This window comes from Girardinichthys multiradiatus, chromosome 11, assembly GCF_021462225.1.
Source record: "Girardinichthys multiradiatus isolate DD_20200921_A chromosome 11, DD_fGirMul_XY1, whole genome shotgun sequence".
NCBI lineage: Eukaryota > Metazoa > Chordata > Actinopteri > Cyprinodontiformes > Goodeidae > Girardinichthys > Girardinichthys multiradiatus.
In genome coordinates this window covers 40,519,824-40,636,592 of record NC_061804.1, presented here as the reverse complement: position 1 = coordinate 40,636,592, position 116,769 = coordinate 40,519,824, and the positions used below count along the sequence as shown (strand labels likewise).

General features: G+C 41.1%; 2 protein-coding genes across 4 annotated transcripts; one reads left to right on the top strand and one right to left on the bottom strand.

Moving 5' to 3' along the window:
• Positions 1-27,007: 27,007 nt before the first annotated feature.
• Positions 27,008-30,785, top strand: LOC124876184. The gene is made up of 5 exons (XM_047378752.1): positions 27,008-27,058; positions 29,104-29,259; positions 29,718-29,857; positions 30,048-30,168; positions 30,270-30,785. Exons 1-5 carry the CDS (start codon positions 27,008-27,010, stop codon positions 30,783-30,785), a joined length of 984 nt encoding a protein of 327 aa, XP_047234708.1.
• A 2,870-nt stretch (positions 30,786-33,655) lies between these two features.
• Positions 33,656-93,878, bottom strand: nrip1b (nuclear receptor interacting protein 1b). 3 transcript variants are annotated; one of them, XM_047379031.1, is made up of 2 exons: positions 93,271-93,878; positions 33,656-39,655 (listed from the first exon to the last, which is right to left on the bottom strand). In XM_047379031.1, the coding sequence occupies exon 2, from the start codon at positions 39,179-39,181 to the stop codon at positions 35,600-35,602; it is 3,582 nt and encodes a 1,193-aa protein (XP_047234987.1). In that variant the 5' UTR covers positions 39,182-39,655; positions 93,271-93,878; the 3' UTR covers positions 33,656-35,599. The 3 variants fall into 3 exon arrangements, with proteins under 3 accessions (XP_047234987.1, XP_047234988.1, XP_047234989.1); XM_047379032.1 differs by lacking the exon at positions 93,271-93,878 and adding an exon at positions 39,935-40,113; XM_047379033.1 differs by lacking the exon at positions 93,271-93,878 and adding an exon at positions 39,785-39,805.
• Positions 93,879-116,769: the final 22,891 nt, after the last annotated feature.

Genomic DNA, 116,769 nt, shown 5'->3' with positions numbered 1-116,769 from the left:
GTCAGTGAACTGTCGCTTGGGTGGAGTCGTTGACTTTGCAGCATTCCCTCAGTGTAAGCAGAAGGCTTTTCTATGTCAGCATCAGGTAAACTGTAATCAACTTTCTGGCATCACCTATGCTGAATGATTTATACCTGACTTGATTTAGCTGCTCCTTGCCAGCCTTGTTGTTTATGAAAGTGATTAAGCCTTTATACTCTGACAAGGCTTGGTCAATCCCAGGCTTCCACTCTTGTCCTGGTTATGTGATTCTACCTTTGTGAAATTGCCCTGGATCCTTTTTAAGGGGATACGGAGGACCGATCATGACATAATTAAAAATAAAAGCAGAAATATATATATTTTATTTTTCCTTTTCTTTAAACATGCCTTTGTTCTTTTTACATTTCCTCGTCTCGTATGCATTTCTCCTTCATTATGGAAATGAGGAGGGCTGCCTTCTTGCTCCAGCTGCTCTACTATTGGTGAATAAACAGGAAGGAGGAGCATCCATTTGCAGGTCGAGGGTGTGTCCCAATTCAGGGGCTGGATCCTTCCAAGTCCGTACTTGAGGGCCGATTACGTCACAGCGCGGCGCGGAAGGTCTGTCAAATGCTGCATATAACTGTGTAGACGTGAAAAATCTGCGTGATTTATCAAGACATCGCTTAGTTTCAAACGTGCTCCGACGTGTTCGGAGTTTTCCGCTCCCACCATAGTAACTGCCGGCGATGTCTTGATAAATCAAGCAGATTTTTCACGTCTACACAGTTATATTCCCGCACTAAAAACATTGTAAAAAGGTAATTTGTGTCACAGAAAGTGTAATTTTTCACAGTTTACTCACAGCATTTGCCACTGTGGTCCGCCATGGCTGCCTCTGTTTGACCAAACCGCTTCGACCCGCAATGAATCATGGGAAATGATGGACCGCGAAGGATATTCACAAATCGGGCAAAAGAAGGACACATTTGTCGGCAGCATTTGACAGACCTTCCGCGCCGCGCTGCGACATAATCGGCCCGCAAGTACGGACTTGGAAGGATCCAGCCCCTGAATTGGGACACACCCTCGACCTGCACATGGCTCCTCCTCCTTCCTGTTTATTGACCAATAGTAGAGGAGGTGGAGCAAGAAGGCAGCCCTCCTCATTTGCATAATGAAGGAGAAATGCATACGTAAAGGAAAAAGACGAGACGAGGAAATGTAAAAAGAACAAAGGCATGTGTAAGGAAAAAGAAAACTAAAATATATATATTTCTGCTTTTATTTTTAATTATGTCAGGATCAGTCCTCCACAGTTTTGTACTTTATTGTCTAAATCACTTTCAGTGCACCAACACGATCTCTCATCAGTTTGCCAGACTGTCATTTTTGCAGTGTTTAGGCACAATGGCAAAATGAGAAGTGTTTTAAATAAACACAATTTGTGAAACTGATAATCACATTTTGTCTTGGTTTTGTTGTCAACATTTAAATATTTTTCTTTTAATTACTCATGTTGAGAGATACCTTCAGCATAACTAAGGTAATATCTGTCAAACCCCGTTTCCATTGTCTTTAGGGTGAGAGCAACCATTTGGCCTCTTAGATGTGCTACACCAGTAGAACAAACTTATGCAGTTAGCAATGTTCCTTTTCTTGATATTTAACAGATTTTCTAATTATATTACCCAGACTCAGAGAGAGCTGCATGTTGTCCTTGGGAACTTAGAAAAACCATATGATAGGATGCCTTGACAGGAACTGTGGTGCATGTGGAAGTCAGGGGTGTTAGAAAAATGTATGAGGAAAGTACAGGACATGTATAAGGAGAGGGAGGCAGTGGTGAGGTGTGGTGTCAGAGTCACTAATGGGTACGAGGTAGGGTTGGTGTTACACCAGGGATCAGCTTTGAGCCCCTTCTTGTTTGCAATGGTGATGGAAAGGTTGATTGATGAGGTCAGACAGGAGGCTCCATGGACCATGATGTTTGCAGATGACATTGTAATCTGTGGTGAAAGGGGGGAACAGGTGAAAAGCAAGAAGGTTTACCTTGGAGAGAAGAGAAATGAAAGTCATCAGGAGCAGAATACGTGTGTGAATGAATGTGAGGCAGGTGCAAAGTTGAATCTGGAAGGAGAAGAACTGGACTTCAAATACATAGGGGTCAACCATCGAACAAGTAGACAGTGTAAAACAGAGGTGGAGAAGAGAGTGCGGGCAAGGTGGATTTCAAGAAAAGTAGTATCAGGAGTAATGTGTTCCAAAAGGATAGCTCCAAGATTTAAATGGAAAGTCTATGAGACAAGTAGTGAGACCTGATATGTTATTTTGTCTGGAGACAGTGGTACTGTCTAAAAGACAGGAGGCTGAGCTGGAGGTGGCGGAGATGAAGATGCTGAGATTTTCATTGGGAGTGACCAGGATGGACAAGACTGGAAGGTGAACAGATCAGAGGAACAGCCAAGCTTTAGCAGATGGTGTGGACATGTTCTGAGAAGAGAAAATTGATACATTGGAGGGAGCATGTTGGAGATGGATCTGCTGGAGAGGAGGAAAAGAGGAAGAGACCAGAGAAGATTCATGAACATAGTGAATAGGACATGGGAATGGTTGGTGTAACAATTGAAGCGGCAAAGGATAGGGAGGATGAGGTAGAGGCAGGTGATCTGTAGTGCCAACCTCTGAAGGGAGCAGCCGAAAGAAGAAGATAAATGCAGTTGTTCTGTGAAGGCCTCAGAGGTTTGTTAGAGAACATTAGAGAACACACAGCATCATAAGATACCAAGCAACACAGCAGACAGGTCAGGGAGGAAGCTGTGGAGAACCTTAAAGCAGGATTAGGTTATAAAACAATATTGCAGGCTTTGAACATCTTCATCATCAAAAACCCTTAGTTTTTGATTACTCACACCTTAGTATGAGTTGCTGCTGAAACTGTAATGAAAGTTGAGGCTAAATACAAACACATGCAAAATCATCTGCTGCTTTATGTAGGATTGTAATTTGAAATCCCAATAAATATATTTAAACCTATGCTTTTAATATGACAAAATGGGAACAAGTTCATGGGAGGCAAATATTTTGCAAGGTACTGACTTTCACAATGAATCATCAATATGTTCTCAGATCTTAAATGCATTCCAATACGTTTTTTTTCCGAGACAGTTTCACACATATGTCATTTCACTGTAAACACTTATGTTGATACAAATGATTAAATTTTTGGTTTCATTTACTGACACTTTTTGTCACCTGTGGAAATAACACTACCTAATGTAGTTCTCCAAACCCTGTCCTTATTATTTAAACAGAGAAAACATTCTAACGCCCAAATACTGTACATTTTTCAGTCCAAGATGGAAGACACCCAGCTTCTAACACTGAACTGGGTCATTCCTCAGATGTTTAGGAATCCTTGTTGTAATATCTAACAATGTCAGAGTCGGGAGGCTTTACTAAAATGAACTGGGTCAAATAAATAGTGCAAATAAATATTAATGGATTCAGAAAAAAAAACAGGCAGCAGCAGGGGGGGGGTTGGAAAAGGATTTAGCCCACTTTTCTTGTACAGTTTTATTAAAAGAAAGACTTATCAAAACATTGCAGCTGTACAGAGTAGAAATAAATTTTTCCTATTTGACCCAGTACCTGTCATTGTTATCTTTCATCAGCAGATGGCAACATTCTCCTTTGGAGCAATTGGGTTGGGTTGCACTTGGTAAATGAAGTATTCTTAACCACAAATTCCTGTTATTTTCCATGTTTTACTGTGTTCCTTATTAAATATGTCATGCTACAAAAATAAATTACACACCTCTCTAACTGATCACTACAGACTCCTAAAAGACCCCCACTGCCTGAAGAGACACACCACACAGGTTTAACCTTAAAGCAAGTGATAGAGCAGTTGGTGAGAGAATGTGTCAGGAACCTGATCAGGAAATGACTAAATGGATTGATTGACACAGACAAACTGTAGCGATGCAGTCCGACGAACCACTGGTTTGTTGAAGGTCAAACTGGATCCTGAAAGTTAGCCTGATGGCTGTGAGATGATAGCTTCACCCACACCAGAGCATTTTATAAACCCACTTTCTTTCCGTCTGGTTCAATAATACCACATAACTGCAGTGTATGGATACAACTGCTGCATTTATATAAATGTATAATGGCTTCTGATAACACGGACAGTAAAAGTCCAAATTTCTTCATATTACAAGAAGAAGCAAGAAATGTGTGAATACAGTTCAGTAACAAAATATTTGTACCTTACAAACGTCTTCTGTTTTTGCTTTTGTCGTTACACTTAAATGTTCCCGGTTATCAAACTAATTTTTATATCAGATGTAAATAACCAGAGAAAAAATAAAATGCAGTTTTTTAATGATCTTTGAACTTTTTAAGGTAAAAAAGATTAATTTGTTAAACCATTAAGGAATTATGCTTGATGATATGGTTAAGTTTCAGACCCAGACCCAGTCCTGGTTACTACCAGACCTATGGAATGAACAAGTGACTTAAATAAACCTGTTATCACAATGCGAAGTGTCCTAAATGATCTGAGGAAGCAACACACCATCCCCTGATCTAAAGAAATGTAAGAACACATGTCATTGACATCTGACAGTCTGGGAAAGGTCACAAAGCCATTTCTACAGCTTTAGGACTTCAAGGAACCACAATGGATAATGAGCCATTATCCATAAATGAAGAAAACGGGAAACAGTGATGAAGTTTTCCAGTAAACCTTTCAAAATGACACAGAGAGCTCATTGATGACCAGAGCTGGCCCAAGGCAGAAGCGAACTAAGCTGTTGCTTTGGGCCCCCAAACCATCAGGGGCCTCCCATAAATACCTGCTTTTCAACACAGAGCAGAGATCTATGATTTTTAGATTTGTTTATTTAGAATGAGAATCCTATTACATTTATTTGATGCTTTCAGCCTAGATAAATTAAAAGATTTTAAGTCATTTAGAATTTCAATTTAAGATTTAAAGAAATTGGCAGGCTTACTTTGTCCAAAGAATAATCTTCATAGCTTGACTGTGGTATTAACATAATTACAAACTGATGTTATGAGTTTGATCTTTTCTCCTTGTTTTCTTCAGAAATACATCTCAGTGAATAATAACTAATTATCTGTGGTTGCTTTTAAGCTACAGTGGTGTTAGTGTGGTGGTCTGGGACACCTTTGCTGCTTATGGTCCTGGAAAACATGCCATAATTGATGGAACGGCCTAGTCAAATTCCAGACCTAAATCCATCTCAGATGCGGTGGCATGACCTCAAACATGCTGTTCATCCTAGAAAGCTTCCCAGTCTGCAGGAACAGTTACTGCAAAGAAGAGTCTGTCAAAATTCCTCCACAGCGCTAATGCCTCATTGCCAGTTATCACAAACACTTCATTGCAGCTGTTGCTTCCAAGGGTGGCACAAGCAATTATTAGGTTTAGGGAGCAATTACACTTTCACACAGCACCATGTTGGTGTTGGGAGCTTTTTCTCTTAATAGAATTATCAGTATTTTCTATTTAGTTATGTTACTTTGTCTGTTATTGAAATCAGTTTTATAATGAAATATTTAATTGTGACAAAAAAGCAAAAACAAGAAAATATCCCTAGAGGGACAAATACATTATCATCAGTCATTCTGAAGAGAATAACTTTTAATGCAGTAGCCAATATTCCCAGTAAAAGGACCCCAAGGCCAAATAACTAAGAGCAAGAGCTTCATATCAGGCTCTACAGGCTCCTGTTAGTGAGTTGAATATTAAAGTTCTTGACAAGATAAAAAAGCAGCAGTAGCATCATCCCAAGAACACCTCAGACATAAAAAGTTTTGGTTTTTGTTATAAATAAAAATGCAATTTTTATTATATGACATGTAAACCCTTGAATTAGTGTTACCATGACTCTATATAGTTATACAGATATAAATAAATACATTTTTAAGTCAGTAAATTCAAGGTTGTTTTATTTTACTTTCTTTTTGTGGTTTACAAAATATCTGGGAAGGTTAAGCTTTAAACCATAGTATCATAACTTTAAAGATGTAAAACAATGATTAATTAAAGTTTTTATTTTATGTCCCTTTCCCTACAAATATGTCTCAAGGTGTTTAGGGTTATAGTTGAATTTTTGTTCAGAAACTCTTAATATGTTTTTTACTGTAGACAGCTCAGGATAACAGGCAGTCCAATCCCAGCATCATTTTCTTCCAAAAAGATACACAGAAACAAATGTAACTTTCATTGCCATATTTTTGTTTCCATCTCTCTCCATCAGAACATTTAGTTTTTGTTTAATCCAACAATTATATGATTGCATGCCTCTGGACATTAACTTGCTCTATGGGCAAAGCTGCTACATATCAAGCCTTTCCATTCACACTGAACAGACAGTGAAATATTACAATACTGTTTGTATCGCAAAATTAGGAGAATTACTTTCACTCATAGATCCATTAATGGGGTCTGTTTTTCTGCTTTTGACTTTAGTTGTAGTTTGAATATTTCTTCATTTCAGCTAATGCATGCTTTGGATAGATACCAGCTCCTTGGAATCCTGCAGCAGAATCAAACAAGAGGAGAAATGACTGGGTAAAGCAGAGGAAGACATGCAGTCCTTAATTTCATTGGGTTTTTAGCAAATGACAAAAAAGGGTCCTTACATTCAAACATTTTTCTCCCTGTCTGATTTTACATCAGACTAAACCTTTTCTGTTTTAAGGCAGGTAGGATAACCAAATTATTTCTATTTGCTAAGTGCCAGAATGATGAGAACATTTTAGAATTTTTTAATTACTTACTTCATCTCACTACGCCCATAAACAATTTGCAAAAACCTTTTTCTTTGTGTGATAACATGAAAAAATCAAAGGAGAGAAAATATCAAAAAGAGAACAGTGGAGATGTGGACAAGAGACTTGTTGAACATTACTGGTCCTTCTCAAAATATTAGCATATTGTGATAAAGTTCATTATTTTCCATAATGTCATGATGAAAATTTAACATTCCTATATTTTAGATTCATTGCACACTAACTGAAATATTTCAGGTCTTTTATTGTCTTAATACGGATGATTTTGGCATACAGCTCATGAAAACCCAAAATTCCTATCTCACAAAATTAGCATATCATTAAAAGGGTCTCTAAACGAGCTATGAACCTAATCATCTGAATCAACGAGTTAACTCTAAACACCTGCAAAAGATTCCTGAGGCCTTTAAAACTCCCAGCCTGGTTCATCACTCAAAACCCCAATCATGGGTAAGACTGCCGACCTGACTGCTGTCCAGAAGGCCACTATTGACACCCTCAAGCAAGAGGGTAAGACACAGAAAGACATTTCTGAACGAATAGGCTGTTCCCAGAGTGCTGTATCAAGGCACCTCAGTGGGAAGTCTGTGGGAAGGAAAAAGTGTGGCAGAAAACGCTGCACAACGAGAAGAGGTGACCGGACCCTGAGGAAGATTGTGGAGAAGGGCCGATTCCAGACCTTGGGGGACCTGCGGAAGCAGTGGACTGAGTCTGGAGTAGAAACATCCAGAGCCACCGTGCACAGGCGTGTGCAGGAAATGGGCTACAGGTGCCGCATTCCCCAGGTCAAGCCACTTTTGAACCAGAAACAGCGGCAGAAGCGCCTGACCTGGGCTACAGAGAAGCAGCACTGGACTGTTGCTCAGTGGTCCAAAGTACTTTTTTCGGATGAAAGCAAATTCTGCATGTCATTCGGAAATCAAGGTGCCAGAGTCTGGAGGAAGACTGGGGAGAAGGAAATGCCAGAAGTCCAGTGTCAAGTACCCACAGTCAGTGATGGTCTGGGGTGTCAGCTGCTGGTGTTGGTCCACTGTGTTTTATCAAGGGGAGGGTCAATGCAGCTAGCTATCAGGAGATTTTGGAGCACTTCATGCTTCCATCTGCTGAAAAGCTTTATGGAGATGAAGATTTCATTTTTCAGCACGACCTGGCACCTGCTCACAGTGCCAAAACCACTGGTAAATGGTTTACTGACCATGGTATCACTGTGCTCAATTGGCCTGCCAACTCTCCTGACCTGAACCCCATAGAGAATCTGTGGGATATTGTGAAGAGAACGTTGAGAGACTCAAGACCCAACACTCTGGATGAGCTAAAGGCCGCTATCGAAGCATCCCGGGCCTCCATAAGACCTCAGCAGTGCCACAGGCTGATTGCCTCCATGCCAAGCCGCATTGAAGCAGTCATTTCTGCCAAAGGATTCCCAACCAAGTATTGAGTGCATAACTGTACATGATTATTTGAAGGTTGACGTTTTTTGTATTAAAAACACTTTTCTTTTATTGGTTGGATGAAATATGCTAATTTTGTGAGAAAGGAATTTTGGGTTTTCATGAGCTGTATGCCAAAATCATCCGTATTAAGACAATAAAAGACCTGAAATATTTCAGTTAGTGTGCAATGAATCTAAAATATATGAATGTTAAATTTTCATCATGATATTATGGAAAATAATGAACTTTATCACAATATGCTAATATTTTGAGAAGGACCTGTACACAGTGAAGAGTCACGGTGAAATGAGTGAATTAGTCTGAAAGGCCACTCAGTGAGGAAGAAGCCATCACCCCAAAACCAACAAAAGAAGCCAAATGACAGTTTGCATATTCACTTAGGGACAAAGACTATTTTTAGGAGACATTCTGTGTAACATGATGAAACTAAAACTGACGTCTTTGGCCATAATGACCATTTAGAGAAAAAAGGGTTAAGCTTGCAGGGCTGAGTACACCATCACAACTGTGAAATATAGAGGTGGTAGCATTATGTTGTGACAGTGTTTTGCTGCACGAGGGACTAATGGACTTCACATAATTAGCGTCATTAGAAAAAACCTTGTGGAAATATTTAAGCAACATCTCAAGATACCACACAGGTTATAACTTTGACACAAATGGATCTTTCAAATGAACAATGACCCCAAACGTACCACCAAAGTTACAAAGTGGCTTAAAGAGACAACAAAGTCAATGTTTTGGAGTGGCCATCACAAATTCCATTCAATTCAAAAATACTTTATTTATCCCAGATGGAAATTAAAGGGATCATGGGACCCCACAAAGTCCTGAATCCCATAGCAAATTAGAATTTGTCAAAATTCCAGCAAACTAATGTGAGAAGCTTGTGGAAGGCGGCCCACGTTTACAATAACATTCTACTAAATGTATGTAAACATCTGGATTTTAAGGATTTAACTGCATGTATTTAATAAACGACAACATTCTCATTTTCATGGTTTCATTTGTGTTTGAATCACTTCTTGCAATCTTTAGTATTGTTTGAAAGGTCTTACCAAATGCATTTCATCAATATGCATTCATTATTGCTAGAATGGTGTTGCCATACCAGTTCTTCCTCTGTATTTAGTGTCTCAGTTTATTATTTTGTTCTTTTCTTTGTGCATTTGGACTTATTTCCCTCAGATCAGTGGTTTGTAGTTCAGGTTACTTTGTGTCAATTATTCATCTTCAATCGGTCTCGCAGTTGGCGTCCTCTCACAGCCCTTCCACATTCCTCTATCTCATCTGCATCCAATGTTATTCTCTAATCTTTTATTAGTATATAGGCTTACTTGTTGTCATTGTTCTTTGCTGGTTCCTCCCGTTATTCTTTCCATGCTTCATGTCCAGTTCCCCTCTTTCAGCTTTTTAAGTTTTTCCGTTTTCTTAAAATCTTCAACATGCTCATTTCAATTTATTTTCATTGTTTTGGTCCAACTCTCAACCTACAAAACATGACACCAGCATCTTCTAAATTTAAATAACAGTGACACAAAGGGTGCAGCTGTTTCACTGGTGATATCTGCTTACACATAATTTCAATGATTAACATGAGATTAACAGGAACACAAAATACAGTGGATTATAATTAATGCTGCAGCAATGGGGCGTCACTGTCAAAAAATCTGTCATATTCAAGTGTTTTTTTATGCACCAAAGTCTAATTTATTATTTTCCTGACAGGATATTTATCTATCTGGAAGCTGGAAGTACAAAAAGTGAAAGGTAAGCTGAAAGCTTTTATCGTCAGACTAAAGTAAGAGACCAAATATGAGGTCTTAGAATTCAAACCTGCCAGATAAGACTGCGTTCTGCAGGAAATGACAGAGCCACAGAGAGGGTCACATGATGAGATGATTCCAATATTTCAAATTTTGCTTGCAATACTTTGGTAGATGTTAATATATGATACAGAAAATGCAAACATACAGTAGGCGTTGCAGCACAGCAGAAATTACAGTCAGTGTGATGTAAAAAAAACAAACTCTAAATAACCATGATTGCAGGTTTTTTCTTCTCAGTAGTTTTAACCTCACAGTGCAATATGTGCATTGATTTTGTGACAGTGTAATGAATGAAGAAGTTAAACCTTTTCTTTCTCTATGTAGGGCTTCATAACAGAATCATTATTTTTGGAAGGTTTTTGTATCCTTTCTATAAAATCTACCTTTTAGTTTTTCCTATGATCCTCCTATTCGTTTTTTTAAAGAAAGAGTTTAGCCAACATTTTCCCCAATAATGGACATCACATAGAGGAGTTTTTGGCATTTAATATATAAATGCCAAAAAGTCATTAAACATTTAGACTATGTGCAAGCCCAATAATGTGAAAAAAGAAAGAAAGAAAGAAAGAAAGAAAGAAAAATCACATTCTTTTTACCCATAACCAAACTAGGCTACAACCTACACAAAAACTGCACCCTGTAATTTATCTTGGACGATAAGATGTTGATCAGGAAACATAAAAGTGTAACATGAAGATTACAACATGTGCTGTGTCCACTCTTGCAGCCCAGTAATAAAACAATGGAAGCATTTGCACATTCCACCCCCTTGCAATTTACATAATGGAATAAACAGACATAAATAAGTTGTTTCCTCTAAACAACATACAAATTCAGATGATAACTTAAATGTGAAAACACATCCACATAAAGAGATCTATTGATGTCCAAATGTGGTTGAACGTTGGTTGGGATGATCAAATGGGGTAACCAAGCTGGATTTTCAATGCCTTTGTCTAGGGTGAATTTGGATGGGACCTATGGACAAGGTCCTATTTTCTACATATTTTTGCGGGCTAGACAAAGACAACTGGCAAACCTTAAAAACCATAAAAAAGATGATGGTGAGTGGCAGGGTAGTTGTTGGGCCTCCACTGATGCTAAATGGTGCTAGAGCTGAGAAATGCTTGTGACTGAGGTTATACCATTTCCAACTGTTTTAAAAGCAAAGTATGAATTGTTGTTAGCCATATTTCCTGAACACTATTGAAAAGACTTACTCAGTTGGTCAATTTGGTATGGTAGCATGCTAACACTTGCTAATTAGGTCAAAACCTAGTAACCTTGAAAATTGAGCCTGAGCGTCACAATAAATAAAACATTTGAAAACTACGAATGTCCGTAAATCTTTTAATCATGTCCTGCTGGAATTCTTCAAGTAGAGATTAAAAAACCTGAGATTAGTAAACCACAACTGCTTGGTGGCATTAGTTGAATCGCATATACCATAAGCTGACTATACAGTAAAGGGATTGTTCGGATTTTTAAAGTGAGGTTATGTAAACATATTATAAGATGTTAATATCTTAGATAATTATCTTGGCACTTTCATTTTGTATAAACCCAGATTAGCTGGTAGAGGTTGAAGCTAATGGCTTCAGGGGGCAATACCAACAATTCACAAGACACTTTTTTAAAGTGGAACTAAACCTAATGTAAAAGCAAAACCCCGCCAGCTGACAAATTTTGAAAAATGCCACCAAGTAGGCAGTGCCAAGAGACACTGAGGGGCATGGCCAAGTGTGGGGATGAGTTGAGGGGTTAAGTGGGGGGGTGGCCAGGAGGATGAGGAAAAATGACAGCTAGCTTAATTTGACATGTTGAAATGGAGAGTGAGCAGAGCGACGCTGGTAGTTTTGCCACATATTTTTGCCACATCTTTTAAGAGGTCGAATGGGTCCATTTTCTGAGTGGTAAAGTGAAATTAGTAGCATCATTGTGTTGGACCACATGTTGTGCTGAATATTGGACCATTTGCACGTTGCTGGACGCTACCAGGCCGTTTGGCGTCATCGGCCATTTTGTATCCCAGGATAGCCCGCTACTATGAATCCCAGCGGCCACCGCGGCTGACATGATGGGGCGTCCCAAGTCTGACGTCACGGAAAGCATAAATGAAGGTGGCCCCTTTAAAAGCTTTGCTTTTCACGCTGGAAACCGGACCAATAACTGAAGCGCATCTCTGGGGAAGAAGAGGTCCCACGTGGATTCTTCATTTATTCTCCTTCGTTGGCCAATTAAAAATTCATGAAAGAGGTTTCTGGAATAAGAAGGCCAGAAATTTCACTTTGTCGATCAAAGACAAATGAGTTTAACATGTAACCAAAAACCACGGAGTTTCAAGGAGACGCAACTTTCCCTCCTTGTTTTGTACTAGTCAACTGTTGACGGTCAGAGCATATTTTTCCTTTTCGCCAAGGAGGCCAATAGACAGAGGTTGACCACTTTCTTGGAGTTTAACTGCGGACGCGCAGGAGCTCTTCAACCCCCTTTTTCTCTCTCACTTGCTGCCCCAGAAGGAAGACTTCAACAAGTAAAATCCACCTTTTATTTTTATTTCTTTATTAGGTATAGCGTGGGCAGGGTAGAGGAGATTTAGTGCGATGTAGAATCGGCACTTAGAATCTAATCTGTTCTGAATTGTATGTGCATGCCATTGTTCTTTTGAAACGTGATTACTGTTGTTTTCTGAGGCTGCCGAGTCTCGCAAAATTGTGCTTTTACTGTGCGAACACCTGAGAGCAGGTGCGCTGTGAAACTGGACCGCTATAATAACCTTATGGTGAAAATCAACCATTTTCTTTGTCTTCAACTTCATTTTTTATGAGTTGCCGCCAAAAGTTTTATAACCCTTTGTGTTCTGTAACATTCCCAGCGGTGGAGGAAGTTTTATGACTGTGCATCTCACTGAGCTACACTTTCTGGCGGGCTGCGCTCCCAAAGCTTTGTTCAACACCATATTCCCTTGTCATATTATCACTTTTGCCATAACTGCTGGTTGATTCCACTGCTGTTTTGCTTTATTTTGTTTAGTTAGATATTTTACCCTTTTGTGTAGAACTTTCCATGTTTGAGTAGGTGAAGATTATTGGATCGAAGAGTTGATTGTATCAGGTTGATTGGTTTAACAAATTTTCATGTAGATAAAGAGAAGTCGTTTGTGTTTATTTTGTGCAAAAGTGATTTGTCAGTCAAAATCAGGTTAAAGTTCCACGCGTTTTGGCAGAAACGATTGATTAAACAGTGACATCTCTGGTAATAGTTATCAATTATTACTGAGTATTTAACATTTGTAATAATCAAAGGCGTTGAGCCACAATTACAACACCGGAAGACATCTCTGGTTTCAATTCATAAATGAGGATTTTTGGTTAAGAAATTAATTTTATCAAATTATGATTTTTAATTATAATTATTGATAAATATTAATTAATCAATAATCATAATCCCAACAATTGCTAACATGGGCTAACGTTCAAAGCAGTAACAAACTTTCAGAAAGTCTACATTTACATGTAGATTTCTATTATCTCAAGTACAGTTCCAACTCCTGATTCCTGCTACGGTAGCGTGTGTCTGAGTGAGATGTTTTATACCTGAAAACAGGGCTGTGACATAATCATGTACCAAGCTGTACTGTTTGAAGCAATAGAAGAAGTCAACTGCAGTAGCTATTGTTCAACCCAAAGAGGGAAGCACTAAGACGGTTTTAGGACAAATATTGCAGAATTAAACAAATGGAAATGTAAAAAATTGCACAGTAACATAAAGATAGCACCTTTAAGGCCCAATTTAAACAGTTTAAAAAAGTTGATTTGATATGTTCCTTTGTCAGTATCAGTCTCTGTTCAACGGAAATTTAACAGTGGTTGAAAGGCTTGGAAAATGGCATTTGCAAACGATTTCACATTTTTGAGTTTGGAATTCTGCTTTGGTCTTGGCCCACTTTGAACTAGCTTTTCAGGGCAAAACATAGATGCGCGTACTTAACTCCGCTCACCGGACATGTCTGCGCAAAGCTAAATTTTTACAACCCCGTATGCAGTGCCGCACAATAAACTGCTCGGCAGGAAAAAGTCTCCACATTGAACTGTTTTATATGTGACACACTGCTCTGAGCAGCCGGCTGAGAGTACGAACAGCGTCACGGCCGCTCTCTGCCTCGCACTGAGAGGTATATTCCTCTTCTTCATCGCTAGTCTGGTTTAATGGCCTTTAAAACCACCTTCTTTTCTTTTTGTTTTTCCAAAGCTACACAAATTAGTTCTGCCTTCCTGTCCGATGACGCCATGGCAGAGAGTGGAAAATGTAGGAATTTGTCACCAGTAATATAGGAAATTAGTATGCTCGACTATGAAGCCGCGCACAGTGAGCGCAGAGTCCGCGCTGGCTCACAGTACACCCAACTATGTTCTGGCTTTAGCCTCCAGGACCAATAACTCTGTATTTAGACCAAATGAAGACACAAAGAGAGTTATGAACTGCAGGGAAGATATCCCTTTAACTACCCCACTAAGAAAAACTCTGTGAAAAAAATTATTTTTTGCATTTCTTATGTGGCTTATAACAATAATCAACGATTTTTTCTATTACATACCGTTTACATTTAAAAATATTTACCTCTACCAAATGGTCAAGATGTCACTTCATGGTTAAAGTGCAAAATTCCAAATTAATTGCACAAACAGTAGAAAAAGTAACATAAACATGGTAATTTATAAATAAAAAAAGCAAAAAAGAATATCCAGGGCATTGGTTATACTTTATTTCTGGTAGTTTGCTACAAAACATTGCTTCATTTCATTTCAATGAATGAAAATACAGTTTCAAACAATGAAATTATGCATTTACACATATTCAGGCATCTGTAACAAAGTGCAACAGCACAACACTCTCACATTTAGTCAACTTCTTATTAAGTGCCCTTGTGCAAAACATTCATTTTTCTACAAAAAACATTATGGTAGTGCAAAACAAGAGAAAGAAAAATCCTACTTCTAAATCTCAATAAACCTAATTTGTGGGGAGACAACAGCACTCACATTTTTGAGGTACAAGATCCAAATTCTCGTGAATTAAATGAACTATTATTGATTTAATCTAAACTTTGAAAAACTGCACAATAAAACAGTGCCAAACATATTAAAATACTACATTTCTACATTCTGCAAGTCAACACACCTCAGCGGTGTTATTGTGCAATAGCACTGTTGTTTTTTTGAATATTAGATATTCACATTTGGTGAAAATACTGTTTCAAACAATGAAATTATGCATTTGCACATTTTCAGGCTGACTGCATCTGTAACAAAGTGCAACAGCACAAAACTCTCGCATTTAGTCAACTTCTGATTAAGTGCCCTTGTGCAAAACATTCATTTTCCTACAAAAAAAAAAAAATAATGGCAGTGCAAAACACAAGACAAAAAAAATGTCCTGCTTCTAAATCTCAATAAACCTCATTTGTGAGACAACAGCACTCACATTTTTGAGGTACAAGATCCAAATTCTTGTGGATTAAATTAACTATTAGTGATTTTGAAAACTTTGAAAAACTGCACAATAAAACAGTGCCAAACTTATGAAAATACTAAATTTCTAAACTCTGCAAGTCAACACACCTCAGTGGTGTGATTGTGCAATAGCACTGTTGTTTTCAGATATTCACTTTTGGTGATATGCTACAAAGCACTCCTGGTTTATGTTCAAACACAAGAAAACATTGCACTTTTTACATTTCCACCTAGATACACCCTTTGGGCATAGGTTGCATCGTCCCCGCTTGTCAGAATGAAGAGGCCAGTGTCCCACATTATCATATCTGGTTGTGGTTTTGGTTGTGAGGGTCTTGGGGTATATCGTTTCTTCTGTGAAAGGGAAGAAGTGAATGATGGTCGGCCAACTCTGGATACTGGCTTGTTGGCTTGGTTCAAGCTGTGGGCAACTGCCAGGCGGAACCTTTTGAGAGACATCAACTTCTGGTTGAGAAGGCCACAGTCCCTCTTGTAGACCAGCCAGGAATTTGCAATGCACAGGTCAAGGATATATCCAAATAGGGGAATATACCATCGCCTGGACTTAGCTGGGGTCTTGTACAGGTGAACCAGCATGTCAGAAAGATCAATTCCCCCCATATGCTCATTATAAGCAGGGATGAGTGACGGACATGGGATAGCGATCTTTGTGCTAGACTCCTTGCTCCACCGGTTGACAGTTGGAAGAGGCATGATCCCACAGGCATTGCTCAGAAGGTTGACACATTTGTTGTCAAACCATTTGACTGCAATTACCCCTTCAGTCGACCTGTAATCATAGGCTCCACGGCCCTTTTTCATTAGTTCTTTTTCTGCCATCAAAGGTGCTCCACCAGTGCGGTTTGGTCTTACGGTACCAATGCACTTGACACTCAAAGACGTTTGCAAGCTCTGGACCAAGCTGAAACTTGTAAAGAAGTTGTCACAGAAGATAAGAGACAGCTGAGGCTGTTTTATGGTTTTGCATAGTGTTGTCACCAGTTTGGCTCCTAGAGGTAGCCTTTGTTCCTGTTCACTGTGGGCCACATTGAAGAATGTGGAGACCCCTTGGTACAGGAGCAAGTCATGGATTATGCCAGATGAACTTGCTCGACAAAACAATTTGAAGCCCCACTTATCTGGCTTGTTGGCAATATATTGTCGGAGATTGCCAGCCCTTGTGCCTTTATATGCTACCATAACCTCATCTATACTGTGCTTGTAAGTAGATGGTATCAGTAGACATTGTTCTCGAAGCATCTCAAAGAGGGGTCGGATTTTGTAAAATCGATCTGGACTTTCATTGCTCTGCTGATTATCATTGAAATGAAGGAACCGCCGTAACAACTGGAATCTCTTCCTTGGCATAATATCAGCTACCACATTGAAACATGACTCATGGTGCCAGTAATCCTCCAGAGAAGGGAAGTTGAAAACACCCATATAGAGAAGGAACGCTACGAAATCCTCAATTTCTTCAGGGCTAGTCTTAATTGGATCTCCCAACTCCTGAGCAGAGTACAGATTTGTATGATGAGCAATATGTTCAATCATCTCATCAGTGAACAGCTTTTTGAAATAATGAAAGGGTGTATGTACAACCTCAGGGGGTTCAAATGTTGGATTTGGAACCTCAAATTCCTCAATGTCCTCATGCTTCCAGATTCTTCTTGTGTTTTGGTTTTGGCCTGAGGGGGAAATTGAGGTAGAGGTGCCCTCTATCTCCTCCAGACAAACTGTTTTTAAGGTGTGTTTGCCCATTTTGCGCCTCTTACAAGATGGCTGTGTAGATGATCTGCTTGTTGAGGGAGGCTCTTCTTCATCCAGGGATTCAAATGATGTGTCACTAGAATATTCTGCCTGTATGGGCTGATAATCAGGATCCAGTATTGGGTCATCATCATCACTCAGATCTGCATCAGAGTCATGAGGATTTGCTGGTACAAGGGCCAGAGGAATATGTAGTCTTGCACTGCAGAATGTTTTAGAGTCCATCTTGTTAAACTTGCTGAAAAGATGAAATTATAATTATCAGTGGTAGTAATATTAGTACACCAGTTAGTGGTATTTAGTTAAATGGTATTGAGGTAATTATGATTTCTAAATTTTTGTGGGATTTTTATCACAGTGATTTAGATCAACTTATAAAGAAAAAAGTAAGCAACAGGAAAAGGTTTTTAGCATATCATGATGTACTAACACTTAATGAGTCATATTTACAGAAATAGATAAACTAGTTTGTTTGAGTAAGTTGATTTTATAGCATGTTATCAGTTTTAATTACATTAGCTACCCATACCATGAAGTGACAAATCAACCGTTTGGTGAAGCACATTTCTAAAACCTTTTTAAAATATAATATGAGTTTTATGCTGCATCAAGGGTCATAATTCTGTTTACTCAGGCCTTTATCACCAAAATATGTAAAAGAAAGTATACAAACCTTTCAAAGTTTGCCCAGAAACAGTCATGATCCCATGCTTGATTTTTTAGTTTTTGACTTCCTGGTTGGAGGAGGGAAAGATCAACCTACCATTTATGATCACAGTGTCATCTGGTGGATCTTTTTAGCCTTACATACTTACATCAAATGGTAGAGATGTCTTAATCAGTTTGAGCTACAGGTCCTTCTCAAAATATTAGCATATTGTGATAAAGTTCATTATTTTCCATAATGTCATGATGAAAATTTAACATTCATATATTTTAGATTCATTGCACACTAACTGACATATTTCAGGTCTTTTATTGTCTTAATACGGATGATTTTGGCATACAGCTCATGAAAACCCAAAATTCCTATCTCACAAAATTAGCATATCATTAAAAGGGTCTCTAAACGAGCTATGAACCTAATCATCTGAATCAACGAGTTAACTCTAAACACCTGCAAAAGATTCCTGAGGTCTTTAAAACTCCCAGCCTGATTCATCACTCAAAACCCCAATCATGGGTAAGACTGCCGACCTGACTGCTGTCCAGAAGGCCACTATTGACACCCTCAAGCAAGAGGGTAAGACACAGAAAGAAATTTCTGAACGAATAGGCTGTTCCCAGAGTGCTGTATCAAGGCACCTCAGTGGGAAGTCTGTGGGAAGGAAAAAGTGTGGCAGAAAACGCTGCACAACGAGAAGAAGTGACCGGACCCTGAGGAAGATTGTGGAGAAGGGTCGATTCCAGACCTTGGGGGACCTACGGCAGCAGTGGACTAAGTCTGGAGTAGAAACATCCAGAGCCACCGTGCACAGGCGTGTGCAGGAAATGGGCTACAGGTGCCGCATTCCCCAGGTCAAGCCACTTTTGAGCCAGAAACAGCGGCAGAAGCGCCTGACCTGGGCTACAGAGAAGCAGCACTGGACTGTTGCTCAGTGGCCCAAAGTACTTTTTTCGGATGAAAGCAAATTCTGCATGTCATTCGGAAATCAAAGTGCCAGAGTCTGGAGGAAGACTGGGGAGAAGGAAATGCCAAAATGCCAGAAGTCCAGTATCAAGTACCCACAGTCAGTGATGGTCTGGGGTGCCGTGTCAGCTGCTGGTGTTGGTCCACTGTGTTTTATCAAGGGCAGGGCCAATGCAGCTAGCTATCAGGAGATTTTGGAGCACTTCATGCTTCCATCTGCTGAAAATCTTTATGGAGATGAAGATTTCATTTTTCAGCACGACCTAGCACCTGCTCACAGTGCCAAAACCACTGGTAAATGGTTTACTGACCATGGTATCACTGTGCTCAATTGGCCTGCCAACTCTCCTGACCTGAACCCCATAGAGAATCTGTGGGATATTGTGAAGAGAACGTTGAGAGACTCAAGACCCAACACTCTGGATGAGCTAAAGGCCGCTATCGAAGCATCCTGGGCCTCCATAAGACCTCAGTAGTACCACAGGCTGATTGCCTCCATGCCACGCCGCATTGAAGCAGTCATTTCTGCAAAAGGATTCCCGACCAAGTATTGAGTGCATAACTGTACATGATTATTTGAAGGTTGACGTTTTTTGTATTAAAAACACTTTTCTTTTATTGGTCGGATGAAATATGCTAATTTTGTGAGATAGGAATTTTGGGTTTTCATGAGCTGTATGCCAAAATCATCCGTATTAAGACAATAAAAGACCTGAAATATTTCAGTTAGTGTGCAATGAATCTAAAATATATGAATGTTAAATTTTCATCATGATATTATGGAAAATAATGAACTTTATCACAATATGCTAATATTTTGAGAAGGACCTGTAGTTGACTGTGGCCTCAGAGCTGCGACGCCCCCGTCCTCTCAGCCGCGGTGCCCGCTGGGATTTGTAGGTACAGACTATCCTGCGGTACAAAATGGCCAATGACGTTGGAAAGGCTTAGTGGCGTCCAGCAACGTGCAAATGGTCCAATATTCAGCAAACCAGTGGTCCAACACACTGGTTGGGGGTGCGGCCAGATACAGCTTTGCATAAAAGTGACAGAGCCCAAAAACAGCTCATTTTGAGAGGAGCATTTAAAAAAGGGGGAACTGAGGAGGTGAAATATCATTATCTGAGAATTATTTTGTGCGAAAAATGTTATTAACATGTTCTGTATAGCCCATAGACCTATCCCAAATGTTTAAAAGGAAGTATAATAGGTCACCTTTAAATATTCTAAATTATATCTTTAATGTTTTTAATCCACATGATTTAGGAACAAATCACATGACATAGCCCAGGTGTTTTAGAGACGTTTGTATTTATCCAACAAACACACAGACCCATTCTGACTGACATGAGCAAAATGTCAATAGTCAAATTGCGTACAGGATCAACAGTTCAGCATAAGCACCCTAAAACTGCAGGTACTTTTTAACAGTGTCACAGCTGTTCTAATGACTGTGTCCACTATCAAACTGTAGGAGCTCTGACTGATCCAGATGGAGTCCAGGGGTAACTAGATCCCACCAGAATATGACATAAAGCTGTGTAAGTTCACACCAAGTGAACGATAGGAGCAGATTCTCAGCTTAGTTAAGTCTGGCTTGCTTCACTCTAAATATGCCATGACCTCTGCAGCAAAAGGTTCACTTCTCAGTCTGGTCTAGGCCAGACTGGTTGACACTAAACTGCCCTTTCTCAGTCTACCGGGGATTTTGAGAAATGTTTACATGAGAAGTTCATGACCCTGCAGTTCGATCACTGTGTCGTAGTTTACAGGAAACTGCTGGTGAATGCCTTTCCCGACATTGACATTTTTTGCATGAAAGACTGAGAAAATAGACAAAAATTGATGTTTAATATATGCTGTCTTTCAATGTAAAAATTAGAAAGGAAATCACCGTTGTCCACAGGAAGCAATGTTAAATCCATCTTTACCAACTAGAAAGTTTAGATATGTAAGCAAGACCTTCACTGAAAAGACTCTGGAGGAGATAATCGGCACTGGAAGACAGGAGACTGGCATTGCTGGTTTCCCCCAGCCAGTTTGTAAAACATTTACCCTCGTGTTTATCTGACAAAGCAAATATCTTCCATGTTCTTTCAGTGGCAGCCAAAATCCCTCGAGCTGACAGCCTGCGTGGTCGACCACAGGGACTTTCTTTCACTCATCATGAATATTACATAGGGGCTGTTTGCATGCTTGCACATAGACATGGGCTAGGAAGCTTTACAAAATCATTCTTGTAGAGTGGCTTAAAAAAGTATTCATGTCAGTAGAACTTTTTTACAACCACAAACATCAGTGCAATATGTTCAGATTCAATGTAATGGACCAGCACAAAGTAGCACATTATTTTGAAATGGAAGTAAAATGATTCACACTTTAAAAAAACTTTTGTACCAACAAATAACTGAAAGGTGTGGTGTGTATTTATATTCAGTCCACTAGAGTCAAAGCTGTAGAACCACCTTTCGCTGCAGTTTCTGCAAATCTTTTGGGGTTTATCTTTACCAGCTTTGCTGACCTGTCAGATGGAGAGCTTCATTTTGAAAGTCTTGCCACAGGCGATTCCCAAGTGGATTTAGGACTGGGCCATTCTATCACATGACTATGCTTTCCATTGTAGACCTTGCTGTATGTTTACAGTTTTTTGTTTTTTTTCAGGATTTACCTGTATTAAGTTCCATCCATCTTCCTGTGCAACCCTTAGCTTTTTCCCTGTAACTGCTAAAGAAAAACACACAACATGACACAACCACCGCCGTGTTTCACTGCTGGGATGATATTTACAGGGTGATGTGCAGTGTGTTAGTTTTCTGCAACATATAGGGGCTGATCTTCAAATGATTTGCATGTACAAAACCACACACAAACTTGTTTGCATCTGCAAAACTGATCTCCAAGGTGTTAATCGGATTGCGTGTGTAAAATCAGTGGAACCGCGGGCGCAAACCTTTTAGCGTGTTTGCCTTCATGAATACGCAAAACATATGATAATGACCCAAATGTGCACAATTATAGGAGCAGGATAAGCAAATATAATCCCTTACCACCCGCAATGCAGTTCGAAATGCAGGTACTAACTGGGACCCAATGATGTCTGCTGTCACCGTGGCCAGAAGGAGGAATAGATAGAATAACAGAGGATGGGGAGAGAGAATATTCTTTACATGTGTCAACAGATTTGGGTTGTCAAAAGTAAAAATAATAAAATTAGATGAGAATAGAGGATTCTTTGTAGGATTATCTAAGCTCTGATTTGGCACTTTTGTTCTTGTGCCTCGATCATTTTAGCACAACATCGCTGTCTGTGAAATTTCCTGCTGAAGCATAAACCAGATCATGGCGAAGTGCGCAGTCAGCTTGCACAGCCTGTTAACTGTAATTGCACATCATGCAAAGGATCCACTGTGCTTTGATGTTGATAATATAATTAATAGGAAATAAATAACGTCATTATAAGGCAGATTAAATCCTTCATTTGCAAAGTCGATGTTAAAATTGCTTTTTTAGCAGGTGAAAAGTTGCGATTTTAAGGTGGCCTATTCCATGTTATGACAAAGACAGTGTATGAATTAACCTCACACTAAACAAAACACATTGCGACAGTAACATTGTGTCATTACAGAACACTCTGGATCAGTTTGATTATGTTGTTTAAATGTGAACATAAGCCAGGGGAGGGTTTATAAAGTGAAAAACTATTTTGTGTCACCAGAAAACAATTGAAACTATGTTGTACAGGGGTTGGACAATGAAACTGAAACACCTGTCATTTTATTGTGGGAGGTTTCATGGCTAAATTGGACCAGCCTGGTAGCCAGTCTTCATTGATTGCACATTGCACCAGTAAGAGCAGAGTGTGAAGGTTCAATTAGCAGGGTAAGAGCACAGTTTTGCTCAAAATATTGAAATGCACACAACATTATGGGTGACATACCAGAGTTCAAAAGAGGACAAAATGTTGGTGCACGTCTTGCTGGCACATCTGTGACCAAGACAGCAAGTTTTTGTGATGTATCAAGAGCCACGGTATCCAGGGTAATGTCAGCATACAACTCTCCTGTTTCCACCAGAACTGTCCGTCGGGAGCTCCACAGGGTCAATATACACGGCCGGGTTGCTATAGCCAAACCTTTGGTCACTCATGCCAATGCCAAATGTCGGTTTCAATGGTGCAAGGAAAGGAGTGCAAATCTTGGGCTGTGGACAATGTGAAACATGTATTGTTCTCTGTCCCTGTCCACCTTTACTGTTTTCCCCACATCTGGGAGAGTTACGATGTGGAGAAGCCCCAAAGAAGCGTACCACCCAGACTGTTGCATGCCCAGAGTGAAGCATGGGGGTGGATCAGTGATGGTTTGGGCTGCCATATCATGGCATTCACTTGGTCCAATACTTGTGCTAGATGGGCGCGTAACTGCCAAGGACTACCGAACCATTCTTGAGGACCATGTGCGTCTAATGGTTCAAACATTGTATCCTGAAGGTGGTGCCGTGTATCAGGATGACAATGCACCAATACACACAGCAAGACTGGTGAATGATTGGTTTGATGAACATGAAAGTGAAGTTGAACATCTCCCATGGCCTGCACAGTCACCAGATCTAAATATTATTGAGCCACTTTGGGATGTTTTGGAGGAGCGAGTCAGGAAACGTTTTCCTCCACCAGTATCACATAGTGACCTGGCCACTATCCTGCAATAAGAATGGCTTAAAATCCCTCTGACCACTGTGCAGGACTTGTATATGTCATTCCCAAGATGAATTGACGCTGTATTGGCCGCAAAAGGAGGCCCTACACCATACTAATAAATTATTGTGGTCTAAAACCAGGTGTTTCAGTTTCATTGTCCAACCCCTGTATATCGTTAAAATATTGGCACAACATACAAATTGAATTCAGTAAAATCATTGGAAAATCATTTATTTTTATATATATATATGTCCGATTTAAATTCTTTGCAGGACAGTTATGTGATGTTATGTTTTAATATTAGCAAAGCTATAACATACAGATAGAAACTCCTACAACAAACTATTTATGTGTTGCTAATATTACATCGGATTTAAATATTGCTCCTGTTTAGAATAAACTCTGAAGTCGTCAAACACATTCTCAGTGAGTCACGTGGCAAAGAATTAAAAGTTCAAGGGAGGCAAACCTCTAAAAAGTTAACTCACAGACACATTTGTCTTTTTTATTGTTATTATTGAGTGGCCAATTTGTAAGCTGCAACCGCTGCAAGTTACTTCGAGCTCAGTACACTGTACCACTTGTGCATGTACAGTGTAAAAGCTGCACGCGCTCCTGTGGTGTTGTCAGCCTGGACCAGCTGCCCGTATGCGCACCAATGGCAGAGGTCATAGCTCTGCCCTCCTGTGCAATAGCCTGTAATTCAATATTTTTATTAAAGGCAAAGCAGGATATAGTCTTTGCCTCATTGGGTCCGTCAAACATACCACAAACATAAAGCATCTGCTCACAGAACAATTTCAAACTCAGCCTTCTGCGTGCCCAATTACGCACTCAGAGGCACCCAGCACAAATTAAAAGAGAGGGGATCTAATCTCATCAGGGCAGAGGCTGCAAAGACAATCCTGCTGCTGTGAATAGTGACGAGAAAAGCTAACAAATTGTAACAGTTCAGAAAAGCAGGAACTGAAGGAAAAAATCAGTAACTGGATTATTTAAAATGATGCAGCGCAACAATCCTTGCTTGCGTCAAGCAACACAGCATTTGTTCGCTTTTTCTCTTGTTTTGCTGGGGGCAGTAGCAGACAGCCAGTAGCACACGCAAGTTCCTCATTTGAACAGGGCATTATGCATCTCTTTTGCACCTGTTATCCATTGCTCATGCAATCTTTGAAGGACGCACAAAACACGCCCACTTACTGCAAGTACAATAATTTTTTTTTGTGCAAGGAATTTAGCGCCCCCTTTTTGGGATTTTTGATGATCAGGGACATAGTATTTAGAATGTCAGTCAAAGGGTCAATCTCATAACCAGTGCACCACAGGTTTGCTTTGTCTCCTACGGATGGTGCAGGCCGTTATGCAATAAAGGCTAGGTTTCAAGTACATGACCTTTACTTAAACTGTTAACAGATTCTCCCACCTGAGCTGTGGATCTCTGTAACTTCTCCAGAGTTACCATGGGAGTCTTGGCTTCTTCTCTTGTTATTGTCTGGTATGTAAGTTTAAACAGATGGCCTTGTCTTGGTGAGTTGCCATTTATCCCATACCTTTTCATTGTTACATGATGTATTGAACTGTATTAAAATAAAACTGCTTTAGAACCTCTCCAACCTGTCTGATGTGTTCCTTGGTCTTCATGATGCTGTTTGTTCGCTAATGTTCCCTTACAACCCTCGAGCCTAGAAACAGAAGAACTAGATTTCAACTCAGATTAAATTACAAATGAACAGACTCTGTTTACTGATTAAGAGACTTGGTTATACTGGATTCTATTTAGGGGAATCAACGTAAAGGGGCTGAATACAAATGCAAACATTTTGAAAACTATGTATTAACCATCCATTTCAAAAATACACCCCTTTGTGTTGGTTGAGCAGATAAAATCCCATTAAAATACATTGAAGTTTGGTGTTGTAAGGTGAGAAAATGTGAGTATTTTGAGGGGTATGAATACTTTTACAAGCCACTGTAACCTGAACTCTAACACTAAGGTTATGCACCCTGTTCAAACCCTTTACTGGAACCTCTGTGCATATCTAACTCCAGCCACTTATGAATAATTCCTGCTACCTTCCATGGGAAGGCCATGGGAAAAAGTGAGGGTCAAGAGGCTGTGATGCTTGAAAGAAAAGAAGGTACTCAAGCCTTGTTGCCACATGTCACATTAACAGGAAACATAAGAAGAATGGCTTAACTGTATTGCCTGAGAGAGGGGGGAGGAGTTTGTTGTTTGGTTAAAGTGGGGGTTGAGGAGTGGGAGTGAGCAGGTTCGCACAGCTGCAGGCAAACAGTTGATCCTGTCCCAGGAAACAGAATCAGTCAGGTCAGGGCTGGGGAGATGGGCCAAGAGGCCATGACCCCCTAGGGTTAAGCAAAAGACTTCACAAAGAGGTACATCTTTAAAAGCTCCGGTCCCAGTGGGAGAACCAGCACCAGGTTGGAAAGAAAAACCGTGCTGACCTGTCTTCACGGTGCAGAACTTTCTCCAGGTTTTTGCTTCAGCCTCCTTATTGTTGTCTGATGTGAGGCTCTGCTCTTTTCAGCTCTCATCCAGGCACTGCAGCAGAATTGCATTTCCTACAGAATCACCGTTACTGGTTAAAGTATGTTAGGGAGAAAGGATGCCATCTCATCCATTTATTCTTCCTTTATTACACTTCAAATGGGTTCACAGGTCCCATAAAATGCTAATTAAATTACAGGACTTTGAGTGTGTGTGTTTGCATAACATCTGAGGTCATGTCTTGTGCTAAGAGTTCAAACACTTGGAGGATAGGAAGGCGATCAAACATCTGCCAGTTTGTTTTTAGCACCGATTGCCATGACAACATATGACAGGCTTCATATGGTCTCCATGTGAATAAACACAGCACCTGCTGGGAGAGTCCCTCATTAACAACTAATTGACAGACATGCCTGAGATTAGTGGGTGTATGAAAGGTTCCATGCGTTCCCATGAAGATAAACCCTTGGCTCAGCATGTTAAATGCTGTTATTAAGTTGTTTGCCGAGAAAAACAACTGTAATGTCAGGAAATAGTTTTTGGGCCCTCATGACTATGAAAGGTCTGTTGTGGGACCTCTGAAGTCCTTGGCCTACAGCTGAGTTAACGATGGCCGGGTGTCCTGCACTCACATCGCTTTGGCCTCCTGCTGAGGTCAGGAAATCAAAGGGAGAATGCACGGACAAACAGCCAATTGTCAAGTTTTACACCTTGACCTCTGCTTAAACCCACTTGTGCCTCCCTCCTTCATGTTTGCCGCTGCTTCAGCAATTGGAGGAAATCAAGAGGTTACTGGTGGTTCAGACTTGATAAGAATCTTGAAATGGAGAAGTTCATGGAGGGGAAAGGTTACTGGGAGTTTAAAGAGAGCGCAGTCAGTCATGGGGAGGATTAAATAAAAAGGGAAGTCAGCGCTGAGGAACTGTGCTGCGGTTTTAAAAGTGCACTGCAGACAAAAAGACGTCTGTTTGCTCGCTGGACTCAGTGTTCAAAGCCAGTTAAAGGAAGCCGAGGTTGAACTTATCTTCACCTTTAGAAAGTCTCATGCTAAAGCTTGTTTTTTCCCACAGAATGATTACTACATGCTAAATTGTCAGACTCAGCCCTTCTGTATTTGCTGCACAACGACATTACAGAATTTTAATGAAAGATCTACTCCATCAGCTTAAGGGACATCCTTGAGCATTCAGAGCACATCTGTTGACCTTCACATATGAGTCCTTCTTCTGCTCAGCGTCTTTCCTGCTTTTGTTAAGACTCAGCACTGTGGTGAACAGCAGCCAATACGTTTTTGGGGCAAATACAGGACATCCTCTCACTTCACTTTAATAGGGCAGTATTTGATTACAGGAAGTGCTGTTTGGCTTTGATGTCCTATTAAAATAATAATAATTTTTAATATGAGACCAGAGTCTCTGATGGTTCCCTCAATTTCCCTAATGGTTGCTTTGGTTTATTGGAATGTGCTGTAGAAGTAATCACACACATAAATAGGCATATACAACCCCTGGGTGCATAAAATAATAAAAAATAACTTTTTTATAAACTGGATATTCTGACTTTCTAAAATGAAAAGAAAACATAAAGAATCACCATATATAGTTTTAATTTCTAAAACAAATACCCGCACAAGCATAAATATGGAAATGAGCTTCCAGTTAAAAGCAAATGGGAAAGTTTGGATAATTTAAAGTGAGGTACTGTATATTATTATTAGGGATTGCTCCCGTACCTGTAGTAGATGGATATCATAACACAGTGAGTTTGGAGGAAAGTGAAGAAATCCTCAAAGCTGGACGGCTAACAGCTCGTCTTCACCTGATTAGCTGATTTTAGAAATTTAAACAACTCAAACTTAAAATGTTCATATCCAGGTTATTCAACGCTATATTAGTGCTTACTAAATATTCACGCATTCAAAAAAGACAGTTTTTTCCAGGTTCCTTTCACAGTCCTGTGGTTTCTAAAAAATGACAAGAGCTAAGGTTGGACTAGTTGTTAATTTTCACACCATTGAGTTTTTTTTCTTCTCTACAAACTCGCTGTAATATGACATCTGTTTAAATCAGGTAAGGGAACTGCTATACATGAGATCACAGAAGATGTCTAGAAAAAAATCTGAACTATTGCTTCAACGAGCTATTTGAGTTGGCTTGTTAACAGATAACTAAAACTCATTTAAGAAAGGTAACTCATACAGACTGTGGCAAAAGATGCTGATTGTTCCCAGTTCAGCTGTGTAGAGAAAGTTTGAGGAAGGAAACCTACATGTAGACCAAGGAAGCTGTCAAAACAACCATTAATTGAAAGGAACTGAAACCATCACTGAGAGCTAATTATTAAAACAAGGCAGCGTCCAATGACATGTATAAAGATGGCTGTGTGAGGAAAACAACAACATTTCTGCAGGTGAAAGAAAAAGACCAGAGGAAAAGGACCTTCTACAGAAAAGTACATCTAGACAATAAACCTTTTGATTCTCTCAGGGGCTGCACGTTATAAGGAAAATATTTAATGACAATAATATTGCTGAGCATTGTCCTGTTGATACTGATAACATTTAACCCACATTTTCTTGACTCCTTTCTTTACCATAACATAACATTCCTCCACCAGTGAGTTTTAGCATCCTAGACACTAAAGACACATCAGGGGTTCTTAAGGGCAGACTATGGTGTTGTGAAAGAATTAACATGAGGCGACTGTGGCTCAGTAGGAAGAGTAGTCGTCTTGCAATCGGAAGGTTGTGGGTTCGATTCCGGCTTCCTCCTGCTGTATGTCGATGTGCCCCTGGGCAAGGCACTTAACCTCAAGTTGCCTACCGATCTGTGTATCGGTGTATAAATGTGTGAGTGCGATTGGGTGAATGTGGCTCTAGTGTACCTCGCTCACGTTAGACTGTAACTCTCTTCCAATGAGCTCCGCCTCTCCATTCTCACTTTGGACGGATCAGCCAATCTCGCTTCGTCTCACAATGGACCGTCAAATCTACGTCCTAGCTCACAATGGACAATCAAGGCGAAGTACTACGAGCCAATCCACGTACGAGCTCACAATGGAGCTCAGCCAATCAAGGTGAACGGGCCTCTTTAGATTAACAAAATAACTTTAAAGTATTTTTGTTTGAAATTAAGTTGCAAGGACGGCTGAATAAATAGAATTTGTTGGTCATCGTTAAAGACAAATTCCACATCGCTTCATTGTGCTGTCACTTCTGCCCACAGCAAAAAAACAACTTTACTGTAAGTACAAATATTTAATTGTTGTTGTTTTACGTTCGTGAAACGAAGTTGTTCTTGTGACCGTGAAATACATTGTATTTCAGTTCAATTTACTCACATAACTAGTCGATTAGATGTTCTCATTTTACATTGAGGCAGATTTATTTAAAAAAACGACATATCCAACACATGTAAAATGTACAAAGATAATTGTCCTCTTCTTGTGATTTAATATATAATCCTAACTGACACTGTAGAAAATTGTCACTAACATTACTTTGATTCTTAAAAATCTGTTGATTTTATCTTCAGATGACCTTCAAACCAAAGAGCCATAAAGCCCTGGGAGATGAGGAGTGGATGGCAAGGCTTAGGGGATTTTCCAGCGATGGGGTTTGGCAGGGAATAGACCTGCCCCGAGGCAGAAGAAGTGGTATGCTCTCTATCAGAAGGTAAGGCATACCCACTGTTTTACTCACCTGTATGTGTAGTGAGGCATATGAAGGTGAGGTCTCATACGAATTCACTGAAGCCCAACTTGGTTGCTCGGAAACCACCGGGCCCCTCTCTGCCCTCTTTGAGGACCCCTAGCCTGGCACCTTCCTCTGTGAGGACCTCTGGCCCCTCTCCATCCTCTGTGAGGACCCCTAGCCTGGCACCTTCCTCTGTGAGGACCTCTGGCCCCCCTCCATCCTCTGTGAGGACCCCTAGCCTGGCTTCATCATCCACAACACCGACACACATCTGCCAGACAGTTTCACCTGTGAGTACAGCAGTATGTATTAATAAAACCAGTTAAGTTTTTAGTCATCTTTAATGAAATATATGTATGCAGATTTCCACATCTTTTGTTGTTCTCTCCAGGAGGAGCCTGCAGCATGTGTGCAACAGTCAGATGCAGCTGGTGATGCAGGACCTGGCTGGTTGCCGAGTGAGATGAGGAAGACCATTCCTGTACAGGACCAGAGATGGTTGGGAAATACCCTCTTTCATGCCGGCAAAGTGCGCCCAGATTTCAAGTTGTGGTATGAGCCTCCTGTACCAGCCCTCATCTACCACCAGGTACCAACACCCGATCGTTTTTTTACCCACCGGCTTCTGGTGTGGATGCCCTATCATCAGTGGAAAGTTAGGGTGTTCTGCCAAGCTTGTGGGAAGCATCTTACCGGGGTTGGTGTTCCACCACATGCTCCTGCTCTGGCTCCCACTAAAGCACCCCGAAAACTGACCCGCAAGGTTTTGCACAATACATGCAAAAAATGTGGGCAGTTTAGAATTGCTGAGACAGGACACAGCCAGTATAGAGGACATATTTACTGTCCCTCCAATGAAAGCATGACAAAGGAGCTTTGGCTAGGACACATTAAAAAGCAAAAATAAATGGGAATCTGTTTCCTCTTTGTCTTGTTTTAAATATGAAAGCTTTTACAAACAGTTTTATTGTGTACAGTTACTCCTGTTTCCTGGTTCTCACTGTTTTAATTGTTGAATAATAAACATTTGGTTCTATAAAAAATATTCAGTTTCTTGTCTTTAACACAGAAAGTACTTTAGGAAAGACATCTTTCCAGAAAATACTATACTTTAAACTACTAATTTGCAGCAAATAATGAATATAAAAGCTAGATATGATTAATGTTATTAAAGTACACTTGAATGTGTATAATGTGCTTTATTGAAATATGTCATTGAAAAAAATAAAATTAAGAACACTTTAGTTACTATGAACCTTAAAAAATGAAGGATTTTGACAAAGGAATGCTCTATTTTCAGTTAAGTTCAAAGCTAAATAGCTAAGTAGTTGCTGACATTTTTATTTGCACAAAATAATGCATTTAACAATGATTTTAGTTTTTAAATGGACATGTTTACTTTTAACACTTAAACACTTTAATTATAAATATTTTCTATAAACAACATGCTCACAGGTGGAATCGAACTCACTAAATCCCCTCTTTTCTTCCCCCTTTCTTCCCCCTTCTCTCCTTTCTTCCCCCCCCCGGGGCAGACTATTGTTCCCCAGCTTTGCAGACACAGTTTAACTGTTTGCCCACAAACACATTTTTTTCTGTTTTTGTGAGGATTTATATTGGTAATGTCTCCCCTTTCTTTGGACCCGACTATGCTACCTTCGACTTCACTTTAAGCATAATTAAATGAAGTTAACTGCAGGCTCATGCCTTTAAACATATCAGGTTTAACCTAGAGATTTTTTTTTACCTGTTTGTTTCGTTTGGGTGGGAGTTACAGCTAAGACAAGCAGAAAAAATGCAGATTCTAAACCTTGAAGATCATGTCTGTGCAGAACTCATGGTAAAAAGAGGGTTAAAAGTAGCCACAAAGACAAACGTAGACCAAATTAACCACTTTTCAGTCAAAGTTAGTTTTCTTTTCTAATGACAAAAGCATTAAAATATGTGAACCAGAGCAAAAGCTAGGTTTTAGGTCATAATTTTATTGTGGTTCTTGGCTAAATACAGTATACTGTACATATGCAGAGAGTGAATGGCTGACAGTTGAAAGATAATATACTAATAAATATTGCGTCCAAGCAGCCATTATTATTATTGCATATTCTGATATTGTGTTGACGGTTCAGAATATAAGCATTCTTATAATTATATTCTCATAATATTTTAGAATATAAATATTCTTTTAAGGTATGTCTTACACAGCCAGAAGGTCCAGTTGTTCAAAGAGCCAAGGAGGAACTGTTCGATGCTGACGTGGTGGCAAAGGCAGATGTATGTAGATGACTGAATCTAGGGTTCATGACATTTAGAATGAACTTTGGGAGTTGAGAGAATCATTACAGTCAGCTGCTGGAGAGTCTAATAACCTGTTAAAACTAGGCATGACCCATTTGCAGGTACAGTATGAAGAGATACCAACTACTAACATTTCCCAGTATACAACTCCTGTAGTCAAATGTTCCCACAGAAATAGCTGGAGTTTGCTCCAACTGTAGGGAATATAGCGTGACGTCATGCTACACCCTCCCCACCTATTACTGCATACGGGTGTTCACTTGGCTGAAAGAAGACATTTATATATTCACTGTCTGGAAAAATTCCTGCTCACAAAAACCTCAGCCAATCATGTTTTGGAAACTAAAGGGACATCACCCATCTAATCAACACTCCCAATTAATGTAATACTGGTTTAAAACTACAGTAGTTATCTACTAACCAGAGCAAAATGGAAAAACTGCTCCTAAAATTAAGCAAGTGTATATTTTTGCCGGAGTGTAATTTTTTAATTAATACTATAACATTATTACAACTGCAATTATTTTATTTTATTTTAGCTGCCTTATCAATGATTATAATGCTATTTGTTAACCCCCCCCCCCCCAAATTGCATCATGTCATGAATCTGTTTAAAATGTTTGTGGAAACATCAAGATACTGTGAGTGCAGGGTGTATTTACTCAAGGTTAGCAGACGGTGAGAATATCTCACTGGCCCAGGCCTAGTCAAAACACTGAGTGAAAGTCATAGGCTCCCCATTCAGTGCAGTTGACTTTAGACAAGCATTCACCCTTAATCAGGCATAGCCATTATGTGCCATCTAAAAATCTCACTCAAGTGAGTCCCGGCGGACTGGCTGTAAAACCCATCTTCGCTTGTAATTCCCCCCTTATCATCTCTGGAGCTGGTTCTAGTTATCCCAGCTCTTTCCAGTTTAAATCACAGCCATACACACTGCTGGTCTGCATGTGCACTCAGTTCGGTCCAAGTCAGACAATTCTTTTTAGGTCCTAACTTTTCTTTTTGTCAGTATAATTTGCAATCCCCTCACTATAGTTTAGAATCATGCCTGATTAACTGATTACTAAAACAATGGCAATTTCATATTTATTTGCCAAGGTACTGTAATATGAAAAAATTGTTTTCTTTCCCAAATGTTAAAAAAAACATCTGAAAAGAGCAAAACTGGAAAAACAGAAACCCATTCATAACAGGTCATGCATTTTAGTACTTTATTTTTTAAGATATCAGTGCAAATGAACACCAAAATGAAAACATAAAAAATGAAATATTTCAGATCTTCACATGAAAAAGAAAAAAAAAACATCTTTTTATATATATTTATATATATATATAGATATATTTGTTGCTACAAATGTATTTCTTAGATGCACAATGCAGATTTATGATTGTACGTCAATCCCCCCACTAGAGCCCCATGCTCATTCACAGAGCTTTGTTAACCAGTAACAGAAAATAAAGAAAAATGAAAATCACAAAAATATTCAATCCACATTTATTTTTCACACTATTTTTTCCATCAGCTTGTTCAACAGTCTGCTGTTATTAAGGGGCTGCTCATAATTCTAAGCCGACCTTTTGCTCTGTGATTTAGAAAAAAACAAAACAAAAAGAAGACCTATTTTAAGACTTGACATTTTCCCCCATCACCAGTAGGGATACACAGGTAGTTCCCATGCGTCTGCATGCAACAGGCAGCAGTGAGGAGAGTCAGACATTATTACACAACACAGCGCAGGATAGATTATCATTTACCACATAGAGACACATGCAAAGAACAAACAACCGGAAAAAAAGATGGGCATAGTATCCTCTGCCTTTGTATGTACATTTGTACGCATATAATCAGTATTTACATTTCAGGGCATTAAAAACTAGGGCAATATCTTTTTTTTTTTCAAACATTACAAAATAGTCATCTTTCATACTGAAAGTACTATTTACACAATTTATTGAACCATCGTGAAAACGTAGTAATAATCGAAGAGACATATGTCATAAGTATATGTATTAAAAAGACCACAAGACTAAATGAACAAAGCAGAGTGAAAGATTACAGTACGATTAAAAATAAAGCGCTAGATACCAGATACCCTTTAAGACAAAAAGAGTCTCGGTGATTAGTGGGCAGGTGGGTGCATGTATCCAGCTGCTCTGAAAACAAAGTACCTGTGGTCTTCTCTTCATCAACATGCAATTCTTTTAATGTGTTATGAGCAAGAGATTACCACGGAAATAAAACATAGATGTAGAGCACAACAGTTCAATTATGAAAAAGAAAAAGCACAAACTACCAAATTCTGAAAAGATAACAATACTGACACTTTTTTTTTCATTACATGCCATTAAATTATTCTGTAAAAAAGGACACCAAGGGCTCAGTTTCGATAGTGCACACTCCAGGTAGTCTTTTATATTACATGAAAAGAAAAGCGCCATGTGCATCACACTCAAAGTTCTTTGTGTGTGGTTCTCTCTCTCTCTTTTTCTTAAACCAGGATGGCAAGATAAGTCACTCAGTCTTTTTTACTGTTGCTCCACAAACCCGTTTACCCAGCGTTGCTCAACTGTAAGTGCCACACGCTCTCATGTTGACCCATCTGCTCAAAACTGCACAATCTGCAAACACGTTGCCCTGAATTTGCACTGTCGAATCTCGCCCTTAAAGGTTCAGCACAAAAAAAAAAAAGAATAAAAGAAGAAGCAGAACACAGTAAGCAAATCTCCACTGATGAATTCCTTCCCCACAGCCCTGAATCCTGAGGAAAAGCAACACAAAGCATTCATAGTGGCAGAATCTGGAACTGAGGGTACCGCGGTGTGAATTCTGGGTTTAAGGTCCTTCTTAGAACCAGTCTATCAGGTGCACTGTTTAAATTAGGCCGCTGCAACTATCTGAAAATGGCTTTTTCTGAAATCCCATCTAAAATTAATAGGGCTTTGTATTTCTGAAAAATGTTCTGATAGGGAAAATAAAAAATGTCCACTGAGCTGAGCACTAACATTTTTTTGAATCGTCAATAATAAATGTCGCCTGAAATGTTCTCTCTAAATGTTTGATGAGAGGCAACAACCAGAACACAGCTAAAACTGATATATGTACACTTCAGCGATAGAAATAAATGTGTACAACATGAAAATAAAAAAGGAGGACTTGAAATTACATAAATGAATGTAGTGCAAAATAATGGATAATGTGTAGGGACTAAACTGTGTAGTTTTGGTTGGATCACTTTTCTACCATTCCATGATGGAGCTATTTAAAAATTGAGACAGCGGTACACTTTTTCATTAAAATAAAAAAAAAAAGGGGATAAGTCATTTTCTCATCAAACCAACTTGGCAAGGTACACAAAAATGAAAACAAGAAGGAATCAATGGATTTGATTCCACTTTGTATGTTTTTCTAGTTGATACAACTGTTTACTGGGACGACTGGCTCAAGCCCTGGCCATCATGGCTGTGCTTGTCATTGTGGGTTGGTGATTGAGGGGTGGAGCTCCGGCTGCGTTCATAGGCGTGCATGTCATTGACTGGTTCCTCTTTGACTCTGAACACAGGCCGGGCACCTTCTGCCTGGTCGGGTGCCTCTTTGTTCAGCTGGATGTTGCCCTTCTGCAACATGTAGTACAGGATCGGGTTGGAACGTGAAAGCCGCGGGGAGTCTGGGTTTGACTCGCAACCCTCGTCCACACCATCATTTTCCTGACTGCTCCACCGCATGGGGCTTTCAGGCTCCTGTTTGATTAAAGTAGGCGGCTCTCGTTTTTGAGCGATGGGCCATGGAACCGGCTGGCGTACCCATGGGGCAGGGCGGATGGGGTTGTGGCCTTCAGGAGGGGTGGGCAGTGGTCTTAGATGATTTGGAAGCCCTGAGTTGTGGGAACTATGAGGGTGCCAGCTGGGCAGGTGGAGGAAGCTATGATTTTGGGTAGACTGACTAAGAATGTTACCATTGGCTTTGCCACTGGCCTGCAGGATAGAGGGACTGCCCCCCCCACGTGGCTGCTGGGACAGCTCTTTTAGACAGTTGTCAGAGAGGAGCAGCTGTTTTAAAACGTTGAAGCCACGACTCTCTCTGGTTGGGGTTTCGCTTGGTGGAAGCTCCTCCTCTTTCAGACACCTCTGCTGCTCAGGTTCTACATGAAAAGTAGAAGAAGCAGAAGTGTTACCACTGTCCATTGCTCCTGGAGAGCTGATATTGTTCAAGCTATCTATTTGTTCAGAGCCAATGCGTCTCCTTTTAGGACTGGGGTTTGGATAGTCCCTCTGCTCCTCTTTGACTTGTCTGGATTGTGACTCTGCCTGCAAAGCAGCACTGGTATAATAGGTAGCAGTCTGTTGTTTAAGCAGCTGGCTGAGGAGGCCATATTTTGCTATGACCTCTGCAGGCCTTGGTTCTGTCTTCAACTCTTGCTGAGAGTCGGAGAGTGGGCTATTCTTCTCGTAAGCACTCAGTCTCTTTTTGCTGCTCAAGTCCTCAGACTTAATAAGTGATGACCCCACCTCCTCTGTAAGCTCTGATTTTACTTTTACATCCAAAGGAGTCCCATTGGAGCTGTCACAGAGGATGGAGGCAGTTGGGCTCCTCTCAAAGCAACCCCCCTCCATCTCAGCACTCCCTCTGCCACTCCCACTGGGTCTGTCTTTGCGACTGGCTGTAGCACCAGCTGAACCAGTGCCTAGAAGGAGCTGTAGCACAGTGCGTCTCTCCAGAAGGTTCTCAATTTGTGAAGAAGGTGGGGAAGGTTCCTTACGACTAAAAGGTGTGCTGCTGCCTGAAGCTCCATCAGAGAGCGGTGTAGGGGTGGTCCTGTTGACAGGAGTATTGAGCCTTTCCAGCAGTGCATGGGGCCTGCTGTCATTGAGCTCCTGGTTCAACCCTTTTCCAGAGGGGATAGGTGGGGGGGTGGAAGTCGTGCCACACTGAGCCAGATTCTGTAACAGTTTACTGGCACTGAAGGCAGGCTCTGAAGCCTTCTCAGCAGGGAAGGTTTTAGACTTACACAAATCAAGTGGGCTGGACTGGACATGTGGAGAGGGGTATGAATATGGGGACAGTGCGGCACTTGGGTCACGACTAAGTGAGTATAGGGACTGGGATGGGCCTGCAGGCCTTTCAATGGGGCTTTTTGTTGGGCTTTCCTCCCAAAGAATTGACCCCTTTGGCTGTTTTCGTGACATGTTGGCCATAGTTATATCAAGGGGCAAATCCTGTCTACCTGTGCTCTTATTAGCCATCTCATTATTTCTGCGCTCAAGAAGAAGCTGCATGAGTGTGACCTTAGGGTGGGATTTTGGGTCTGGGTTTATTTCAGGCTCCTTGTTCTTGGATACAGTTGATCTTGATGGCTCTGGCTTCCACTTATTTATTAAGGATTCGGTCAGTTTGTCTAGGGAAGAAGTAGAAAAGGAAGATGAGGATGAAGACATAGCACATGATACAGAAGACACAGCCATAGAGGAAGGAGAAAAAGATGTAGTGGGAGGCTGGGTAGAAGCCTGAGGAGAGATTGTTACAGAGGGTGAGGAGAACACAGTGGTAGAAGAAGAGAACATGGAGTTTGAGGAGGAGGAGAAAGGGGGTGTATTTTTGGGCCCTCTGTCCTGTAAACTGCTGCGGCCTCTCATGGAGAGATCAATGGGAGAACAACCGGAGTAGGAACTCTCAGCATCACTGCTGTCCTTGGTAGTGCCCCGCTCATGGACAGAGCACTCACTGTCTGATGTGACTGAAGAGGAGCCACTTGGTGGTGGAATGCCACTGATGTCCTCCAGGTGCCCATTCTTGGTCAGTTGCTTCTGGTTGTTGTGGTTGTTTAGCAGTAGCAGAAGCAAGCTGCTGCACGTTTGGGGTGGGCGGGTTGGACGTGTGTCAAAGCCTCGCTTCTCCCTAGCAGGCAGGCTTGGAGCATGTGGAGGAGTGGGTGGAGAGTTTTGGCTTCTCTGCAGCGAGGGGCTTTGAGGACTGGTCACAGCCATTCGAGGGAGTGTTGTGGTTATTGTGGTTGTTGTCATTCCATTTTGGGTTGATAATGAGCTTACTGTGTCTGAAGACCCCCCCACACTTGATGGCCTATTGTCCTGACCATGCTGATGGTTTGCCATGGCAGCCAGTCTTTCACTGGCGGATCTTCCTGACAGCTGGGCTTTGAGTGCATGCTCTCTGGAGTACTGTTGGAGATGGGCTTCACTGGACAGAAGGAGGGCGAGTTGACTGCAAGCTATGCTTGGCTTGGGTGAGGGTGCAGGACTGGAACGGATTTTAACCATGTTGGCTACGGCCTTCAAACGTTCTGCACAGGACACGGATTCGGCCACTGTGGGAGCTGCAGGAGGCGTGGCACTGTGTACTGACCTAGGGGACTCTGGTGGCTTGTCCTGATTGTGGCCCCGGCGGCTGTAAGGGGTGTTGTTGTGGTTCTGAAGTTTGCTCTTTCTCATTAGGCCTTTAAGGCGACTTGAGGCTGTGCCATAAACAGGTAGTTGCTCTTTATCTGTAGCTGGTGCCTTGGACGGAGAAGAACACTCTCCAGAGGGCTTACTAGAGTGCTGAGACATTGCTACACTCTGAAGCCTTGAGCTGAATGACTGAAGCAACGAAGCCAACAGGGTGCTCTCTCCAGCATGGGGAGATCCCTCCAGGGCACAATTTTGCAGGGTTCCTGCTTGGCCATTGAGCTCTACTGGAGGTGAACACATTCTTTGGTTCCCTGGATCATTCCATGCCCCAGAGCGCAGCAACCGAGCCTTCTTTAGGTGTTGTGAAGAACCTAGCTTGGGCCCATTGGTTCCAGCCCTGGGTACTGCTGGTTCATGGGTTGGTAGTGGTAAGGGCCCAACAGCTTTGTTGCCCTGCTCCTGATTGCTGTTGGAAGCCTCGGATCTCCCACCTGCCGTGGCCCCAGGCCCGGCCACTACTGGATGCATCAGTAAACCTTCCAGATAAGTTAGTACAGCTGAATCCTTGTGTGTCTCAGGGCCAGGCTCCTCCCCATGAGTCATGTTCAATACTCAGATCCCTTCTTATAGCTCAGCAATGCTACTGTTAAATGATAGCTGTCCAAGTCATCTGATTGACAGTGGCATGTACTTGTTAAATACTAAAAAGATGTTGTGCTGTTGCAAAGAGTGAGTACAGAGGATGAAAATAGGATGGATAGAAGGATGGATACACTGGCTGTATCTGATCCCTTTCTGTGGCTGGCTTAGTATGGTGAAACAGCAACCATGGCTGGAGAGATGCAGGGTAAGGCAAGTCTCCAAGGCATTGTTGTATGCCTTTAAATGCTACAGGATCCCAGGAGGCCCACCTTCACGCTCACATGGGTAGCAGTGGAGAAGTCAGGGGAATTACGACAGAGATGTTGGCATAATCCTTTGTTGTTGATATCCAGGGTGTCTGTCCTTCAGCTTGGCTGTTGCTCTGTCAGTGGCGCCTTTATGCTTTGCAGATCTCACAGTGTGTTGCAGGGTGACCTATAGGAATGAGCGAGAGGGAAAAGAGGGAGGAAGAGATAGTCAGGGGGGAGGGAAAAAAGGAGGAAAATAAGAAATCGTGTGAGAAGCATGGATTTGCAGTGCACTATATCACATTCATTTCCCCACCTTGTCTCCCATCTCTGTTACTTAGCAACATTTCAGACTGACTGCACACGGCTCATTCTCCTCTCTGCACTCTTCCCTCATAGCCACCCAACAGGCGACAAATGTAGATTAGCCTTGATTAGATCCGAAATGAAAATTCAAGCCAACTACCTTGAGCAGGTCTCGAGCAGCAAGCCTCTTCCAGCTGCGTCTTTCAAAAGTGAAGGGCCTTGTGAGAGCTGTGCATAATTTTTTATGCACGTTGTCATTTCAGCGGATTATCTCTCTCTACCTCCTCCTGTCTTCTTATGCTCTTGAGTTACATCTCACACAACGCAACCCACGGTCTCAATAGAGCAAAAGCCAACCAACCACCCACCCACCCACAAACACACCAGCAATCATTTAAGCACTCAGGCTTAAACACATCAATGTACATTAGCACGAGGACATACAATCAGGTTCACTTGCAAGATTTTACGTACCAGGACATAAAACTTTTATGTGAATTTCACTTGGTCAATTTAGCCCTAACAAGATCGAGTCTATCCATACTGCTTTTATAGACATCAAGAAAGTTGTTATCAGTGTGTTAACTTCTATGAAGGAGGTTGTTTGGGCAGTTTGCTGCTTTGGAACACAAGTGTGAATGCTAACACGTTGCCAAGTAGCAAAGACATTGGCAGAGACCTTTATCATTTAGGAGTGTGATGAGATGTATTAGCACACGATCTTGGGATATTAAATTCCAAATAATTTCTTGTCAAGGTGAAAATGAATGAAAAGTTTTTATCTTGAGGCCCAGATTTAAAGGTGAGAGCTTTAAGCTGGGCACGATGTATCTGTTTTTTAGACTCTTACATTGAAGTAAGAAAGTAAACAGTTCTTGACTGCTTTTCAAGATGTCTGACAACCATCAGTTACATTACCATTAGAGAGGCCCCAACCACTTTTATATCGTATGTGTGTGCTGAGTGTCAGAAAGGATACCAAAGATTTGCAATCACTGTAAGAATAACTGGCTAAATGTTAGCTGCTATGATGCTAAAGTTAGCATCTGCTTCACTGCTTATACTGGTGCTAACAGCTGTGTCACAGTTTATAAATGAGACTGGACTGCATTTAATCTCTAGTTTACAATCTGAAATGCTTTAACTGGATAATTTTAGTTTCTTTGAAACAAAACAATTTAAGATTTATGAAACTTTTGTTTAATCTTAATAAGAAAAAGCATTTTTAATATTTTATTTGCTTTAATCTTTAGACAGAGACAAGCATGAAAACAGCAAAATATAGACTGATCAATTCTGGACTGAATCTTTAAACAACAGTTTATTTTTCAAACCTCAGCATTTTTTGTAAAAAAAAAAGAAATTCTTTTCCCCAAAGATATTACTAAAATCATTTCATGTTCACATGAACCAATTAGCGTTTTTTTTCTGTTCTCTGAATCTATCGTTACACCACTTCTGAGCAGGGTCATACGTCCATCACTCTACAGAGGAAAAGCTTAATAACAAGGGGACTCATTCAAGACAGCTGCCAACTTAAAGGTTAAACTGCGCAATGCTCTAAAAACTGCAAAAACAAAATAACTAATTGAAAAAAGAAATTGAGAAGGAAAATTAAAAAATTGACTTTACAGGCTCCAGTTAGAATAGTAAATGATAGAATGCATGACAGTCAGTGTAGAGTGAGTCTTTGGTTCTTTTTTCTCTTGGCAACATTTCCAAACACGTATTGCTTATTTACCAAGAGAAAGCCTCATCTCTCTAGAACATGGGCCAGAAGTTAAAAAAAATGCGGTACAAGCCAAAAACTAAACTTAGAAACCTATTTATAAAAATGACAGAGTGTATTTTTATCCTTTTTCCAGATGTGAGAATATTCATACAAAAAGACCCTGACTCATGCCTGATTTCAGAGTTTACCTTTAGCTTAACATGTCTGCTCGAAGATCACGGAACCTGAGCTTATATTCACCAAGCCACAGGTGCAGAGACAGTGAAGTAGTGCCACAATACACTAAAATTCTCACAATTTCATCAGCACAAATACCTCATACTAACTGTCAAGCATGGTGGTGGAGGGCTAATGATTTGGGCTTGTTTAACAGCTGCAGAACTGGCCAGCTTTAAGTTATGAGCTCTTTGAATGATAAAGTATTCTAGAGTCAAATGTGAGGCAGGAAGTGAAGCAGGATGAGGACGCCAAATATAGCAGTACATATGTAACAGAACTACTGACCAGTCCTGCAGTTGGACAGGACTGCTAGAACCTTAACAGAACTATACATAAATATCTGCAAACTTGAATGGTGTTTAACAGAAAAGTGGCCCTGAAATATGAGAAAATGATGACTTTTCATCAGTGCTAAAAGTGGTTTGACAAGTCATTCAGACACTGCTCAGCATTTTGCCAATGTCTTTAGAGGAATAATGATACAGGGGAAATATGACAAGCATCACTATTTAGTCTTGACTATATTTATCTGATCTAGTGAGGAAAAGAGGAATCAGCATTCAAACGGTTATGCTGACTATGATCAGGCATAGAGATATTCATAAAACATACATAATAATAAGCGTTCTGACAATGTCTATGTATTTGGACTGAGAATGTAATGTTTTCCAAAAGACAAAAGCAAAACCTGAAAGGACCAACGGGAGGGAGGTCACTGCTATAAAACAGAGGCAGCAGGGAAACAAAGCAAGGATATCAATATTAGACAAGTTGTAATCCTCTGTCAAGTGTTTGTGTGTGTTTGCATGTGTATTACTGGTTGGCTCAAAGATCAGGGGCACCTGTCACAGCACACCATTGTCAGGAGGGCAGAGTCAGTGACATTGGGGTGCACAATGTGCCAGTTGCCTTGACAGTGTCAGCGATGCTGCCCTGGGAGACCTCTGCTCTGAACCCTGTCAGCGTGGTTTCCGTGGATACAGGGCACCTCCGACAGTCCTGGCTGCATCTCATAAAGGTTAATTAATACAGAGCTTCCACTTCGGCTCAGCAGCTGTCCTTGTCCTGTCCCGATGCTGTCCTCACCTTTTGTGTCCGCTAAGCAAGCCGACATTGCAGGTCACATAACAGGACGGCAGCCCTTGTTTGTGAAGAAAGGCAACAGAAACCTACTTAGCCACAAGCCTTAACATTTCACAGGGAGCTGAGGCAAGGTCAAAAACCTAAAAATCAGCCTTCACAATCAGGCCTAGTGCCATCTCTGTGGTCAAGGTTCAAAGGGTGCGATAGGATCAGGCGATGACAGTAAGGATAGCTAGGTGCCACATTTAATCTTGAAAATGAACTTGGATTATATGCTGGATCTGAAATAATTAGCTTGCATTTAAATCTGAGTACCAGTAGGAAAGCAGCACCTGCCTTTTTAAGACTTTCTGAAACCAAAGGTTCTTTAGACTTGCACAGCAGTGAATAAAATGATTACCCAGAGAATGGTCCATCAGCATCAATTACACTTTAGAACCATCTTTGAACTGCTGACCCAAAATTGGAAATGACAAAGAGCCAACCTGGTCATCCTGGGGCATCTGACGTCTGTTGTCATGCTAATCTTAGCTGCACTGGATTAGGACTATTTTCCTGCCAGGGAGTTTAACACTGTCCTAACAGAATACCGGTAAACAGCATTTGATCAGTGCAGTAAACATGTAAACATGTTTACTGCACTGATCATGTAAGGTGTAAACATGTAAACATGTTTACCTTGGCAAAGGCTTGGTAAAATGAATCATATTCTGCGACTGGAACCCCCAGTTAGCAACAGGGTGGAAATGGAAAGGAATCACTTACGCTCTTTCCGCTGCTGTCAATGAACCTTTGGAATCACAGTTGACCTTGTCTCTGTTTTTGCCCAAAGACATTTTTTGGGGATACTATGACACTGCAGTATATAAACTCCTACACAACACAAACCCTGTAATTACCATTTTACACAGTACTATTAAAATCTTTTAGCTGCCCTATATTCCTTTACATTTGACTGAGAAGCAGACAAGTTCTACCAGTCTTTCTTTGGATATTAGCATAGTTTAGGGTCAGTGCAGGTTTTTAAAGTGAGAACCTTGTAAGAGGTGATAAGCAGTTCATATCGTACATGTCTTTGCATCTTAATTTATTATAAATCCAGATTAGTTGGCCCCAGAGGCTGAAGCTAAAGGCTGATCAGAGAGAGGCCAACTTCTACCATCTTAAAACAACTATAGTCACAAAATGTTATTAGTGTTTTTATTTGTCACCAAGTTTGCATTGGACGGTGTTTTTTACTGATATTTACATGGGAAACGGAGGATGGAGGCAGCACACCTCCAATTATCTTCCTGTATGAAACACATAACTGTTTCAAGTCAAAGTAACTATTTGATGTTAAAATAAAGTGTGATAATAAATTGTGATGGGTTAAGTGAAGGATATTCTGTTGATTTGCAAAGTGCCTTCATTTTCTATTAGGGGTGACTCTGACTGGAAATGCTTAATATGTTCAAACAGAAAGTTTGCCCAATGCAAACTTCAGATCAGAGTTGTTTAAAGATCTGCCTTAGTTTTAGCCTGTCTCTGACTAGAAGTTAGCTATAACCTCCAATTGGTCTGGATGTATGTTATACTACTTCAGGTTACATATTAACTCCTATAACAATTATATAACTATAATAATTTTGATGAAACTGCACTTAAAAAGGTTCAACTATCCCTTTATAACTATTTTTAGTCTATTTTCTGTCACTGCCCACCATGTCAAAGCAGGAACATCATTTCCTGACTGGGTTTTTCTGACTAGGTTTTGTATTTTTCCTGTTAAGACAACAAAAGAAATGGGACACTGTCTTTTCGGGACGCTGTTTGCAATAAAATTTAACATTGGTTCTTTTCCTTGGTATGTTATGGTAGAATTTAAGAACATTCTAAAGGATTTCAAGAAAGTCTGTACCCTTGATACTTTACACTAAAACTAATGGGGAAAAAAACTCCTCAGTGACAAATGTCTGTGAAACACCTGACCTTAATATAGGGGGAGCTATCCTCCATATGGAACCCCTAAAGCACACAGGCCTCCACCTTTCCTCACTGAGAATTTGTGATGTGTGCATTACTATTACATTATCTCCTCTGGTGTATACATTGCAAACGACCTTACACATCTGTTAACATGTCATCTCAATGGTGGTGGCACCCAAAAAGCCTGACCTCCACCCCCTCCCCCACAGCGGGATACCACAGCACAAGCGAGCAGCTCTACACTTTCTGTGGTGATTATCCATTATCCTTGACAATGTCAGCCAATGACAGAGCAGGCACCGTTCTAAAGTGATTTTTACCCCTACAGTCTGCCACGCACACACAAGGGGTGGGGTGGGGGCGGATGGGGGTTTGGGGTGGTGGTGGGGGCTAGTGATGGGGAGGTGCGGCTTCATCATCTCCTGGCTGGTTGATTCTTCATCTCTTTCCGTTTCTCTCTCTTTCCTATTTCACTCCTATGCTACTTAAGAGGCATCAGCAACAGAAAAGGTCACTGCACTCCAGCCAACGACTAAGGTACAGGTTAGCAACAGAAAACTGGTATATATGAGCCAGTGCAGATGAGTTTAATGTTAAAATTGAAGCAGACAATGTCTTGTTATCCAGGGTGAGGTATTCCATGATTGCCTTTGTAATGGATTAATTGTAAGAAGTAGCACAGGTTGATGGCTGCTTGCTTTTGCTTACTTTAATTTGTAGGTTGCCTGGCCCATGTCATATTCATCAGCCATATTGCTTTACAGGTTTAGAGTCAGAGTCATTTTCAAATACATTTACGACAATCACAACAATACTAACCATCTATAAAATCAGTAAAAAAAAAAAAAATGCTTTAGTCAATACAGAAAAATTGTCATCAATTAAGTACCTAGATCAGATTTATGATTTTAATTGGTATAAAAGGTATAAAAGGAACATTGATACCTGTTACTTTTGGCCCTCAGGAGCCTGAACTGCCATAGAGGAGAGAAGCACATACTCCTCTGTGAGTGGGGGATCAAGGCTGGCCAAAGTGACCTGTGTCTTTTTTAGGACTCAACCATCATAGATGTCAGACAGAGAGAGCTGCTGTATGCCAATTATTTTACTGGCTGCTTTGAGATAATGTCTGCCATCCGATTTTTATTCTGCAATGTAAGGTTACCATACTGCCTAACAATACAAAAAGTTTGATTCAAAAAGATCGATTCAATAAAAGACTTGTAGAATAAAACCATCAGTGTTTTGTCCACATTAAAGGCCTTTTTTGCAGATGGCTGACAGGTTGAGGCCTTTTCTTTCTGCTCTCGGTGGAGGAGGACGCTTTTTCTCTGTCTCCCGCAACCCTCCCATATCTGCCCTACTTCAGCTCTGTGTCAAGATAAACATATGCACCCCCTCACACCACCTTCACCGTTCCCAGCATGATGTTGTTTTGTAAACTTGTTGCTTCTTTGTGCTGAGGTTTTTTGCAATCTCAAACTGTATCCTGCTAAGGATAAAGTGTGAAATATGTTTTTTTCCCTCTACTTACCTAATGTGGCCTCTTTTCTCATCTAGCAAGGGCAGCGCCTGTGAGTGGGCAGCAAAGCCTCGGTGACCCGTCCCCCCTTGTCTTGTATCATGATGTATGTCTGGATGGGTTGTACTGGAATTCTAATTTCCCCTCGGGGATCAATAAAGTATCTTTGAATTGAATTGAATTGATCAATTGTTTGTCAGTAACTGTACCCATGTATTTGTAGCTCTCTGCTGTTTCCATTTGTGAACCCTTGATGGTAATAGGTTAATTAGAGGGAGAGGTTCTTCTCCTGAAGTTGACAGGTTTGCTTTCTGATACATTTAAGTAAATGCTAATACTTTGTACTACTTACTTCAGCCTTTGGATTAGGCCAGGACAGGAATGCTACCTGTGTTAAGATGTTACCCAGGTTTTAAAAAGTTATGGTGGTAAAAGTTTTTACTATACTATTCAGTGTAAAGCTCTTTTGATGACCTTTCACAGAAATTGACAGAAAGGCCTCAGTGTTCTCCTGCAGAATGAGCCATTGAGTAATGCAGAGCTCCTCATTCTCTACCCAGCAGATAGCCTACCTTGTTAGGCCCTTTAGTTTCACTCTATAAACAGCAAACAGCAGGAACACTCTGCTCAATCAGTAGTTTTACAAAAAAAACACTGCTCAAATTAGCAATTTTGTTTAATTCAACATTTTTCTTTTGGTTTACACACGAAAATCATAATGCCAAATAAATGTTGTAAAAAATATGAATACACAAATATTTTTTAATATATTGTGTTATTTTTGCAGTGGTGAGACAGCAGTTCTGTGGTAACAGCAGTTAGATCATGTTATACATTCTTGGTTTAAATGTTTGAGTTAACACCTTCATACCACGAAACAGAAGTGCCTTAACATACGGTAGGAACCTTATGGCAGCCCAAGCCTACTTGGAAACTACTAGAACTTTTTAATAGGAGGAATATGACTCACCACCCAGGGCGTCACTCAATCAGAGCCAAACAACAAAAAGAAAGAAGAAAAAGGTCGTGTCTTGTCAGGGAGTAGCATTGTGCACACTATAAACACTGAGGCTCTGATTAGCTCATGAATTAAAGAGTTGGTGTTTTTTAAAGAACTAGACAATCTCTAGTACAAAGTCTAAAATACACAGACTGATCAAATTTGAACTAGATTATTCTAAACTGAGCAGAGATTCTTTCAAAGTTGTACTGACTTCGCTAGCCACTGATATGTAATGTAGGCATGGCCACACATGCTGCTAACGATCTTTATTCTCACAAAAACTAAGTTGCTAAATAACCTTCACTGTCAAGAATGGTAATCTATTTAAAATGTATGAGTGCAAACAGAAGAATTAAAAAAAGGGGAAGAACCAAAGGAGAGGCAGTTAAAGTCAAGGTCATTCATCCCGCCAAGGCTCTTCCACTTGATGCAACAGCTGGTGTCCATGCAAAGCTCTGGGCGTTAATAAAAAGTGACAATGCTGCCTGAGCGGTGTGTCTTACTAATGTCTGACACCAGCCTGGCAGATGTGTTCTCCCTGCATTTAAGGGGAGTCAAGGTTAAAAGAATTTAAAAGGAGAGGCGACGCCTAAACACTATTATATCATGTAATCTGCAGCCTAGCACTGCTGCACACACTCAACAGGGTAGCTCCCTTAGACATGTGGTGTGACCGCTATTTGTAAATTCAATATGGCCTGACATGATTAAATAAGACAAAAACATAAGCTGCCAGACCAAATGCGGATGCTTCGAGAACCTCCACGAGCGAGGGTGCGCACGACAGGAAGGTGGAATTAAAAGCTCTTGTTCAACCTTGAGAAAAGGTAAACAAGAGAGCAACATGCCACCGAACAGCAGGGGAGCTGCAGCTAGTAAATGTTTCTGCTGATAAGCCAATCGGGACAAAACAACACCTGAAAGGGAATACACTGAAGCATGCATGCCCAAACAATGAGAACTAGGGCGCTGTGACCCATTTCCTCAGACACACTAAACAAGTTCCATCACTCACTCACACACACACACACACCACACACACACACACACACACACACACACACACACACACACACACACACACCCATGTGTGCACACTGAAACAGATGGATGTACAACATCATAACGGAAATGTGATACATCAGAGCTGAAAAGTCGAGGCAGTGCAGGCTATCTACTAAAAAAAACAGAACACTTGGACACTGTTTGATGAGTGACGGCTATGGTCTATGACTTGGTCTAACCAGGACCTGGCTGGTAACGTTCTTGGCGTGGTTCTGGCTTAGCATGAAGAGCACGGGGGTGGATTTCAACCTCATCTGAACTCATCAGTACAAGGAGTTCTTGAGGTTGAGAGAGAGAGAGAGCTTGGAGGAATTCATGCACACTGATGAGTCATCTAAGTGTTTCAGAGGCCAGCTGAGCGGTGGAGGACGGAGAGATGATATCGCCACACTGTATCACAGACCTAGACACACTTTCACCTCACTCTACATGCTTAGAAAGGTCTGTGTGGATAGGCTTCCAAAAATGTTTGTGTCCATAGTAAATATTTGTGTGCCATTTGGAAGACCCACCCAAGGGCCATTTCCTGACTGGCTGAAAATTAGTGCATCAATTAAACACACACACACATTCCTTCCTAATGAGCCGTGGCCATCAGTCTACACCTGATCCATTTCTACTGGGCTCAGAGGTAATCTTCTGCTTGAATCGCCCGTCTGAAATGGCGCTCATTTCCCTCCTGAAACAACATGCATTTTCCATCTGTAAACATAGGGCTGCAAATAGGAACAGCTGATTGCCCCATGGCCAGCGTGCTAACAGGCAGAGTTGGGCCCTTAAAACTGACTGCAGTGGTGATGTCTGAGGGAAGGAGGCCACTTTGCAATTGAGATCAAATGTCCCACTGTCAGGTTGCCCTGAAAGCTGGATAAAACCAGCTAAAAACCTTGGCCTTTAATGAATTATTTCCATAATATCCCTGGCATCGCTCCTAAGGAGCCCATTGCTGTGAATCAGCAAGATGTCTGGCTTTATTGGGTTAAAGAGAGTGCTGCTCTTTTCTTTTTACCGTGGGTAACTTGGGATGGTTTGGGAGTATTATAGCCAAGCTGCAATGGATGTCTAAGTGATGGAAAGAGGGGAGGACACATCTCTGCTATCATTTTGCCTTTCATAATGCTCTCATTGACCTACTTTCTGGTTTAAATCATCCTAATGCTCGCTTTGGGTGGGATTGGAGTATTATGTTACAGGGCACCATGATATGTGAGGGGATATTCCATTAGAATCATCAAAAATACTGCTGTGCCTTTCCACCCCTCACCTAGAACACAGTCTGCTTCAAAGAAATTAAACAATTAAAGAAATCTTTTAAATCAATTAACCAATTTAACCTGCTAAAGATCGACAACTGTTTAACCTTTTAATGGAGAATCTCTCTCAAGCAGCGCTGGTTTTTTTGGCAGAGCTTAGTACATGCCAATGACCAGGAGTCCCGAATAAAATTAGTCCCACACCTGGCCCTGATGTCTGACCTGGTGCTCCAACAGAGAAAGGTTCTGCTGCTACAGAAAAGGCTCCAAAGTACAATACTCTCCACAGTATCCTGATCTAACTCAGCCACCATACCCGTTAAAAGCAAGTTTGCAACATAAACACGTCTGTACATCTGTAAACTGCATCGTGGGGGAATATATTTCTTTCTTTTATATCTGCCTTTCCAAAGGTTACAAAGTTACAGATATAGCTCCTCTAGGCCATTTAATCGGACCACTCTACTTATCTCAGTTTACAGGAATGGGAAGTGAATGCATTCGCACTATTTCATTTAATCAATCCAGGCTTTATTTGAGCTGAAAAGATGTACATATTATCAACACAAATAAAGCTATAGTGTGGTGTTTTCCTACAGGTTATGGAGAATAATAACAATAATGATAATGATAATAATCATAACAATAATAATAATAAATAACTCTAAAAAGAGTGTTTTTTAAATCAAGTGTCCTAGATTTTGTTCACTATTCCACTAGACTAACATTGTATTTTTATTGAGTTATAAATAAATGATATGCTGGTAAAATGTGTTGATTTGGCCAACATCAGAATTCCTATCTTTTTCCCACTGACACCAGGTGGAATAACAAGAAACACGGACATTTAATTACATATTAGCTTTGAAGTTTTTACAAGACGGTTTTGCAATAAGACTGCCTCGGCCTTTCACGGGTCAAGCACTCTACCCGGTTGCATCCTGTGATGTGAACTTACGTAAGCAAAGTCAGGATTACAGAACTAGTCAGTGACAGCAGATAGTAGGTCAGATTGGAGAACTGAAGGCTCTGCAACCCACGTCCCACTCACTCACATATACGGCTCTGTGACTAGCTCCCTTAGCAGCTCAGAGGCATAACAACAATTGATCAACTTCAACCTGCACATTCAATCAAGGATTCCTCACTAAATGCAATTCAAACCATATAAATCATGTTCAGAACCTGACTAAAAGTTTCTTCTAAAAAAAGGCTTATGTCTGAAAGTACAATTGGTTAGAAATGAATTGATCCAAGGGTCAGAGAACTAACCGACCAGGCTCTTGATCAAGCCTGTTAGGCCATACTGCTTTGGTATTGGTTAAAAAAAATCAAAGTCCAAACAACGTTGTTGAGAAGGAAAGCTGTGGAATGTTCACTAATAAAGTAGAACAATTTTAATCTGCTGCATTTTTTTATTAAGTGTAAATCTGATTCTCTAGTTATATCCAGCTATTGTAAATCTGATCAAAATAAATAAATACCTGAACATGTGAAATTGTCCAGTTAGTTCTTTTAAACATCTGAGGGCTAATGAATAATCACTCAAATTATAATCCAAATGAATTTTAACAAAATGTATTATTTATTTTTACAACTTGTGATTGGAGAAATATGTAAAAACACCAACCTCCCAATAGATGCATGCTTCATTGGGAATATATCAAATCACAAAATAGCCTACTTAACCAGTAGTGTTTCCTCTGTATGGATCTTGGCCATGGACTGCATCTGTGACTGTAAAATACTCAACAGGTCAGGAGAAACTGTTTTTTTATCGTGAGCACGACTTCAGATCATTAATTATGCTCAACTAATAAATGCACCTGGGCACTGTCAAAAATCATATAGTCCCATCCTGTTATGCAACCTTAAAATAGAAGACTTGTGTTTTCACATTAAAACTAAACAAACCATTTAACATTTGCCAGTACTTCCATATTTGATGCTGATGCTCTGCAGCCTCCAGTGAATTAACACATAACTTTCGTTAACTACATCTAACAAGAGGGGCAAACCTGGGAGCAACAATGTGAAGGCATGGTATTAGGTTCTCCTGTTGGACTAATTAGAACTTTCTAAGATAACAAGCCCGGTATACCTTTTCTGACAGAACATCTGAAGCCTGAACACACAGCCGCCACTGTCTCACCAGTAGGTATATGTATTTATAGATTTGGTAGCTAGTGAGAATATAAACTGTTTCAATTCGATTCAGAACGGCCATGTAAGGAAAACAAGAAATATTTTAACCAGTCGAGTCAGAGCATACTGTCATGTCTCCTGTTCTAAAGCAAGACGGTCCTGGGTCCGATTCCCGGCCGGGGGTCTTTCTGCATGGAGTTTGCATGTTCTCCCTGTGCGGGTTCTCTCTAGATACTCCTGCTTCCTCCACAGTCCAAAAACATGCCCGTTAGGTTAATTGGTCTCTCTAAATTGCTCTTAGAACTAGCACTGTTTTCCTTCACATTGGCAGCCACAGGAACATTACAGATGTGCAATGATAAGTCCGAACTGCTGTTTATGAATGGGAGCGGTTCGGGGCAGCCACTGTTTTGATTAATCGATTATTCAATTGTGTTTCCTCCAAAATACACATTTTATTTATTTATTTTAAAAAATGCAGAAAATACATGACACAAAATAACATGTAAGCCTATTCTCTTAATCTTTATGTACTTACAAAAAGTCACAATTATTCAGAATGGCAAACATGCTGAGACCGAGCTATAAATTAACAAAGATAGGTCGCAATCAGAATGCAAAAAAATCTCTTCCACCATTTAGTTAAAATGTAATACTAGATACTGTATCTTCAAAATGACAAGTATTTATGAAATATATCATTTAGGAGACTGTCAGTCAGTCAGTCATTTTCTACCGCTTATTCCATAGTGGGTCATGGGGGAGCTGGTGCCTATCTCCAGCAGTCTATGGGCGAGAGGTGGAGTACACCCTGGACAGGTTGCCAGTTCATCACAGGGCAACACACATACAACCACACACACACTCATTCATACAGCTAAGGGCAATTTAGAGTGACCAATTAACCTAACAGGCATGTCTTTGGACTGTGGGAGGAAGCCGGAGTACCCGGTGAGAACCCACGCATGCACGGGGAGAACATGCAAACTCCATGCAGAAAGACCCCAGGCTGGGAATTGAACCCGGGACCTTCTTGCTGCAAGGCAACAGTGCTACCAACTGCACCACCGTGCAGCCCCATTTAGGAGACTGTCTCATTAAAATTTGATTCATATTCACATTATCTATAATTAGTCAAATGAATTTGGGCTTCCACATAAAACTTGTTTGTTTTGAATTAGAACAGACAGAGGCAATGATTGGAGCCAAACTCCTGACTCCTGATTTAAAGGTACAGTCACACATACATGCTGCCAGGGAAGGAACTCACTGCACAAACAGCACTTTGGAAGAAAACTGCTGTAACTGTTTTAAGAGTTTCAACGACAGATTTTTATAACTGATGTTATTGATGATGCTGACGAATCACAGTAGCCTTAAATGGATGCTGGGTGATTGAACAAAGTGATTGGCCAGTCACTATGTGCTAATGACTTGACTAATCCCATTTGATTACCTCTTTGATAGGTTCCTACTGAGCTGACAATACCTATTCTAAAGATGGGGTTAAACAAGATCCAATGAAAGCAGTTTTTTTACGTAACTATAAAAGGCCACAGTTCTTGCTGCAAACCATTAAAGAGCAACAGCCTTTAATGGCTGTATGAATTGTGAAAAAGTCTCTGCTAGAAATGCACTATGAAATCAGCTGCTGAATGGAACTGGACATAATACAACCCGATCAAAAGCAAAAAAAAAAAAATCAGCTCTTTTTTCAGATCAGTGAAGGCACCATGGTAAGAACTACAAGGTCACGCTGACAACACTCTTTGGTGTGAATGCTGCTGCTGAGGGAAAAGGACTCACAGACTAACGGCATGCTTCGTTTCTACCATATAACTTCACACTCACACAGTGGTCACTTTTATAACATGATCACGTGTTTCACAGGGGACAGTTAGTAAAGTTGGAACACACGCTTCTGTTTACGTTAAGTGAGACAGAGAAAGACAGGAGATCAGAGCAGAACCCACAAAAAAGGCCCAAAATGAGATGTGTCTGGGACCATATTAATCAAACCAAAAGCAAACAGTAAACTAACTTAACTTAGCATGATAATGCAACATCAATATTGACTGCAGAAGGATGGATTTCTGATTTTTCAAATGGCTTAGCATCTGTTAAAATGACCCCACAGATGGGACAGTCCAGAGGTTCTGAGCATCTTTATGCACAGGTTTCCAACAAGCTCATAGAGGAAATTAGGACCTGTTTTAATAATCCCAATGCACACTTGGAAAGGAATGAAGAGTTGGTGGACTTCAACATGTCCATCTCAGAATATCTATGAGGAGCACTTTTGTCAATTGATTTAATGTCAAAGAAATATTTCAGAAAGAACACTGAACCAAGTTTGGGATTGCTCTCGGGCATAACAAACACTACGTTTTAGGTAATTATCTCTCTATATACTTGTTCCAACTCCCCTACCTCCTGAGAATAAACAAAAGCATTTAAATTTAATGCTGCTGACATTCTGGCAACTCATCTCTGGACACGGTTTAGATCTTGGACTGACATATGTGCATCCATGTGAGTCAAACCGTTCTGATGAAGAAAAATGTGGGGTGGGGGTCCCTCAGGTAAGAAAGGTTTACTGGAATGCCTGACATAACACGTTTATCAGATTACTGGATTAATACAATAATTATTATTTAGAAAACTCAATTATAAAATATTAAATGGCTGCAGTCCAAGCCCAGACTGTGGTTCATAAAGGCTGCAAAACAGCGAGAGAGAGCAGAGAACAGGAAGGCCTAATGTAGTACAACAATATGATTCCTTTCAGCTTCCAACCACTGTCTGTTATGGAACAGGGGAGATCCGGAAATATTGGCAGGTTGTAGGAAATCTCAGAATTCAGGATTTACATTCTCCAGTACTACACTCGGTGCGTGCTGTTTCAGTGGCAGCTATTCTAACAGTGCTAACTGCTAATACAAGATATTACAACCAGTTTCCAAAGTCAACTCCACAATCCCTTTATCCTTGTTTTAAAAGTAAACCTTTTACAGCAACTGCTCGCTTTATACTGCCATTATCCTTTTTCTGATATTATAGTGCTCAAAAAGAAATCAGAATCAGACTAAATTGGTATATGCTGGTCAAAACTTTATAAAGCTCGGAGATCAGAATTCAGCTCTATTTCTGGTGCATCTCTTGTTTCTGTCATCCAATAACAACTATTTTCTGTGGAACTTGCATGTATGCATGTTAGGGTAACTGGGAATCAAAAAGCTGACTGTAAGTGTGAATGTGAGTGTTTGTTTGCTTCATCTCTGTGGCCCTGCGATGGATCGGTGATCTGTTGAGGGCGTACTCTGCCTCTCACCACATGACAGCTGGGATAGGTTCCCCTGCCTCCGTGACCCTGAACATTATAAAGTAGGTATGAGATATAAATGACTGCATGAAAATGAAGAAGAAACTGTTCTCTGTGACATATCTGCTTTAGTTAAAGGTGAGAAAAGTAGTGCTGATGAGCACAGGCATAAAAGTTAGTAACTACAGCTTGTCATGACTCACATTATGTCTGGTTTTCCATTTAAGCAGACATTAATTGTTATTAATTGCCTTCACCTGGCAGCCCAGGTGCAATCAGTCCCCAACTGAGTGGGTAGAATGAAAACTGGCAGGACTCTGGAGTTAGAAAAAACACAAGTCTTTTTCTTTTGGCGTGCTACGGTGGAAACCGTGAACTCAGTGAGGCTTTTTTGCAACTTGACAAATTGATCAGGTTGCATTTACTGTAACCAAGACAAACCCACTAATTGTCCTAGATGCAGACAAGCATGGGACCCAGGATTACAGGAAATGAGTCTTTCCTCCCTCAGTCAGCCACTGACCATTAAATCAGACAGAGATAGATGGACAAGGGCAGCACCCAACTTCAACAGTCATTTTGCTGTAATGAAGAAGATCACGAAGACAGGGAGAACTCTACCCAATGGTAAACGTAGGGAGAAGTGTTCAGGAGAGCAGTAGAACGAGCTGACACAAAACGCAGATGCTAACACCTTTTGTGCTCCAGGTTGGGGGGTGAATGCGGACACACATCATGCTCCCGTACCTTGTCATCCTTAGCTGTGGAGGCTGATACAGGTAAAATGCAGTAATCAATTTGCTCTACTGGCAGGAGCGCTCCTTGAGAATACTAATGAGGCATCCGACCTCCCTTCCTTTCCTTTTCCAGCCTACTCTGCTGCCCCCTCTCCCCTTCTCTTTCCTCAGTCACCTTTCTCATGACTTGACACCCCTTCTCCAAGTGCCCCAGACCTGACCAAATGCTAAAGGAGGGCGGACTGTCTTCTGCACAGATAACTGCTGCCACTAATCAAGCCTACGTGCAGTGGGGCATGGGATTAAAAGAGCTTGCACAGCTTGACTCATGCACTGAATGGCGTTACCATTCTCACACACACGCACACACAAGCTGGCGCAGGCAGACGCACCCGCATGAGATCTAAATGAAAAACCAATAGGGAAGCCAGCACCGTCTTGTCCTAGAAAACGCACATGTACACAAGAGCTGTGGACAAGCAAACAACACAACAAGGTCAACTTAAAAGCTGCTGTTAGGTGAACATTCTCAGGCTACAAAAGAGCACAAACCCACTCACACACAAGGAGATTAGATCTAAATTTACTCCGCCAGTCAGAACGGGACTCGTTGGTGAGCCACCCATCTCTATCACTCTGAACACATGTCACGCAGGGGAGCTGCAGTGTTGTGAGCATCTAAAGCGGAAAAAAGGAACAAACTTGACTGGGAGTTGACAGCGTCTTAATTCCCGTTCGGTTTCTATTTGGAGAGATGGCTCACAAGGTGTGTGTGTGTGTGTATGTGTATATGTGTGTGTGTGTGAGAGAGAGAGAGAGGAGGGGGCTCTCTGCAACATATCAAACATAATGTAGAGATGCCTCTACCCCAGGTGTTGCTGTGCACTGATGGTCAGCTGGCTGAAAGGAAGCAACACGTTTGCAAGAAAAACTAATTTGGCTGTTTAGAAATACTTCTGGTCACCAAAGTCACAGCTCTAAAACTGTGTTACTCAACGAAGAGCAGAAACACTAAAAGTCTAATATTCTGCTCTTGAAAACGTCTTATAAATTTACTTCTATATTTGTCCTTAAGTCTGTGTTAGGGACATAGCTGTCAAGAATTGTAGTAATGTTAATGTCAGGTTCTCACTATATTTCCATTCCAAACTTTCATACTTTTCCAGACAAATGTTTTTTAGATTTTGGGCAGTTTTTGTGGTAGCATATACAAAACTTTCCCCCAGTTGGACTTTATTATCTTTTATCACACATATTAACACAGTGGCTTCTCATTGACCAGTGTGATAAATGGCCATTTTCACTATTGTTTGGCACCTGGACAAACTTGGATCCATCAAAATCTATAATACATAACTGGAATGGATTATGCAGGGTTAAATACAAATCTTCTACATCCCAGTGTATGATTTATTTAAAAAAAAATCTCTTTACATTTCCAGACATCCTGATTTGCCTGTTTTCCATGATGCAATAAGATTTAAGTCTGGAAACTAAATACTAATTTTAAGCTTTTTTTGTTTCCAGACATGGAAAATTAAATTAAATTCCAGACTTTTCAGGACTGTGTGACTCGACAAATACTCTCCAATGGACCAAGTGATCCAATCTGTGCTTGGCTGGGTGTTTCCAATCTTTACACCAGTGTAACTGTGCATACAGACATACAGGTCCTTCTCAAAATATTAGCATATTGTGATAAAGTTCATTATTTTCCATAATGTCATGATGAAAATTTAACATTCATATATTTTAGATTCATTGCACACTAACTGAAATATTTCAGGTCTTTTATTGTCTTAATACGAATTATTTTGGCATACAGCTCATGAAAACCCAAAATTCCTATCTCAGAAAATTAGCATATTTCATCCGACCAATAAAAGAAAAGTGTTTTTAATACAAAAAACGTCAACCTTCAAATAATCATGTACAGTTATGCACTCAATACTTGGTCGGGAATCCTTTGGCAGAAATGACTGCTTCAATGCGGCGTGGCATGGAGGCAATCAGCCTGTGGCACTGCTGAGGTCTTATGGAGGCCCAGGATGCTTCGATAGCGGCCTTTAGCTCATCCAGAGTGTTGGGTCTTGAGTCTCTCAACGTTCTCTTCACAATATCCCACAGATTCTCTATGGGGTTCAGGTCAGGAGAGTTGGCAGGCCAATTGAGCACAGTGATACCATGGTCAGTAAACCATTTACCAGTGGTTTTGGCACTGTGAGCAGGTGCCAGGTCGTGCTGAAAAATGAAATCTTCATCTCCATAAAGCTTTTCAGCAGATGGAAGCATGAAGTGCTCCAAAATCTCCTGATAGCTAGCTGCATTGACCCTGCCCTTGATAAAACACAGTGGACCAACACCAGCAGCTGACACGGCACCCCAGACCATCACTGACTGTGGGTACTTGACACTGGACTTCTGGCATTTTGGCATTTCCTTCTCCCCAGTCTTCCTCCAGACTCTGGCACCTTGATTTCTGAATGACATGCAGAATTTGCTTTCATCCAAAAAAAGTACTTTGGACCACTGAGCAACAGTCCAGTGCTGCTTCTCTGTAGCCCAGGTCTGGGGAATGCGGCACCTGTAGCCCATTTCCTGCACACGCCTGTGCACGGTGGCTCTGGATGTTTCTACTCCAGACTCAGTCCACTGCTTCTGCAGGTCCCCCAAGGTCTGGAATCGGCCCTTCTCCACAATCTTCCTCAGGGTCCGGTCACCTCTTCTCGTTGTGCAGCGTTTTCTGCCACACTTTTTCCTTCCCACAGACTTCCCACTGAGGTGCCTTGATACAGCACTCTGGGAACAGCCTATTCGTTCATAAATTTATTTCTGTGTCTTACCCTCTTGCTTGAGGGTGTCAATAGTGGCCTTCTGGACAGCAGTCAGGTCAGCAGTCTTACCCATGATTGGGGTTTTGAGTGATGAACCAGGCTGGGAGTTTTAAAGGCCTCAGGAATCTTTTGCAGGTGTTTAGAGTTAACTCGTTGATTCAGATGATCAGGTTCATAGCTCGTTTAGAGACCCTTTTAATGATATGCTAATTTTGTGAGATAGGAATTTTGGGTTTTCATGAGCTGTATGCCAAAATCATCCGTATTAAGACAATAAAAGACCTGAAATATTTCAGTTAGTGTGCAATGAATCTAAAATATATGGATGTTAAATTTTCATCATGACATTATGGAAAATAATGAACTTTATCACAATATGCTAATATTTTGAGAAGGACCTGTACTTAAGCATATCCTGTTCCAACATCTACAATCAATTGAGCTCTTTTTTATATATCGGTAACTTTTCTAAGGGAATGTCATTTCCATAAAAAAAGCTAAACAGACACATTGGTGTTAAATACCTTAGTCCAGAGATGAGCAGTCAGGATGTGAGATGCACTATGTTAAAGGCTTTTGTTTATTTTCAGACTTTTTCTGACTCCACATAAACTTGAGGGCAAAGAAGCTCCTCCTTTATATTGTAGGATGGAAAGGATCAAATCAGAGATTTGCAAGGATTCCCAATATGACTTTAAGTAATCAAGTCTTTTGAGGAATCATTTCTGCACCACTCTATGCATGGAAATTCGAAAAAACAAAAAAAGTAAGTGTTATAGATACAATTTACATGCACTACTCACAAAACGTTAGGGATTTTCAGCTTTTGAGTGAAATTTCAGGATGAACCTAAAATGCACTATAACCTTTACAGCTGAACTTAATGTGACCTTCTCTAAACCTATTAATTAACATATCCAACAGTTCAATGTTTCTGCACTTTTTGTAAAACTTGCTGTTCTCTAACAAGGAGCTTAATGGCAAAATTCACAATAGGTGTTTGTTCCATGAAGCGACCAATAACTTCCCTGCTTCAGACAGAATTTGTGTTTAAATAGTCCTCCTCATCATCTTGTTCACCAGCAACTCTCCATGGCAAGGCTTCAAACAGGATGTTTTCAGATAGAGGTGGCAACTGAGCTTAGAGTGTCACAGAGTTTTATCAGCAGGTTGTAACAGAGAGACTGGAAGAGTCACAGAAAGTACGCTTTCAGCATGGCACCACCACTGTTGTTGGTTTTTGTTTCAATAAATTGTTTGATGAGGAGATCATCACTCAATTCTACTCAAATGCCCAACTTTAATTATATAATATCACTGTACTGTGAACTTTTTACGTTTTTCATAAATTTCAACCAAAAGCCAAATTTCTCTAACTTTTTGTGAGTAGTGTAAACATTTTTGTCTTTAACTTTTGCATTAATGGAATAATAGTGAGAAAGCGTGACATTTTTACTGAAGGTTATCATCTTATTAGAATGTTATGGTGGCCAAACATACTGCATATATACAGAAACCTATACATACTCACGTGTTCATGTGCTTGTCAGCAGGAGCGGGAAACAACGCCACCCTATGCAGCAGCAGGGATATTTCATTATGTACATAACGAGTGCCATTAATCGCTCTTAACAAGAGGACACACAACCTCACCTTGGCAGTCTCAAACGCGCAGCAGGAAGAAGGTGGTGGTAGGGGGCGGAGAGCAGGGGTATGGAAATATCTATAGTGCTCAAAGAAATTAAAATTCACCCCACTCAAGGACCTACCGCCTTCTTTTGACCGAGCACATCGCAGCCCGTGGGCGTGTGGAGGCAAGCCAGCAGTCACACAGAAGCTACTCTTCTGAAAGGCGCATAAAAGAAGTGAAAAGAAGAGAGGAGGCAAAGAGGAAGAGGAAGAGAGGGGAGGAAATAAACATGAAGCAGGGGGGTAAATGCCGCAGCGGTGGTTGCCAGTGGGTGCTCGTGCCCTTGACATAGTGACTTAGGTTCATTGGGAAAAAAAGGGGGGGCGGGGGGGTACTATCATATGATGTTGGTTATCTATCTGGCTGGTCTTTCTCCTGTCTACCTAACCACCTGGCAGATAATCCCACCCCTTCATTCCAAAATTCTGCCTACCTTTATGCGACCTTATCCCTTTCCTGACCTGAAGGCATCAACCCATCTTTTCCCGCACCTCTACCTACGCCCGCCACCTCCGCTGCCCCATCTCTCTGCAGTACTAGTACCCCATCCACCCGTCCAACCCCCATGGACTCATCTCCCTCCCTCCCTGCCTCCCTCCCTCCCTCCGCCTCTCCGGCACACCCCCCAGCGGCTGTGCAGCAAGGTCAGGCGGGTCACCGTGTCCTCATCTGTAATCCGCTGCCATTCGTCAGCAGCCCCGGCCCGGGCTGGAGGAGAGGGGAGAGGCAGGCGCTCCGACGAGGGGAGAATGCCCAATTAGGCAGCTGTCACACACACACACACACACACATAGCTTGGTACAGCGGAGCAAGAGAGAAGAGAGAAGAAGTGAAGCTGCAGAATCAGCCCACTGTCCAGAGACAGGAGGGTGAGGTAGGACGGGGGGAAGGGGGTGTGTACAGGAATCTTTTCAGCTGTGAGGGTCTGTATGTTGTTTTTGGTGTGTATATGTCATGTATGACTGCTATGTGTGGGGTATAAGAAAAGGGAAAGAGAAGGGCAGCGGATGTTTGAGGTTACAGCAGTCCGATAAAATTTTAGGAACACACACTCTTCTCACAAAACAAGTGCTTAGCTTTCATTAAATATCCCTTTACTTTTTTGTGACCCCCAGATTGATAAACTGACCAAGAGGAAGAAGAATATACTGGGTACAGCAGTGGACATAAAAACAAGACAGGTCCAGCTGCTCTTTTAAACAATCCTTTTTTATGTATGGGCACACACTAGCAGTAGGTATCAAAATGGGTGACAAATATTCCATAATTGGACCATTCATCACTGGCAAACACATCTGTTTTGAGTAATGGGAAGAGTAATCAGCAAAAATGATACAGAGATGACTCCACGCCAGGCAGCAGGAAGATTTATACCCGAGCGATTCAGGACTCAAGCCTGTACGCATTGATTGTTTAGTCTAAATGCCTTTGCGTTTAATCAGAGGGAAGAGTCAAAATGGTACGATGCCAGCTGGGTGATGAATGGGCCTGGCACAACTAACTGTTAACCATGTAATCTTACATAACTCAGAGAAATGTGATCATGTCTGCAAAATCCCCACTATTGTCTTTGTGAGAAACAGCAGGATGAAAGGAACATGCTGGTTTTCCATCACCACAGGTTGGTAGAGTTTATATACTTCTAATAAAGTTGTTACTTAGCATCAGGTGTGGCTGATTAACGATTTCAAGATACACTGAGGTTCTCAAAAGTTTTGGTTACAAAATCCCTAACATCTTTATAAACATACCATCATCATACCATCATCCTCAAGTAGCATAACGAAGAGCTGCCCCTCCCCCACGTGTTACTACACATTGTTGTCGTGCTGGCTAAAGGATGACATTTTTCACTTGCTTACAAGATAAATTAAATTGGCTGTTTGGAAATATTTCCAAAAGCCATTATTTTAAAATAAAAGGAAACTGTATAAAAATCTAAATAATTATCAGGGCTACATGGTATTATATTTTTATAACAATACTAATCTATAAATTAAATAAGTACAGGGAGGGAATAATTGTTAGTTTGATTTAAACTTACGCAGTTTGATTATTTTATACACTTTTGTTTAGGATTCCTGTGTAAAAAGTGATATTGTCTAATTGTGGTGTTTTGCTCATCGTTACCAGACAATGAGGATCTCATACTGGTCCATGCTAAGTTGGTATTCCTCATTTTACATGTAGGCAAGCTACAATTACTGTGAGCTGAAGTTAAACTACTATCAAAGTCAGACAAAAAAAACTAGACAATTAATAGCCATTCACAACAATCATTTACTGAAATAATTTGAGGCCATATTGTTGGCTGGTATTTGAACTATGGAGATCTTTTTCTACTCTTCAATGCCTTTAAATGTCAAAAGTCAACAGGGTTCACTGGGTTCAGGAGTTTCAGATCCAGCTTTGAGTGGTCAGTGTTCAAAAGGACTGCGTCACTACTGTTAGGGACACTTATCCAGCAAATCCCGTCTGAGTAGAAAGTACACTCATGGGGACTTAGGCTAGATGTCACCCAGGGTGGCTACGCATGCTCCTCTAGCCCATTTTCCCTCGGCCACTGGTCCGAGCTGAACCCGTGTCCCTGCCAGACATTCAGCCTACACACATTCAGCAGGATCATTAGAACTGTGGAAGAAGAACACAATTTTCTGCTTGCTTTTATACAACCAGACCTTGATCAAACTTTCAACTGTAGCTGAAAAGATATTACTTCATTGCATTGAAGGTTGTGAAGTATTATTTATGTATTAGAGCCTGTAATCGAAATGCTCATCCTGGGATAATTAATTGATCACATTTCTTTCTTAAATAAACATCACATATGAAAGCAGAGTTTTAACTGTTTAGATATATATATTTTTTCATACATAGCATTGCCAAGAATTTGAAGAGAGCAAACAAAAGATTATTCTGAAATGTAATTATGTGTAAAAAAATAATGTTTCAAGGCTGACTTAATATGCCTTTTGTCGTCATGCTGTGACAGGCTGAAGTCAACTTCACTGTTGACTATTAGGGGTAAGTGCTAAGTTATACAGCAATGGTGATGCCGCCATTATTATATGAGCATCGACGCAGGACGTGGACGGCTCCAGTGGCCAACATATGCTGAGGCGGCTTAATTAGAACGCTCATCATTTTGGTGCTTTTGCTAAACTAGTTTGGAAGAAGGTCTTGAGATAAACATCATGTATGGGCCAGGTCCTCAACAACACAGCATTTCTCTGCTGCCAATGTATTACTATAAAGAGAAGGATGTGTCAAAACACATCAAAATCCGTTCAAAGTATTTATTCAGTACTTAGACAAGCAGATTTGAATTTACATCTGAAGAAAGGCCTCTTTAAAAAAGAATAATGGTTAAAAAACAAATGTAATACTTTTTTAAAATAACGAAAATGGTTTGATCAAGATTTTATTCTTCTGTGGCCAATTTTTAAAACTCACCGTAATTTCAAGTTCACAGATTGTAGAACGGTATAATAAGCAATCATATTATTTTGTTGATTTAACATATCTAATTTTTCATTAATGTTAATTAATGTTTTTCATCTTTTTCAATGATCACATTCAAAGAGACTGATGCAGCAGTATCACGTGACCTGCTCCCTGCTACCCCCATTCGTCTGGGAGAAGGGGCGTAGAAAGCAGCTGAAACATTATTCATTCAATTTTATGATGTTCTAAAAAAAGCTTTTTTTTTTTTTCAAAATATTTGCTTTGCACACAATGAACTGCAACTAAAACCACATTATACATAAGTCATGCCAAAACAGGAAATAAACATGCCAACATTAGCCAAGCACTTCAGCCAACTGTTCCAGATAAAAACAGTGGCAAGTTCGAAACTGAGGTTTGTTCAAGACTGTAGATGTGTGTCAAGTTAGATAAATGATGGCTTTAGGATCTGGTCTAATTATGGACTATTTCATATACACCAATTAATTACAGAGCGGAATTTCAAAATATTTGAGCAGATGGGAAATTAGGTCTAAATTAGGTCTTCCTAACACAGACTTCTATAGATATTTGCAACTTAGAACATACCTGACGACACATAAGAACTGGATTAAATTTAATGTGCGTATGCCTGTGGAAAAATTCTTTCTGGATATACAAAGGAGAAAAGGGAATTATAAAATAATCAGTAAACTATATGGTTTATTCCTTTCTATGAATATACATGACTCCATAAACATAATGCAGAAATGGGAGACTGAAATAAAGGAGTATTCTATTAATATTTTTTTCCTTCCTTTGTTATTATCTCACCTTTATTTTGTATTTTATTTTTATTTATCTTTTCTTGTCTCCATTTGTCAACTCACAATGTGGGATCTATATAGCTGTAAACAAAAAAGAATGCCACCATGAAAACATGCCACCGTTTATTGTTCACAAAAATACAAATTAAGTAAAAGAAACAGGGAAATATATACTGTGAAGCAGATGACAAAGCATGTTTCAGGTGCAGAATATTAATGCCATTTTTAACCCCGTGGTGGAGCAACAGATTAGGGCTCTGGCTGGGACAGAGAATCTGTTGCTATCAAGAAAAACGGAAAAGTTTCTGGAACATCATTGGTGAGTGAGTTAAGTCCTCAACAACCCCAATACTAATGCAGACTATGTAGTATTGCCAAACTGTAGTGTGTTATTTTACTATATATACATAGCGTTTAGCTTGGTGAAGTAATGGGACTTGGTAAACAGATGCCTATTCTAAAATGAAGGAACGGTATCTAAGACAAAAAAAAATTCGGAAAAGAACATCTGTAGTAATAACTTTATGATGAATCAGGGGTATTAGGAGCTTTTCATGCTTCTTTGCACTCTGAGGTGCTTTGGATGACCTGAAATCAGCTGCATTTCTAAACTTCTCAAAAGCTCAATAGTTCTGAACTTTAGATCATTGTAATAATACTGTGGTATCATGTGAAAGAAAAGATGCTATTAGGTTCAGTATTACAGTCACAGCATAATCCCTATGAATACCCACAGCCTCACTACAGGTCCCCATGGGTATACTTAAGTAATTTCTGTCAGGCTGTATCATTGCACGGATCCACCCATTTCCACAATTGTTATTATAATGACTCAGTGCTTTTTCGGCCAGTTCTCGCTCTGTTCTCCCAGCACTGAAAGTACCTAAAGTGCTCCCAAACTCTGAAGATTGTAATCTGGGATGTCATATTGATGCATAGCCTGAAGCAGCTCCATTAGCAGCCTGGGAGACTAACTTTGTGGACTCAAACAATGAATCTACAAGGAAATGTAGATGATAGTACAGCTATTAGTTCAGCTCCAAAAAAAACACAGCCTTATCTATGTCCCCCCAAAAAATTTATCTTTCATTACATTTACCTTCAACTTCTTTTACTCCACCACTATGCTGGTGGACAATAACAGATTAAGTAGTTTTTTCTAATTGCCCGCTGTGAATGATAAAAGCTGCTGTGCTACAGGGGCATGATGTACCGTCAAGGCCAAAATAAAAAGCTCTGTAGGATATTCGCAGGCTTTACAGTCTTCCTGCCAAAGGAGGGTAAGACATTACAGAGAAGACTTTTACAGTTCAGCACACACCATACTGGCACTAACAAGGACTGCAACTCAGGTCCTCAGGCTGTAGGGCAACCCTGATGTGTACAGCTGTATGCTGCTGTCAGACAGGACACCACTGCTGCTCAGTGTAAGCTGATACCTGACTGACCAATAAAAAGACATGACCAGAGTGTGAACAAAAAATAGGATGAGCTTAAGAACTGTCCTGTAGATCCTCTATTCTACTGATGTTTTGGTCATTTGGACTAATTACAACACAAAGCCCTCTGGCTAACTCTGCACCTCAACCTTCTATACTTTTAGAACAGTGTTCAAGATCTCAAAAAGTTTCATTTCCCCACAAAAACAATAATTATGTGTTGCTTATTGTAACATATGAATGCATTCATATTCAATGTGTAGATTAAGAAAGGGCAGTGTAGAGGATCTTGTTAAAGAGTAACTAAACCACAAATCAACTTATTTTTGCAGATAAACTGTATAAACTAGGCCTTAAGGATACTATCTTTATGTTACTGTGCTATTTTTTTAATTTCATGAGCACTTGTTTAATTCTGCAATATTTGTCCTATAAGCGTCATAGTGCTGCCGTCTCTGGGTTGAACCGTGGCTACTGCAGTTGAATTTTCCTATTGGTTGAAACGGTACAGCTTGGTACATGCTTAGGTCACAGCCCCCGAGTTCAGGTGTAAAACCGTCTCACTCAGACATGCCCACGTAGCGAGTCAGGAGTAGGAATCACTCCTCTGCTGCCTCGGCAGCGCCGGCTTCAGGCATCGCCGAGTCAACGCCTCGAGCCAGCGGCTCGGACTGATAAGGCTCAGGCCCGCTGGGCTCCATAAAGCCTCTCCTAACCTCAGATGATGATGGGGTTAAAGGGAATGAAGGGCTATTAGTTGTGGTTACAAGCCAACTGTAAGATAATTTTCTCCATTACTCCAATATTTTTACTGGCACAAAAATCTTTGTAATGTTTACTCTTAAATGTGTTGGTAGAACACATTTTGCATCAATGCAAATTATTATGGCAAATGTATTTATGCTTTTTCTTTGCTTTGCAGTTGCCTCTTTTCCTTAAACTACTAAATAATGTTGTATGTGGATGTCTGCTGCAGGACTGATAACTGTTTACATGACATAATGTATATGGGTATGCTGTTGTCCTGTCTGTTTACATACAAGGAATGCCAATGACTGACAACACTAAGGCTTTCTGAAGGACTATCACATTTCACAGTAATACAACCGCTTAAATAAGGTGCCAAAGGGCATGGAGAGGCATGGGCGTATGGATAATACCAGAAAACAGAGTTGTTCACTTGTGGAGAAGACGGGACTCAAACCACTGATTTCTATTTTATATTTGGCTGGTATAATTAAGTGACAATTCAAAACAAAGTTTGGTTCAGTTATTCTTAGAAAAACACAACAAATAATTCCTCCATTTCTAACAAAATGAATGGAGCTGCTGGTCCTCTGTGGTCCAGAAGCCTGGACTCAGCAGTTCTGAGCTGTCGTTCTCTGTAATGGAAAAGGGCCTGGGTGGATGGAGCTTTGTGGGTAAGACATTATTCAGATCCTGGGTAACTGCACCAAACATGTTTGTATTCACACTACAGGAGCCAAGCTGCAACTGGGAAACGATGTGCCTTAAAGTGAGAGCACAAGTTAAAAACACCAAACACCTGGATGTGCAACCAGAGCCCTACTTTCCATCTGAAACCACCTGCTGGTGCACACATTTAGGCTGTGCAGCAGAGTGCGCTCTCTGCAGCCGAAGCCTGATTGCAAATTTCACTGGATCACAACCTCACCTAGCTGAAAGAACACTTTCCACTGGATCGCTGTCCCTTTAAATAAGTTGAAGACCTTTTCTCTTTTTCTCTCCCTCGAGGTTTAACAATTTGACTCTGTTCTCTTCCATCTATTTACCCCCCTCCCTCTAAGTCTCACACAAGGATTGGCTGGATGTGTGGCAGGCAACTACAAAGCAGTTACCCGAGCATCTCTTGGCTTGGTACAGAGAGAATAAGACACACTCATTAGTGCCCTTTAAAGGCTCTTGGCCTGACAAAATCCACCATTGACCCAGACAGATACAGGAGTGTCACAGGAAAGACTAAGGAGTTAAAGGCGACTTTTATCCTAACAACTCAATTGGCATTCGAGTGTGTGTGTGTTTGTGGCGAATAGCTTGGGCACCCCCTCCCCGTTCCCCTTTCCCTGTTCCTCTTTAATGTCAGAGGACTGGCTCATATGACCTTGAGCAACAGCGTTGGCACGGAAAGGGCGAGAGCTGCCTCGCCTGCAGGCGCCCTTGAACTGGATCTGTAAGACAAAAAAATTGAGGGGGAGAAAAACCTCTCACACAGCCTGATAGACATCTCTTCTCTCCTCCCTGCCCAATCTCCTTACCCCTTTCCCACATAGCCTCCCTCTTTCTCAACCACTCTTTGATTCAATCTATGCCACTCGTTATCTGTTCTCCCCGGTGGAGAGGGATTTATCAGGATGCTGTATCTTTAACCTCCATATCAGTCCGAGATAGAAACAGAATTTCAAAATGTCTGACTGGAGCGTGTGGATTTATTTTTAACCTCCTCCTCCTCCTCTCATGCACAAGCTCGGTGCCATTTCAGGGAAGGGGATTCTAGAGAGGGGGGCAGGATGGGGTGGTCTGCTTTAGAGAATACACCTGCACAATGAGAAGGCCCTCCACAACATAAATGTTGTCAGCAAACGGAGAAATTCCAGACTGTTTTCCTCCTGCTCTGTTCCGAGTCACTGGCACACGATGACCTGCTGCAGCTTCCAAACAAACACCCTAACCTCCATACTGAGGATGAACACCAAGCTCAGCAGCCAATCAAGACTCTCCTATCTAGACAAGGGGCGGTGATTTGGGAGAGTTTGTTTTGACAGGTTGATGATGATCTGCTGGGTCCCACTGAAGACCTCAGACTTTCCAAAGTAAACACTGGGATCCATAGTCCAAAGTCTCTGACTTCACTCTGCACTATCAAAGTCAGCTTTCTGCCTGAGAGAGGAGCGCAATTCAGCGTGAAAGCACAAAGAGGGATTTTATTGGCAGGCAAACACTCGGACACCCTTCCTGCAACTGAGACGCAGGCAACCAAAGTTCAACTAATACAGTCAATATTTACATTGCCCTGCTCGAAGCAACGTGCTCAAAATTAAGCCTGAAATTCATACATTATAATGTGTGCACAGATGGCCATTTACACAAGAAAAAGGGATTTTGGAGGATATTAAATAGTATCCCTTAAAATAATTTGCATTATGCTCAAGCATAGTAGTTTGTAAATATTATATTTAATAATGGTTTAGTTACTTTATTTTAGTGACAAATAAGACTAAAACATTTTATTACAATTTATGATTAACCATTATTTGTTGTGTGCAGGGCAGAGAACTGTAACGTGTGTATATGACGTGCATTTAAAGTGAAGAAATGTCAGACGTTTCTGTGTTGAAGCAAGAACCTTAGTTTGAATCCAGCTTTGGCTGATTTAGCAGCACTGCTAATACTGAAGTCAAAACTTGCTAGCAAACTGAGCTTCTTAATCCTCAGGCTAATGAATGCTAATATTAGCTGTGTCTGTCAGGAAAATGGTGTACATGAATGATCAACCAATCAGCCAGAGTTCGGAATCTTCCAAAAAATCTCATTCTTTTAGAAGATTAAATAAAACTAACCCCTGCCAAAATGTTAAGGCCTGCTGAAGACCATCAGCTAAAGGCACAGTGGTGGCTCCCAATCACACAAACACATGAAAGGAAAAAAAAAAAAACAAGACAAAACTGGCTAGAGTTGCCAAGTTCTGGCTCTGACTGGTTTTCAGCTCAGCCCGTCTCACCTTCATGCACACAAATGTTGAGAGACAGGCCACAGCACGCATGCACTCCCCCTAGGAGGCTGCTGATGATCGACACAAGCCACGAGCAGTCTCTGCAATTAGCGTTAAGGGGCTTTGGCACAGAGACATGAAGATCTGGGGCTAAGAATAACATTAGACAGGTCTGCTGCCCGCCAGCACCGTGGCACACAGGAAAGCAGGACATGCGGACCAATACGGGCTGTTGCCACTAATCCAATCCCCCCGCCACGTTTAGCCTCACCTCAGGATATCAAGCCTTTTTTGTTAGTGCGACACCTCAGCTAATAGGGCTGTTTTTAAACAGAGCAGAACCAATGTGATTAGCATCAGCTGAGACTAATATGGGAAAAACAGAAATGGCACAAACGCTTAATTGGCACATGCTTGTTTGCTCCCATCAAAACATGGAGATCTACTTTTCAGATCAGGGAGACGTGCTAAAATATTAAAAGGGCCCACGGTAGAGCTCCCTTACAGAAGAGCCAAAAGGAAAAAAACCAACACAGAGTCGTTTGTGGAAGCACCACAGTGTCCTGAGAGATTCATTACTGGCAGATTTGTTCCACATAGTGAAATATGAGTGAGCTCTGCTGCCTGAAAATTGCATTGCTCCATAAGTAGAGCCCAATGCCTGAATAAGCCTGTGATTTTCAGTTCTAAAGGTCTTAGCTCAATATAACAGCTATAGCAATTATTTGTGAGGAGGAGATCAAACCCAGTGTTTATCCCGCTTTTTCTGTCTGAGACACAAAGGGTACAAAGCAGCAAGCGGCGCCGCTTGTGCAGCCAATATTAAAACTCCAGTGATTTAAGGCTCTTCTTTACCTGCCACTTTACAGTTTTTAACAGGAAAAATCTACCTGAGCAGAATCTGTAAACCATGTTCCATACTAGGCATGGGCGGGTATAGGATTCTCACAGCAGGATGACCTCAGGGTGAAATATCACAGTATCAAATTATGGCATTTACACAAAAAAAAAAAAATCATAACACGATCTCATTGCCGACTGGTTTTACTGTTCAGGCCACAGGTAGACCTGATTTCCACAGGATTCAATGTTGAGGTATTTAACTCTAATTTGAACTAGGATATTGTGACTACAGTTAGTTGATGTGTAGACTGAGCAGTTTTACCCATGCAAGTTTATTTAAATATCCCACATAATCAATAATCATTTTAAAGGCAAAACCATGTCTATAAATCATACAGAAATAACAAAAAGTACAAACTAATTTCGTCTTGTTATGATTGCGGTCCTTACCCAGTGAAATACATCTCAACAATGGTCTAGGCTTCTAGGTTAAATTTGGTATACAGTCATATTCAAGTTACACAATAACTGAAAAGTTCATTTTTTTCAGTTACTCAATTCACTAAGCAAAAAATATTATTTATATTAACTCCACACAGACTGATGTTCTAAAGCCTTTATGTCTGTTAATTATGATTTTCCACTTACAGCCAATGAAAACAAAGGGTATCTGACCAGTGAGACTCATAGGAATGCATATTCTAATTTATTGAATCCAACTGTATATGTGGTCTAAAAGTGAAAGTTTTTGGACATGTTTAAGACCCTTCGACGTCTAAATGTAGACCTGCTATAAGAAGGTAATGCTGGAGCAGAGCTTGAACTCAGAAACTCTCAATTACATCATCTTTACTATGAGCTACACAGTGCGTGTACGAGTAATAGTTTTATTGTCAATGCAATAAAAATGACGTTTCTTTTAACCCATAGTACAAGTAAAATTCCTTCCTAATCTGAGATATTCCGTCAGCGCATCTTTGTTTTGCAAGCAACTCAGTCACAGAGGTAGCGCCGCTGTATGAGACCGCACCAGTTCTGGTAGAACAACGGACATTTCTCTTCAATGAAAACAAACTAAACATCCACTCAGTTGATCTCAAGAACACATCTTGGTGTCAGTGGCACAGCCTGTAAAAGTGCTACAGAAATAATTAGTTTACAAGCTGAACCCTTGACAGGACTTTAGATACAGTAAAAATGCATGAAGTTTTCATCTACCATTACAGAATAAATGTTAATGTCTTCATCATTACCACCGTTTTCTCAAGTTTTTAGTTCTCAAACTAAGAAACTAACAAAAATAAACAATATTACCATAGGATGAAACTGGTTCATTCAAGGCTACGTATAGACTTAACACTGACCCATGTTTAGATGGGCTCTATCAACGGTCAGATTGGGTCTTTGGCCCAGTGGGAGTGGATGTCTAACATGATCCAGTTACCTTTCCTTAAAATACAAAAGGAATCACTAATTCCTAGTGCTGCTCAAAATGTATTATTATTACAGCTATAAGTGATATCTGTAATATGTATTTATCACAAGAAGAATCAGCTTTATTCAGCTTCACGTTTCTCTCCAATTAGACATTTTAAATATAAACACACAACTCACAAAAAGTTAGGGATATTCAGCATTGGAATGAAATTCCAGGATGAACCTAAAATGCCCTATAACCTTTACAGCTGAACTTAATGTGACGTTCTCTAAACTTCTCAAAACCTCTGCACGTTCAGCTGTTCAATGTTTCAGTACTTTTTGCACATCTTGCTGTTCTCTAACAAGGGGCTTAACTCACAACAGGTGTTTGATCCATTAATTGACAAATAGATTTCCTGCTTCAATCAGAATTGGCATTTAAACAGTTCTCCTCATCATGTTGTTCGCATTTTGACATCATGAGACCAAGACGACACCCAACAGTACTTGGCCATGGCGAGGCTTCAAACAGGATGTTCTCAGACAGAAGTGGCCACTGAGCTCAGATCTGATCTGCTGATCTCTTCATAAGGTAAAACAATCTGTTTAAAACAACTTTACCTTCACAACAGTGATGGTTTAGGTTCTACACCACGGCTTACACAACGACCAAACATATTTTTGTTGTAAGCTAGGAAAAAAATGGGGTAGCCTTCTTTCAGACAGGTGACAGGGAGTGTGTAGCAACAGGTGGGGGAGGGGCGGCGCTGCATATCTCTATGCTCCACACAACCGGAAAACCCTCCAATCACTTTGATACTTTAGGAAACAATATAACAGGAACGTTTAGCAGATTTGTTACAACATTGTACCCTCTGTACTTCTGTTCCATGCATTTCCCACATATTGGAGCATAAATGTTAAGCTTTATAACATGATACTTGTTAGAAGCAAAATAAATCCTGACTTAAGCCAATTTTCAATTCACATCCCAGGCCCCGACACAGATAGCATAAAAAGGGGTCATTACAGCTGAATAAGCAAGTATATATGGCTCACTTGTAAACCATGGCTGAACTTGTTCCAGTAAATAAACTGACCTAAATAAAGCCAGGCAAATCTGGGAGAAAGCTGGATATATTTAGAAAACAGCCACCGGTATGACAAAAAAGGAGAAATATGAAAAGAATCTTTGCTTAAAACCATGTGTGGCTTGGGGTTTGAGCTTGTCAGGTCTGACTGCAGTAATCAAACGCTATTACTGGAGACTGAGAGAGGGGAGGGAGGACCTTAAAGGAAGTGGCAGTGCTTTAGAGACTCTGCTCCACTGTAAGCCTTATAGTATGAACGGGTTTTTTTTTTTTTGAAGTGCGAGGCTGCAGAGAGAGGAGAGACCTCGGTGCTCAGCTTGGGGCGTATAATCTATGGTTCATTTGCAGCTTTTCTCCCCCGGTATGACAAGCCGTTTACAAGACGTAGCCTCTGCCGCTGACCCAGTTCTGAGTGGCTGCGTCTCACGACAAGGCCCTGCCTCCCCATCAGGCCCTGCTCCTCGTCTAACTGACGATAACACCGCCACCCTCTGCCTCCGTGAACTGTGGGAAAAAAAAATAGGTCGCCCTGACCCACTTTTCTTCTTGCTTTCTTTTTTTTTTTCCTTTATCCCCTCCCTAAGAATGTGCACAAAGCTCTGCAGAGCATGATCAAGGGAGACAGTAAAAAAGGTGTTGGGGGGAGCGCGGGGGGGGGGGCAAAGGAAAACAAGAAGTTTAAAAAAAGACAGACACATGGACTCCTCTGTGATTGATCCCTGCGTTCTGGTGATGCACTCCAGTCTTTGGATTAAAGGAACCCTCAATAGCTGACCTGGTGTATTTTTGGCCAGAACCCTCCCACGTCTTGATGCAACAACTGCTCCTGAGGTTTAGCATCATCTGCCGAGTCTACCTCCTGGTTTCTATCTCTCATCCTCTATCCCATGTCTCACTCAGAGGCCTAAAGGAGATCCTTTGCTCTTTTAAAACTTTTAAAACACAAGCATATACACACACACACACACGTCATTTAACACCAGCTTAGGTGTGACATGTCATCCAACTTGAAAAATGACGAGCCTCTTCTGGCTAAGAGAGGTGTTCCAGGGCTAAGTGAGCCATGAGCTGCAGTAATGCCTGGTAGCATGACACTAGCCCCTTTAAATTCCTCTGACTGTCAGGACAGCACATGATATATATGAGATCACACGCACAGTGCTCTCATGCAACCACTTCCTTCTTCGAGGCGCGCTCTCTCTCATTTACTTCTCTTTTTGCCCTCGCCCCGTCCCTTCACCACATCACGCCCCTCTGACTGTTTCATTCATTTAGAAAGGAGTCTGTTCTGCCGGGCCATCTGCATCAGCTGAATATCTCTCTGAAGATCGTGTAAAATGCTAATCAAGGCACAGCTTAATATTAATTCACCTGCCAAAAATCACTCATCAATGGTGCTTTGCTGTTGCTTAGCAACCTTTTGTTTAGTTCCACTCAAAAGCTTTACATGTAGGACTCAGAGAGACATTTAATTCTAATCTTCTGAAAACCTTTTACAGTTTCAGACTAATTCAACAATTCTTCTTATGTTTTGTGAGCTTTTCTTTAGGCTTCAAGGTTACCCTGCCTATTCTGTATTACAGAGTTCATCTCAGTTCTTCTAAAACCAACAGCTCCCTGGTGCCAGCAACATGCAGGCATTGTCTGAGAAACACCATGTTTTTCTTTTTTTCTTTTTAGTCACAAGTTCAGAACTTCTTAAAATTTGCATCAAACATTTCCTTAGGATTAAGCTCCTTTTAATATGATGCCACAAACATTGCAGGATGTTCTCTGTATCTAAGTTGTCAAAGCAGGTATACTGGCCAGATGAGGGGAAACCCAATGTTCCAAACATGTTCGAAAACCTTTCCGATTGTGAAAACCATGTCTTGCCTGCAAAAGTAGTGCCAAACATGTCTTCAGGGCTTGTTATTAATGGTAAATGGACTGACTTTATATAGGGCTTTTCTAGTCATACTGATCGCTCAATGCACTTCATAATAGAGCTATATTCACCCAATCGCACTCACAAACACACACATTCATACACCGAGACACAGATCTGTAGGCAACTTGGGGTTAGGTGCCTTGCCCAGGGGCACAATGAAATGTGGCAGGAGGAACCTACAGCCGTCCAATTGAAAGACGACTACTCTACGAGCTGAACCACAGTCGCGTATCTCTCTGTCTGTGTATGCCAGCCGCTACGTACCAGCAGACAAACACACCCTTCAATTAAACACAGGCTGTAGCTCAGCTGAACTACTGCATTTGACTAAGAGACATACAGTGTTACCTACAACCTTTAAGGGGGCGATAATGCACTGATTTCTAAGCTGGTTTCTAAGCTGGTTTCTGCCGCGGAAACCAGCGGAAAAACATCTTGCTGAGCTGATTACAGACCTGGAGAAAAAATACACGGACTCTTTCATCATAATACTGGGAGATTTTAACAGAGCAAACCTCTCAAATGAACTCTCCAAATACAGACAGCATATTAAGTGTCCCACCAGAGACAAAAACACACTGGACCATTGTTACACAGCTTTAAAGGACTCATATCATGCAGTTACCAGGGCTGCTCTGGGATTTTCGGATCGTAATCTAATCCACCTCATCCCAACCTACAGACAGAGACTAAGAGCTTCCAAACCCAAGGTTCACACTGTTAAGTGGACTGAGGAATCAAAGCAGATGCTACAGGCCTGCTTTGAATACACAGACTGGACTGTTTTTGAAACGTCAGCCACTGACTTAAACCAACTAACTGATGTGGTGACATCATACATCAGTTTCTGTGAGGACATGTGTGTGCAGACCAAGACCTTCTGCACCTTTGGGAACAATAAGTTAACTCCACACCTCAGGAATCTGCGCAGGGAAAAGGAAGAACCTCACAGCAGTGGAGATTGGGCGCGGTACAGGCAGGCCAGGAACAGACTAACAAAAGAGATCAAAGCAGCTAAGAGAAGCTACAGTGAGAAGCTTAAGAACAGCCTTTCTACTGATGATACTTCAGCTGTATGGACCGGTCTGAGAAACCTGACTGCCTACAAGAGCCCCTCCACCCATCCTGAACAGAGTCGTCTCCTGGCCAACCGTCTGAATGGCTTCTACTGCAGACATGACAAGAAGCCATTCACACCTCAAATCATCTCCTCTACATCCCATTCAGGAACAAATTCCTCCCATAAAGCAACCAACCCCCTACCATCAGATCCTCTGCCTGCAATAAAGATCTCAGAGGAAGATGTAAATAGGCTCTTTCAGCGCATGAAAACAAAGAAAGCTGGAGGACCTGATAATGTCTCCCCATCATGTCTGAAAGCCTGCGCACATCAACTTGCTCCGATCTTCACAAGGATCTTCAACAAGTCACTGGAGAAATGTCAGGTCCCCTCCTGCCTCAAACGATCCACCATCATCCCGGTTCCCAATAAACCCACCATCCTAGGATTAAATGACTACAGGCCTGTAGCCCTGACGTCTGTGGTCATGAAATCCTTTGAGCGGCTGGTGTTGAAGCACCTGAAAGACATCACAGGCCCCCTGCTGGACCCCCTGCAATTTGCTTACCGAGCAAACAGGTCGGCAGATGATGCTGTTAACTTAGGTCTACACTTCATCCTGCAACACCTCGACCGTCCAGGGACGTACGCCAGGATCTTGTTTGTAGACTTCAGCTCGGCCTTCAACACTATCATACCAGACATCCTCCACCAGAAGCTCCCAGCCTCCACCTGTCAGTGGATCAACAGCTTCCTGACAGACCGACAGGAGCAGGTGAGACTGTGGGAGCATCTTCTCCCGATCCAGATCAATAAGTACTGGTGCCCCCCAGGGGTGTGTTCTATCCCCACTCCTCTTCTCCCTCTATACAAATGACTGCACCTCATCGGACTCGTCCATGAAACTCCTTAAGTTTGCAGATGACACCACTGTCATTGGACTGATCCAGGACGGTGATGAGTCTGCATACAGACAGCAGGTGGATCGGCTGGTACACTGGTGCGGTCAGAACTACCTTGAACTGAACCAACTCAAGACTGTGGAAACGGTGGTGGACGTTTGGAGAACACCACCCCCATACACCCCCTTACCATCCTCAACAACACTGTATCGGCCGTGGACCACTTCAGGTTCTTAGGAACCACCATCTCTGAGGACCTGAGATGGTCTTCACACATAGACACTGTTCAAAAGAAGGCCCAGCGGAGACTGTACTTCCTGAGGCAACTCAAGAAGTTCAACCTTCCATAGGAGCTGTTGGTCATCTTCTACACTGCCATCATTCAGTCTGTCCTGTCTTCGTCCATCTCAGTGTGGTTTGGCTCATCCACAAAACAGGACAGGTCCAGACTGCAACGAATAATCAGGACTGCAGAGAGAATAATCAGAGCTGACCTTCCCTCCATCCAGGACTTATACAGGTCAAGAAAAGAGCTGCCAAAATCTCTGCAGACCCCACACACCCTGCACATAAACTGTTTAGAGTTTTACCTTCAGGCCGCCGCTACAGAGCACTGTTCACTAAAACCAGCCGCCACAAAGACAGTTTCTTCTCCCAGGCTGTTTCTCTGTTGAACATTCAATAGAGTACAGAACAACAGCATACAGATGTTGCAAATGCACCTTTTCTATTAGATATGTGTATATTGTACATTGTAAATTGTAAATTTGTATATTCTGTAATGCAGAATATTGCATTGTACATTGTATATTGTAAATTGTAAATTTGTATATTATGTAATGCAAAAACAGAACAAAAGAGCAAAGTGTACCGGAGTCAAATTCCTTGTTTGTATGCACGAACTTGGCAATAAAGCTGATTCTGATCCTGAGAAGAAGAAGACAATAACCAAAAAGAAAGAATAAAATGATTTCTCAGCAAAATATCAATGAAGGTTTTGTATCTTTATTGTTCCAGAGAGAATACCTACTATAAATGTCTTCCCATTGTATGTCTTTAAAACATGCTTTGTAGTTTTTTCCCCTTCTGAAAATGATCCAACCTGTCGTTTTTGTTGTGGTTTGGCCCCACACTCGGACTATTATTGTCCCCACCGGAGTGTACTGCCTACGCAGTCACAAAATCTGGGCTGCACGCAGAGACCCCTGGCATACTCTGATGGGCGAGAAGGGCCGATTCCAGACCTTGGGGGACCTGCGGAAGCAGTGGACTGAGTCTGGAGTAGAAACATCCAGAGCCACCGTGCACAAGCGTGTGCAGAAAATGGGCTACAGGTGCCGCATTCCCCAGGTCGTGATGGCCAACTTCGCCATGCCACCATGGCCACACCCTTTTATGAAAAGTCACTGTGCTTCAAACAAAGTTAGACCCACTAGTTATCTGTTTTCTGACACACTTTCATGTTGATTGAGTGTAGACAGCCAGATAGCGACCTTTCCAAGTAAAAAAAGTGACTTCCTGTTCTCAGGGGGCGTGGCTTTGATGAAGTCAGCATATGGCCCCATAGGATCGCCGGGTACCCGAAGGTCCTCCTTCATGCCAACTTTGGTGTAATTTGGCATTTCTTGGGGAACGTTATTGAATTTTTTCACTTTGGGCGCAAACGCCGTTTTCGTGCCCCGGTCACGCCCCCTAAACATGCCCGAGAACTCACAATTTTGATAACTTTTAATCCCCCATGCCTTAAATGCATATTGACCAAATATGAAGCCAATAGCTCAAAATCCCTAGGAGTTTGTTAAAGTTCGAGGTGAGTAAAATTGAAAAACGGGCAAAAATTGGCATTTGACCCAAAATGGCCGACTATCTGTGCGTTTTAGGGCATACCCCCAAGAGACTTTTTTTCTTGGTTTGAGGAGCTCTACCTGTGTACCACATTTCAGATCTCTACGACTTACGGTTCGGCCTATCTCACTTTAGGGGGCGCCGTTTGGCCACGCCCACTGACAACAACATTAAGGAACAAGAATTTGACGCGGGGGACAATTTTGGGTAAAATCTGGTGAGTTTTTGTGCATGGCAAAGTCCCCAAATTGCCCCGCAAAGACGCAATGGAAAAACGAAGAAAGAAAGAATAGGAAATCCTACAATTACAATAGGCCCTTGCAGGTTTCCTGCTTGGGCTAATAATAATAAATAATGACAGATGAAGATTTTATCGAGAAACTTCATTCTATCACGGCGTATCTGTGAAGCAGTACAGATCAGTTAACCTTCACATCCCTAGTTCATTCATTCCCCAAAATATTTATTTGATCCTCACATTTCCATGACTGATAATTACATACAATGACTGTTAATACTCTCTCCTGTAGTCTCTACCCTGTTGTACGTATTTGTGCAGTAAAATCAATTAGCTGTAATAATATACATTGCTGCATGCTAGCGCCCCACATCAAACAGCATCGCCATGCATTTTCAGGGTTACTCCTCAGCATTTGCGCAGTTTGACACTTTAAAAAGCAGACACGGGTTGACCTGCCTCTACACTCTCACCAGCTCAGTGCTAAGCCCCTGCCTGCTAACGGTGACCCAGTGCACACAGACATGCTGGTGCCTCAGAGACAGGCATGAAGTCCTCTGCTCCACTTTCCCATGTAGCCATGTATGCATTAAAACTGCTTGTGCTACGCTTTCTTTTCAACTTTTTTTGTTTAAAGCAACAAATCTGAGGAAGAACAAAGCAGTTGTTAGATGGAGGAAAATGAAAGTGCTTTTTTCTGCGGGGATTGGTGGTGATAGTTCCAGTTAAGGGGGTGGATGTAGGTCAAGCCCTGCCTCTTCATAAGTACCAAGGTCAATGCTGAATGGAAGGGAAGGAGGCTTAGACAGAAAGCGGCCCTGGATAAAGCCCATTTGTCTGGGTCCAGTGCCAATGCTACACTTGTAAACATGGTTATACAAGCACCTAACTCCTCCACGATAACCTTTGGTGTGATCTCACTGCAACAAAACAACAAAAATCATACAAATTACACAAGCTTTACCAAAGAAAATGACAAACAAGTTAGTAACCAGTGAAGCTTTTTATTGAACACGGTACAGTTGCACAAGATGAGAACCTCTGGCTGGATGAGTCTGGAAAAAAATAATCAACCAGTTTATACCAGCTACTGATTGCTTTTGTGTGTGTGGCATCTAGTTATATTGAGCAGACAGCAACTGGGTTTTGATTTCAAAACCTTCTGCCTCACATAGGAAGAGGTGTAAAACCCGATCTGCAGTGGGTCAACAATCCCAAACATCCAGCTGGCTAAGACAAGAAAGGAGCAGATGGGATGGCCCTTCTGAGAAAAAGAACATTTTGGAAAATGCTTCTGAAAACCAAAGTTGTTAAAAGGTGTCGTCACTAAATCGTTTAGAACTAGATGACTTATGAACATGTTATTACTTTACTTTTGAACAGCAGAAGGAAAATGCCAATGTGATTTGGAACCTCACAATTCAGCTTAAATGCTTAAATTAGGCATCCTAATTTGCCTTTTTCATCAACAGAATTTACAGAAGCTTGATCCAATGCTGTCGCTTGATTTGATACTTTATGACTAGATGACTAGAATATCCACACTTCAGTCAAGGATCATAAAAAATCCAGGACATAAAAAGTTAAACATTTCAGTTTTGTCCATATATTCACCTTTGCTCATATAGGTTTGTCTTTAACATTAACCATTCTACTACCAATGAAACTGTACAACCAGCATGACCTGATCAGTGGAGGTAAAAAAGGCTACATCGTAAACCATGTGCTGCCCTGACACCATCTCAATGAGTGGGGAATAGAAGCAGAGATGCACCGGTGACCGGAATCATCCCAGTTTCAACTTAACTGCCACTTGCAAACTAAAAAACTGTTTTTTTTTTTGACAATCAATGAACAACCTACACTAAGCGCTACTAGGTCACAGTGACAGCAGGGCTGTTAAGTGCGGAGGCTGTTACTGTGGGAAAAAGTCTCTATGTTAGCTCCTTTTAGAGTCACTGAGGTGTTTGTGATCCAGTCAGATACTATTTAAAAAGGAAAATACATTTATTACAGCATATCGAGACATGTTTACACTTCATTAAGGCTGGGAGAGGGCAAGAGAGAGCAAGGCTTTCAGTGGATAACAGGAAGGCTGAAAAAAGTGCCATGGAACACGCTGGATTTGGAAATGTGACTGCTCTCTCACACAGACTGTGAACTCAGTGCTACAAGTAGAACTAATTACTGAGAGTAGAAAAACATTAGTTCAACTCTATTATATCCTCTTATAGGTCCTTAGGAGGAACTATAACATTTGGAAACAGCTAAAATTGGTTTAGGCAGGTCATTTCTTTACAAAAAACACAGATTGGAAGTTGGCCACAAAGTTCTGATTTCTACAAAAAAGAAAATCAAAAATGTAACAAACACAAAACAAACAAAGATGATATAAATATAAATAGAGTCCAGGGCTGGAGGTTTAGGGAGGTTTGCAGATTGCATAAAAAAGCTGATGAACAACAGCAAGATGCTGGGTCCTGAACACATATGCCTGCTATCACATAGATTTACTCCCTGCAATCAATTTGTGAATGATTCTTTATTCCAGCTTTAAGTATGAAACTCATTCGCACTTGCTTGTTAAAGTTAGGATGCTTATGGCATTGCGATAGCCAAACGACAAACCTAGGGCTTAAAAAACTGGTGGTTCAGTTCAGAAATTCTTCACAGAGTAGTACTATGCTGTCTATTGCACTAGAGTTTGTCTTGAATTAAAGAAAACACAACTGAATTAAACACTGACTCATACCATGCAGATACAAAATATGCTGAAAAGATCACTGACAGTGTTCAGAAGAACTGCTATTTGGGTGACACTCATCAGAGTAGTTGTACAAAGTTAGCTTGGGTCTTGATATACTCAGCCATATGGTAAACATATCCATGAGGCAGAGATGTGAACATAGTAGCATAAAAATACTCTGGGGCAGAGACAGCAGGGTGCTCTAAAGTGAGACAACGAACCAGAGAGGTTGAAACAGCAGGGCAGCTGTAGAGAGTGTCTGAGTGAGGGAAGGCAACTGCAATAACAGGAATCCAAGCAGCCAGCTCACTCTACACATGAATCACTGTGCACAAGGAATGACCTTTCCCTGACATATGCTGGTTTAAGTGATTGAGAACTGAGAGGATAACTAAACCTGCTCAGTTTGTCACCACAGTAGAAGCGGGACAGAGAGTAGAGGACGGTGAGGGTGGAGCTTAGATAGTCGGAGACGTGCGTTATGCATCTGGCACGACCTCAACCCCGTTTGACCGTGGAGTGATTACCAACTGAATGACAGCCCCTACAGCTACATATAGGCCTGTGGCAAGCGTCCCCCGCCCTCCCTTCATCCTCATAAACATGCAAGGTCAGGAGAGAGGATAGCGGGTTAAGCTTGGTGAATGGTGTCACATGATTGGATCTCCTTCTGGAGAGTTACTTAAAAAGCCTCGGCAATCAGGTCAAGGTCAGGCCTTAATGCCAAAGGAAAAGAGAGAAGTCTGTAAATGCGTGCATGTGGAAGAGTGCACAAACAGAGAGAAGCTGGAGGAGGGGTAACCACTCACTATACATGTTCAGCAGTCCTGGGTCCTTGATAACTTGAAAACAAGTTATGATACTATTAGTCGCATTAATCTTCCTGCTTAGTAGACACTTTTATTCAAAGTCACTTACACGATTATCACTCTTCCACATCTCTTTTCATTTCTGCAGCTGAATATTTACTGGAGGAATCCAGGTTAATTGCCTTTGCTCAAGGGCAGGGGGTGAGCAGAGTATGAGCCAGCAATCTTCTGGTCACCACTCCATTTTCCCTAAGTAATAGGTCATACACCTGCCTCCAGTCATCCGTCCATTGCTCTCCATCTCTTCTCAATTGGCTCCTCTCTACAATTGGGGGAATTCTAACAGTTCTGAGAAAGCTGTAGTTCTAAACCACAGTCTGTCTGTTTACTTCCTATAAGGAGAAATGTGGTGAATAAGATGAACACACTAATAGATTTACAAGTAGGCTTGTTCTTCAGTAAAAAGGAACAGCGTGTTTCAGAAATTCCCAAGAGCACTTGAAGGGAGACTGAGGTTATGCCAAATGACCTCAGCCCTTAATGGCAGCATAGCAGTGCATTTATATTTCCATTTAGACACATTGCACACATTCTACTGAAGAAGTGCAATAAGCCATTTAGGTGTTCACTGACAGTTTGCTATGGATTGAGAGGGCAATCTGTAATTTGAGAATCATTACATGAATGTCTTTTTGCCTCTCTAATGGAACATCTTGTTTGATGATTGACAAATATCCACTTGAAATAACATGAATAACAAGGCATTCCAAAGAACATTCTGTGGTATTCCTCAATGAAACACTCCAATAGTCTTCTACAAAGCTTTGTCTTGTCACTGCCATTTGCACAGGTACTCCTGTTGCCCAGCAACCATTCAGCTCATCACTAGAAGCCAAAAAGTTACACAACACCAGATGAAGCAAACTAAGTATCTAGAATGCAGATGCAGCATAAGTTATGATAATGAATGAACGTGAAGCCACAAAAACGTGACACTTAAATGTGATTTGGGGCTCTAGGTCAATTTGCCCCTTTGCCACTTTCTATCCCATTTTGTCCTAACTTGCTTTCATTTTGCATCCATCATCCACTTTTAACTATATGCAGTATTATTTTGTGACGATTTTATATTACATCCGTTTCCCATCTGGGCCATTAGCTTTAGTAAATATATATGAATATGATCTCTGAACAAGCCAAACTAACAGTCGGCTGGTAGAAAATATTTAGTCAAGTCAAATTTTTAACAGTTCAATGCAGAACAATATGAGTAGATTACTGAAAGTTACTTTTAAATCACTGGATGTAAAAGTAGGAATGAAGTGCTCCTTTAAGTGAGTATATAATGGCGCATGGTTGGTACTGAGTACCAAAGTCCTCTTACTTTGAGATCCAAAGTAAGAGGACCACTCCTCTTACTTTTTCAGGTATGAAAAGATCAAAACTGCTAGAATCAGAGATGGAGCAGGGGTCAAAAGACCAGCACCCATTCCCTGGAAATCACCAACCACCTCAGCTCTCAGTTTAGCAATCTCTGGATTTAGCTAAATTTCACTGTATTCACAGTGAAAAGAAATTCCAGAACAGAGCCTTGAAGCAGTCACTGTACTATACATGCCCTCTCCTTCTCTTCCATCTCCTTTCTCTCCTGTCGTCTTGTGCAATATATCCATCATTCATTCATAAATTCTGAAAACTCCTCTTTAGTTAATTGCCTGGGAAAATTTAATTTCAAATGAAAGCTTTTAAAAGAGAAATATATAATGAAGTTGCAGGGATTTCTCTGCCCCTTCCTTGTTTAGGAGGGGTGGGCCAAGGGGACATGTACTGCGAACTGTGCCGCTCTGCACTGCACTGCTCCGTGTCAGGGAAGCCATACACCCATGTTTAAAGCAGAACGTTACATAAAGCCTCCCCCTCTCTCCACAGGCTTACTGCACCAGACGCTGTGTCCTTGCCTGGGCTGCTCAAGGTTCCCAAAAGGACAGACTGCTAAGAAGTTGGTGAAGGACAAGGCCTTGTGATAGCCTGCGAAAAGAGAGGGTGGAGGGGTGTGGAGGGGGTTTTAGGGTGGAGGGGTGTGAGCTGCTGCTGCCTGTGACAGCCTTGGACTTTGAATTCAGCGCCAGACAGGCTCATGCATCAATCCCTCAACTTACAAAGACAAACCACTAACCTTGACGAGGCCAGGGACTCTTCAGGAATGAGTGGCATTTTCACTTCCCCACAGCTTCTCGTCGGCACCCCTGCTTCATAACCTGGGTAAAATAAGAACCATTTGGATAGCAGTGGGCCTCAGCCTCTGAGCTCGATGACCCTTTGTTCTGGCCTTCGGCCCTTAGGCTTCTACACACCAGGAACCTTTGCTATAATGCATTAGGAGGCAGCAGAAATAGTTTTGTAGAAAAGGTGCAGTAGTCATTGTCTGATAAATGCTCAGTTACAGCAAAGCCTAGCACAGATTTAATCACTCCTTCCTTAGAGAGTCTCAACAAAACGAGAACAACAAATGCTGAAAACATTCATCCCTCTGAAGAAGCAGACATTTTCTATTACATGCACATCCAGGCTTGGCAGGTTTCCTATCTGCAAGCGTCTGTCCTCGCTTCCAATACAGCCACCCACTCTTTCCCGCCAGTGACACTAGCATGCTTGTGGCAAAAAACGGGACCTTTCCTTGCTCTGACTGCAGTATTCTGACTGGGCCCTCACCACGATGGTGGACAAACCTTTCAACTGCACCTCTACAGCCCCAGGGCAGCAGCTCAGCTACGGGAGCAGGGAAAGCAGAGGGAGACAGGAAGAGACAAGAGGGAGTCAGTTCCACTCCACTCCTCTGCTGTGACCACTGCGGCCTGGCCAGGAGAAGTCAGGTCCTCTCATGTCATCCAGAAGGTCTGCTGCTTTGGTCTACATCTCTTCGATCTTCACTAAATGTAGAACAGGAGGGAGGTAAAGGGTTTTTGGAACCGAGCTTATAACTCTGTCACCTCGCTACATACTAGATGCTGCAGCAATCCTTCACTGACCAGTACACTTTGGATTCCACAGATGTATTTCTTGTAAAGGCACTGGTGCCTCAAACATATAATTTCTTTGACCTGCAATATTTCGCTCTCCTGGCCTCCTTCCCATTTAGTGGACAATTTCAGCAAAGTCTAAATAATTCACAGCAATTGCAATCAGCAGCGATCAATCTGTGGGGATAATTGAAGGGCCTGTCATTGCACCAAGGCCAAGGTGAAGCATGAAGGAAGAAGGGTGGTGAGCTGGAGATGAGGGGGTTGGTGGGAAAAGTGTCACTCAACAGATGAGCCTGGGTTATTGTAACTTTCAGGGGCCGCAGAGGAGGAGTTCATCTTTCATCTACACATCTCATCATTCTGCCCCTTTATCTGGGAGCAACGGCTGTAAAGCGGCATTTAGCAGTTCCTGCCTTGTCATCAAAATGACTTCCATTGACCTTGGTTGCCTTTTGTTCGGGGCAGAAACACCAACAGGAGTCAGAGCAATTGTCTATGAATGAGACGAAGCTGACTTAACTGAGAGCCCTTGCTTAAACCTCATCATATATATCAGCAGCTCACCACAGGAAGACACTAAAACTGACCCCGTTATAATCTCATCTTAGACAGTTCCTAAAGTTTCTGGTGGATTTTTTGGTCAATTCATTTGTAATCAGGTGAAATAATATTCTGTAGTTTTATAAACTAGTCTCTTCAGAGCTAATTTAATCACAATTAACAGAAAAAGTGGAGATAGAAGAAGAGTTGATTTTCAGCTTGATGAGTCCTGACCGGTACTCCGGCCGTTCGGAAACTGAACAGGTTGTAAACTAAAAGAATGGAAACAAAATGGAAAAGTGAGGAACTTGGATTTGGAAGAGATTTTTTGTTCAATCTCAAATGAAGGATTCTACTGCTAAGAAACTTGTAGACCAATGTTTTCCTGTCCCTACATTCAAAATGAGAAGCAGCGCGTAAAAATCAAAAAGACATAATATTACCTCACAACCTAATATCTTTCATAAACAGTTCTGCAATATGGCTGTCTTAATACAGCCATTCAAAAGTTACCATCTTGGAACCAAAGCTGTGGTGTAGAGTTGAAGTACAGCCAGCTGATCATCTCAGCGTTACGGCTCTGCCACCGCCTCTCTTTGCGACTTGGAGGCATAACTGCACCGGGTTGATTTCAGCACCCCGTGCTGCCTGTATCCTTTCACACATCACACCCATACAGTCATTTACTTTGCAAAGTTTAGATGTCAACCACAGGGTGCCTACTGGTATGAATAACCAGCTAATGTCAGCTTGTACTCCCAGTGATAGTCGTTAAAGAGCAAAGGATATAATACTCAGAAGCAGCTGCTGTAAAATTTGTACAGATGACATTAATATATAGTGCCTTGTGAAAGTACTCTGCCCCCTTGCGTTAATACTTTGTAGCGCCACCCTTTGCTGCAATTACAGCTGCAAGTCACTTGGGGTATGTCTCTATCAGTTTTGCACATCGAGAGACTGAAATTCTTGCCCATTCTTCCTTGCAAAACAGCTGGAGCTCAGTGAGGATGGATGGAGAGCGTTCATGAACAGCAGCCTTCAGCTCTTTCCACAGATTCTCAATTGGATTCAGGTCTGGACTTTGACTTGGCCATTCCAACACCTGGATACGTTTATTTGTGAACCATTCCATTGTAGATTTGGCTTTATGTTTTGGATCATTGTCTTGTTGGAAGATAAATCTCCGTCCCAGTCTCAGGTCTCTTGCAGACTCCAACAGGTTTTCTTGCAGAATGGTCCTGTATTTGGCCCCATCCATCTTCCCATCAATTTTGACCATCTTCCCTGTCCCTCCTGATGAAAAGCAGGCCCAAACCATGATGCTGCCACCACCATGTTTGACAGTGGGGATGGTGTGTTCAGGGTGATGAGCTGTGTTGCTTTTACGCCAAACATATCGTTTTGCATTGTGGCCAAACAGTTCAACTTTGGTTTCATCTGACCAGATCACCTTCTTCCACATGTTTGGTGTGTCTCCCAGGTGGCTTGTGGCAAACGTTAAACGAGACTTTTTCTGGATATCTTTGAGAAATGGCTTTCTTCTTGCCACTCTTCCATAAAGGCCAGATTTGTGCAGTGTACGACTGATTGTTGTCCTATGGACAGACTCTCCCACCTCAGCTGTAGATCTCTGCAGTTCATCCAGAGTGATCACGGGCCTCTTGGCTGCATCTCTGATCAGTCTTCTCCTTGTTCGAGATGAAAGTTTAGAGGGACGGCCGGGTCTTGGTAGATTTGCAGTGGTCTGATACTTCTTCCATTTCAATATGATTGCTTGCACAGTGCTCCTTGGGATGTTTAAAGCTTGGGAAATCTTTTGGTATCCAAATCCGGCTTTAAACTTCTCCACAACAGTATCTCGGACCTGCCTGGTGTGTTCCTTGGTCTTCATGATGCTCTCTGCGCTTTGAACAGAACCCTGAGACTATCACAGCGCAGGTGCATTTATACGGAGACTTGATTACACACAGGTGGATTCTATTTATCATCATCAGTCATTTGGGACAACATTGGATCATTCAGAGATCCTCACTGAACTTCTGGAGTGAGTTTGCTGCACTGAAAGTAAAGGGGCTGAATAATATTGCCCATCCCACTTTTCAGTTTTTTATTTGTTCAATTTGTTTGACACATCCAATAAATTTTATTCTACTTCACGATTGTTGTAGCCCCACTTGTTGTTGATTCTTCAAAAAACATTAGAATTTTATATCTTTATGTTTGAAGCCTGAAATGTGGCAAGAGGTTGACCAGTTCAAGGGTTCCGAGTACTTTCGCAAGACACTGTAACTGATAACAAATAAATAATATTATTTTAGTAGTAGTATGAATAATTGTTGTTTTTTTTTACAGAAAAAAACAGATCATGTTTTAGACTTTTGCTTTGAATCTCATCCCCCGTTATCATACCATGAAAATCTAATACGGCCCTATGACTATCAGATAACTGAACATAACTATTACTTGTTCAGTGGGAGGAGCAGTGTGTGATAGTAATCCAGGGGTAAAGATAAAGCAAGAGGAAAAGGCATGGTTTCAAATGAAGAGTGAAAAAATCTGATCATCATTAACTTTAGTCTCGTGAATCAGAGAGAAATGTTTCAGTCCTAATAGGAAATTTACAGCCTAACTGCTGTAAAGACCACCCAACAGCACTGACTACTGTTTGTAGTGTTTACTGAATAAACAATAAAACCATTTGGCTGAATGGACACTCCACATGAATATTATTAGAGAAATGAGACAGTAGCCTAAAGATCTGTGGTCTGAATCCCCGCTGGGCTGACACAGTGCTGGCCCATAAGGAGATGAGAAACTTACTGCTGTTCCTCAACAGCCACAGTCAAAGTGCCCTTGAACAATGTTCAGCAGCCAATGACCAAAGTGCTGGGCATCTCCCAGGTCTATAATAAATCAGGAACTCTGCAGTAAATGCACAACACTTGCTCTGGTGGAATATACATTAATCCTATCTCCTCTTGCTTCCAGAGGATCGCAGCCATCAAAAAGCAGCATGCCACCCACAATTTTGTCTGCCTGCTTTCTTGAGCGAGTGGAGGGCTGTAGAAGAGGCTCATACTTCGATGTCTGTCGCATCGCCGTGTCAACAACAAACCGCTCCTGAATATGGTGAAATCCTTTAGAAGACAAAGTAACAAAACGCCATGAGATTCTGAAATGACTGCCTGTGTCTTATCAACACACCTGTGAGACCACAAAGCGCTCCCACACGTCAAAACACCCCACATTCATACAGCAGCAGCAGCAGCACTACTTTTATTTGATGGCAGATAAGATTTCCTGTGATGAAAAGCAGCGGTACACAAGACAGACAAGTGCAGAGTCCAGTCTTGTGACTGTTCAGCAGCCTTCACATCATTTGCATCAGACCATTTGAATGTTCTCTGGTGTTGTTGCAGGCTACTTACTACACATCACTCACGACAGCAGATGGTTCAGTCAAATCAAGGCTGTCTGACACACGGGTTACACTGAGCTACAACACACAGGCCCAATGGCTCGGAGAAAAGGTCGTTTTGTAGAGCAGCTTTCAAATTCAGGCTGTATGTGTGGAGGTTTTAGCAATCTAAGGCAGCAGAGGACAAGCTGAGCTACCTTGAACATCTTCTGTGAGTTCAGGTCAAATAATTAAGCAGCTTAAATGTTTGACAAAAGAAATGCTAAAAGGCAGACCTCCAGGCACAAGCAGGACTTAGAGGGCTTTAAAAAGTTTGACTTTTTTCACATTACTTCAGACTGTTTTTTCAGCTACTACTTATTCTGCAAGAGCCTTTTCCTTTAACCTGGTGTTACAACACCCAAACAAGCCACTAAGCGAGGTAATTTGGCTTTTTAGAATCTTAATGGAAGATGTACTTTGCCCTCTCTCTCTCTAGCTCTCTAGTTCAGAGAAAACTTCCGGTCCTGACCTCTGCCTCTGCACTGATCCAAAGTCCAATGAAGTAACAAGAACACCTACGCAGAGTCCATTCCAAAAGTGTCACCGCTGGTCAATAAAAAAAGAAACCTGCAAAGCTTTGAAATCAATCAAAATATATCTGACCTGATGGTGCAAAGTAACAGACTACAGCTGTGTTCACTATCCCAAGAACCATGAGGGGAACAGCCAGTGGTTTCAGACCACAAGGTATTTGAAGAAGGAGTTTTGCTAGCTGAGGATCATTAGCAAAGAGATTTCCAGATCACAGATCTGTTTATGGACCAAAGGAAGGCATGTCATCTCAGCTGTCTTGTAGATTTGTTGTCGCAACAAATCTTTGCCACACTTGGTAACCTCTGTTTACTCAGGTCCCTTCTGCAATGCGAGACAAATTTAAGACTCATTTATAGGATTTACCCCACCACCATCCACAAACAAACAATAAATAAATAAATAAATAAAAATCGAGGAAGTGCAAAGAAAGCTGCTAAAACTACTCCATGACAAGGAAAGAGGCTGTGCAGCCTCCTGTTTTGAACCAGTTTGGTGAACTCCATTCCTACAGTGTGTACTTGTATCATAGATCCAGGCTAGTGTGTGTCGGTAGCCTGGTGGGTTGGGTTTTACGAAAGTACCGTTGCACACTAAGCCATGATGTGTCTGTGTAACAGCTCACTTATACGAACAATGAAAGAACATTGAGAGCCATTTGTTTTTATCTTATTGTTGGTCTTCAGTTATGGTGTCTGTATTATGTAGACACTAGAGAAGCGTCGGAATATCGGCTGTTGACCAGAATCCAACTGGGTCTGACCTGTCACTAGCTGGTCAGAAACTCAAAAATACTATATTTTTGCTGAACGGTGAATGCACCTTCAAGCAGTGCTAACAACAGCGCTTCTTCAGGGCGGACGCTGTTAGTGAGGAAAATAGATTCAAATTTAGCTTTTTTTCATTCAGGCTGCAGGGCAGCAAGAGAGAGCAAGACCTTTAGCATACAACAGGAAGGATGAACAGAGTACAGCAGCATTGCTCAGCAGCAGAGTGACTTAAACCATAGAGAATTTGGAAATTTCAGAGTTTAGGTAAGGATCTACAACACACTGAGAAGGCTGTTTAGGTAATGCTAGCTGTGCTTACCATGCTAATCACTAACATAAGATGCTAAAGCCACTTTTTTATTAATGCATATCTACTACTGATCTATAACCGGCTTGTATACAGCACCTGTTAGGAAATCTTTATGAACAACCTGTCAAATACATCCTGCTTATACAAATGTCATAATATTTTAACTAGTAAATTATGTAATATTTTAATACTTTACTTCGGCCATTTGATGCACCATTTCAAATGCATGGTATTTTCGTTTTGACATTTGTTTTTTTATGTTAAAACATTTTTGTTTAAAACCTTTTATTTATAGATGCTGTTCAGAAATTGACATTTTCATTTTTCATTAGTATTTATTGTTTATAGTGTATGTTTTTTCACCACGGTCAGCTACGTATAAGCAGACTATGTGGCTGCTTAGGGCCTCCTGCTGGCCTTAATTAGGACATTATTGTCTGTATGCAGATATGTGGTGCCCCTACCACTACGCTAAAATCTCCTGGTTGAAAACCTAAATGCATGCGGTAGGCATGTTTGAGTTTACTTTCTATATTTTTAGAAGCGTTGTTAATCTATTGTAGTATTGTGCATTTCTTGTAAGTTAAATAACTTCCTGCTGATCAACTTCATAGTCAATAGTCTGAGTCAAGTATCCAATGGTACTGCTCCCTTCTGTTGAATGTTCTTTGGAGCTGGAGATTCAAAATTGGGTCTAGCAGATAAAACAATATTATGAGACAAAATTCTTTGAATTCATCAATTACCCAAAGAATAAGGTAGAAAAAATTAGTATCCCTGTCTTCTGTACTCAACACAGGTTTATATAATACAAATATAGAAAAAGAACCAAAATGTTTATAATAAATACAAGAACCACTTTTATCACATTCTGTCATATGGTCAATTAAGATCATTGTTAGCTCACTAGATAACTGCACAACAAGTTGTGTTAAATGCAGAATGCAACATGATCACGCAGGGACCATATGAAAGGGGCCCCAATAGACATAGGGCCTTACATAACAGTAGGCCAGCTCTGTAGACTGTTAAGAGATGCACCAATTACTCGACCAGAGATCGGAATCGGATTGGACAATTATCCTTTCATTGGCTCTGGTCCATGATCGGCAGGTCAAATGCTGAAAAATCCGAATTTTCTTTTCTATTCATTAAATGCATCAAAACAAAGAATTCCCACCATTTTCTGTCAATAAACACATGAACCAGCAGCATGTGCTTTGATTTGTGCCTTGAGTTTATGAAACATCAGATAACGGTTAGAGACATCTGCTTTGATACATCAATGACAAAATTGTCTAAATTGCAATCGGCTGGTCAAGAAATAAGAAAATCGTATACCAGTATCGGCCAGGAAAGCTTTAGTGGTGCTTCTATAATAGCAACATTTTTAGCACAATACTAAACATGGTTTACTGTCTGTAAAAAAATAACCTCCAGGAATAATAAACAATCTACTTATCGATCCAGAAATAAGACTGATTGTATGTTGGAAATTAAAAGTGCCGACTCTTTCGGGTGAGCTGAGCGAAATGATCCGGATCTCAAAAAAGAGCCGGAATTCCCAGCAGTGTAAGCTCAAACACTCTTAGCGGGAGGCTTTTAGAATATTCATTGTAGAAATTAGTAATGGCAACTATCAGCGTGTATTTACACATTCCTTTCTAAACGTGTCTTTAAGGGTCTGGTTTTAGGCAGAGAGCCTGGTAGCGAAGGCTGTTAGCTAAAGGGTTGGCAGCCTCACAGTAGCCACTTCTTTATGCAGCCTTGTCAGCGCTACTGTGTATGTCCATATGTGTCCCTGCCCACTTCAACGACACAAAAACAACCAACCCCATCCTCAGCAAAAGACCATTTCAACTGTCATAATGCTCCACATAGTGTTTTTCCACCCAAACCAACGGTGCCAATGATAATTCCCCCAGATTTGTTAGTGCGTTCATGTGCGGCACGTAGATTCCCCTACCTGCTCGTCCACCCCACAGTCAGCCAGAGAGGCGCATCGTTATTATTCGACAGGAGGAGGCAAATCCAATGAAAGCGGCCGCGACACTTTTGGCAGCAGGCAGAAATGGCGAAGAGGGCTTGACAAAAATAAAATGAACTGAAGGTAAAATTTTGCTCGTGACAAAAAAGAGACACCAATTCAAACTGCGACTGTGCGCGAGCTGCGGTGTGGAGCGTGCAGTCTGTGGGAATTGTTTATTCTCGGAGTCCCCTCACTGTGGAGAAGTGAGCGGAGACTGCCACTCTCCTCCTCCTCCTCCTCCACCTCCTCCTCTGCCAGCCCCTGACACCACCCTTAAAGGAACAAGCCTTCTCTCAGCTGCTGCCCACGCACTCCCATTGCCACACGGAACAAGAATGGAGCGAACATTTTCATCTTGTGCCCATATGCAGAGCTGAAGGCAACATTGACCGTTCAGGAAAACACGAAGCGGAATGGTGGAATGGTGTTCTGGTGCCATGAAGATACAGGGGTTGGACAATGAAACTGAAACACCTGTCATTTTAGTGTGGGAGGTTTCATAGCTAAATTGGACCAGCCTGGTAGCCAGTCTTCATTGATTGCACATTGCACCAGTAAGAGCAGAGTGTGAAGGTTCAATTAGCAGGGTAAGAGCACAGTTTTGCTCAAAATATTGAAATGCACACAACATTATGGGTGACATACCAGAGTTCAAAAGAGGACAGAATGTTGGTGCACGTCTTGCTGGCGCATCTGTGACCAAGACAGCAAGTTTTTGTGATGTATCAAGAGCCACGGTATCCAGGGTAATGTCAGCATACCACCAAGAAGGACGAACCACATCCAACAAGATTAACTGTGGACGCAAGAGGAAGCTGTCTGAAAGGGATGTTCGGGTGCTAACCCGGATTGTATCCAAAAAACATAAAACCACGGCTGCCCAGATCACGGCAGAATTAAATGTGCACCTCAACTCTCCTGTTTCCACCAGAACTGTCCGCCGGGAGCTCTGTGATGTATCAAGAGCAACGGTATCCAGGGTAATGTCAGCATACAACTCTCCTGTTTCCACAAGAACTGTCCGTCGGGAGCTCCACAGGGTCAATATACACGGCCGGGCTGCTATAGCCAAACCTTTGGTCACTCATGCCAATGCCAAACGTCGGTTTCAATGGTGCAAGGAGCGCAAATCTGGGGCTGTGGACAATGTGAAACATGTATTGTTCTCTGATGAGTCCACCTTTACTGTTTTCCCCACATCTGGGAGAGTTATGGTGTGGAGAAACCCCAAAGAAGCGTACCACCCAGACTGTTGCATGCCCAGAGTGAAACATGGGGGTTGGATCAGTGATGGTTTGGGCTGCCATATCATGGCATTCCCTTGGCCCAATACTTGTGCTAGATGGGCGCGTGCGTCAATGCCAAGGACTACCGAACCATTCTTGAGGACCATGTGCATCCAATGGTTCAAACATTGTATCCTGAAGGCGGTGCCGTGTATCAGGATGACAATGCACCAATACACACAGCAAGACTGGTGAAAGATCGGTTTGATGAACATGAAAGTGAAGTTGAACATCTCCCATGGCCTGCACAGTCACCAGATCTAAATATTATTGAGCCACTTTGGGGTGTTTTGGAGGAGCAAGTCAGGAAACGTTTTCCTCCACCAGTATCACGTAGTGACCTGGCCACTATCCTGCAAGAAGAATGGCTTAAAATCCCTCTGACCACTGTGCAGGACTTGTATATGTCATTCCCAAGACGAATTTATGCTGTATTGGCCGCAAAAGGAGGCCCTACACCATACTAATAAATTATTGTGGTCTAAAACCAGGTGTGTTTCAGTTTCATTGTCCAACCCCTGTATGTCTGCTGAATCCCATTTCCTTGCGTTGCTTTCAGCATTCCAAGCTGGAAGTTTCACTGACTTGCTTTGAAGAGTTGACAGTAATTTTAAACACTGCATTTGTTTGCGAATTTCTCAACAAGCTTTGGCTGTACGCATGTATATAGATACTCTCAGTTGTGCTTATGTGTAAAGCGTCAATTCACGGAAAATATGGCAAAGAGAGACTGTTAGAGTTCATATCCAATTAATATGTCAATATATAAATATATGTTCAGACCATATAAACATATTCAGATTCAATTAGGTACAGTTTATGATTATTCAGTCATAACTATAATACACTAAAGTCCAGTTTATTGATTATTAAATATCATTTTGTAAAAAGTTATCTATCTATCTACGTCCCGCCGACTTAGTGCCGGGCAATAAAACTATTTCTATAATTAATTGAGAAACTGAAAATGTCAATAGCAATGCTAAATTCATGATTTGCATTATTTTTTGGTTGAACTCAAACATATTTGTACTTTTAAACAGTACTGAAAATAGGATTTGCACAATATATCACTAGATGACAAAGTTTTGTTAATAACCTATACAATTTTGCTATTCTTAATTGGAATTTAGTGTTTAGTTTATGACAATTTCTGAAAAAGATGTCATTAGTTGTTATTACCGTTTTATTACCATTTTAATTTCTTCATTAAGTTAGTATTGAACCACATACTATCTCAAAAACAAGACTTGTAATTTGAAACTAACAATTATCATGTAACAGTAGCTTATTTGTCAGCAATCCTGAGCAAGCATAGTAGAAACAACTTTTAAACAGGAAGGAACTTGCAGCTGAACAACACAATCAGCTAAACATTTTAACCTAAATTTATTTTGTCCAACATAACACAGTGTTAAAGGAAATATCTCAATAAGATAGCATAAAATTATTGACGAAAAATTCAGGGTTTCAATGTGAAAAATGATGGAAAAACAACAATTCGCTGTCTCGGAGCATAAATTGGGATGTCTGAGTTGACTGTCCATTAAGGGAAAGCATTTTTAAAAATGAGCTCACCGCTTGTTAAATGAAGCACCCTCATCTGATCCAGTGTGGTCAGATGTTTAGAGCTCTAACATGTTGAGCTCTCTGCAAACGTGAACAACCTTTGGACATTTCGACTCACACACAATAGTTCAAACTATTTATGGCTCAACTGGACTGCAGCTGCACATACATGAGAATAATTCACCTGTTTGCCAACTGTCTAGTCCGAAGAGAATAAGACCTCTGTGTGTAATTTATTACATGCAACCAATTTATTGATTTCTTACACTCAAATAATCCAAAATGTGAGACTAATTGGAGGCATATAATTTGAAACACAGCATTTGTTTCAAAGAGTATGAAGGTTTTTTTAATTTTTTTATTTTAGTGCACACTCCATTTCAGTAGGTGGCAGTAATGCACCAATTTGTAGTTTCCCCAAAATAACGACACAACAAAAAAGCTGAATGGGGTTGAGATCTGTTTGCCCCTTCATCGATATGTAACCCCATTTTGTACCCATGGCTTAAATAATTTAAACTTTTTCTGTAATGAAGTTTATATTATACTGAGATAATTAGTCAGAAAATAGTACCAGCCCTTCCTCTGGACGCTTAGTTCATCTGTGTCTGACATGATGCATCATATACTTGCAGAACTCCCATAACCAATTGGATTTGATAAAAATCATCAATTTCTGATAAACCATAGTTACCATGCACTTTATTTTAAAGTCAGCAGCCATCAGAGGAAAGAGTTTACAGTCGTCTCAGTGTGCCAACCTTCATACCAAAGGGGTCTACTGAAATTGTCTTTCAGCTACACAAAGTGGGAGTTGCCCCAAAGAACCTTTGTGTCAGCATCTCTAAACAAATCATTAGCCTGCGCCTTGGATGGGCTCCAAAATATGAGAGTTAAAAGAATATATCTGCCAAAGAAGTGGAGATTTACAGCCTGCCTTGGCACACACTGACCAAGTGGAGAAAATGAGCAACATAAACAGCACTGAGGTGCCCTTGAACAAGGCCCCGAGTTGGCCCCCAGGTGTGACTGCGTGTCACTTCGGTGTGACAGGAGGTGTGCAGATGTGCTCCCATGGAGACTCCCCAAATGATTCCAAATATCATGTTTTTCTCTCCGTATCGCTGTCAGCAGTGTGAACCTAAATGTTAGATAGCACTCAGAATAATTTTAAGTGATGCTTTTTGTTCTCTCTGTCATCTTGCACTAATCTGTGCTATCAGGTCCGCTCGCCTGCAGTCTGCCATCTCAATATGGCCTTGAACAAAATGTCCCTTAGGAGCCGGGGAACGTCAGTGTTCTCACGAATAAGAACACAACAACATAACCTACTTCCAAGCCATCCTCGTCTCTGTTTCCCTTTTCAAATCCAGGATGGGGGGTAGTGACTATGAGCATGTGTGTAAGAGTTTGTGCATGTGTGTTTCTGTGTGTGTGTGTGTGCGCGCGTGTGCTCCTCCTCCTCCCCTGTCTGTGTTCTCACATCAAGCTGTGTTATTGGCCACTTGTATCCAGCCATTTGGAAACTGTGCCTCCTAACCTACTGTAACCCTGCCATGGTATTTAAACAGTAATTCAGTTCATTGCCAGTAATATAAACTGAGGCAGCACTCAACATGTCAGTGAGGTAAACCGGATAGTTTTCTTTTTACAAGGCTGTTGTTCACAGTGGGTGTTACATTCAATTTGCATTTTGAGTAGAACAGCAGTTAAAAGTGTGATCAAAGGCCTGGCCAGAGCTCGGTTCATAAAACAAAGTTGGTGTTGCCGTGTTGCCTCCTGATTGAGCTTGGGCCCGTGCTTCTCTGAGGAGTCCTGACATGACAGGCTAAAAGTTAACAGAGCCGACTTGGCTCAGCAGTTTGGATGGTATCTCAACTAGTAACCTCTGAACTGAAGTGACCTTTCATCTTTGAACTCTAACCCCAAATGCCACCTAAATGGAGATACAATATCCTCCCCTTCATTGAAACCCCTTACCCATTACCACTACAGAGGGTGGACTGAACTTTGCCCCTCAGGCTTTCCACAGAAATGTGGCTCAGGAAAGTTTGTCCTTTGACCTGCAGGGTAGAGACAAACTGTGGCAGACAAAAAAGCTTCAGTCTCTCTAAAAATATTTTGCCATGTTATTTATTCATGGGATTTAGCTGATTGTGTGACAAATGTTGATTCCAGATGCATACTGCAGAGTAAAGCATGAACCTTTGAAAGTGCTAAATGGCACCTGAGTTTGGACATTGCTCTTGATGTTTCAACAGTCTTCTTTAAAGGCTGTATGCAGCTTCACAGTATTACAAAAATCCACATCCTTTAAACTTGTTTACATTTTGCCATGTTGCAACCGAAAACTTCAGTGCTTTTTATTGATTTATATGAGTTTTTGTGGCAGACCCACGCAAAGCCATGGAAGAAGAATGATTTTCAAAAAATGTCAAAACTGAAAATGGATTATGGCACAACTACAGCTACAAACCTAAACCAGGGCTGTGCAACACATTGCTTCAAAACCACAGGTGGCTCTTTAGGTCCTCCAAAGTAGCTCGTGAACAAAACAACAATGTGGATATACAACAGAGGAATAATTTTTTACATATACATTATATTGTAATGTAATAAAAATAAATTAATAAAGTATTAATTATCCTGATGTAACAGTACATTTTCTTAAAACCTAAACATAGAGTCAGAAAACATGGTTCTTTATGTTTTGTCAAATGTTCATGTAATCATTGCAGCTTTAGACACATTTTATGTATTAGAAGTGAAGAAGAAAATGGCTGTTTGGACTGTTACGTTTGCTGGTCCCTGTTGTTTACTGACAAGAACATAGTAACTCTAAAGAAGCTGCAGAGATGCACGACTCAGGTGAGGTAATCTGTTAACACAACAACTTGTAAGTCATGCACTGCACAAACCTGACCTTATTGAAAGAGGGACCAGAAGAAAGCTATTGCTGAAAGAAAACCAGAGGAAGTCCCGTCTTTGCGATGCAACAAGCAGGAACACAACAGAGGACACATGAAACATGAGGAAGATGAGGTGATGATGCATGCAAAACTTTTTATATTTTCATTGGGAAAACCACGTATCCCTTTCCATCCACTTCACCATTATGCCCTACTAAGATTTTATATCTATCACATAAAATCCCATTAAATGATACTAAAGTTTGTGGTTGTCATGTGACAAAAAGTGAAAATGGTTCAAGGTGATTGAAGACTTTTGCATGCACTGTCTGCTGAATTTGGATTCTATGGGAGAAGTAACTGTTCTGAATTCCTTCACTCAGCAGACAAAGCCAATAAAGAGCATAGTCACATACATATGCCAAAGTTTTCACTTATGTGATCATCAGTCATTTTATATATTATCATCATAGTTTTGTCATTTCAATACAGCAATAACTTGTCCATTATACACCTTTTGTGTCAGCATGAGTTCACTTGGTGGTAACTGGGACAGATTATCCTTTGAATCCTTGGATGAGCTATGCAGATTTGATTTGTTCACCCAGTCAGAAAAGAAGCTTCCTGACCCTCAGGCCTTGTTAGAGATGTTTTTGAACACTTATACAGTATCCCTGTGACTACTTTAAATTTCCCACGCACAGAAACAGATGCAAAACATATGAACAAGTGGTCAAAGGTCAGCTCTGGCTCGGCACTCTCTGAGCTCACGAGTGCAAACAGAGGAGAGCTTAAATTCAGATGCCTGATTGTCTCAGAGGGAGGGAGACAGTGTCAGCAGACATTAACCCTCAACCATTGACCCTGACTCCCCGATTTCAGCCACAGTATCTCCCAAAGTCTGGAGTAAAGTACGGCCCTCTCAGGGAGGAGGCAGGTGCGAGCTGCTGTGGGAGGGCCCACTGGAAGTCACACCACACTGTAACCTTTGAACTAGAATGCATATGAGACGGTTGTGACATTCCCCACGTGTACAGCTGCAATGAAAGTCCCACCAGCACCATGTGACACAGCAAAAGCCGGCTGCACAGAGGCAGCTAAGGCAAACTTGGATTGCTTTAGCCTGAGTGTATGAAATCAACAAAGCAAGTCATAAAAAGCATAACAGATTTTTTATTTGAGGAATATGGCACACATATAGTGCCTAACTGCCGGTTTTCCTTTAGTGTAAATAGAGAGAGGAGGGACAAGTGTAGGCTGGTGCCCATCTGGAGTGGTCATTGGGCGAGAGGCGGGGTACCCCCTGGACAGGTCACCAGTCCATCACAGGGCAAACACAAAGACACACAGGATAAACACCACACACTCTTACATAAAGGTAATTTAGATTGACCAATTAACCTAACTGGGCCCCTTCACAGCAACTTAGTTTGCTTTGTTTTGAGCTAGCTCTCGGTGTTACCTTACCTCTAGCTCACAAGACAAGATGATACAAGATATTAGGTTCCTTACAGGACAAGATTTTAACGATATGTTTTTTTTTTTTTTTGTGGCACTGGTGGCCTTTATTTCTCTTATGTTTTTGACTGTAAGCTGACAGGAAAGAGATGGAGGGAGGGGGACGACATGCTGCAAAGGTCGTCTGGGCTGGGAGTTTAAATCCGCGATGGCTGCATCGAGGACTGAAGCCTCTGAACATGCGTTGCGTATTTTACCCCTGTGCCCCTGTCGCGTCCTCCCATCCCTTTTTGCTTTCAAAAATACAATTAGTGTTTCCTGAATCCAATACCGTACTTTGTGTCTAAGAATCTTTAATCAGTGTGGAAAATGTCAGTTCTGGATGGACTAGTCCATGTATTTCATGTTTTATTTGACCAGGATGTCTCATCAACGTCAGACATTCAAGGAAGAATTGGAGGATTTCATTTTATGAAAAATACAGAACTCTTCAGTAATCTCAGCTGGGATGAAAATGTGTGTTTCATTTGCCTCTGAAGTCAAAACTCTCATTTGGGAATAATGTGATTCCCAAGTTAAATGTGCTCCTGTGGAAATGCGGTATTCCAGTGGGATTTACTGGTTATGTTGCTTAATGACCAGAATATCCACTATTAGCTACCCAAGCCGACAACAGTGTGTTTCTCAATATTTTACATGTCAACATTTAAACACTAAAAAGAACATGTTCATCAACAGATGTTTTACAGTGTATGACTGGTTTAATGAGAAACTAATTGTACAAAAAAAACACATTATTACTACAGTGATCACTAAGGCATGTAAACTGATCTCAAAAAATGTATACTAAGGTTTTAAAAAGTTACAGTTGCACATAAACTAGAATTACTGTTTCTATGTTTAAAGTGCTTTAAATTTGATGCCAGATAAAGTGAACAGAGTTTTCTTCTGACTGAATCATCGAATAGCGTTGCCTCTTCCCCACCTGCTGCTGTGCACTGCTGGTCCGCAGACTGAAAAACATTTTCCTTTGCTTACAAAGAAGACAAATTTGGCTGTTTTGAAATATTTCCATTTCCATTTGTATAAACATTATATTTTTACTGGCAATGCAGAAATTCTGATTTCTGACTTCAAATTGAACACACTTAAAGAAGGAAGTTTACTACATTCAGGTGAGTTAAGACCATGGTCCTCTTTTTTCTATGGAAAAGTAACGGTGGAACAAAAAAGTCCAAGTTCTGTATGAGTTTCAGTGCAGGAGAAATAAGAAAGAAATACTGATCATTTTGTCTTGTTTTTAAGCTGAAAAAATAACCCCTCAGTGATATCTCCACGCTAACTCTTCAGTATGAATACATTTGTCATTACACCCGTTGGAAAAAAAACCAAAAAAAAAAACCTTTCTAATACAAATGGTACTTTTTAGTTAATGACGTTTGAATGAACTAACACAAAATTGTTTTACGATTCCACTTTGGTCCTGATCTGTTTTAACCAGCCCTTAAAGGGATAGTTCAGCATTTTTTAAGTGAGGTTCTGTTAAAAAATGACAAGCAGTTAATAACTTACCTGCAGGTGATGACTCTCTCAACATTTTCATTTAGTATAAATCCTGTTTAGATGGTCCTGGCGGCTGACGCTAACAGGTAATCAGGGATCATCCGTCTTCTACATCTTTAAACAGCTCCAATGATAAAAATGCTGCAGCCGTTTACATAAACACTTTTTTAAAAACCTTTAAACTGTCATTGCATGTGCATTAATGAGTTATTCATACAAATGCCACAGATTATTTACTGTGTAAACAGATGAAGGAGGTGACTAACTGTCCTGTGAAACACATACCAGGAATGTGCAGTATAAAAGTCCATTAAAAAGCAATCAGCTATACTGCTCTACTATTTTATTTAACTTTTTTTTACACAGCTTTAGTTTGTAATAATAGTAGTTGAAATTTTTGTAGGTTGTCAGCTTCAACATGCTAGTTACCAGTCTTGCTATGCTAATACTTACAAAAGGCAATTCGGTTTTTTTAATATTATTTAGCTTAGTTTCCACCTGTGGCAAAGGAATTTTTGTTTTATTGGGTAACATGTTCTTGGAATTCTGCTAGTGGATAATCATTGGCCAGTTTAATACCTGGTGTCATCATAGATATAGCATACGACAATCAATGAAGTCTCTGTCGACAGCAGCATTGTTTGACTTTTGGCCTTTTAACAATGTCGATTTTTTCTGCGTTATTTAAGTGCTTAGTATTGCTCCTTTGACACTTTCTGCAGTCAAATGTACCAGTATTTTTTATGATTAAACAAGGTTCACAATGTAATAAACATGGTTTATAAGCTCCTGCTGGTCTGAGTATACATTCACTTGCTTTAGTGAGGTTAGCTGTATTATTACCTTTACAATGCTGGTTAACTGACATGCATTTTTGCAGACTCTGCGACTGTGGCCTTGTGATGAGTGGATTATTCATTAACGAGAGAAAACTGTATTTACTGGTGCAACTGACTACGGATGGAGATGAAAATGTGTGACCTCTGTTCAAAACAAACAGCCGAGTGATTATGAGTGGATTACAGCAGATATTCTGAACAGCCTTCTCGGTAAATATTCCACTTTTGTCCTTGAAGTGTGTCAGGGAGATGAAACTGTGTCTGATAGACAACGCAGATAATTCCTGCACAATGTAGCGCCGCTCCGAGAGGAGATGCCTGAAAGTCACAGCTGCCATGGAAGGTGCGCCTAGCAACTGATTCAACATGATGACCTCCATCTCTCTTAATGCGCATTCTTCTCCTCATCAGACTCACAATAAGCACGCTCTGTGACTTATTTAAATCTGAGCAGCCGGGCAGCATCCTCCAGGAAGGCAGCATTACATTTGACTTAGGTCTCTATAGGATGTTGAGAAATGTCCTCAGGGCCGCTGAAGATCAGACAGTTGATACTACAGTCACCGTCCAGGTATGTCAGTGTTAGTTAGTGTAACAGCTCCGTGTTGGGTTACTCGCATGAGCTAAAGAGCAGGATGAAAGGATCCAAACTCAGGGGAAGGCTCTGGGAAGGGCTATTATGGCTTCAGCCTCACAATAGGTATGGTGTCTGCTTACCTATTCAGCTGCTCCTTTAGGCTGCCATGGCCATAAAGAAGAAGAGGATATGTAAAATCTTTTGGGTTAAAAAAGAAACCACAAGGCCTGTTTATTTAGGGTGTGACATTGAAACAGACAAGATATCCTGCTGTTAACATAAACTTAAAGATTATTGTGGATTAAGCAGTCTACACATCACTAGTACTGGGTTGGACCCCTTTTACTTTCAGACATACCTTAATCCTTTGTGGCATAGATTCATCAAGGTACTGGAAACATTCCTCAGAGAGTTTGGTTCTTATTGACATGATAGCATCACATAGATGCAGATTTGTCGGCTGCATCCATGATGCGAATCTCCTGTTCCACCACATCCCAAAGGTTCTCTATTGGATTGAGATCTGGTGACTGTGGAGGCCATTTGAATACAGTGAACTCATTGTCATGAGGATCCATGCTTTCATGTTGTTGACCCTACCATCTGAATGTCGCAGCAGAAATCGAGACTCATCAGACCAGGAAGCGTTTTTCCAATCTTCTATTGTCCAATTTTGGTGAGCCTGTGTGAATAGTAGCCTCAGTTTCCTGTTCTTAGCTGACAGGAGTGGCATCCGGTGTGGTCTTCTGCTGCTGTAGCCCATCCGCCTCAAGGTTCGACGTGTTGTGCGTTCAGAGATGCTCTTCTGCATGCCTTGGTAGTAACGAGTGGTTATTTGAGCTACTGTTGCCTTTCTATCAGCTCGAACCAGTCTGGCCGTTCTCCTCTGACCTCAGGCATCAACAAGGCATTTGCGCCCACCTTTCTTCCCCATTCTGATGCTCGGTTTGAACTGCAGCAGATCATCTTGACCATGTCTACATGCCTAAATGCATTGAGTTGTTGCCATGTGATTGGCTAATTAGAAATTTACGTTAATGAGCAGTTGGACAGGTGTACCTAATAAAGTAGCCAGTGAGTGTATTTAATGCTGTGCAAAGTTTTTGTACGTTTCTCGTTTTGCACAATGAGATTATTTTAAAACTTTGTACTCTTTCTGCAAGCTATGGCTAAAGGATTGAAATGACCATGTCAAGAACATCCCAGAGGGACAGCTGAACTTCAGGTTAATCAGATTCACTGGAAGTTATGGCAGGATCAAAAAACTTTGGGATTTTGTCAACGGGTGTGTAGATTGTTAAATCAGTTTAATGCAAAGCTAAAAGACCTGGCTTGCTGCATAAAATTGCCATTTGTATTCTTTGAACTGCTTTCATTATCTTATTGTGATTTTGTTATTACCAGGCGAAGCAAATCAACTTTCAGGGAACCAGAAGCATGGCGGCTGACAGCAGTGGGAATGTTTACATCTCCAGACGCCTGGCCTCATATCCAATGCTTAACCCATACCCGGTTGCTCTGAAAACGGAAAATCAAGAGGAATTTCGAAGTTGTTTTTGGATAACTGTCAAAGTACGGGAAAACAGGTCACTGCGTAAGCGTGGGTTCCTCAGTAAGAGAGTGTGTGTGAATGTCTGTGTGTATTTGTGTGTATGTGTGTGAATGTGTGTGATTGTGTGTATGTGGGAGAGAGAAAGTGATAAAGGCTGGTAAGACTAGGCTGACTCCTGTGTGGGTGAGTTGCCTCGTGTCCCCCTGAACACAAACTGGTTCTGCATCCTGTTGACCTAGACCTAGTTGATGCTCTTTGACTAATCCCTGACGATACTGTGAGTGGTCTGGGAGGAGCTCTCCTCCTGTTTCCTCTGCATATGAATATCAGATGGCAAAGGCGGAGCCTTGTGGAAAAAAAAAACACTAAAATGCCAAGGGATTTGACTGCAACGCTTGCCAACATAACACGCTATGTTTTTTCAGTGCTCCCTGCTCTGCCTCTTCTCTCACTCCCCCTCTGTGTTGTGTGTAAGTTCTTCTTTCAGCCACTTGTCTGACATAAAGACACTCATATTTTTTGGCTCATATTGACCCACTAGTTCAAATTGACACTGATATAGTCATTGTGTTTGTGTGTCTAATAGCGAGTGTGTATGTGTGTTCTCTGAGCAATTAGAGGCCTGGTTGTAGTCCTGATCAGGTAGCCACCTATCACTGCTGCTCTCTCAGTTTACACATGTAACAAGAGTTTTCCCACCAACACACAGCCAGCATGCTGCCTATCTGTATGAGGTTTATTGCTATGTTTGGGTGATCCAATTTCACCTTGTGGTTAATGGCTCTTCTAATCCACCCTTTCACTCAGTTTGGACCATTTACAAACATAATGAGTCACAGATATGCAGCTAATGTACGCACCTTCAGGTTCGCTAGGAGAGAAAATTGGAAAAACATCTCATTCTATTGATAATAAGGTTTCAAAGCTTAGACGCACAGTGTCTTGCAAAAAGTATTCACATTCCTGGATGTTTTTCACATTTTTTTCAGTTTTTATTTGGATTTTGGGTGACAGCCAAAAACATGGTAATGCATATTTCATTTGTGAAGTGAAAGAAAGCAGATCTGAAAATCTGTCATGTATTCAGCTCCATCAACTGTGCTTCCCCTAAGTAAAATGTAGTGCAACCAATTGTCTTCAGAATTCACCTTATTGTTACTTAATACTAACAAGCCATGTTAGTAACGCAGCTGACATGTGGAAAAGAGTGCTCTGGTCAGATGAGTTCAAAAACTGAACTTTTGACCTGATTACAAGCTACTGTGTGTGGTAGAAAACTAACAACCTGACCAGTCCTCTCCTCCCTTCACTGTGAGACATAGTAGTAGTAGCATTATGTTGTGGGGAAGCTTTTCTTTAGCAGGACAGGGAAACTGGTCAGAGTCAATGGGAAAATAGGTGAAGCTAAATACAGGACAATGCTGGAAGGAAACCTGTTAGAGGCTGCAGGAGACTTAAGACTGGGATGGAGGTCCACCTTTCAGCAGGACAATGACCCTAAACATGCAGCCAGTTCATCAATGGTAGGGTTTAGATCAAAGCATATTGGCCCAGTCAAAGTCCAGATTTAACTCAGATCGAAAACTTGTGGCAGAACCTAAAAACTGATGTACACAGATTCTCTACATCTATTACTGTTTTGTAAAGACATTTCAGTCTCTATATGTGTAAACCTTGTAGAAGTTCTACGAAGCATTAACTCAGCCAGCTGAATTAGCAGATTTTTACTTTTTCATATAAACAATTTACTTCACCTCATAATTATGCCGTGTTGGTCTGTCACATAAAATCTTTAGAAAGTACATGGAATTTTGTGGTTGTAATGTGAGAAAAAGTTGGGATATGAATACATTTTGTATTCCAAGGCGGTGTGTGACAAATGTAAACACAGAGCTTTAGGTTTGACTGCGCCGTTTACAGGGAGGACACACCGGGGCTGAGCTAAAGAGTCAGATATTAGGGACAGAGGCACCTTACTGTCCCTGCTGCACTTAAACACACGTACACACACACACACACACAGATGGTGGTGAGCGAGGACATTGAAAACACAGCTCTGTGTCCCTGGGCCCTCGTCCTTGCTCCACCCATCCACCACCAGCCAGCCATTCCCACGGGGCTGTTAACATCCTATTGACCCTGCTCACTCATTATCAGATCAGCACAGAACACACTGGGGCACTTTAACCCACCCTGGATACACACACATGCACACACACCCACAAACACAAGGCTGCAGATTAAACAGTTTTTAGAACAGTAGTTTGGCCTGCTGCTTCATGGCAACACTATAGTCTCAAAGCCACAGTGGGGCACTAAGCTAGTCTCAGCGATCCCTCCTCGATGTTGCTGCGTTTTGACAGAGCTGCTCCACCAGGAGCTCAACACCCACCGGTACATCTCTTCCACAGATGCTGGCAGGCCCTGTGGGACAGCCTCCGCTTCCCAGCATCCCCTTCCTCCCTTGATTGTCAGTAAATGTGTTGACATAAATATAGTATGGCTACTAATGAGCTGCCAACCAGCAGCCACAGTAAGATCCTGAAGATCTGTCAATAGGAACAGAGACTGATTTTAGCTCATTAGAAGAGAACGTTTAACAATATATATAAGAGCTCCCGGTATTTCATTAATTTGAGGACCACATCATTAGCCGGGAGACCGTGTTGGAGACATTAGAATGCAGTGTGGACATGTGCAGTCTGTGGCTGCCCCCTCTTCCATCGATTAAAATTCACGACAGGTCCAAGGTAGTGTGATACTCATGTAGGCACAAAGCCTGCGCATCTAATGTTTATTGATAGCAAAGCCTACATCGGCTGTAATTATTTTGGGGCCATTTTTGGTGTGTGCACGTGGGTGCACATGCTCAGTGTTTGTTTGTGTCACACGAAAACAGATTAGTGAAAACACTGAGGTAAAATAAGCAGCCTGACCTTGCTCTGAAACTGAAAGGCAATCCTCTGAATGATCCGCGGGTCAGTAGCTTTGTCCTTCAGACAGTTAAAGTCTATCCTTCTCATCCCCTCCCTCCCTCCCTCCCTCTCTGCTCACTGTTTTCTCTTCTGTCTCTCTTTCTCTTTGCCTGTTGTCTATAGCAGTTGTTTTTACATGAAATCCCTCACTTTATACACCTTGAGTAAAACCTATCTCCTGAATTCTCTGTCCCATCACAGCTGCCTGACTGTATAAGACACGGCACGCACACACACACACACACACACACACACACACACACACACACACACACACACACACACACACACACACACATAGAGAAACACATGCTCGACCACAAAAGAAACACATTCACAACTCTTGATATGCGTTTTATCTTTTCATGTCTTGTCTTTGAAAACGGCTGTTTGTGTTATTTCAAGACATGATTGTTCTCCTTGACAAGCCGTGATGGCACTGATGTGTCTGATCCGCCGCTCTACGCCTCAGAGGCAGACGAGCGAGACGCAAAGACAGCCGCAGACGCTACCAACTACATTAAAGACTTCCCCCGCAAACTCTTTGAGCTGTGAAATATTTGACACTTTAGGAGCACAGGCAAAACGAGTTGCTAGGTGAGCGCCGGCCACCCCCACACCTCCCACCTTGCTCATCCCTTTCATGTACAGGATGCTTCAAGAGTTGCTGCATTCATTGGAAATTGCAACTATGTCAGCAAGTTCCAGATGTTAGTTATGCAATGTTGGGTTTACAGCAAGATGCGCTGCCTGTTTGTGTGCACATATTCAGAACTGTACACACCCCTGTTAAAATCCCAGGGTTTTGTGATGTAAAAAATGTAACCATGATGAATCACCTCCAAAGTCTTTCTAGCTAGATATACTACAAGTAATGTAAAAAATAAAAAGCTGCAATAACCTAGATGTAAGTCCACTCACCCTTTAAACTAACACTTTTAGTTAAAATTCAGCATGATGCAGTCTTCTTTTGTACAGTTAATGTTAAGCTAATTAACTTGAAATGAATTCAGATGTCCTAGTTCAGTCCTTCTTATATTAGCTCTTTTGCAGAGACACCCCAAAAATCGGAGAGATTCAGGGAACTTTAAAAGTTAAATAATAGCAAGTCAACATGGGGGATGCTGCCAGACCTCTGATACACAAGACTGATGCTATGAATGAAAAGGTGTGTTAGTTCAAGGTTGTTGCACAGTTACATAACCAAGAGTTGAAATGAACAGAATAAATCCAGATTATATGTGAAAAAAGTGTTGAAGTCATTGATCATGGTCTCATTTTTCCCATCACAAAAACCTGGCAGTGTAATAGGGGTGTGCACACTTTTTAGAGCCACTGTATGTGTTATCTTATTGGAAACTGTTCTGAAACAACTGCTGCAAAAGACCTATATGTTTGTATGTTGCTACAGTATCAGTCATGAACTGCTCTGACATCTTTACACCTTTAATCTGCTTTTGCAAACAGCATTTGCAGAGGTTTTCTCCCAGAATGAGGTCAGATCAACAGGATGTATAGAGTAAAAGAATAATCAGTAAATCAGAGAGAATACAGCATTCAGTGAGCAATTCCCTGATCATAAAAGAACATTAGCACCTTTCTGTGATTGCCATAATAAGAATTAAAAGGTGTACCCTGCTTCAGATTTCACAAATCAATATATAAATATGCATATATGGCTGTGATGTTATTTATTTACACACAATCTAAACCAAACTCCAGAAACAGCATATGCAATGCCTTAAACCAAATGTGAACAAATGTTACCAATCCTTCCTTTTGGTTCTCATGCAGGTCACTGAGGTTTGCAGAAAGTTGTCTTTGCACAAATCTTGTATGGTTTCACCATAGGGTTTTATGACTTTGGTAGCAAGGTCTACACCTTGATGTTTTTATTTTCAAGCCATTCCTCTGTAGGTTCTGCTGTTTGGGATTATTGTTCTGCTCCACGATCCAGACAGATAGCCTCAAGTTTGGTATAAAGAAGAGTTCATGGTGGACCCACTGACTGCAGGGTGCCCAACAAGCCTAGATCATCACTCCTTCACCACTGTGTTTGACAGCTGCAATGCTGTGTGTGTATTTGTTTTTTCCAAATGTGGACCTGTGCACGATGACCAACATCACAACATTAGTCTTGCTTCTTCTAGAACATGTTGAAATGTAACCTTGTGATGTACTGTCATGTTCCCTTAAGAAAGAAGGTTTTTCCTGCCAAAAGTTTTCAAATAAACATTCCTCATCCACTCACAGATTTTCTGTACCCCCTTATTCTTGTTCAGAGGTTGAGAGTCTGTCTCAGCAGGCAAAGGACTGGCGGTGGGGTAAACCCTGAGGAGGATCGTGATAAGAATCTGGAATACCTGGATAGAATAGAGGCACACACAAGGATTACATGCAACTTCAACTCCTAAAGTGTAGATTCAGTACCCTCACAATTTCATTTTAAAGGACAATAATACAGATCATACCTGCTGAATATCCCATAAAGCAGTAAATTACCTAGTTTCCATTCATCAAGATACACTTACAGATTAGATCATGTCGTTCATTTCCAATCTACTTGCCCTTGTCAGCTGGTATCAAGGCAAAGTCGGTAATTGCAACACTACTCATTAAACTAGTTCAATGGTTCTCTGGTAGACGTAGTGCCTTGCAAAACTATTCAAACCCCTTCAACCATTTCCACATTTTACTGCAATTTATTGTTTTGGGATTTTATGTGATAGACAAACACGAACTACAGAATAACTGTAAAGTAGAAGGAAAATTATTTTGAATATTCTTTGCAAACAGAAATCTGAAAGTGAACTTGACATTTGTATTCAGCCCCCTGACTTTTGGGGTATGTCTCAACCAGCTTTACAGATCTAGAGAAGCAAAAATAGGTCAAGCAGACACTTAATTGGATTTAAGTGTGGACTTTGACTGGGTCATTCTGACACATGAATATGATTTGATCTAAACCATACCTTTGCAGCATTTAGAGTTGTTGTCCTGGTGGAAGGTGAACATCTGACCCAGTCTCAAGTTTTCTGCAACCTCAGAGTTGTTCTGTATCTAGCTCCATCCTTCTTCCCATCAACTTTAACCAGCTTCCCTGTCCCTGCTGAAGAAAGGTATTCCTGCAACATAAAGCTGCCACCACCATTTTTCACAATGGAAGGGTATCTCCATGGGGATGTGCAGAGTTAGTTTTCCTCTACACATCGCAGGTATGGCAAAAACCTAAATCTTGGTTTCATCTGACCAGAACAACTTCTTCCACGTTTGCCGTGTCCCCTACATAACTTGTGGCAAACTGCAAACTGAGTTGTGGTCCTCTCACAAGGGTGTTTTTTCACACAATGCAAAATGCATGACCAGTAGTTGTCTCGCCACCTGAGCTGTGTGCCTCTGTACCTCCTCCAGAGTATGTCATAATAGGTTTGTCATTGTGCCATACTCGTTCTGTTTTCAGATGACAGACTAAACAGCCCTCGGTGAGTTCTTAAAAGGTTGGATGTTATTTTATGAATGACATGTAAATTTTATCCCTGACCGGTCTGCTGTGTTTCTTGGTCTGCATGATGCTGTTTATTCTCTAATGTTCTCTAAAAAGACTCAGAGGCCATCACAAAACAGCTGAATTTATCCTGACATTACATTACAAACACATTAGGTGACATCTGAAGGTAGTTGGTTGCACTGTATTTTATTTAGGTGTGTGAAAGTAAAGGGGCTGAGCCCAAAGGCACCCAACACGTTTTAAAATTTTTATTTGCAAAAAAATGTATTTTATTTTCTTTGTAGTTGTGCTCCCTCTGTGAGGGTCTATTGCATTAAATGTCAATAAAATCCATGAAAGATTAGGGTTGTAGTGTCAGGTAATGGGGTGCAAATACTTTTGCAAGGCACTGTAAACAATATTTATTGAAGATGTGTGACCTTTTAAAAGTAATTTTCAGTGACTTGGAGCCAACACAGAAGCACAGATAAATTGGGGATCCCTCCCTCTTATCTAAGAGTGCCAATGATGCAAAGGCAGGTCTTTCTTTTTCTGTCTGTGACCTTTAGATGTGGATTTGCCTACTTCAGTAGCAATGCATATTATAGCCAAGTAAGAAAATACCTTTATAAAAGCAGACATGACCTCCAAAAGGCAAGTTGTTCCTGCAGGTTTTTTTAAATATACAAAAATCTATACAGGTAAAGACTCTTATTTTAATATCTAAAACTGCAGGTCATAATGTGTTGGGCTTGTGTGTTATTGGAGTGTACTGACCCTCCTGCACTTATGGCCCACCTCTCTATCTCCTCCCCTGCCACAGAATGACGCATCGATTGAAGAATGACAGCAGTGAGAAAATAGAGCGAAATTCAGGATTTACATCGTCCTCTGACACGCTCATATATACGACCCCCCCTCTCACAATAGAGAGACCACACTCTGACAAGGACACCAGTTCTCATTTAGCTGCTCACAAGTTAAAAGATTTGCCATCTCTCCTCTCTTTTTCTCCCTGTCTCCCTCTCTTTAGCAGATTTCAGAGCAAAGCATACAACCTTTGTGAATTATTTAGTTTATTGACCTCTGCAGGGATTTAATATGAAGGTCGTTTCCTGCTGGCAAAGAGAGAGCCAGCGGGGTCCTCAGGTGACATGGCCAAGGTCGCCCGTCTCCCTCCAGTTAATAATATATTTGTCACACGCAGTGTATTAGCCCCCGACACAGCGCTACTGCCTTCCACTTGATTAGTGCAACCAATAAGGGCTGCCAAAGATAATAAAGTAGACATTGGCTTAAGGAGATGTGTCAAATGTCCACAGCATTTCTCCCCTTCCCCCCATCCACACCCATACACACATGTAATCTGAACAGCGACACACACACACACACACACAAATTCACACCCTGTCTTTCTGTCCTCACCCTCTGTGCTCTTGCTTTATTGTTTCCGAGATGAAGGTTAAAGGGAGATGCTGAACAGACAGAACAGCCTAGGGGCCGTGGAGGGCCTGGCTGCAGTACCCGGTGCCGTGGGTATCAGCAGCCAACCTCCTCAAGTCTGCATGCAGTGTGCTGGACTGTCAGAGGGTGCAAGGGTGTGAGCTGACCAGAGCCAAGGGGGCAAGTGGCTTACAGCATCTGATGAAGATGGGGGGGGCAATAGAGAGCCGCTGTGTCCCTGACCACACCTGTCACTGTTAATAGTCACAGTGAGCTATGGAGCCTTATTAGCGCCCCCGTTTGGCCGAGACAAAATGGCGCCCCCAAAGGTTAAACCCAGGTGAATTACAGCAAGTGGAAGAACGGCATTACAACAGGGGTGGCAGATAGATTCTGGCAAAGTGCTGTGACGAAGTTGGTGGCGTATGTCAGGGTTTTAAATCAGGAAGCGCTGAACATGCTTTGAGTGCAGAATCATTGATTTGTTTGCATGAGTGCCTGTGATAATAGGGAACACAGGAGGCCCAGGCATGACAGGAGGATGATGGCAGCAGGAAAGGTGCTATGGTCATGGCTGGGCTGAAGCCTGTCTCCTGTTTGTCTGTTTCTGGGAGCACAGTAAGATAAGCCTGACAACTTAACTTCCAACTACAAACTTAAAAGAATTTTATTGGGATTTTGGTCATCGATGAACACAAAGTAGTGCATAATTGTAAAGTGGAAGCCAATTAAACTTGGAGATGAGCTTTTGAAAATTACAAATTAAAGTAAATTTGAAAAAAGTCCACCTGTGTGTAATTGAATCTCAGTTTAAATTCAATTATTCTGTGAAGGCCTCAGAGGTCTGTTAGAGAACATTAGTCAAGAAATAGCATCATGAATACCGAGGAACACAGACAGGTCAGGGAGAAAGCTGTGGAGAATATCCCAGAACACTTTAATCCATCATCCCATAGTGGAAAGAGAATGGCGCATCTCCAGACCTGATGAAACATGGCTGCCTGTCTAAATTGATAGGCAGACCAAGCAGAGAAACAGCCAAAATGTACATGGCAACTCTGGAGGAGCTGCAGTGATACACAGCTCATGAGGGAGAATCTGTTAACAGAATTCTGTTATGATTTTGTGTTGTTTGGTTTTTGGTTTCTGGGTTTTTCTTATATTTCTCTCACCGTTTTTGAATCATGCTTCTGTTTATTGTTTTTCTGGTCATGCTTTAGTTTTTGTTTGTATTCAAGAGTCTCTGTTCTTGCTCCAGCCACGTTCTATTCTGTCTGTTAATTATCTTTATCCGGTTCACCTGCTTCAAACTAATCTGTCTCCTAGCTCCACCTGGTTTACTTTCCATATATACACTCCTGTTCAATTGTTCTTTGCAGAAACATTATTCTGATAATACTCTTGTCCAGTAGTCACGCCACGCCTGTCTCGCCAGCCTGGCCAGCCTGGCCATGTCTGTTTTTGCCTGTTCTGCCTGCCCGTTTGTTGTTTTATTCCTGCCTCTTTTGAGAGTGGATTTTTGTTAATTAAATTTGTTTACTTACCGACATGCTGCCTTCTGGTCTGCATTCTGGGGTCCTATATTTCGCAAGCCTTAACAGATTCATGCATGCCATGCATTTAATTAATCTGCCCTTTATTGAAGAATGGCAAGAATAAAAGTCATTCTTGAAAGAAAGTAAGTCATGCAAATTCCTGTTTAAGACTGACCACAGGCTATGGGGGAGACACAGTAAACACATAGAATAAGGAGCTTTTAAGCTAAGTATTTAGCTTGAAAACTAAATATTTAGTCAGCAAGCAAAACATTTAGCTCCAACTAAATATTTCGTTAGCAAGCTATATATTTTGTTTGTTAACTAAATATTTAACTTGCTAATGCAATATTTAGTTTGGAACTGTGACATTTATAAATGAATGAATGACATAGGAAAATTTGACTTGCATAAAAAATTAACCCCCATTTTCTCTCTTATGGTAGGCTAAATAACTCAAAATATTGCTGTCAATTTCTGACTGTGCAACATTACAAATGGCACCCCATATTTTCCTAACACATTGCATAATTGTAAAATGATACATAAGATTTGTGGTTGTCATTTAAGAAAATGAGAAAAAGTTCAAGGAGTCTGAATACTTTTGCAAGCCTCTGTACATATATGATGTGGAAATGAATGGTAAAAAATTAAAAAGATAATACTCCTAAAGACTGAAAAGACTCCTACAGTCTTACTTTAATTAATAATATGTAAAAATATTTTTATGCTTTAATCTAATTAAGCATCTGTTTCCTATTAAATATGAGAAAGTATGTTAATTTCTTACATTTTGATTTGTCAGATATTATGTGATAAGTTAAAAATCACATATTCTATGTGATGACAACAAATAGTTAAACAATTTTTTTCAATATCCCTCAGATGATGTCCAAGTAAACTGGATTAAATTCCTAGAATTCAGCAGACAAAGCCAACGGCCTGGCTGTGGATGTAAAAATGCTCCAGTGGGAGCTGATAAAGCTGATATCATCCAAAATTAAACAGCAGAGAGCAAATCAAGATGGGAGGTGAAATCTGCCAGAGCATTAGCATGATTTATGAATGGGCTGGTGGAGGAACGCAGTACATTCTCTCCGTATGAGCAGATTTGTTGAGTCTATTAATGACCCCTCTGTTCAGGACCTTTTTCTCTCCAATCTGAAGTGCCCAGCTTCATCCATAACTCAGACCCTTCCTATCATATAAATCATTTTTCGTCTCCTTGCTTTGCTCTGTCGTGATAATTAGGCTCAGTGTTAAGACTCCTGTTTGCTAAATCCAGATTAACTCATCCTACTTGTGTTTCGGCAAAATCTGTGAGGAGGATTAATGGACACAATGTGCTCCATTATTTGAAGTTGTCTTGTGACATACGGAGCTAACTGAGCCGAATCACTGCAGTAACTTCTAACTCAGTGTTTTAAAAACTGTAACCCCTCCTGGAATAGGAATGCTTCACCAGCAGCTTGTACAGTCCCTTGCAAAAATATTCATACTCCTTACATTTAGTCATATTTCAACCACAGACAAACAACAATATAAAGACATGCATAACTGTGAAGAGGGTGGAAAGTCATTTGCAGCCTTTAGCAAGTCATACTCTTTCCATGTTCAGATGATGGACTGAACAGAGCTCTGTGAGATCTTCAAAGTCTGGGATATTGTTTTAGAACCTAATTCTGCTCCACATATTTCTCCCTGACCTGTCTGCTGTGTTCCTTGGTCTTCATATTGCTGTTGTTTACTAATGTTCTCTAACAAATGTCCTCTGAGGACAGTAACAGAACTGATTTATGCTGAAATTAAATTATAAACAGATGGATTTTGTTTACTAATTAGGTTACTTTTGAAGGCAATTGGCTGCACTGGGCTTTATTTAGGAGTAATACAATAAACAAGGCAGAATTCAAGTGAAAATCATGCAGCATTTTTTCTTCCACTTAACAATTTTCCATTTTGTATTAGTCTATCACACACAATCCCACTAAAATACATGGCCTACACAGAGACAAATAAATATGCGCAGAATAGGTCAAACCCGAGGGTTATTTAGTGTTGACTGTTTAAAAAAATGGAGTGTCCAGAGAAGACTAATGCATGCATGGTTAGAACATGCAAACTCCACACAGAAAGGCCCACCTGGGATTAGATACTGAGGCTGTTGGGCCAGCCATAGGATGGAACAACCACTAAACTACACACAAAGAGAACAAAAGACTGATAAAAACTGATTCCCATCC

What these genes read in the sequence shown, in the direction of transcription:
- LOC124876184 (XM_047378752.1), top strand. Translation starts at nt 27,008, where the DNA reads ATGGAGAAGTTCATGGAGGGGAAAGGTTACTGGGAGTTTAAAGAGAGC. An exon ending in ATGGAGCTCAGCCAATCAAG is followed by an intron (nt 29,260 to 29,717) that starts GTGAACGGGCCT and finishes TTTTATCTTCAG; the next exon opens with ATGACCTTCAAACCAAAGAG. An exon ending in GGTATGCTCTCTATCAGAAG is followed by an intron (nt 29,858 to 30,047) that starts GTAAGGCATACC and finishes ATCCTCTGTGAG; the next exon opens with GACCCCTAGCCTGGCACCTT.
- nrip1b (XM_047379031.1), bottom strand. Translation starts at nt 39,181, where the DNA reads ATGACTCATGGGGAGGAGCCTGGCCCTGAGACACACAAGGATTCAGCT.